Genomic DNA, 130,815 nt, shown 5'->3' with positions numbered 1-130,815 from the left:
TGGTCTCAGGGGTGGGGGCAGGGGCAGGGAGCTTTGCAGGGCCCCGGGTGGCGGTTTCTCCTTCTGGACGGCGCCTGGCCTGGCTGGGGCCCAGCCCCCTGCCCTGGCCTCTGAGGTGACCATCTCCACTGAATGTGGCGGGCCGTCAATTCATCAGGGCGGATGTGCCGAGGCTTCCCTGAGAGAGAGGAAATCCGAGCGCTCAGCACTTACTGTTTAAAGAAACAAGTTCTGCACAGCTCGGAGGACGCTGCTGAGCTGTCCTTGTGGAATCAGGGGAGGTCACCCTTTGTTCCCCCTGACAGAGGCGGCTTGGATGGTGGCTGCAGGCTTCAGCGGAGTCCTGAAGTCAGCAGAGTTTATCTTGGGTGCCTTCCCACTTCCCTCACTCACGCTCCCCATCCTCCACTCCCCTCCCTGCTGGGAAACTCCTAGTCCAAGCCCAGCCAGTCTCCGGGCTCCAGGACCAGGAATGAAAGGGGCCATCACACAGGGATGCCCTGCTTGGCTCAGCCCCCGCCGGAGAGCCCAGCTGCCGGTCTCCCTTCTGCAAGGAAGGAAGATGTCTCACTATTCCCATTTTACAGATGAGGACACAGAGGCCTGCTATAGGTCACAACTCGTCCACAGTTGCACAGCTGGGACTTGCACCATGCAGTTTGTGGTAATTCCCAAAACATGGGCTGGGGACAGTGAGCAATAGGCCAAACTTATCAGGAGCTCTGAACAGAGGAGCAAAATGAAGACCTCAAGTGTTCAGAATATGTCTGTGTCAGGGGGTGGCTGTCCCCTCTGCTGGGGTCACGTCTGTGTGTGTGTGTGTGTGTGTGTGTCTGTGTGTTACAGAATTCTTCCTTTGAATGAAATGCTATGAGAGGGAGAGCATGTTTTGAGGGGCTTTTCAAAAATGTTTCTGACTTGGCCAAATAAAAAGTTATCGAGTCTGCATTGGTTTCCCCCATATTATCATCGTTTAATCTTCCTGGTTGGTGAGATCACAATGCAGTGTGGAAGGAAAGCGCAGACTCCGGCCCCAGCTCTGAGCAACTCGGGCACAGAACACAAGCCATCCCGTACCTCAGTTTCCCCATTTGGAGGCCTGGGGTAAAGGTGCCCGTCCCAGGGAGCCGCATGATGCTGGTGCTCCTCCTGCGTCCTCTGAAGCCTGCGGCCCAAGGACACTGGGCGGAATGGGTGGTGAGAACCACGAGCTCCGGGTCAGAAAGCAGGAGGGGGTCGCCGCGCCCTCATGTGCTCCTTGGCCATTTCTGTCCTGTGTGAGTGTGTGAGATGCAGCAGATGGCAGCTCCTAGCTTTTGGATGTCATAGGTTAGTAATTCTTCTTTTTCCTCATTTTTGGAGATGAACATAGGGTTGCCAACTTTTTGTTTTGCCAAGTAAGGACATTTTAAACATCATCACTTACAACCACTGCCACTTTGCATGAAATGAGAGACATGTGACCGCCACAGGCCAAAGAAGCCAGCAGTCTTAGAATTTTTTTAGAAAATGTGATCATCCCCACACTGTGAGCACATCGTTGCATTTCCCAAGTCTTTCCCTGTTTGTTGGTTTGCATTGTAGAAATGCCAACCAGGCCTGCTTTGGTGAGTGGCCGGCATCTGGGGACCCCTGGGCTGGGCCTGCCTGCAGTGGCGTCCAACCCACAGCCAGTGGGTTGTGCAGACGTGGCTGGAGAAAGCCTGGGACTGCTTGGTGCTGGTTTCCACGGGCTGGGGATGCCCTAGGGATTCCATTCTACTGAGGAAATGGGCCCCAAACTGCTGGGCCAAAAGTGCTCGTGGAGATGGTTCCCCACCCTAAAGGTGCCCTGAGCTTCCAGAAAGGCTGGCTGCGTGGCTGTTGCACTATTAGAAATTTCACTTCACCCCCCCTGCCTCTTGGTTCCTTACAACTCAGTGTGTTCGACACTAAAATACCTGCTTGGTAAACACAGGGCTGCTGCTTCCCCAGATGTGACCCCAGTGCCTAGGAGATTGTTGGGAACAGAGTGCACTTCATAAATGTTTGCTCAGTAATTGACCACATCCGAATCCATGTATGCTCGCGGAATATTATACAGCCATTAAAAATGAGGTTGCTGGTGATAACAAACACAAATGGTAGTTGAATCCAGATGGTTAGGTGTACAGATTATATTGTCCTGTTTTCCCATTGTTCTCTATACTTGAAATATTTCTTAATAAAAAAGTAGAAAAATAACAAAAATTATACCAATGCAGACTTTAGAGGAAATGATGTAGTGATGCCTGTAATACACAGAAATTATGAAATTGTACAAATTATTTACGAAAGAGATTGTAAAGATATGTCTCCAAATGTTGTTAATGGAGATCTCTGGGTGTGGGAGTATGGGCTTTTTCCCCTGCATTCCTACCCATGTTTCTGGAGTTTCTATAATTAGGAAAAAATGCTTTGTAAAAAGTATGAGTAAGATGTGTCTGAGGGTTTTACTTTCCCCACCACCCCTCCCTTTATCTCTTTCCTGGGGAGCTAATCGCTCCTAAATCATCTCTTTGCCTGGGAAGGAACAGGGTTTTCCTGTTCTGTGGAAATGTTTGTGCTGCTGAGAGTCCAACAGAAGAGAAAAGAGAGGCCCCTTCACCTCCACCTGGAACTGGGGCCGGGCTCCAGGCGTGGGGCTTCCAGGGCCAGCGCCGAGCTGTGAGTGGAGGCCTTTCTGCTCCTCAGGAACCTGGACAGGCGTCAGAGTGCAGGGCCCTCCGGGGTGTGGGAACGAGCCCTGAGGCACCAGTGACAGGAGGACAGCAGACCTACCCTCTCATTATAAGGTAAGAACCTGAGGTTCAGAGAGGGGAAGTGACCTGGCCAAGGTCACACAGCAGTAGCAGCAGGCAGGACTTGCCCTGTTGCACCTGGGCCTTCCCGCCAGGCCCCTTCTCACCCTGTCCAGGGCCCCCCCTCCCACACAGCGCTGTGGGATTTCTCTCTGGCGGGCCTGGGGAGCAGCTCCTCCAACCCCTTCCCGACTTCCTGAATCACCCGGTTCTGAAATCATCCCTGAGCTTTCCAAGACAAACATATTTTGGTTTTTCTTTCTTTTCTTCTGCTCATTTGAAGAAATCTGAGAGCCCTTTCTAATTATTTGGTCAAGACTCCAGATAGACAGTGAGGCATGCTGCAAACACCATCCTGAGCCCATGGGACCTGAGGCCAGTGCTGGCCTCCTGAAAGATGGGACACTGAGCCTGTCACTGGTGCTTGGTCAGCATGTGGTCCCTGAGTTCTAGGGAACACAGGGTGTTTGCCAAGTTCCCAAGATCCCTGACCTTGAGCCTCTGTTGGAAAAGACTGAGGGAATCTGCATCAAGTCGCCAAGGCTGAGGCATTAACAGCTGTGTCAGCTGACTCCATGGGGAGTTGGTAGATATGGCCCAGCCAGAAGTAGGGCCCTGCAGCCTAGACTACATTTCCCAGCCTCCCTTGCAACTTGGTGTGGTCATGTGGCTGAGTTCTGGCCAGTGACATGAGAGCACAATTACATGTGGTGTGCCCTTCTTTGCTCCTCCCTTCCTCTTACTGACTAGATGGTAGATATGATGGCTAGAGTGCCAGCAGCCATTTTGGACCATGAGGCAACTCTAGGAGTAGAAGAAGAGCAAGATAGGAGAAAGTGGGGCCCTACCAGCAAGGAACCACACACAAATAAGAAATAAATTTTCATCTTCTTAATGCCATGATTATTTGGGGTTTCCTTTTATTGGTGGCCAATACTATTCCTAAATGATGCACCACTTTTGGTAGGGGGATAGAGTTGCAGTCATTTGCAGAGGGGCTGTAGCTGACCTGCTTGTGTGTGAGTGGCTGGGGCAAGCTCTGAGATGAGCCCAATAATTATTATGCATAATAATAATTGTACCATGTCAAACAATTAGCCTAGTGCCTGGCACGGAATAAGAGCCCAGTGAATGTTAGCAACTGTATGTCATTATAGGTGATCAAACCATATACCCTAGTACAGGAATACAAAAGACCGTCCAGGGTGAGAGGGAGGAGCCCAGGTAGACGAGGCATTTGAACATGACCTTAAAGATGGGACTCAGAGCAAGAATGGAAAAGCAGTGACATCAGCAGGTGCTGTGACAAAGTGCTTCGTGGACATTCTTTCACACACTGGCTCTGGAACCCAGCGGAGCAGACGCATTCCATTCTCTTTCTATGGGGAAGCGGGGGTAGCTGCCTCCCCGAGGAACCCAGCAGAGCTGGACTTAGACTTGGACATGGGCCCCACGGTCCTCCCCGAGGGTCTCTGGGCTGAGAACCGCGGCCCCCTTAATGGGTGGAGCAGGAGCTGGGCTGACAGGGAAAGTGCCAGGGGTCTGGTCTGGAGCTTTAGGTCCCATGCCCAGGAGCAGGGAGCAAGGCCAGCGAGGGCATGCAGCCTCCACCACCAGCATCCCCATGGGAGGTCGTCCCTGTGAGCCCTCTGGCCCTCCAGGCCCGGCATTACTTCACTGTCCTTGGCCAGCCCTGGGGAGCGGGTGAAGGGCCAGGTCTTGAAGTAAAAAAGAGTTTCCTGTGGCCACTGTAGCAAATTAGGGGCTTGAAACAACACACATTTGTTATCTCCTGTCCTGGAGGTCAGAGGTCAGAGCAGGAGGCCGTGTCTGGGGGTGTGAAGGGTGGGCCCCCACCTCCCAGGGGCTGCCCCTCATGGGGACTTGGACTCCGCTTCATTCTGCATTGCTATTTGCCGACTCAAGGTCCGGTGGTTAGGAAAGCACACCATGCTGTCTGCTTTCCAGCCATGCCCCTCCCTGAGCTGACCTGGTGCCCCAGTGCAGGCCCACCTAGGACGGGGCCGCTTCCCAGGGTCGGGACCACCCAAGCACCCTTACCAACCAGGACCCAGCTGGGGCTCTGCCTAACCGCAGGCCCCCTGGGGCCTCTCAGCATGTCCCCCAAGCTAGTCTCATAATCCGGAAAAATGCCTTAGCCCAGCAGGGCTGCAAAGCCTTGCCAGCTGGGAGTCCACAGACCTGAATCCAGCCCCCTTCCTGAGTCTACAAACTGGCCTGTGGCTTCAGGCAGAATGTGAAATGTCAGCCCAGTGTGGTGTGGCTGCTAAAAAAAAATAAAGGTGATTGACTCTTCAGCTCCGCTAAAAATGTCCTTGGATCTGAGCCCAGCAAGGTCAGACCCCATGGGGGGACTGGAGACCCTTTGAGCACTCTGCCCAGTTGGCCCTTACAGCCCCGTCCCTCCCAGGGCTACCATGGCCGGATACTGAGGATCCCTGCTCGGTGCCGTGTCATTCCCCCCACCGCCAAGGTAACCCTGTGAGGGTGATGATTACTGTTTCCACTTCACAGATGAGGAAACTGAGGCTCAGAGTGGCTTCCTGGACTGTGGCCCAGCCAGGAGGGGGCATGCTGGCCAGAAGCCTGTGTAGGGATGCGTCCCCAGCAGCAGCCCGGGGCTGGGGAAGAGGGTTGATGCTTGCAAGCCCTAACCATGGACGGAGGAGGGGCTGAATCCAGATCTCAGGTTCACCAGCGCTCTGCAGAGGGAGCTGGAAATGACATCATGTGGGAAAAAGTAGAGAAAACAGGGGGTTTAGCCCAGGAAGAAGCAGTCCAGGGAGGACAGCTCACTGAACAGAGGCAGGACCCAGGACATCTGGGTGCCCCTGCCCAGCTGGGAAGCACGAACCAAGGCCCCAGGAAACCCTGGCAGGCCGATGTGCAGAGACATTCCCCAGAGCAATTGGCCTGGAGTCCACAAAAATGTCAGACTCACGCCAGAAAAGACAGCAGGTGACCCTGGATTAGATCCTGGAGCAGCAGAAAATGATCAGTTTGCTTATTTACTAAGATGACATCACTGGGACAAGTGTGAAATCTGAATCAAGTCTGTAGATTAGATGATAGAGAATATAATATGCAACAGCATTAATTTTCTGACTTTGATATCTGTACAAGAGGCCAGCTCTGCCCTTAGGAAACATACCAGAAACTATTTGGGCAAACGCACATCAGCCATGCAACTTGCTCTCCAGAGGTTTAGAAAAGAAAATACATACATGGAAAGAGAGTAAGACAAATCCAGTAAAACGCTAACAACTGGGGATCTGGGGGAAGGAATGCTTGTATTATTTCTGTGGGACTAAAACTATCCCAAAAAACAAAGCTACAGAACAGAGAGGAAAATCGGTGGCCTGAAAGAAAAAAGCCAGAGGAATTCCCACTTCAAGGAGACTAGTACTGGGCAGGAATCACAGTATGTTCCCAGTCAGCGGACAAGCCAGCTTCGGGGTCATGAGGGGGACCGCGGGGGACCCACGAGTTTCCAGAGAGGCTGTCGGATGCCCGCACTTCCTGAGATAGTTTCCCGGTGTGGCGTCACGTGAGGTCTTGCAGGGGGGTGTCCTTACTCTCGGGAGGTGCACGCAGGATTTGGGGCAACACGTCAGGATGTTTGCATCTCTTATGTGGTTTGCAAAAACACGTTTAAACGGGAGAGAGCGCCTGTGTGCTCTGCACGGGGCTGCACAGGGGCGCCTGCAGGTTTTCTCCAGGATACGGACCAGCTGGCCCCGCAGCCAAGGGCAGTGACGGGGCCCGGGGCGGGGGAGGCAGCCGGGCGGGGGCTCCCTCCGCATCCCCTACCCGGGCTGGTGGCTGTTCCTCTCTGGCCACAAGATGTCTCTGTGGGGCCCGGTTCCAAGGCAGCTTGCATTCTTTAAAGTGCCTTAACGTTGCTAAGGTGTGAACCGAGCCTTTGCCCTTTCTGGCCGTCCGGGGCTCGGCCTCCCTCGGGGGCTCGGGCAGTCGTCCTGGGAGGGGCTTGCTCCCGTGGAGTCGCGCGGCGGGCTGGGCTCTCCCGCGGGGCAGTCCCCATTACGGGGTCTCTGCTGCCCTCTGGTGGCCGTTGCCTGTAACGCAGACCCCACCTCCTTGCGTTGCAGGCAGCCCCTCCTTGTCCTAGCAGAGATGAGGTCTCCAGAGAAGCTGACCCAGCTGGCTAGATGGGGTCCGTTTTAAGGAATTGGCTCATGCGACTGTGGGGGCCAGCAAGCCTGAAATCCACGGTGGGCAGGAGCAGATGCAGTGGAAGGAGGATCTTCATCTCCGGGAAACCTCACTTTTGCGCTGAGGTCTTCACCTGATTGGGTGAGGCCCACCACATTCTCGAGGGGCACCTCCCGTACTTAGGGCCGACTGACTGTAAATGCTGCCTGCATGTGCCAGATACTTTCCCAGCAACACCCAGATGCCTGTTTGAGGAAATGGCTGGATACTATTGGGCAAAGGAACAGACAGAAACCCACCCACAGCAGTTGGCTAACTGAAAAGACCACATTCTAAAGTGAAATTTCATGTCTCGAATTATGCTGTCCTGCCCACTTCCAACTTCTGCTCTTGAAAGAAAACCCACCCTTTGGTAAGAAAAAGAGTCTGTTATGGCTTCTATTATGGGAGCAGAGAGTGTGGTAAAGCCACTTAGAAGCCACAAGTTCTTCTAAGAAGGGGAGTGGAAGCAAAGGGGGCCAGGGCGCTGCTCCGTAAGGGGAGGCTTGCTTGTGTTGAAGCTGATGGGAAGGACATGGAGGGATGGAGATGGGGTGCTTATTGGCCAAGGACCTGAGAAGGCGCCCAGTAGGGGACCCAGTGCCCCAGGGCCGCGGAGCCTTGGCGGGAGGGTGCCTCCACCCCACGGGCACCTCCCAGCACAGGAGCAACTCAGTGAGGCTTGTGCATGAAAACTAGCCTCCCAGTGGGGTGATCCAAAGTATATGGCGCGGTCCCTCCCCCCCGGGGCTGGCCTCTTCAGGGAGAGACGAGAGGAAACAGCGCAGGGGTGCAGGGGGTGGGACTGCGATGTCCAGGAGGGGACAGGTGTGAACTCAGATGGCCCAGAGACCATGCAGGCCAGCCAGCCCCTCCAGGGACAGAGGGGACCCAGGAGGCCAGCAGAGCTGCACAGGTCCCTCTTGGGCCCGGACTGAGTGTGCTGGCAGCCATACAAAATGACCAAAGCTGGTGTGAAGTGGGAGGTGAATTCCCTCAGCTCTGGAGCCAGAGGTACAAACTTGGGGTGTCCTTCCCGCCCCTCAGCTCCTGTGTCGGCCTCCTGCCCCTGCAGTTACACGGTTGCCATCCCTGGGCACAGCTGCTCCCTCTTCTTATGACACCAGAGCCCACCCTACTCCAGAGTGACTCACCTCCGCTAACTATATCTGCAGGGACCCGATTTCCAAATATGGTCACTTTCTGAGATGCTGGGGGGACATTCGGTGGGGACAGTCCAACTCAGTGCGGTCCCTAGAAACACAGGGAGCCGAGAACAGGAGAGGGACCCGACCCACAGCACCACACGGGGCAGGGGTACAGGAGCCCCCTGCCCTGCCCGGCATCAGACGGGGAATAGCTGAGGAATGGCCAGCCAAGCCTCAGAGGACTGGTCAGAGCTGCAGCGCGGTACGTCAGGGGAGGTGGTGCACCCCCAGATGGACGGTGGTGGGAATAAGCTGAGTGAAGTCTGCATTGCTCAGGGCCCACAGAGAACAGAGGGCACAGAGCAATGTGTGGGGGCAGGCAGCTGGCACAGGACAGAGGGGCACCCAGGGCCAGCCCCGGACGGCATGGTGCTCACACCTGCCGTAGTCACCCATCCCAAGGACTCGGGGTGGGTGTCTGGCCTGCCTCGTCTCTTTATCCTTACACCAGGGACATATTTCTCCTACAGGTGAGGCAAGGAGATATTGTCAGAATCCCATGATAGGGGAGGAGACCCGCCCAGAGAGGTCAGGTGACTTGCCCAAGGTCACACTGCAGGGCTGGGGCTGGGATTTGAACCTGTATTTAACTGACTCTAAAGTCACCGCTTTTATATACACTTTGTAATAAAGGTTCCTTACACAACCCTCCAGCTGACCAGCGAGTCCCGCAGAGGCCGCGGTCACAACTTTCTGCTGCTCTTACCTCGTGCGCCCCCTGCCTGTCCCAACAAACCTCGTATCATTGCTGCTGTTACTTTCGTATTTCTTTGCTTTCTGTGAAATACATGTGCACGGAGACGCACGGATCTTAGTCAATGGTGTACGATGTCCTTTAGTACAGTTTTCTTTGTGCTGGTAGTTTCTTCTGTGTTATCTGCATTTTCTTACTTTTCGAACAATGAGCAGTTACTGTTTTTATAATAAGAGGAAAAGAAAATGACAAAAACATGAAGGATATGTTTTTGGGCTGGTGCCTGGTCCGCTCCATTCAGCCACAGGCTTGAGGAGCCCCCAGATTTACTCTGTGCTTCTTCCCACACCTGCCCTGAGAAACCAGCCCCGGGGGAAGGGCGGCAGCTGCCTCCCTGTGCGCAGGAAGGGGCAGGACCCAGGCAAGCTGCCCAAAACTCAGGCCCTGCTGCCTCCTGGAGAACCCGGACACAGCCCGGTTCCAAGGAGCCTCCCTCTTCAAAGGGGTTGGGGGCCTCTCTGGGACACCCCTAAGCAGGCTGGGTGAGGCTGCCTGACCCTCTGGGGAGAGGTTGCCAGGCAACTAGCCGAGGCTCCGCCTAGGGTGGCTGTGGATGGCCACGTTGCCTGGCAACCAGGTAGCTGTGTCCCTTGAGCTGGGTCCACACAGCTGCGGCCCAGCCCTGCCTGGCTTCTCCCGGGCCTGCGGGACCCCTGGGGCCCTATTCTTATTCCCAGACACCAGGACAGCTGGTGCCTCTGGTCACAATGAATGCTGTTCTCTTCAGGTGAGTGGCCCTGCGCTGGCCCCAGCTGGGAGGGAGGGGTGGCGGGGTTTGGGGGCAGCTGGGACTGCTGGGGCTGGGGTTGTGGTAAGATGTGCCCCCCTTCCAATCCACCTCATCTCAAGGTCAAGGGAAGACGGAGCTCCAGAACCTGACCTCTGTTTCTCCAGCATTTATTGCCCACAGCTCTGGGGTAGCCACATTCACAGGGTCCGCCCCCTCCTCCCGTCACTCACCTCCACCTGGCAAACCCCTCTTCATGCTTCAAAGTCCCACCAGATATCACCCCTTCTGTGGAATCGTCCCTGTCCCCTCTGCTGATCCTATCACTGCGTTCTCGCAGCTCGCCTGTCCTTTACCTGTTTATTCTGATGCCTGGTGATTTGTCCAGACCCACGGGGTGTACAACACAGAGCCAGCCCTCCCGCAGACCGTGGGCCCCAGTCAATGATAACGTGTCCATCATGGCTCATCAGCTGTAACAGATGCCTGCACACTGCAGGGCGTGGAACTGTTTCAGGCACAGCGTCTGTGGGAACTCTGTACTTTCCACCAGTTTTTCTGTAAATCTAAGACTGGTCCCCAAAAAAGTTCCTTAATGCTTTAAAAAGCTTCAGAATTTGGAGAAGGGAAAGAATTCAATGGCTTGGAGAAAACATGGAAGTGGGGATTTCAGAGGAAAGAGGTCACGGCAGCTAGGGATGGCTGGAATACAGGTTAACCCTGCCAGGAAGATAAAAGCTCGGCTAACGGGCCCCAGGGAGGGGAGTTTGAACCCTCGTTTGCTTTCCCACCAGGCCACTGACAGCCATGCATCCAGCTGGTCTGCCCAATGGGCCGACACTGGACAGTGGACATTATCCTGGGGACCAGGCACCTGGCATGGTGTTCAGAACCCAGGAGGAGAATGGGAGGGGGGTGTCCCCGCATCACTGGCTCTCCTGACCTGGTGGGCGTCCCTGCCCGGAATGGCCCCTCAGGTTCCCGCCTCCCCAGGGACAGCCAGGTGAGGGTGATGGAGGACACCGTGACCAACGCCGAGAAGTACTTTGGCCAGTTCTGCTCACTGCTGGCAGCCTACACCCGCAAGACGGCCCGGCTTCGGGACAAGGCCGACCAGCTGGTCAAACAGCTCATTGGCTTTGCCAACACGGAGAACCCTGAGATGCGGGCCACCATGAGGAGCTTCGCAGAGGACCTGGCCAAAGTGCAGGACTACCGGCAGGCCGAGGTGGGTAGGGCCGCCCAGGACCTGGGTCCCATTGCTGGGCTCCAGTCTGAGGGTTGGAGGCGCCCTATGGGGTCACAGCCCTATGGGGAGTGTCTCCTCCCCAAAAGGTGTCCTCAGCGGGCGGACACAACACCCCATTCCCTCCCAGGTCAGGCCTCCATTTACAAGACTGAGAGCCTGGAGCTGTGCAGAGCTGGACAAGGGACGAGCAGACCCAGGACACCGGTCCCCAGGGCCACAGCTGCGGGCTCCCTGCATCCTAGGCCGCAGGCAGTGCCCAGGGCCCAGAGAACAATGGTCGGGGGGTGAGGGCACAGAGACTGCAGGTGCTAGAATTCACAGTAAAATTCTGCCCCAGAAAATCCCCTCTGACTTAGAGAACAGGGCAGCTTTCCTTCTGAGTACCCATGAAGCCAGCCGGGCTGCAGCGAGGTCGTGGTGCCCCAGTGAGAGACGGCAAGCCGGGCAGAAGCCCCGTACCCGCGCAGCCCGGCAGATGCAGCGCAGCCCACACGGCGCGGGTTCCCAAGACAGGGGATACCTTGCCCTCGGGTAAGGGGTCTTGGCAGCACCGTTTGTCACCCAGGACTTCCCGATACCCTCGTGACTGGGCGGCTGCCTGTGTCAGCTCATCATCTTTACCCAAAGGCAAACAAAACTTGTATCTCCTGGTGAGCGGGTAGCTACAGCTTGGAGCCAGGCCCCCGGGGGGTGCTGTCTTCCCTGGTGTTTACATTCCGCCTTGACGACTGCCATTGCCCGCTTGTAAACCCAGCAAGAAGCTTGTTTAGCTTTTAAAGAGATTTACATACATCCTGAAGGGACAGAGAAAGGACTTACAATTGCACGTTTTCTAAACGAAAATGCTGTAAGGGAGAGGATGAGAAAGTCCCTTTTCCTTTTGGAACCTGGGAAAAATTAATATTTTTTTAGCCTTTGTGTTCACTCTAACAGGGTCCTAAGCCTTAATGAAGGAGAAGGAAGGGGCTCTGTGGGGATTCCAGCTGCCCTGGCCCATCTGGATTTTCAGGGGACCCCTAATGTCAAGGCAACAGCCTCAACTGGAATCTTGTTAGAAAAGCAGAATCTCAGGCCCACCCTGGACCACTGAACCCGAGCCTCTGAGAGGATGGCAGGCGGTCAGGGTGCTAAGGAGCCCCTGGGGGGACTCCTATGCCTGGCACTTAGGCACTGGCCAGGGTATGAGGCATGTCCCCCACCCCTGCTGACCCTGCCGTGTCCTTGGAGGCTGCATGGTGCAGCTGGCTCTGAATCCCACGTTTTTCTGGGTCCTTTGTGGGTCTATCTAGCCTCCCCAAAGAGATCCTAATGCGTTTTGGAAAAGTGAAATAGCCATGGGTCGTAATGAACTGTCTCAAAACCCTGATGGGTGGGCCATTCTGCTCATCCTACAGATGAGAAGACAAGGCTTAGCAAGATGAGATGTATTGCCTGAGCCTTGGGAGGTAGAGCCCTGAGCCCAGGTGGGCACCAAGGGAAGCGGGAGGGTGTCTCGTGCTTCCCCCTGGCCTCTGTGGCCCCACTGCGCAGCTCTGGGTGTGCAGACCACACCCTGTAATGTGGGCTGGAGGCCGAGCAGCCTCCAAACACCTCCCTGGCGCCTGATTCTCTGCACGTCTGTGACCCCCCAGGTGGAGAGGCTGGAGACCAAGGTCATCAACCCCCTGAAACTCTACGGGGTGCAGATAAAGCAGACGCGGGTGAGCGAGGGGACTGTGCTGCAGAGGCGCGCTAGAAAGGGGAGGCGGCGTTCGGGTCTGGCCACGTTGGGTCCCCAATACGCTTCTCTTTCCTTTAGGCTGAGATCAAGAAATTCAAGCATGTCCGGAAAAACGAAATCAAACAACTGGAAAAGCTGGAGAAACTGAGACAGAAGTCGCCTTCCGATAGGCACATGATCGTATCCTTCCCTGGAAGTCAGGCCTGGGCTGCTGGGCCAGGGCGGCCCTTTGTTGAAGGTGGCCTCTGGGTAGGGATGGCAGGGCCCCCAAGGGGTTGCTGGTCCAGCTGGATCCTTAACAGCACCTTTCTCAGTCCCAGGTGAGTGGCCCACGTCTGTCTGGGGGAGGTAGACTCGCACGCAGGTGAGGAATGACCGCACAAAATGTCAAGGTGAGCTTTGTCCTGGGCAGGTGTGAGCAGGCCCTGAGCTCAGGGTGGCCAAAGGTTCAGGGAAAGCAATTGGTTGGGGGTCAGGAGACCTGGGTTCTTCCCATCATCAACACTCTTCAGCAAGCCAGCAAGTCACTGCCCTCCGAGGCCCCATTTCCTTATCAGGGTTACCTGTTTAATGATCACATGAGGCCGATGCTTCTAACCCCATTGTCTGGATGAGGAAACAGGCTGGGAAAGGTGACTTGCCCAAGGTCACACAGGTTAGGGGCAAACCTAACTCTGAGGGTGTCTGACTTTAAAATGCAGTATCTTTGTGCACCTGGTGTAGAGTCGGGTCACATAAATGTCGATCAAAGGAACCAGTGAATTAGTTAATTACCTAAGACATTCCGCACAGAAACTAATGATCATGAATGTAGAAACCCTGTTAGAACGACAGCTCAGTGGATGCCCACTGTTTAAGTCTTACAACAACCCTGCATGGCAAGTCTTATTACCGTGCCATTTACAGACAAGGAAGTTGAGGCTCAGAGAGGCTAAGTGACTTGCCCAAGGTCACACAGCTAGTAAGCAGGCCTGTCTGAGCAGCACCGGCCCCTTCTACTTGGCTATTTCTTCAATGACCAAATTATCAAGAGATGCCATGAGGCAGGGAACTGGCCCAGAAGTAGGAGAAGGAACTGAGAAGGATCCAGAATGGTGTCTAAAGGCCAGAACCACCCCACGACACCTTCCATCTCTGGGGCCAGGCGGAGACCAGTGTCCAGAGGGCCTCAGTGGATGCCAGCCGCACCACCCACCAGCTGGAGGAGGCGGTGGACGCCTTCCAGAAGCAGAAGCTGAAGGACCTACAGGTGGGGGCGTTGGGCCCTGTGTTGGAAGTGTTCGTGCACACGTGTGTCTGTGTATTTGCATGTGTGCGCATGTGTACTGTGTGTGTGTGAGCTTGTGCCCTTGTGGCTCTGGGGCCCGGGCTCCCAGGACAGTTAATCCTGGCTAACCTTGGCCTGTCGGGTAAGAGGGCTGCTACTCAGCTGTCCACCCGGAAGCCAGCACTGGCAGACTTGCCCCTCGACAGCCTGGCCCAGCTGCCCACCAGGAGACCTTGGCAGACTTCGCCCCCACCCCTGCCCCTTCCCCTCCATGCCAGGATTTGCCCTGACTTCCTACTTCCCTCTGTGAAGCCCTAAACACCCTTCTCTGGGGCAGGCATGGGCAGCTTCGTCCTTCCACCTGGACCCCACCCAATGCACCCCAGAATCCTAGGCCCTGACCCCAGCCAATCATAGAGATCCTCCATACCCAGTCTTCCAAACTGCAGCCCCAGAAATCTCACGAAAGGCAGCTGCTATCTGTCACTCCTGGATTTAGTGCCCTCTCCCCTGTTCTAAGGGTAAAGTCCCAAGGCCCAGAGGCACCCAGCCTTGGCTTGGATGCCCACCCCAAATTCAAGGGCTCCAACCTCTTCACACCTCAGGACCTTTGCACACACCGTGCCCTCTGTCCTTCCTCTTCATGGACTTAACACCTCATCCTTCATCGGGACTTGCCTGGGCCCCCAGCTCATCAGCCCCAGTGAACTCTCTGCTCAGCTCCTTCTGGGGGTGGAGTCAATGTTATCTTTAATTCACTCATTAATCTAAGAAATGCTGAATTTACACCTACTGTGTGCCAGGCACTGGGCCTGGAGCTGGGACTCCACAGCCAGAAAAGCCAGACTCCTGTCCTCAGGGGGCTGACGCCTTGGAGGAGACTGTGAAACGCGCCATTCACCAGGCACGGAAGGCTGTCCCGCCTCCCACACTGACAGGGGCGCCTGGGCAGACCTGCCTGTGTCCCCTGCTGGGTGGCCAGCCTGCCACTAGCAGCTCTCAGTAAATATCTGGGGAATGAATTAGTGTGCAGGTGAGTGAAATACCGGCGGTTACAGCTCAGGCATCCGTGCTGTGGGCAGGACCCAAACCACCAGGCCTGTGATGAAGCACCTGATGTTTATGAGGCTGGAGAGCAGGTGGCGGGGTGGGGCGCTGGCCAGGAAAAGCCTAGGACCAGATCCTCGGCCTCCGCGCGGCCAGGGGCCAGCAGAAGCATGCAGTTTCAAACGGCATCCTTTAAACCTCTGGGATTAAGTTTGTAAGAGATGCTTATTCAAACCATCCCCGAAAAAGCCCTCCAAATTTTGAAAGATAAAAACCAGAACTTGAAAACATGATTACCACCACATGGCGTTAGGTTGCATTTCTAACACAATGACTGTCTTTACAACGCTCTGACTCCTGTAAACAAGGAAATGCCTTCCCACAGGGGTCCACGTACCTGAGCATGCCTCGAAGTCACCTGCAGGGCCTTCCTCAGTGCAGACCACGGAGCCACAGGCCCACCCTGGAGCCCCATTCAGTGGGTCTGGGTGGGCTGGAGAATTCGCACTGCTGACCAGCTTGGGGTGGGGCTGGTGCCGCACGGTGTACATGGATGGGGGACAGCTGCCCCGGCTGAGTCTCGTAGGGCTCTGTGACCTGGGTCTACCCTTGTCCCTCTGTGCAGATGAAGAAACAGGCTCAGAGAGGATAAGTCATTTCCTCGGGGTCACTTGCCAGCAAATGGCAGGAGGCAGCTTGCCCCTGCCTGTGGACTGGCAGCTGGGAGCACCTCTGGCTCTCAGGTGCGGAGATGGGAGGCAGGTATTCCCAGCAGTCTGGGCCCCCTGCCCTTTTCTCTCCCAGGCTGACTTGGAGGCTTCCTGGGAGGCGGCCTCCCCCAGCAGCCGTATCCCGTGACCTGTGACGTGCTGTTTCCAAACTGCAGGCTCCTCCCCCCTGCCCTGCACTGAGCTTTCGTCCTGCTGGGCCCACGGCAAAGCAGCGCTTAGTAGGGCTGGGCATGGTGTAGTAGGAAATCTGCAAGAGCTTGCTGAGCTGAGCGGAGCCCTCTAATCAAGAGAAACTGACTTCTCTTGTCTCATTCCATTTTGACAAGATGACTTGGGCTGTGGGCCCAGCCCAGCGATGTCTACTGGCAGCCCCCACATCCCTCCTGGGAGACCCACTTGCAGGCCCTGGGTGGCAGGGGCTGAAGATTTTGTAGCCATCACCTGTAAACGCCTGTCCTCGGGGTGAGGGGGCAGAGGCTGCACAGATGAGCCCAGGGGCAGCCGAGGGAAGGACCCTCAGAGTCCTCGCGGAGAGGCAAGCCCTCCACATTTCTGCAACGATCCCTGTGTGAGGCAGCCTTTGAATGGGAATATATTTATCTGTTCACACAAAAATAAACTAGAAGTAACAGTGACCTAGACCTGTCCCCAGGAGGACGGAACACCCCTGCCCCCAGTTTGTCCATGTTTGTGGGGACCCCAGGCCTCTCCCTCTGATAGTCTTAGTTATGCGATTTGCGCTTCTCTCCCCATAGAAAATTTTTTTGGACTTTGTAACCATTGAGATGATCTTCCATGCCAAAGCAGTGGAGGTGTATTCCAGTGCCTTCCAGGCCCTGGAGAACTACGACTTGGACAGAGACCTGGAGGTAGGTCCCAAACGCCCCCTTTTCTGTCAGTGGTGGTTTGTTGGCAACATTTTGCAGTTTTTACAATTTTGAAGACTTTTAAATATCTGTCCCCAGGTGCCTAATCTAAAGGTGGGGAATTTCCACAACGCTGTTATCTGGAGCATCAATGGGTTTATGGTCACTTGGGTGTTTAAACCAACAATCAACAGGGACAAAAGGCATCTGCAGACAGGCGCCCGCTGCAGGTTGGGCGTAGACGGAGGGCTTGCTATCCGCCTGCCTCCGGCCTGATTAAAATCTAGCCTGAGCTGAGTCATCCGAGCTGGGTGGAACCGCAGCCGCTCCCACGAATTGCCTCCTGTGGTTCTGGGGCCCCACGGCTCACAGTGGGGTCTGACTTTGGTTTTCAGCTGCTCAGTAGCTGGGGCTGGCGGTGCTTCAAAGGCTTCCTCACTCACATCTGGTAGGTGGTGGCTGTCATCCTTGTACAGGACAGGCCACGGGATTTGCAGAGTCCAATGCAAAATAAAACTGTGGGCCCTTTGTTCAACAATTACCAAGGATTTCCAGATGTCACCGGCAGAGTATTACACCATGCATGGGGCCCTCCTGAGCGTGGGGGCCCTGGGTGACTTCAGGAGCCACACACTCACAAAGCCTGTCCTGTCTGGGTCCTCAGCAAGGTCTGTAGCCTGAACACCTACCCGTGGCCTCTCCCTGTGGCATGGGCTTCCTCTTGGCATGGTGGCTGGTCTAAGAGCAAGCATCTTGAGACAGAGCCAGGTGGAAATTGTGTCACCTTTTATGACCTCCCTTAAAAGTAGTTTAGTGTTATTCTGCAGCTGTCTTTTCCTTAGGAGTGAGTTGGTAGGGCCGCATTCAAGGGGAGGAGAATTATATTCCAGCTCCCGATGGGAGACCTGTGAGAGGGCATGCCTCGGTGGGCAAGCGTTAAAATCGCCGTCTATGGTTAAATGCCGATCGGATGGGCAATATTCCATAATATCCTCTGGCGGGGGAGCGTGATCTCTGATTTCCCAGGGTGACTGTGGATGTGTTACTTAGCCTCTCTGGGCCTCACTTTCCCCATCTAAAAGGCGGATGGTAATGCCCACCTACCTGGCTGCTGTAGATTACATGGAATCACAAGCAGATGCCCCAGGCAGGACCTGGTGTGGGTGGGGTCCCTGCAGAGCTAGCTGGGCACCGGCCCCTCACCGCACCGTCTCTCCTTCCCACCCCCACCCCTCCTCTGTTTTCCGATGGGCCTCGCCCCACCGTGGTCTCTCCTAAGCAGGATTTTAGAGTGAAGATGCGTGGGGTCTATGAGCACAGCGACGCTCGGCTGCTCACGGACACCTTCCCGTCTCAGGCGGTCCCGTGGTCCTTCGCTGGCCAGGTGAGCCCTGAGGGCAGGGCCATTCAGCCTGTGACAGAGTGAAGTGCGGGGGGGAGGCTGTCTGAGAACCAGGATGTGAAGGAAGCAGGGCCCGGGAGGGGGAGAGCTGCCCTAGGGTCTGACCTGGACTTGCTGCAAGTGGAATCAGTAAAATGCTAAGGGCTTCGAGGCCGCCCCAGGCGCTGAGCGCCCCCTAGAGGCCTCTGGACTGTGTCCCCTTGAGGAGCAGAGGGCCCTGGACTGTCCACCGCTGCTGCCCGGGGCCCGGGTCTGTGGGTTTCAGAAGTCAGGGTTTCTCAGACTTCAGGGAACCAATACAGTGCCTACATTACCTGTTACCTTGGGCCCAGCAGGGCCTGTAATCAGGCACATTGCTGTTCTGCAGGGAAACCTTCGAGGGTGCAGCCAAGCAGGCCAAGTAAAGGCTGTAATCAGCCTCATGCCAACCAGGGTACAGGGTAAGGTTAGTCACCCAGTGAGTGGACATGGGGGCTGCGCCCAGTGTGTGGAGGAGCAGGGGGTGTCCCATAGCTTTCTGCATAAGTCTCTCTAAAGGCAGAGGACACAGTACTGCCCCCCAGCCAGATGCAGGGGCCCAAACCCACATCTCCTCAGCTGTGTGCCCTTGGGAAAGTTCCTGAGCCTCTCTGTGCTTTACAGGCCTCACCTGCAAAAGTGGGCTATTAATAGTGTCCCCTGTGGGGCTGTGGTGAGCATTGGGTGAACAAACCTACATGATGCACTGAGAAAACCCTCAGTACTTGTCACCATTGTTATTTTTCTTGGTGCTGCTGTGTGGCGATGCTTAGGGCACTCAGAGCACCACCCGGAGCCGGGGGACGGAGGAGGAGAGCGTGGACGACTCTGCCGGGGAGGACCCTGTGGAGGACCTCGGGGGCCGGGGGCCAGGGCTCCATCAGTAGGACAGCACCTCCTCCATCGGGAGACTGGCCCTGGGTGCTTGGGGGTGGGTGGGGCTCTGTGTCCCCCCGTCCCCAGTGAGTCACATGTCCTCTGAGCTCCAGTTTCCTCATCTGTACAGATGCTCAATAAATGCCAAGTGCTCATACCCTGAGTCGTGCTGGGACTCACCTCCCACCTTAGGACTTGTGGGCTCGGCTGTTCATGCTGAGAACTTGGTCAAGGGTGAGCCTCCCAGGGCTGCAGAAACCAAGGACCACAACCTGGGGTGCGGGGGGGCCGAAACCACAGAAATGTCTGGGGTTCTGGAGGCCTGAAGTCTGAAATCGAGGTACTGGCAGGGGGGCCCCTGCTGAGGGCTCTCCCGGCTCCTGGTGGTCGCTGCCATCTTTGGGGATCCTTGGATTGTGGACCGGTCGCTGTCATCTTCATCGGTCGCTGTCATCTTCATCCTCCCGTGGCGCTGTCCCTGTGTGTGTCCAAATCCCCTCGTGTTGTAAGGACACAGCCGACTTGGCGTAGGGGCCCACCCTCTCCAGCATGACCTCATGCTAACTAATCACAGCTGTATAGCCTATTCCCAAATACGGCTGCACTCCAGAGCCCTGGGGGCTGGGGGGACATGAGTCACCCCAGAACACACGGATGAGATGTGCCAGCATGAGATCATTGCATGGTTTGTATCACCCACAGTGATTCGTACTACCCCAAATCCAGCTCTGTGGCACCTCCTCAGGGAAGCCCACCCTGATTCTACCATGACTCCATGGACACTCACTCCAAACGTAACTAAAACATTTTTCTTATATAATTGACAAAATATCATCAGATTATATTGTATATAGATATTACCTCTTACACACTTACGCTAGAAACACTTATATGCATGTGTTCATGTGCATGCACACACACAAGTGTACCAACCCGACAATTTCTGAAGGAAAATGACCTTGCTCATTCACCTTGTGGTGTCTGGCACACAGTAAGCTGATGGCGTGAGGGGCCTCCCACCTTCCCTCTGGCCCCTGTGCACGAGGAGACCACCTGTTCCGATTCCAGGGTGGACAGCGGGCTGAGCCTTCCACGTCACCATGTCTTGGGAAGCGGCCCCAAATTTCAGAGCTTCTCTCTCTTCAGGCCTCCAGGAGGTGGGGTGGGCAGGGGCCGGGGGCTGCTGGCTTTCTGGTCCCTCTGAGCCTGGGTCAGACTTTGTTCCTCCCCACGTGTCCCTTGCTGTGTCTCTCCTGGTCGCCTGGGGCAACCCCCCTCACCGCGTCCTGGGGCAGTCTGAGTAGGTTCTGTGCAGGAGGGAAGGAATACTTCCTGGGGCATTAACAAGCGACTTCAGGAGTAGGAGCCTGGTCCCAAGCGTGGGAAGAGGGGCTGGGGAGCGGTTCTGGCGAGAGCCTGGGGGGCTGCGGCCGGACGGGGTCAGAGGGCAGTGAGGGGAAGAAGCCGCCACTCGCCGTGTTCCAGGTGCTTTGATGGGGTCAGAGGTAGAATGAATACAAGTTACAAGGAAAATTAAAAAACTTTAATGGTTTACATTTCTTTTATATTTAGGGTTGTGAATTTTGAATAATGCCTTTTAAATGTACTGCTATAAAATTTAGAAAAGTTTTGTCCCTTTTCTTTTTCTCTTTACTGGGGAGGAATCTTCTCGCAGCTACACGTTCGCAGGTTGACTCTCTCATCAGGAAAAGAAGGGACTAGCCTGGAGTGGGATGCACGGGGCTGCCCTTTGCAAAGCACGTGTGTACCGCCCCTGACTTTTGCGGGAACTGTGTGGGTGGGACAGGTGACGTTTCCCTTCCCGTTTCACAGGTGAAGAAACCGAGGCTCAAAGAACAATGGGGCAGAAGACTTACTTAGATTAGTGGGGAGGTGGAACAGGGGTCCCTGCTGCCTTCGGAGGGGTCCTCCCCCTCCTGGGAGCTGCCTGTTTATCTACCTATTGCTGGTCAAAAAGCACCAGAGGAAAAGTCCACTGTGACAGTCGGGTTGGCAGCTTCCACCACCCAGGCCAACCCCCGACATCTGGCTAAAAGGAGGTGGTGGTCTCCACACTGGGCAGGAGACCCGGGAACCTGGCCATCAGGCCCCCACCCACCAAGCCACAGGGAGCTGACTCCACCTATCTCAGGTGGCCACTGGCTGGTGGGGCGTACTGGGAGCCTGTCCCAGGGACCCTTGGGCCAAGCCCACAGCTGTTTGGTGGCCCGTGGGTACAGAGAACTCTCCTCAGGCCCTGCACTGCTCCTCAGCCTTGCCTCCCTATCTGTCTAGGCGGAGAGTTAGGACGCACGCCCTGACTTACAATCAGAGACCAAACGTGTCACAAAACACGTCTGTTGAGCCAGGTTGGCAAACACTGATAAAGACGTCCCGTTTGTGTCATAGAGGAGCTGGGACCAGTGCCCACTCACAGATCCCCCCAGGCTCCCAAACACAAGAGACGAGGCAACCTGGGCGAGAAGCAACGGTCAGGGTTCCAGCCGGAAGGCACTGGACACGTCCTGGAGGCCTGAGCTCGGATCCAGGGCAGGGCATGGCCGCTGCGTGCACTCACCTGCCCAGGGGCCTCGGCCAACCCGCGGCTCTGCAGCATTCGGGGGACGGCCCCCTTTCCAGCATTTCCCATGAGCCACACTCACGTGTGGACAGAACTCACCCAGCCTAAATGGGGAGGGCAACGTGACACCAGAAAAAAATGCTGTTTCTTCAAAGTCACTGGTGTCACTGAGAACACTAGATTCCATCAGAGGCGCTCGTGGATATGTGAGAACAAAGATTAGGCAGACTGACTTTTAAAAGATAATTTATTTCAGTTCCCACCTTCTGACAATCTGAGGTGCAACACATAGGCATATTTTTTTTTTCTTCACAGGAAACAGCTTTGATTTTAGCACTGTTCTGAGATCTTCAACCTTGAAACTTTCTCAGCCTTAAAATACAGTTGGTAGGACATCACACACAAAAAAAATGGGACGCAAATTGCATAACAGTAACACATAAAATGCCTGTGTCACTGAGTTCTACTTTTGGGTGAAAAGGCGATGTTGGGATGTGGCAAGTTTAGAGACCAACGGGGTGAAAGAAGAGACGGGGATGCACATGCGTAAGCCGTCGCTGAGGCCCCAGCAGAAGCCACGGTTCTTAACAAAGGCGCAGACTGACCGTATTTAAACATGTTTCCGTCTTTTAAGGGGCCTGCTTGAGTTTCTAGCATTTCCCCCCACTCAAATGTCTTTCTCAAGGTGCCCACGGGAAGGAACAGCCCCAGGCTCGCTCTGGACCTCATGGCAGGGGAACCAAGCCAAGCTACCCCGAGCTCAGAAAGGAGGCTGGGACTCATCTGTCCAGAGCATCCATGGGAATGGCCCCTGCTGGGCACGTTCCCTTTTCACGCGCACGTCCCTGGAGACCAAGGATGAAGCAGGCACAGCCCCCACTTCTTGGGCTGGATCAGGGGGCCATTGGAAGAAGTCCTTTTCCTGGCTCAAGGGCAAGCCCACCACGGGAGGCTCTGGAAGCTGCGGGAGGCAGGGGCTCTGGCCTGACCTGGCCTTGTCAAAGCCTGGCATCTGCAGGAGAAGCCAGGACCTGAGTTCCCCTCCAGCTGCACAGACATCTGTGGGAGGCGTGTGCGTGGAGATGACGGGAAGATGGTCAAACCCAGACTGTCCTGACTCCCTTGGGGAGGTGATGAGTTTTCCCTTTCCCACAGTAACCAGGAACCTGCCCCACACGCATCTCAGGGACACACGAGTCCCCCAGACACAGTGAGGGGTGGGGATCTACTCCCAAGTTCTGGCCGGCCCAGGGAATGCAGGCCAGTGCCAGGTTACCCAGGGAACAGAGCAGGCCAGCCCCACGAGGCATTTCCGTCCCTCCCTGAGAAGCAGACCCACAGGCCCAGGGACAGGGAGGGAGCTGGAGGTGCGGGAGGCCACGCTGAACGCAGCCTTAGAACTGAGCGCGGTCACCGGAAGCAAACAGTTGGGTAATGATGCATCCACTTGCTGTCTGGAGGCCCAACGCGTAGCTGCTTTTGGCCCCACAGTGACAAGGCGGTACCGGGACAGACACATGGCCTGTGGGGCTTAGGTGAGCCCTGCTCTGTCCGGGGTCTGAACACCACACATCAGTCAATCAGGGGCACTTCTGGCCAACACAATCCCCTTACAGTGAAACTCAGATGAAAGCTTTTCAACTGAAATTCATCCCCGAGAACCATAAAAAGGAGTAAGTGACTTACAGGCAACCTGGAGGGACAGCTGAACCGTGAGAGCAACGCTTCAGGAGAACTAAGAGGCTGGGGGTGGAGCAGTGAGAACCACCCCCAGAGTTAAGGGGTGGGGGGACCCCCACTCAGCAGCCCCATCAGGGTTGAGGAACAGGAGAGAGCCCGAGATCCCGGTGGGGTGGGAGGAGGTGCTCCACTCCTCTCCCCGAGGCCGGGCTAGCCCCTGCCCCCTCCCTCTGGACGAGGGACCCTTTTCCCCAGGCGCCCCACTGTTCTGGGCGAAGGACCCTCCCCCAACTGCACTGGTCTACAGTTTTGGACAATTTGGTAATTAAGCTGATCTAAGCACATGAGTCTACCTGGACGCTCCCTAATGAAAGGGCTGCCTGATGAGGAGGCTGGACGGCCTGGCTCAGCCCCGGTGTCTGGTTACACTCCCCCGGCTCACTCACGCCTGCGCACAAGGGACTCTACTTCCTACACCCGGGGTCTGGACACCAGGTGTGACAAGGTGACCCACGCACAACAGTCCGTGGAACAGCAACCCTCAAGGCTGCCAGCTGCTCTCTGTGGGGACGGCAGCACAGTCTAGCTGGGCGTGGAGCAGCGGGGCCCACTGGTCGCCACTCCCGGGAGGGGGGCTCTATCCTGAGCCCCACTGGGGCTCCCCGGCTGGCCTGAGCATCCCGGGTCCTAACTGTGGGCAGAGCTCAGGGACTGCCCTTTTTCTCAGTCCACCTTTTGGTAACTTCAGAGTTTCTTAGCCTCCTTTTTTCTTTTGGCAATAGGAAAATCATCGTTCACTCCACCGCACTGTACAACTCACTCAGAGCAGCAGCATTCAGTCCTCCTGCCTTTGGTAAGAGGCGCACACACGTGCACGTGCAGCGGACGTGATCTGAATATTAACATGGCCCCTCTCAATATCTACTAATAGTGCTAAAATTATAACAAAGCCTAAAACATACAAAGCTGCATCTCAACATCGCCCTGTTTTCGGAGGAAGCTTTTGAGAGAAGCCACTGTCTTTTGCTCATTGTGATTCACATGGCCCCTGAGGCTGGCCAGCCAGAGCCTGCAGAGCCCCTGCTAACAGTAGGCCTCCAAAGCCCGCCTCTGGACACTCAGTGCTGGGACTGGAGGCCGTCCTCGGACCCCTTCGCAGGCCTATGCCAGAGTCTAAGGGCCCTGTCTGTATTCTCAGATGGGCTCTCGGGGCTTCTGCAGCAAAGCGCCCCGTTGTGTACACAGGACACCTCCCCGTGCCAGCACCTCTGAGCACATGTCCTGTGTCTGTTCACCACCGGAGGCCTCCGCATGTCTGCTATGCCCCAGCCCGGAGGGGAGAGGTGGTGCTACAGGGATAGGAAACTTCAGGGAGGCAAGCTACCAGCCTTCCTCCAGGGGCTCAGTGCCCCTCCAGGTGCCGCTGGCCGGGGCCCTCCAGCACGAACCACCAGACGCAGAGTGGCCTGGGCCACTGTGGCATCCAGCCACCACTCGCGGTACGCGGGGGCAGCCTCTGACGCCCCCCCGTGCGGCTCTGCAGGACAGCAGCCTGCCTGGGGTCAGTTTTCTCCCCTCCTGGGAGCCAGATGGATAAATTTGAGGAGCAGGTGGGTCAACCCAAAGCCACCTCTACTCCACCTTCACCTCTATTTCAAGTGGCCTATGGGGGAAAAACATTTCAAGATCACTTTTGAAGTTAAAGTGCTTGGAAAAGCCCAACGAAGTCAAAGCCGTTTCCTTACAAAGGCTGGGTGGCCCTGCCTGTGCCCCCACCCCAGGGGACAGTGCTGCCTCCCCTTCCAGAGCCCTGGAGGGCCTCAGAATCCACTTCTCTTCCTCCAGGAAGCAGACCGAATCAAACTTCTACACAAACACCTTATATATACATAGGTAAGTCTTCTGGGAACCTTAGAATAAAGTCTTGATGCACTTCAGCTAACTACTGGGGGCCGACTAGCCAAGCCATGGAGGACACAGAAGGGCCTGGACAGTGTGAGCTGGGGTGCTGACCTCAGAGAGGGAAGCTGGTTTCAGGCGGGGAGGTGCCGTCCAAAGGAGGCACTGGGGAGGGGCCCCCACACCTGTTAACCCGAAACGCGTTCTGCGGAGACATGCAGGGTCGCTGGGCCCAGCGGGAGCCTCCAGGCCCCTGAGCTGCCCCCGCATGTGACAAACTGGCCACACGGCGGGGCTTTCTTTAGTGCCACCGCCAGCCAGGCTGGCATCACATGCCCGCACGCACACTCCGTGTTCCTGTGGGCGGACCTTTCACTGCAGTGCGCTCAGGTCCGGCATCTCCTCTCATGAGCACCAAGATGAGCCTTCTGGAGCTCAGCCCATGGACTTCCCAGCAAAGCACCCCACGAGGGGAACCCCGCAAGCCCTGGCTGGATGCGTGACTCTCAGGCACGTATTTGTAGTGCTCAAGAGGATACAGGAACCTGATGCGATTAGAGCTGACGGGGAGAGAGGGAAAGGGTGGCGGGTGCGGGAGAAAGCAGAGGTCCCCGGGCCCACTCCAGGATCAGCGCCCTAAAGTGACCCACGGAGATGAGGGAAGGGGGCTGACGGGAAACAGCCACACAGCGGAGCTGGCATGCTGGAGGCTCCCGGTCCGCCCGCAGTCCCCTGGGGCTGGTGAGTGCCTGGTACCAAACCTGGGAGAAGAACCGCGGTTCCCATGCCTGGACAAGACGAAGGAGTACCTGCAGTCTGCAGGGGGGGAGGTTGATCACCTGGGCCCAGGAAGGTGTGGGCACCCACTGCTACGAGGCCACTCTGCCAACGAGCCTCACCAACTGCCACCGGAAGCCGCCCCTGCCCGGCTGCCCATAACACTGGCACTTTCTCATTTGAAGTATACGGCGGCCCTGTCTGCTTTCCAAAAGGGTGGCTGTCCTGCAGCTCCTGAGGGACCCCTTGCAGGGCAGACAGCCCCGAGGTACCCCAGGGCCCCAAGTGGCAGAATGTTCTCTGCTCCAGAGGGAAGCTGTCAGCGGACCAGGAACATTCCGGACACCTGACCCAGCCACCTGGATGCTGGTGACGCCTGTACAAGGCTCAGACCCTGCACCGCCTCCAGGATGCCCACAGCCCCCAGGGGCCGGGCCCCCTGCAGCCAGCAAGAGCGCGGTTCTCGCCCCCTCCCTAAAACAGGACGTGTCTCTCACCTCCTCAAGGTTCCTGTGGCCCCAGTTCCCAACACATGGAGGGGGACCCAGGAGACGGCTGGCACCAGCCAGGGACCGACACGGAGGCCCACTGCCCTGCTGCAGGAGCCCCAGCTGCAAAAGCACCCAACCTCACCTGAAGAGGAGGGCCCCCAGACTGTCGCCCACGACAGCCCCACATCACTGCCCTTACCAGAATCCCATGCCCACCTCCCGCTCCAGGAGGCTGCAGTGAGCACTGCCCTCGGCCTGGCCTGGCCCTGGTGTCCTCCTCTGCCCTCTCAGTCCATGTCACAGGCCTGACACTCGGGGGTGTGGACAGTCACCTCGGTTTTAGCCATGTAATCCCAGGGACACTTCGCCACGTGGGTGGGGGAGCAGACACAGGCAGAGGGAGGCAGGGACGACAGGTGACTGGGTTCTTCTAACCGCTAGTTCTAGGGCAGCGTGGAGCGGCTCTGGGTGCTGCCGATGTCATGCAGGGTCATCAGGTGGGGTGACAGCTGGTTGCTGGCTCGGGAGAGCGGCGTACACCCCCAGTCCTCCTGGGGAGTGCCTTGGGTGACCTCCCACGGCCTACTCAATGGCCATCTGCTCAATGTGGTCACTCAGCAGCTTGTATTGCTCTGAAAGAGGAAACAACGTTATTTCTCGGGGACATATGGTGACAAAGGCGGTCCTGCTCTTCTCATTCGGGCACTGACAGAACAGGGCTCCCCAGGAGTGGTGAGTGGAGCCTTCTGAAGGCGGGCGGTGACAGAGCCCCCGTCCGCCAGTGGGCTGCACGTCAGGCACAAACACACTTGGGCTCCTTGGAACCAGGTGCATCTTCTCGTGGAAATGGTGCTGCAGGGGCGGCCGTGGGTCCCCGGGGAAGCCTAGGGGAGGCACGGTGGGGGCAGATGAACCGCATCGCAGGAGCCGGGCCTCGGTCCTGGAGACCACGCAGGGCCACACGGCGGGTGAAGGGCAGTGTCCTTGCCTTTTGCTGGCATGTGGGGCTGGTGGCGACGCTCTGAGATTGTCCAGGGAGCCGCTAACCCTCTCCTGCCTCCTGAGGCCCCTCCTCTGGGCCCCCTTTAATTCGGTGCAGGATGGAGGTTTTTTTGTTTTTGTTTTTTTTGAGAATATTGGTCAATTCAAACATATGTCTAAGCCAAAGGCTTTTTAGGACCCGAGGAAGAGCTATTTTGGGGCAAACGGATGATACGTACAGGCTGGCTCTAGTAACACATCAGGGGAGCCGACGCCAGTTACAAGTTGACATTCTAGAAAAACCTCCAGATCTCTATCTCCCCTCTGCCCTGCCCCGTGTACAGAAACAAAGGCGGGCCAGGTGGTGGCCGCTGAGAAGCCGGGGCAACTCGCCGTTAGAGTTTGGCTAATTTCAAGGTCAAAGTCAGCATTGCTTTAGGTTTGGCCCTGTTTGTAAACACTGAGCTGCAAGCTGCCCCCAGCCCACGCCTGGCAGGAAGGGCTTTCCGGACGGAATGAGAGGTGCCAGGCATTCAAGTAGATGGGAAGGGAGGCGGGGCGAGCCGACCAGAGAGCTGTCGTGTTTCTGATGAGAGCAGGGACAGTCCTTCCAGCGGGTGGGAAATTCTAGGACGCAGAGCCCTTGCTCCTAAAGCCCCGCCTCTGGGTGCTTCTCACCTTCGTCCAGGTTGCCGATCACCGCCTGCTTCTTCAGAAAGTCACTGCACAGCTTCTTGTTCAGTCCGAACGCCAGCATGTTGTGAGTGAAGGTGCTGGAAGGAAAGACAGCCATGAGCCACGCCTCCCCTGCACCCCTGGGGAAAGGGGCCCCACGCGCATTCCTGCTGGAGGCTCAGCTCCTCACCTGCCTGTTAGAAAAGTAAAATAAGCCGTGCCCTCAGCAGCCAGCCAGCACCTCAGTGTGAACCTGCCCGCTGCCAGGCATTGTGTTAGGAGGCGGGTTAATTAGGAACCGGGATGCAGGCTGGCTGTAGTCACGCATATGCTCCCAGAGGCACGGAGGAGGCCCTCGCCAAGCCCCCGCGGGAGGCTCTCCTCCGGCAGCCCCCTCTCTCTGAGTCCAGGCATCTGTCTCGGGGCCTCCCCCTGCCCTGCTTTCCCATCCGCGGGTGACTGGGTATGGGGATCAGGGCCTTCTGGCCTGGCAGAGGCCTGGCATGTGCCCACCGCCCTCCAGCCCACGAGGGGCGGGGCAGGCAGACTGGCTCTCACCCCAGCTGCCCGAAGGTGATGTTCTCATTGAACCGCAGGCTGTCGCTCCGCTCCTCCGGAGTCATGTGGCACCACTTCTCCCTGCGGGCAGAGGAGGTGACAGAGAGGGCCTCAGAGTGCGGGCGCGGCCCCCGCCACGCGCCCCTCGCCTGCTTTCATCTATAGGTGCTGCCTCACGGGCACAGAGGGGGCAGCTCCAGGGGAGAGCTGTTTGCTCTGCTTCAAGGGGCCCAACATACAAACTCATTTACCCACCCTTCCTGAAATGAAGTGATCCCAAGCTCAGAAGCTCTCTACTGACCCGGAGATGCTGTGTGCTTAGTGGTGACCCAGGACATTCTCTGGGAGACAAGAACGCCATGCCCCGTATCCTTCTCCGGGGTTCGAGGATGGGAGGTCGTGGTCCTGTCTGATGGGCAGAGGGACCAGCAGACAGGGAAGGGTCCTGCCAGCATTCTGGGAGGGTGGGCGTCCCGTTGGGGTGGGTGCCGTGAGCCCCACCCCGAGGTTCCCAGACTGGTGCTGCATCTCCAGGCCTCACTGGGGTCTGCCCAGTTGGACCAACCGAAGGGGGCAGTGTCGACAGGCCCTCAAGGCCAGGAGGCCCAGTGAACGGGGAGGGTGGAAGTGCTCTGACAGCCACGCTGTCCTGCCAGGTGGCGTCTCGGCTCTGCTGAGTAATTTTCTTCCCCTTCCTTCCTCACAGCCAAGCTTATACTTGCGCCTCCCAAGAGCACATGGACAAGACCCATGCTCACCCCGTGACCCCATGAAGACAGCACAAAGCCTCTAACAATTTGCAGAAACCCAGTGAGAAAGCACTTTGGTCTATGTGTGGCTTCACGGTGCAACTGTGGAGAAGGAATCTGTCAGCCCCTGTGCAGAAACCCCGGGCAGCATGGGGCCTGGGTCGGGGGGGTAACTCCATCCCCGAGTGAAAGCTGGCCCCACCGGCTGTCTCCCCCTCACGGCAGGGAGCCCTCGTCCCACGGGGACCTGCGCAGGGGCAGCCCCCGCCCTCTCCACGTCTGTGCAGGCAGAGGGCGGCCTGCGGAGCAGATGCACACGCTGAGGAGCTCCTGTGCCTGTTCCCCGTGGGAACTCAACTCCGGGTGGCAAGTCTGACCAGGACAAGGTCAAGAGAAAGATCAAAGAGAAGGGAGAGAAGAGAGGCATGAGGGCGAGCGGTCAGGATGACAGAGAAGCTGGAGGACGAGCAACAGAGCCAAGAACAGCAGCTCCTGCTCCCTCCGGGCCCGGGGGCCACAGCGGAGGCGACAGGACACCCAGCAGGACACGCAGAACGTGCTTTCGGGTACCGTGCAAATCCTGTCCCATTCTCTCCCACCTCCTGCCCCCGGGGGCCACCGCGGAGGTGGCCCAGGCACAGAAATCCCGACCCTCAGGCCCGCTGTGCACCACTGAGTGGGTCGTGGGCTCCCGCAGAGGGATGCCATGTGCCGCACAGCAGCCCAGACCCCCATTGCTCCTGACCCGACAAGGGGGGGCCCCCCGATCCTTTGTGCTGTGGCAGGACTAAAATCGGGACATTTAACCTGACCTCTGAAGAAAGAGGTAGAAGAACATTAGCAATCAGTGCACCAGGTGACGCCTATGATCAGATCGCTTCCTTAGGACGGCTTTCAACACCCGATCCTGGTCAGGTCTAAGAACACAGGGCAGAAAGTGTGTTTAAATCACCACAGTGGGAATTTGGATGAAACCAACAGCTTGCAGAACAGGAAGCCTTCTCAAATGGGCACATTTCTGCCTCTGAGAACAGAGGCTGCTAATAGCATTGTCGGCAGTTTACTGGAGAGAATAATGTTGGGGTCACAGGTTGCCCAGGGACCCAGCCAACCCTCCAGCCCTCAATCTCAAAGCCGCACCTGCCCTCTTCTCGGGGCGGCTGAGGGCACGAGGGGCTGTCCTGGGAGCAGGCTGGAGACATGCATGGTCAGACCACGGTCACGCTACGGGTGAGGAGGCCCAGAGGCTGGCTTCCCTCGCAGGCTCAGCACTGTCTGGCTTGGAAGAGGCCACGAGGCTCCAGCCCTCTCATGCCTTGGCTGCAGGGCTAAGAGGCCTCGCTCCAGAAAGACTGGTTCATCACCCCCACCCAGACTGTGGGAACTTGAGGGCTTTTTACTGAAGGACGTGTCCATTAGGCCTAGATGCTCCTTTTAAAGCCATAAACAACTGTGTAAGAAACAAGCTTTCTCATTAAACAGTAAGTACTAAAGCTATATCACTGATTAAAGGAAGTATGCTTGGGGAAACTTCCACTGGAAAAAAATCATTGCATAGGAACTATATTCTGAAGAGGCAGCCCTTTAACTCTAAAAATACATTACAACAGGTATCTAACAAATACAGAGTTCAAGCAATTACAGTCAGACCCCAGGGTGGGCTCGCAGGTAACAGCCCTGTCCTGGGCCTTTCTCTCCAGAGGACCGTTGGCCACACACGGCTCCACATCCCACAGGGCCTGGCTGGCCTTCCTCTGGGACTCCCCAGACCTGTGCGGCCGGTGAGGTCGGCCAGACCCCACACACTCTGAGTGTGTGACTGCGGAGACCGATCCTCTGCACCCCCACAACTTCCGAGCCCGGGCACCCTGCTGAGTGTGAAACACGCCACCTCGCTTGGTCTGCTCAGAAGGCGCCCGCAGGCCAGAGGAGAGCTGGCCCACTCCGATCAGAGCTGGCTTTCTGGGCCGCTGCTCTCTCCTCTCTGAACCTGCACTGGGCCTTCTGAGAGGCCTTGGGTGCTGCCTGTGTCTCCTATTCTTGGGTGCCCTGTCCTTGGTCAGCTCCCCCATCACCAGCCTTGCCAGCGCTGGGCTGGCTTCCCGGGGACGCCCCCTCCGCTGGCAGCCCCTGCTGGGCTCTGACCCCTGCGGCAGCTAGAGCGTGCGACCCCCGCCCTGAGGGGGTCCTGGCCGGGACACCCGGCACGGTAACATGAACAGAGTCACGTGGACACACACCTCTTCTTCTCCTCCTCTCCAGCATCCCCTCTGGAGCGGCAGCAGAAACAGGTAAACAGAGGAACATGTCAAAGTCATGCAAGATATGTGGATGGAAAAAAGAGAACAAGCACAGAAGGTGGGTTATTACAGCAGAAACAGAGGACAGAGAGAGACAGGGTGTTCCAGGCAATGACTGCCTGGAGCCGGGGGGCTAAGCAGCAAGAGGAAACCCCAGTGGCCTGCCAGCACCTCAGCACTGCGCTCCTTTCCGCTTCCTGGCAGTGCACAGACTCCTCTCTGAGAACCCTTGGGGACTGTTTCAGCGTCTCTATCCCCACATGCTCCCTCTGCCTCCCCAGGAAATGGAGCCACAGCAACTTTTGGGGGTTTGAGGCAGGGCTTCTTGCCCCCATTAGGGTCAGCAGCCTCCCGAGAAAGAAAGACTTGAGGCTTCTGCAGCACGAGTGGACCAAAGGCCTCAAGGGCAGGCGTCTGCTCCCTCCCCTGTGGCAGAAAGGTGAAGGGGTCTCCCCAGTGTTAGGGAAGGAGGGCATTCACTTTACTAACAAGGAGAGGGTCAGAGACTTCAAAGTCCCATGACTGGAGGGGCTCCTGAGGGGCCCAGGACTGGGACAGCTGTGGACCTTCCCACCCGGCCGCTGGACGCAGTGAGGGGCAACCTCAGCTCGTTGTGGCCCGAGGAGAACGGAGCTCAGCCCCTGGGCATCAGTGCCGACCCCCCAGGTCATGGAGTGGTTTGCAAAGGGGTGCTCTGAAGGGCAAGACTACCCTCAGGGGGCTGGAGAGCTCTGCTCAGGCTGCGGGCCAGAGCAGGAAGCCGGCAGCGGCAACTGCGTTTCCCCAGACGTCAGCTCTCGAGGGCAGCGTCGGGGGTGCAGCCAGCCCTATGCCCCAGGGCCCTGTGGCAATGGTTTGTGCTCAGGATTCTGGGTCCTTAGGCAACTGGCAGAGTGGGGCTGAGGGGTTCTGATGGCTTCATTCAGCAGGAGTTGGCTTTGAGGAGGATCAGACCAGGTCATGCCAGAGCCCCAGGGCAGAAAGCGCTCATGCAAGCTGAGTACCACCCGCCCAGAGCTGTGCGCACCCAGGACCCTCCAGGCAGCTTGTGGGGCACGGGGCGAAGGGGCTGACGAGGCACAGATGCTCTGCCTCAGCACTCTTCTGCTCCCCGCTTTAGAAACAGGAAGACAGAGCCATTCCCTGGTCCTCTTCCCAGGCAAAGCGGGTCTGGACTTAGCTCCTACCTAGTCGTGGGAGACCGCTTTCTCCTCTCACAGTGGACAGCATCAAAAAAGGCGGCGTTCCAGAACCTCAGTGTGTGCCTGTGAGACAGAGACGCACATAAGCTCTCTCCGGAAGGCGGGACAGACAGGCCCGGCAGATGGAGAGGGAAGCCGAGTCCCCGCTGCAACTCAATGCTTCTAAAAAGCTTCAGAGGGGCAGAGCTGAGAAGGAAAAGGAGCATGTGCCTTTATTCTACATCGGGAGTCCCTGGGGCCCCCAGCAACATGTCCCCTGGGATGAAAGAGCAAAGCACGGTGAGGGCAGGCATGAGGACAAGGGGGGACTGGCTGCATCCTGAATTCACCAGGCCAAAGCTGAAGTCCCCACCTGCAGCATGCAGTCAAAGGCCGTTTTCTGCTTCTCTGACTCCCATTAAGGAAGCAGGGGCTTTGGGAGACTGGCTTTCTAGAACAGGGTCTGGTAACTTGAACGGGAACCCAGAAGGAACAAGCCTCAGGCACAGCAAATATGTTCAGAGGGACACACACGTAAGAAACAGTCTTGAAGACCAGGAGTCAGCAAGGTATGGTGTGCGGGCCAAGTTCAGCCCTGCCTATTCGTGTACGCCAAATTCTAGGGGCGCACAGCCATGCCCACTCACTCATGCACTGTCTATGGCGGCTTGTGCACCACAACACAGCTGAGTGGTCACCTATAAAGCCTCAAGTATCCCATCGCCTGGCCCCTCATGAAGGTTCGCTGCGCCCTGCTGCAGATGGCGAGACAGCAGCCAAGTCGAGGCCCAGCGACTGAGCTAAGTCCCCGGGCAGGTGTGACCCGGCTGCCGGCCTCCCCTCCTCCCTTCTCCACATGAACCTGGCCGGGCTCAGGTGCGGCCTCCTTGTGGAGGCTTCCGGGCAGCTCTGGCCCAGCCCTCCCTGGCCTCACGACTCACACAGCCCTTGTTTCGCTGTGGCCAAGTCCTCCATAGCTGGAGCGGGATCCTCTATAGGAGAGCAGGTCTGATACCGTCTGGGCTCCAAGTGGAGCACATGGCCTGCTTGTAAATAGACTATGGTGATGGAGAGGCTTGGGGGCATTACAAGCGGTCATCCAGAGATACCAGGCAGGGTGTCCCCAGACCACTGGTTTCTCACTTCAACCATGACCTTCTTTCATATACTGTGTATGTAATAGCTTTACTGGCATATAATTCACATACTGTAAGATTCAATTTTTTAAAGCATATAATTCAGGGCTTTTGCTGTAGATTCAGTGTTGTGCAACCATCACCACTATTTCCAGAACATTCCCACCTCCATTAGGAGTGACTCCCCATCCCCTACTTCCCTCAGCCTCTGGCAGCCCCTTAATCTATTCTGTCTCTAGGGATTTTCTATGCTGACCCTTCATATGAATGGGATCCTACACTGTGTGGGCTTTTGCGTCAGCTCTTCCCCTCCGTGCAACGTTCTCGGGGTGCCCATGCCACAGTGTACCAGGGCTTCACCCCTTTATATGGCAGACTAACATGCCATGATGTGGAGAGACCCCTGCTGTGTGTCCACATGTCAAATGCCCACACAGATGGACATTCAGGCTGCTTCACCACTAGGCCCTCATGCATGAGACTGTCATGAGCATAAATGCACCAGTTTTTGCTTGGCACCTACTTTTGTGTCTCTTGCATGTGTCCTAGCAGCGGGGTTGCTGGGCCCCAGGGTGAGCCTGTTTGACCTTTTGAGGATGTTTTCCCAAGTGGCTGCCCTCTCTAACAATCCCTGCAGCCATGTATGAGGATTCCAGTTTCTCTGCATCTCACCGACACTTGCTCTGTCTTACTTTGGCTATCCTAGTGGACACGAGTGACCTTCGTTTCTGATGGAGATTAAGGTGTGGCACTGGCTGCCCTGCAGACATGAGGTGGCCTTACCAGATTGGCTGCTGCTTCAGATGCGTGTACAGGTAGATCTTCTCTCCTTTCCTCTCCTCCTCGGGGCTGCACACAGTCACTGCAGGAGGGGAGAAAGACTGAACGTGGGTGGCTCTGGTGGCCTGGCCACCACTGCTTCTCCCGACAGGTCATGAACGTGCAGGTGAACCTCCGGGATAGCTTTTCTGCCACCCATGGCCAGTACTGAGGCTTCTCACACCTGGCACCGAGGACGCTCCTTCTGAGAAGGGGTCCCTGGAATGGCTCCCTGCCCCGTGCTTCCTCACTTAACTGCCCGGGGGTATGGAGTTTAGCTCCTGCCTCCTGTCCTGAGAGAAGTGGTTTTCCAGGGAAATTCAGTAACAATCACAGGCTGAGCTGAGATCAACTTGGATGGCCCGAAGCAGCCTCCCACGCTGGAGGGGCGTCTGGCCCCAGTGTGGCGGGCTGGCCTAAGGGTCGCGAAGCTGGGCCTGTGGGGGCTCTGGAGGCACTCACCTGTCTTCTGTGGCTTCTCCCTGGGCTTGTTCTCATCCTCCCTTGGGGGACAGAAACCACAGCAGTGAGAACACGACCCCCCACCAAAGAAACCGTTTCACCCCACTGACCCCACTGACACGGATGGCGTCGCAAACCAGTGTGTATATTTAATTTGGTTTTCTCTGAAAAGACTGTGTTAAATCAATGCTCCATCTGCCAAATGAGGACATGTGGTGTTTAGGCTTGCTTGTGCGTGTCCTTGGAATCCCAAACTGTCTGGGCCAGAAAAGAAATAAGGCCAAGTCACTGTTGTAACCAAGCCACAGGAGGTGACGGTGGGGCCACAGGGTGGCCGGCACAGACACAGGGGCCCAGGGCTCTCTCTTGCTGATGTGTCCTGTCTTGGCAGAAGTCTTAGCTTTGAGACCCATTCTAAGACGTCCTGTCCCCGAGGCCCCATTTCCATGGGAGAAGTGCTGTCCTGGGGCAGGGCTTCCCCTGCGCGTCCTTCCCTCCATGAACACGGACTCTGACCAGTTAGAGGGGGCTGGGGGAGGCTGTGTGAGTTCCCTCCTGCCCACTGAACATGTCCATACGCCCATCAGTCCAGGGGACTCAGACCCACGGAAGATACCCTGCATACCAGCAAACAGAACAGTGTTTGAAACCATAGAAAACTCAGGGGCGGTGGGGACGGCAGGGAGTCAAGCTGGGCTGGTAGCTGTGCTCCTCGGGAGAGCTCTCAGCCCCAGAGATCACCGCGGGCAGACAGATTCCTCCTCGGCAGGCCAGGCCTCCGCGTCACCCCCACGTGCAGGATTACTGGACCCTCTGACGTTTGTCACACCTGCCTGACTCCCATCCCCACAGAGGGATGCACACCAGGTGACACTTACTCATTTTTCCTGACCAGGGGTCCCTTCAGCTTGGTCTCCAGGCCTCCGAAGAAGCCCTTGACATTCTCTGTCTTGGCTGACGTGTTCTTCAGCAGCCGCTCCGCTATGTCCTTCTTCTCCGCTAACCAGCTGTTGGCAGACTTCAGGTAGGAGTCAATGCTCCCTGCAGGCTTCTCCTTGGATTCCGAGGGGAGCAGGTGCGGCTTACCTGGGAGGGGATGAGAGTGGGAACCAGGATCGGCTGGTGCAGCAGAACTGGAGGGCGGCTGAGTGCGGTGGCAGCTCTGCTGCAGGGACACCTCGTCCTGCAGTCGCCAGACACAGGAGTGGAGACGAAGGGCTCGGTGATGCCCAGGAGACGAGGCCTGGGCTTTCCGTCTCAGGGCGGCTGCCAGGCACCTACTGTGTACAGGAGGTCAGCCCAGGGCCACAAGGGACTAAAGAGGGGGCAGCCGGGACCCAGCCCTGAGGAAGCACTGCGACCAGAGGCAGATGAGCCCACCCACGCAGTGAGACCCCGAGGTCCAAGCAGCGACTGTGGCGGTGGAGGCCACAGGCTAGACGGAGACCGAAGAGTCTTTCCTCGCGGTGGGAGGAGGCGCGGACTCCACATGGGCCTCCTGGCCCCTGGACTGGGGAGACGAGGGCCTCCCGGGGAGAGGAGCAGAGTGGAGGGAGCAGGAATCCCCCTCCTGAGGGGAGGGGATGGGCCTTCAGGCCAGGGTGCTGAGTGTTCTCCACGGATCTCAGCTGCTCTGTGCACAGATCTGACTCAGACAAGCAGTGGCTAAATATTCTTTGAGGAGGAGCCGCAGACTGAACAAGAGGTTCCCGCCTGACCCAAAGGCAGCGGATGACAAGCTCCACGTGAAGGGCCTGCCCAACGGTGGCCTGGTCAGGAGCTACGGCAGTCGGGCCAGCTGTTGCCAGTGGAAGTGAGGGGCAGCAGAGGACAGAGCAGAGTGTAGATGACTGGGATGCACCTGCGGCGGCACCAGGGAGGGCGCAAAGGGAGCCCACTTAGCACCGCCCTGACCCAGCTCTAGTCCACGTCCCAGAACCTTCTCCCTATGGTGGCCTGAACAAAGGAACTTAACCCAAGGAGCCCCCCAGCTCTGGCATACCAGAGAGTTCCGGTGCAAGGGGGCAGGAGAGCGGTGGGGATCTCAGGACGGGAGCATCTGTGTCCCCCTGGTGGCACCTGCAGCCCTCACCCGGGACGCCCAGCAGCCCAGGCCCAAGGCTGCTTCACCTCTCCCCTTGTCCATAGCCAGTCTGTGTCATATTTTGCTCAAATATGATGTCCTCAAAACTAATGTCCTCACATTGGCAATTCCTGTGTCTGCCGGGAAATGTCCCGACTAATGCACTTACTTCCTCATTTCCTAACAGCCGGGCAGTTTCCTTCGCCCTGTGGACAGCCAGCCTCCTGACCCACGGTGTGGACCATGTCCCCTCCTCCTACTTGGAGAAGCTCACTCCCTGCTCATTCCCTCCCTACCATCGGCCCCCCTTGTTTTCTCTAAGCCTCACGACTTTGTCTTTCATCAGCAAGAAATCCTCATTTGATGCCATTTTATAAGTTGACACATCTTGAGTTTCCAAGTTTGCCCTCTACGCAGCCATGCCCGAGGCTCACCGATGTGGTAGTAAGTGAAGCACATGGTCATGAGGCTCTTGGCAGGCCCAAAGTCATCCATCTGATGGCACCTGTAACGAGAAGCAAGGTGAGCGGGCTGAACCGTCGTTCCACCCAGTGTTCTCCCTGCAAGTCCCTGAAACAAGACCAGAATGCTCTGTAAACATGTCTAAATGAGCTCTTTCCTCCCCAGATGCTATGTAGGAGAAGCAACGAAAAAAAATCCCCATTGGTCCAATTAGGTAGGTCACCCACAGGCACTCAGCCGGGGCCCAGGTCGGATCCGGGCAAGAAGGAGCACGTGGCCATCAGCCTGGCCTCCTTCTCTTCCGAGGGAAACGGCCAAGGCTCAGGAAACCAGTACTAGAGGCGGGAGCGGGGCCAGGACTGGAAGTCAGGCTGCTTGGCCCTCTTGCCCGTGCTTCTCGGGAATAAGCAGTTAGATGATACCCTATAGTCGGTGGCTTTCCAGACTTGAGCAACACTGGAATGACCCTGAGGATGTGTTAAGCTGTGGACTGCTGCCCCCCATGCCTAGGAGTCTCTGATTCAGTAGGCATGGGGCAGGGCTTGAGGATGGGACTGCCTCGTGCAGTGATGTTCAGATGCTCCTGGCCTGGGGACAGCACTTTGAGGACCACCGGGACTATGAACATTTACCTGCCCCATTTCACTTGCTGAAAATCAAGTTAAATTAGTTTCATGCCAGAACCTTTTATATACTCAAAAATGTTCTACAAATGTACAGGGTTATGCTTACTATATTATATAAACTATATTATACTTAGTATATTAAAATTTTGAGATACACATAGAGCCAATTTAGCAAACAAAAAAAGGGGGGGAAAACATCAAAAAGAGGGCCCGTCTGACACCGGGGTCTGTTCTGTCACAGCTGCAGTGACGCTTCTGGCAGGGCGTGCAAAGAAGACAAAGAAGAATAATCCCAGGGCCACCACGGGGCGTGGGGCAGAGCACTTGGGTGCATTTACACGGCAGGATGCCACACAGCCATCACAAATGCACACGTGTATGTAAGTGTGGTGCCTTTTTGGGAAAAAAACAGGCATTTGCTGGTCTATGCCTCATGACCGCAGTTATCACAGGAGATGGGGCAGAGGGAGAGAGTGGGGTCAGGAAGGGCGCTTCCTTCCGTTCTGGGCTTCCGTGCCTTTCTCTCCTGGTCCCTTATGCACTTTTCTTTGCTGTTTAGGTTTTAGCCTTGGACAAATACTACTTACAAAAAAAAAAAAAAAAAGTCAACAGAAATTATTCAGACAGTGGGATTAGGGCTGTACTTATTTTTTAATTAAAAACAACCTAATAAATGTATTAAGCTAAAAACCCTAATAAACTACTTGCAAAGTTTTTTTCTAATAAATGCCTAAAAAATATTAGAAAGCTTTTTTTTTTTGTTTGTTTGTTTTTACAAGCATACAAAAATATATATGCTCCCATTCAAAGTGATGGGAAGATTTTGCGTTCTGGCAGGGCTGGAACTTGAATTTAATTTTCCCCACCAGTTTCATTTATTTAAGGAAAAATTCAAAGAAAATGGAGAATTAGATGAGCCTGTTACCCTGTGGGATGGGTACAATCTATGCAAAACTCATGAAAATTCCTGCGGACGCAAACATCTGGAAGTTGCAGTGTTTGCAATGCCTGCTCCGCCTGCTCCCGGCACCCCTGCTGCGCCCCGGGATCCCGTGTCCTCCCCCAGGGACGGTTTTCCACCCCTCCACCCTTGCCAGCTCTGAGACCCAGATCCGACGGGAGCACATCCTGGACTTGGGATATTCTGAGCAAATCAGGAAAAACAGGGATCCCTCGGGGGTTTTTCCTCTAGCACATGTGCATGTTCACAGGGGAACAGAGAAAGATGGGGGGACATCAAGACACAGGAGTGAAGGGTGAAGAGGGCAGCTGCACTTCTGAAAAGGAGGTGGAGGAGGAAAAGGAGAGAAGCAGTTCTCAAGCCTGGAAGGACAAAGTGGACTGAGTGCCTGGGGAAGTGGCCATGCTATAGGCCACAGTGAGGTGACCGGGGTGCAGACCACTGCCAGACGGGCATCCCCAAGGCAGAGATGCTGCCTGCCCCAACACTCTGGAGGGCGTGCCGCCTGCTCGGATTCGAGTCCAAGATGGGCTGGCAGTCCCAGAGCCCTGCACGTCCACCGCCACATAGAGGCAGAGGGGCCCTTCCCACCACCCCACACGGTCCACACGGCTCTCTGTGACGGAAGCTCTGGCAGGGCCTCATCAGTACTAGGGGCAGGCTAGCGCTGCCCAACCGCATCATTAAGTGGGTGGTTACCTAGTACTTCACAATAGGAAATCAAGAAAACTCCGGCTCTGCTGCGGAAGGTGGGCAGGGTCAGCCGCATGTAATGACAGCCTGTCCCCACGACCCGCGGAGAGGACTTACTCACACCCAGCTGTGGCCTCTCATCTCTGCTGCCGGGTAAGGACCGCTACCTCCCTCCCGACACCTGCTGGTCACGACTTCCCTGTTTAGCAGGAGCTGTGGGTATCTGAACAATTGCAGCTGGTGACTCGTGTGACTGTTACTCACAACTGGATTATTATAGGGTGGGAGAGGGCGGGCAGATAAGTCAGGACAAAGGCTCTGAGCAGCAGTGCTACTTACTCAAATAGGACCACAGCAAAAGACTGCACCAGGCGGTAGAAGGTCGGCTCTGAGACGCACTTGGAGTTGCAGCGCTGTCCAGGAAGAGGGCGGACACGTCATGGGACAGCCAGGGGGGCAGAGGAGCCCTGCAGCTCAGAGAGGCTGTGGGCCTACCGCGCTGAGTGCCCCCAGATGCAGCTGAGGGACAAGCCCAGGTCAGTGCCAGCCTCCCCGGCTCTGCAGGAATCGGGACCCAGGGCACGGTGCTGGCAGCTGCACACAGCTGTCACTGAGTGGACAGGAAGCAGACATTTCCCAATTTTAAAAACTAGGGACTTCACACATCGCCCACAGAGCACAGCAGTATGGAGGGCGACCCCCAAAGTAACAACACTGCCTATTTGTGAGTCATAGACTTATGGGGAGTTTTTCCACTTTTGTTTATCTGAATTTCCTAATTTTTCATTGAAGCATACATCATTTGTGATAAAAAAATGCTTTTGAAACTAAGAACTTAAGCCACTTGACAGAGAGAAAAAGAACCTCCTAGATATTTATAAAACTTTCTTTTTCTGAACTTACACAGCTGTCGCTGTCTTGAATATAATGCTTCTACAAAAACTGAGTATTGTGGATTTTTTAATAAAAATATGCATGGACATAGCTCACATGCTTGCTTTTAAAAAATTAACTTCTCTGATGCAGCAGTCCAGTTTGAAAAAGACAGATGCACCCCTATGTTTATCACAGCATTATTCACAATAGCCAAGAAATGAAAGCAACCTAAGTGTCCATCAATAGATGAATGGATAAAGAAGATGTGGTACATATACACAATGGAATATTATTCAGCCGTAAGAAGAAAACAAATCCTAACATTTGCAACAACATGGATGGAGCTAGAGGGTATTATGCTCAGTGAAATAAGCCAGGCAGAGAAAGACAAGTACCAAATGATTTCCCTCATAGGTGGAGTATAAGAACAAAGAAAAACTGAAGGAACAAAACAGCAGCAGACTCACAGAACCCAAGAATGGACTAACGGTTACCAAAGGGAAAGGACTGGGGAGGATGGGTGGGAAGGGAGGGATAAGGGCGGGGAAAAAGAAAGGGGGCATAACGATTAGCGTGTATAGTGTGGGGGGCACAGGGAGGGCTGTACAACACAAGAGAAGACAAGTAGTGATACTACAGCGTCTTACTATGTTGATGGACAGTGACTGAAATAGGGTTTGTCGGGGGGACTTGGTGAAGCGGGGAGTCTAGTAACCCTAATGTTCTTTATATAATTGTAGATTAATGATAATAAAATGAATTAAAAAAATTAACTTCTCTGGAATTTCATGTGGTTCAAAGGCCAGTCTGCCCCCTCACCTCTTTCTTGGCGGGCATCCAGATGAGTTGCTTCCCACTTCCTGCTATGCTAAAGATGCCTTTTCAGAACATCTTTGGTGAGTTCTACTTTTTTTTTTCTGTTGGTTCTATTTCGAGTCTTTTCTCCAGATAGTGAGTGGGACCCACTGCCAGTGCCTCCCCTGCAACCACCACACTCACCTGGGCGCTCACGTACCGCGCGAACCACTCCCGGCCCTTCCCGTTTTCACTGCTGCAATGCTCTCCAAACTTGGCTTTCTCCTCCTGGTCCAAGTCCTCCCTGGAGAAAAAGAATAGGCTCCATCCAGACCTCCTGGCCCCAGAGGCCGTGAGCCTTCCCCCTGATCCTCCTGTCCGCACTGAAGTCCGGGCGCGCACAAAGCCAGGCGGCCTCCGACCCTGCCTCCGGGGCCTGGTTCTCCACTCATCCAACTTCCCACTGGTCTTTGGTGCTGAAGTCAGCACAGACCGAACCACCGAATCCAAGCATTCCCTATTTGCTCAGTCAAGTGGTCCGCTGGTCTGACCCACCTCTGACCTATCAGGAGGGTGTAGGTGGGGACTCTGCACTTCTGAGGGATGAGACAAGGAGCCCAGGGCCACGGCCACCAAGGCAGACAAAATGCTCACCTGCTCTCAACCACTTCTGACCACTCTTGTCAGGGCGGGGAGACAATACCCCAAATTTAAAGACAAAAAAAATGAGGCAGAAGGCTTCAATTAGCTCGTGCCATCTTTCATTTACTTAAGGTTTTGGAGAAAACATCTTGGTCTCATTTATCCCAAAATACCAACACCAGATGAAACAGGAGAATTTGTCAGCCGTTTGCAGTGATTTTGCGAATGCTCTTAAAAATGCATCTGACTCAGCCGGCTGCGGTCCCGGTGCTGCAGACCCACACCGGCTCTCCTGGCACGTCAGCAGCTTCTGGGCTTCCTCCTCCGTTCACTGGGTGTGCTCGGAGAAGGCTGACTGCTTTCAGCACCAGTCAAACAAACCCAGTAGGGAGCCACATCTCCCGCTCTCCCAGAATGCACTCAAAATCAAACACTCATGCGTTTCGGGTGGTCAAATGCGTGGATTATCATGGAACGCTTCCCTTTCCCAACTGCACAGAAAACTGAGACACACCTGAAAAGGTAAACACTGGCCCTGCCCGTATCACTAACAAGGGACCTAGGTCGTAGTAGAAAATAATGTCCTCTTTGTACAGTTGCCAATTGGCAGGAATTCTCAGGGCTTTCATGGAATTGGAAACTTAGCCCTTCTCACAGAGCAACTCAGGTTGAAATGCGTGCAGTCTGGAGGCCTCGTTAAAGTACAGTCTCAGACTCAGTGGGTCTGGAAGGGCCCAGAGTCATATTTTGTTTCAACATAAAACTGATGTCCTCACCCTGGCGGTTCCCGTGAGATGTCCTGTCTAATGCACTTATCTCCTCCTTTCCTAACAGGTGGACGGCTTCCTTTGTACCGTGGACTACATCCACTGCTCCTGCTTTGAGGAGCTCACTCCCGGCTCATTCCCTCCCTCCCATTGGCTCCCATTGTTCTCTGGAAGCCTCACAACTTTGCATGCCCCACTTTTCCTGGTGGAGATTTTAACAAGTGAGGGGAGGGCGAGAGGCTCCTCTGCAGTCTCCCTGCCCCTCAGCCTGCATTCTAACCCAACTCTGCTTCCAGCTGCTACTTATCAATCCAGAAAGGCAAAGAAAGGTCAGAAAGAGGTGAAGGGCAGGTCCCCAGCCCAGCAGCTGGTTAAGGGTTGAGCTGCCATGCGCATCACAAGGATACGGGTAACGGAGACCTTGCTGCCATAAGCTGCCCTTACATTTAATGTCAGCTGATCACCGCAGCCCCTCGCCAGGCATGGCTGACATGCATTGCCGATGGGATGTCACCCTGAAAGTGTTCAGATGCTGGGAAGGCAGAGCTAGTGCCCACCTGGGTTTAGTGGTGAAGTGAACGTGACAGCGGAGCGGTCCAGGCGGTGGGGCTGAGGGAAGAAGTGGGGAAAATGCCCCAAGTGGTTCTACCTGCAGTGGGCATGGGGCTGAGAACCACCGAGGTGGCCCATCACAGGCTGGCGAGGGTGCAGGCCCCAGCCCTGGTGATGCCAGACTAAAGAGACAGCGCAGAGAGCAGGCCCAGGCTTACCCCCCAGAGAAGACCTTCTCCACATAGCTGCGCATGAAGTCCCTGAGCTCCAGGGTCCCCTCGTCCTTGGCCGACTCTGTGCTCTGGTTGGAAGAGAAGGACTCGTTGGAGGAGGAGCGGTGGTACTGGTCCCACGAGGGGTGGGTGGGTGACTCGCCCAGGTCGTTCTCACTGTCCGCGGACTCTGTGGTCTCACTTTCCGACCCACCATCGCCCTGGGAGCTGTCCCCATCCTGCAGCTTAGCAGGCAGCGCCTCCAGGGGTGAAGAGGCGGGTGGCTCGGTCTCAAAGTCGATCAGCGAGCCCACAGGGACCTCCGGCGCCTCCATGGCTCGGGTGGCCTGCCAGGCGGGGAGGCCGGCGGGCTGGATTCCCAGTCGTGTCAGTGGAAGCTGGACGCCAAGCGGGAGCCTGCCGATCACATGTGAGCTGCCTGGGAGCCGCTGGCCTCCAGGAAGGAGTCCTGTGGGGCGGCTCACGTGGCCCTAAGGCATCTGGAAAAAAAGGCACATAAACATTATCACCACAAGAGCTGCTCCTTGTATAAGACTTGGCACTGACAGTCAGACTTAAAAAAAGAACAGGGTCCAAGCTTCCAGAATTTGGGACATCTCTACCCTCTTGTCATTTTCCTGGTACACGAGAGGCCCTCAGTAAGCCTTTGTTGAATAAATGAACAAATACACCCCCACAATCAGGATTCCCCACAGCAAACAGACATCAAGGGCGCCGCATCTGCTGGCCTCTCCCGCTCTGGTCTACCAGGTGGAGGCCCATAAATAAAAGGAGACCCTGGGCTGGAGTCAGAAAACCACCAGAGACACACACCCCTGTTGGCTCAGTGTCGCTGGGTCAGAGGCCACAGAACATGCACGTCCTCAAGTGCGTTGGGAAAAGCCACTCTGCTCGGCACTGGCCTCACGTCTCCTGCTTCCCAGGCTCCTTCCTGAGTGTTCTTCCACTCAGACCTGGAACCTTCCCAGGCTGCCAGGTGCATGCCTCTTCTCATCATCCCTTGCAAGCCTCCCAGGTCTCTCAGGGGCGTTCGCTGGTGGGGCCTGGACTCTCCTCCCTGCCCTGTCCCTGCAGGACAGCTCCCCGCACGGTGGCGCTGCCAGCGCGCTGTCTGCTCCGAAGCGCCTTCTTCCCTCCTCACCCGGCCCAAAGGCTGCTCATGCTGCAGGCTTGGCCCAGCAGCCCCTCTTCTGAGAAGCTCTCCCACCCTTACTCAAGACCACTGACTCCTCTGAGCCCCCGCATTTTATTTACACTCATTTAGAACCCTGCTTGTTTGATGGTAGCTATTAACAATCTCCTAGAGGGTGGATCACACCTAAGCCACCTCTGCAGCGATCCGAGTGCCCCGTGCAGAGTCTTGAACACGTAAGTAGCTGGTGTACACTTGTTGAATGGATGAACATACCGAACGTGATCAGCTCTAGGAGTCAGGGGTGCTGACAACATAAACAGTGTGTCCCGACTGCCAGCGCAGCGGTCGCCTGCCATTTCCGAGACCCACCCTCCCTCCCTGGTGACAGGGGCAGACAGCTAAGCTGGAGGTGGGCCCTTAAGCCTTGGCAGCATCCCTCTCCTTAGCCTCTAGAGACCCAGAAAACTAGGACAACACCCAGTGGACATACGGCTGTTGATACTGTGGGACGAATGCATCTTCTGAGGGTAATTCAATATCAAAACTGCATTTACTGCTTGTTAAGAGTTTAATGCTCACCGATCGACTATGGGTTCCTTCTAATTCCCCAGTGCAGGATATTTTTAAATGCCTTGAGTCAGAAAGGTGGAATGGCTGTCTCCTTGTCGTGGGAGTGGTGAGGGCACACCTTCAGGAGAGTCCTACAAGGCCTGTCCTGAGCCAGAAAAGAGGAGTATAAACCTCAGCTCAAAAGGACTCTCTGCACAGGGAGAGCTGTAGGGGCTCTTAGGTGCTCAGGAGGCAGCCGGCCACCCCGCAGAGGCTGGAGATGGAGAAGTGGCGGCCTGTGGCCAGGACAGCCCCGCCTCACCCTGAGCCGGCGTGGCCTTGAGCCCCGCTCTCTGGGCCGGGAATACCGTCAGAACCCAGGTCAGATTTCTAGGGTCTTTCTGGGAACCACATTCTCGACTCCCCCAAAAAGGGAAAATCGTACCTATAATAACACACTGGGTATTAAACATGGAAAATCACACTAGGAAAATGTCTGCTTTCACTGTGATAGGTAAATTGAGTCAATTAAATCTATATTATAAATGTACCCAAATCCAACTAAAAAAAAATCTATATTCTAATAGATATTCAAACTACTCAAATAAGAAAGCACACAGGAGGAAATAGTGTTATTCAATGCTCAGACAGCTTTTCCACCCATACTAATAACCACACACACAGAGAGGCAAATTAAAACAACCAGGGTTTTAAATAACCACAGAGCTCCGCAGGTTCAGAGCACAGATATTAAAAATGCTTTTCTAATACTGCTGAAGGAGCAAAGATTTCCCATTCATAATCCCAGTGCTGATGGAGTCGGGGTAAAGCTAACATTCTTAAACAATCCTGGCAGTAAGCTTAAACACAACTTTAGAAAGTAATTTCTGTAATTTTTCTTTCTTTCTTCTGATCCAGGATTTCAAATGATTAGAATTATCCTAAGAAAGTAATTCAAAACACACAAAAACAGTTTTGAGGAGAAAAATGCTCACTACAACAGCATTTCTAATCCTGATAAAATTGGGGGGGTGTATCTAAATGTATCTAAATACAGTAAAATGGCAGATAAATTCTAAAAATTTGATACAATGGCAATCAGTGTACAGTGCAATTAGAAAACAACCAGAACATCAGTGAGTGATATTCACTTTATAGTTAAGTGGACAAAATATTTTATAGTCGGCAAATATTTACTGAACCCTACTGCATGCCATCCTCTGATCTGGGCACTGGGAATACTGAAGTGAATTAATTTAATTTTATTACAATTCTAATTATGTACACGTGAAAAAGAAGACCGAAGTGTATTATAGCACTAAGGTAATTCCCCCTTTCTATTTTGTTCTCTATCATAACAATGCAGTCTGCAATAAATTAAAATTCAGAGGGAAAGGGCAACAAGTTACTGTGTCTAGAAACATTCCCAGTGGTGGGAAGGGCTGCAGGGCTGCATCTATTTACTAAAGCGGAACATCACAGCTCAGGGGTTCAGATCAGACCAAATTACCACAGCTATTTCTGGTCCAGCCTGAGGCTGGCCAGCGGCCCTCCCAGCACCTTAGCAGTTGGAAAATTCTGGGAAGGCATGAGTCATCTTTTCCCAGAAGCCTCCTCTGTGGGCTCAGGAAGGCAGGGACAAAGCGACAGGGAGAGGCACGAAGTGAGAGGCCTGGCACTGAAGGCAAGGAAGCAGATGCGGCAGGGGGCCTGTCCTGGGCAGAGCGGGGCGCTGTCACACCACTCTCGGATCTGAGAGGCAGTTGGTGGTGAGGTCCTGGGGAGCAACCCCACCCTCGTCCAGGAAGGAAATGTAATTACAGGCCTCTGGGCAGGATAAGGTGACAGTCCCTCAGAACACACCAGGATCACATGCCTCATGTGACTACCTGTCTGGTCAGCCAGAGAACACAGAGGAAGTGGGCCTGGAGGGGCCGCTCAGAGCCTGCGAGATGCCACCGCTCAGGAGCACGGGGCCAGTGGTATCAGAGAGAATGAGCTTTCTAAAGAATGCAGAAATCCACCTCAGAAAAGATTCCAATTCTCTGGAAACTAATTCAAACTTAATTCAAAACACACCATGGGCCAAAGAAAACACGTCTGTAGGTTGCGCCCCACCCCTTTGGTTTGCTCTACACACCTGGGGGCTCTCCAGAGCCCCTGCAGGTCCAGATGCTGAGAGTCAGGGTTTTAAATAACCACAGAGCTCCGCAGGTTCAGAGCACAGATATTAAAAATGCTTTTCTACAGACTTGAAGCAGAACAAACCTGTTTGTTTATTACACACAATTGCACTGTTACAATTCGTTTCCTAGGCCCTGTAGCAGAAGTTTGTACCAAGTTAGGCTAGATTCTAAGTCAACCTGTAACTTCCCATGGCCTTAACCACCCACTCATTCAACAAATATTTAGTAAGCCACCGCTATGCATCAGCTGCCTGCCAGGGGCTGGAAACAGAATCATGAGTGAGACCACCCAGAGCATCTGGTCGTGTATGTGTGTGCACACGTGTGTGTAGGGGGTGGGTAAGAGACAGTTAATAGAATAAAAACCCAAAGGAGACCTTCTGTGGCACAGGGGATGACAGAGCTGGCCTTCAGCTGATGCCCCTGGGAGCACCGAGAGGGCCCTCCCTGGACTAGGGGGCAGAGAGGTGGATATCTGAGCTGAGATGGAGGAAGGACCAGCCAAGAAGACTGGAGGGTGGTCCAGGCAGAGAACAGCCTGCACAGGGGCCTGGCAGCAATGACCTGGGACAGCTCAGGAAGTGGGGGGCTGATGGGGCACAGAAGGGGTTGGCCAGGTGGGCCAGGCAGTGCAGGGAGGCCTTGGGGCCATGGCAGGAACCTGGATGTGTCCTAAGGGCCAGTATGTATGGAGAACAGGCAAGAGCAAAGGCCAGCCGCTGGGGCCACATTCCGGGGCAGGTCACACTTCTGGACCCCTGCAGTTGCCTCCCCTGCCCTTGCAGAAGGAACTCGGAAGGAGGTTGCCTTCCTGTGGCTGCTCGGCCACACCCCACAGGGCTTTGCTCAAACTCTGATTTTCCCAACACCCCAGAGCAACCAGAGCCAGAACTTCAGCAGCAGGTCAACCTTGAGCAATGAGAAGAGGCTCCCTGGGGGAGAATCCGGAACTTTCTGTAACTGGGCACTGTGCCACCTACCTCAGGCGGCTCCTCTGTCAGGCGTGCTGCTTCTCTCACAGAAGGAAAGGGGACTACAAATCCTCGCTCCGCCTGAGTCCACAATACCCCGGCTCACACTCACATCTCTCCAGCCCACCCCGCCTCCCCTCAGTGACCCAGGCTCGGAGGAGCCCACCTGCACGACTAGGACGCAATGGAGCACAGGTCGGCCTGGCTCCCTACAGCCGCCTCTCGGATGCCCTCCTGGGGATACATTCCTAGAAGTGGGGCTGCTGGGTCACACGTCTGCCCATGATGAAGGCTCACGATGGGCGCTGCTGCATTACCTTCCCGGAAGCCTGCACTGTGGCAGTTTATACTTGGCAGCTTTTACATCTGCACCTTTGTTCCAACTGCGAGGTCAAAATCCAGAGCTCTGATCCATTTGTGTCACTCCTGGTTTAAGGGTGGGCACTGCACATGGCAGGGCAGGTTCATTCTGCAGACAAGGGACCTGGGACCCATGAGGCCAGCGGGGTCTCAGGGCCAGGGGTCTCTTCCCCCAAAGCCCTGGCCTCTGACTAGGCGTCGGGTCTGACTGCTCTGCCTGGCGACCACCCCAAAGAAAGCCAGCCGCCCTCCTCGGGTGCCAGGCCCACTCGGACTGGGAAAGCTACATCTGGACGGTTTCCTCTTTTTGGGAATGTGGATCTGAACCCCTGTTTTCCCTAATCATTTGGATCACCAGCAAGACAAACGAGGTGACCCACAACAGGTCTAAGGCCAGGAGAGGCAGGTGTGTGGGAGAAGGACCACCTACTGCTCAGGACCAGAGGTCAAGGATGCTACCTGAGCTTTGGCCACACTTTGACCTCTTTCCCAACTTGAAGGTCTCCGCTGGAGCCTTGTACAAAGCAGTGAGCCATCCTCCTCACAGAAAATCTGCCTTGCTTGGCCTAACTGAGGCAGGGGGCCAGCACTGCACCACCTGCCAAATGCTGATTACCAAGAGACCCGCGTCCCTGAGAGCCTAATTCACAAGACTTGCGACCCTCCAGCCCCCACGCACTGTCCAAACAGAAGGCGAGGGTCTTGGTGGGAAGCAGAATATTAACAATGACACCCCATCCTGCCCACACTTGTTCGTGCAGCCCGCTTTGACTAATAAATACAGTCACCGGTCAGCTGAATGCCCTCTATGGTGTTTCAGCAAATGTCATTTAGAAAATATGCCCAAGGAACCCAAGAAAAGTCAGTCTTTTCTTCCTCTGTGTTGTGGACATGGGGTGCTCGGACGGGCCTGACCTGTGACAGAAGGGAAGGATCAGCATGACCCGCCAAGGGGTCTGGTGACACTGACCCCCTCCCTACCTGGGCGGGAAGGAGGCAGGCTCGGGGTCGGAGGGCACCGTGACTCGGGCACCATGTCCTTCCCTGGAGCTGCCTCTCAGCTGGATGCTGCCCATGACCGGGAGGACAGCCTGGCTGGGGGGAACCCCTGATCCTCACTGCAGGAGGCACAGCCTGAGCAGCTGAGCAAGGGTGCTTTTAACCTAAAGCTGGATCCCTGTGAAAACTCACTTTGTAGGATATTTTGATATTCTGAAGGAAATGCAGTGATATTTGACACTTTTCAGACACGGAGCCAAGCTGGGTTTTCAGCAATTTACCAGGATAAAAAGTATTGCACAAAAGTGAATATGGAACAAGAAAAGAGAGCGGGCATGTCCAATCAGATTCCAGGGGTGACAAGGGGCATTGAACCCAACAGGTGCCCTGTCCCATCAGTTAAGTATTGTGGTTGTTTAAGAATGAAGTAAAAAGGTGTATGCTGAATAGTGGTTCCCCAAAGATGTCCACTTCTGAGTCCCCAGAACCTGTGAATATATTACCTTGCATGGAAAAGGGACCTCGCAGATATGATTTAGTTGAGGGACTTGAGACGAGGACATGACCCTGGATGATCTGGGGGGATGCACAGAATCACAACGGTCTTGTAAGAGGGAGCCAGGAGGTCAGAGTCAGAGAAGGGGATGGGAGGATGCTAGGCTGCTGGCTCTGTAGACGGAGGAGGGGCCTCCAGTCCAGGAAGGAAGGCGCCTCCAGAAGCTGGAAACGGCAAGGGGGATAAGGCTCTCTCTGCAGCCTCCAGAAGCCTGCACACGGCCACCCTGACATCAGCCCACTCAGGCAGACTGTGAATTTGATTCCAGAGCTGAAAGGTAGTAAATTTGTGTTGTTTTAAGCCACAGAGTCTGTAGTCATTTGTTACAACAGCCACAGGGAACTCACACAAGCAGCCAGTAGGATGTTAGGACATATGTACTTACTTGTTTGCACTGTTGGGTATTTGTTCTAGCCTAGGAGTGCCAGGAAAAAGTCGCTGACACTAGCTAAGGTCTGTGAACATTTCAGAACCTCTGGCCCAGAAAGAAGGCCCCAGGACTCCGCCCAAGCCAAATCCCTTCTCTGCTGCTGAATGAGCTTTGAGCCTGACCTAGGACCTCCCCCCGACCCGCTCACCCATCCCGCCAGCGCTCAGGTGAGCTGTGGGTCATTTCCCTTTACTGTTAACACATCATGAGAGAAAAGTTTGGAGCAGACAGAGTCCCGCATGTCTGCCAGTCTCTTCAATAGGTCACCATTTCCTTTCGCCATGGCCTCGCCTGGAGAAGCCAGATGTTTGTTTTGCTCCGAGCTAGTGGCTAACCCTCTAGTGATGTCCCACTGAGTAGTCTTGTCGGGTCTGCTCAAAAGCATTGCATGTCAGGCTAACTCAGCAGAAGGTCAGGAGACAGTCTGGGATTTGCCCTGGGGGTCAGGGGAGACCGATTCCTGGCTTAGATTCCTGGTCTCTGGGGCTGTCTTGAGATAGGTGAACTTGACCAATTATTAGATGACTGTTATCTCATTTTGTTCAGCTATTAAGTGATATAATAATGGATGGTTTCCAGGAAAACTGCCTCACTGGAACAGATGGAGGAGAAGGCAGAGAACCTTACCCACGCTGCTGAGAGCGATCGCCCTGTAAGGGAAGGGCCTCTGGGAGCACGAAGGACAGCAAAGCCGATTACCGAGGTTCCACAGGAACCCCCCGCCTTTCAGGTGTGCGGACTACTTCCACATGACACTCCCCACCTCCAAGGCCACCACAGGTCATTAGGAGAGTGCACACTCCGGCGTGCGGGCTGTGCTCTAGTTGGCCGGGTCATGGCCGTGGGACCGTGCTCGCCCGGCAGAAGCCCCCTGTGCAGTAGGAGCCCTGCTGTTTTCTTCGCTGTGGGATTCTCAGTGCAGGGTGAGGTAGCCACTTGGTGAATATTTATTGCTGTTGAACGCTCACAGGTCAGGTTCAAAGGTGATCGCAGATCACAGGCTGCATTTGTAGGCTGCTTCCTCCACATCAACATTCCGTTTGCAAAGTCAGCTAGCCTGCCATCTGCCCCAAGTCCTAATCACCCCACACACTTCCTCCAGCTGCCCTTGGAGCTCCCAAAGGGAGAAAGCTGCCAAAGCCTATCAGAAAAGCACCCGCTGGAGAGGCTTTTACCATGGAAAGGAGGAGAAGCTATAGATCACTCCCTGATCTTTCCATCGACAAAGTCTCTAAGCTCTGCACCTGAGTCATTCTGCTAGGCTGCATGAGGAGATTGCAGAATTCCTGACCTCATTGGGCTTCCAACACAACCCAGGAGGCAAAGAAAATTCATTCCACAGTTCAAATGAAACACAAACAAACCCGTTTTCCATGTAGGTGATGCAAGCGCAAAGCATTAGGCACAGGAGAGTAATTTACAGACCCTGCAATGCGGGCATACTGGCTGGGGAGAAGGGGCAGGCATCTAAGGGATCCGCCACTGGGCGAGGGCACACGCCACCGGCACAGGGCTGGGGGGAGGGTGGCTCAGGAGCAGCAAGACCATACCCGGTGGCAAGCAGACCCTCAGGGAAGATGCTTACCTATGTCTTGGAAGGTGGGGTCAATTTTTATGAGCAGAGGAGGGGAGAGAAGCATATCGGAGAGTGGGGAGCAGAGAGCAAGCCACGACAGGGAAGTCCCGACGCTTCCCACGGGTGGCCTGGGGGACAGCACCCACCTCCCTTCAGTTTGCAGAATGCAATGAGCTACCACTGCAGGGTGGCCCCCACAGTAACAGCTACCATCCTGCCCAAATCTGAGGCCAGAGGCCAGCCTCCGAGACACTCAGATGGGCAAAGCACGGAGAGCGGGTCTCTGGCGGTGGGCTGATGGGAGGAGCACAGGATGGCAGGCTGGGGAGGGGCAGGCTGCCTCTGGCTGCTTGTGGTCCTGTATCCCAACCACAGACCCTCGTGCCATCCATCACAACACAACCCCCGGCTCCCCTGGGCCGGGACACACCTGGCAGGCAGACCGGAGAAACCCAGAGACTGCAGCTCCTGAGAGAGTCCGGGCTAGAAACAAGTTTGGGGATCGTGACCCAGAAGCACAGGCTAAGCACAGAACCACCCGGCGAGGAGACAAGAGGAGACCTAAGCCGCAGGGCTGAGCACGGCCTGGAGAGACACAGGAGAGGCCCCAGGGAGAAGGGCGAGCTCGGGATGGCCCCCGAGGCCCACACCAGCTTAGCGGCTTTAATAAGGCTGCGTGCCATGGAGGAAAAGGGCTGGGGCTGCGTGCGGCTGCCACAGACAGGAACCACAGCCTCTAGGGGAAGCCTCCCCATCTCTCATCTCTGAGGACGACACCAGGACAGGTGGGGAGGTGAGGGAGGGAAACGTGTGACCTCATTTCAAGAGGCAAGACAGCAGCCTCTGAACCTCAGTGGGAATGGCTGCATGGAGAACATCTAGAGGTCACTAACAGGACGGCTCTGTGCATCGGAGCGGGAAGCGCTGAGGACTGAGGCCACAGCCTGATGCCGAATGATGCCCCGGCACGGCGTGTGTGCCCCAAAGACTCGCAGACCAAGGCAGTCCTGTGGACACAGCGCACTGCTGCTTATATTTATCAAGATACTTGACAAATGCAATACAACTCTGAGGACAAGACAGAAAAATGTGGCCCGAACATCATGGAATCAGGTGAACTTATAAATACTGTATTTCATTACCCTTGTTACACGTTGAGATCTCTGAAATTGACATGTCTTATCCCTGCTCCTAGCCAGGCTTATTGTGACACAGGTGTCACTGTCCAGAGACAAGAGTGGACCCTCTTTTATTTTTTAAAGTAATTTAAAAATAAATTCAAAAAGTACAATAATCATATTGCTCAATGAATTCCCATAAAGTGACTACACCCAGGTGACCATACCACTTCGGGGTAGAATGACCAGTCCCCTGATGTCCTTCCCCTGCCATGCCTTGTCCTCCCTAAGGGGCATGGATGGGCACTCTGCAAAGAGAGTGTAGAGAGCAGACAGGACGGTGCTTTACAGGAACCCACGACTTCCACAGCTCTGACACGACTTCAGAAGAATGGGCCCCTGGATGTGAAGAAGTTTCAGAAGTACTTGAACCAATTTACTTTGCTTATATTTTCCTCTGTATTATGGACAAGAGGGATATTTGATAACAAACTATATGTAAGTAATTCTAAAGGAGCTGTTTCAGTAACTATAGAATAAAGATTGCAAATAATAAGAATTGTGTGATACTCTAATGGCACTGTTTAATCTTTCTTCATTGTGTATAAAATAATGGCAAATCTTACAGTTGATAAGGTCTTAAATTTGATAAAATATGGTGGCTGAGCTGCTTAACCCAGAGAGTCGACATGGAAAGATGTCTGTCGCTGACGAGGAAAGGACTCCATCTAGCCCAGGCTCTATTCTACACCCTCATTAATTACAGACTCAAATTTAAATAACGTGCTAACAAAGAACACAGGGCACCTAAAGCCAGAGGAACAGTTAATTCAGAGAATGACACAATTTGGACCCAGAAGGATATCGGAGGTGGGCTGAGTCTAAAAGATGCCCCTTGACAGTAAATATACTCATTTACTGGGCACCTGCTGAGTGCCTTCCACGTGCCAGGCATGATGTGGAGCAAAGAGGTGATGACAATGTTGTTCTGCTCTTAAACAGCTCACAAGTTATTAGTGAGGGAGTCTGACATTTTGACCCAAAGTTACTAAGTCCAATGCCGACAGGAAGCTCGTAAGTTCCCTATGCATCAATGTGTTAAAAAACTCAAAACTGACCTTCAGTTGCATTGACAAAAATATCTGATCCAAAAGAGAAGTGAGGGTTCCACTCAATTCTGCTTGTGCTGGTCAGGCTGCTCCTAGGACACTCAACCCGTCCCACAGCTTGGAAGGGACACTCAACGTCTCTTACCGTGGCGGTGCTGCCAGCACGTCCAAGAGCCACGCACGCTGCTCTCAACTGTCAAGTCCAGGCAGCCCATTCGGACTCATTGTTTCAGAAGAAATAATAAACTTGCAGAGGTATTTAACAAATGCTTATAAGGCTTTTTTTTTTTTTTTAAAGAAAAGGAACAAGGAGAGAGCTGAGAATCTGGAAAGCTCCCCCAACATTAAAAAAAAAAAAAAAACCAGAGGATAATTATGTCACATGAGCAATGGTGAGAAAGTTGGGGAAATTCCCAAGGGGAAGAAACTTAGTTTTCCACCTGGGAGGAGCAGCCATGTGCCTGAGGGGTGAGACTGCCCCACGTGGCTCCAGAGGATGGCAGTCCCACGGTGGAGTCCACACGGGGTCAGCCTCCCCAGCCCGCACGGGCCCTCCCGAGGCTCTGTGCTGGGGAGGCGAGAGGTGGAAGGTGGCACCTGCTGCTTAGCAGGCTATTAGCAGGAGAGGCCATTGGGCCTCTAGGGTTTCATGCCATTTGCGTTCTGAGATGACATTTTATGACGCTTAATGCAAGTTTTTCTCCACTGCAGCTGCCACAAGGGTTATATCTGACAATAACTCCTATTTTATGACCTCCAGGAAGAAAGAAACATCTAAACTGTTCACAGTTCCCAGGAAAGAGATAAGGGACCATCTGTTGGCTCCCCGACTCTGTGAGAGAACAAGGCGGTGTGTGTTCTCCACAAGGCTTCCCAACATCTCTGGGGCTTTGCTGGGCCAACCTGAGAACCACTGTGAGGGGCCAGGCGCCGCACCGTGCTGGGAGCGGCCGTGGAGGAGACAGTCTCCTGATTCTGCCTCCCCTGGTGCAGCAACAGGGCCGAAGGCTCCAGAACAAATCCCATTTCACCATGTTACCAAAAAACAAGAGGGCCCAGGAGTTCAATGAGCCCCGAGTGGATTAGGGAGGAAGGAAGGGGTCAACTAGTATCACCAATCAACAGCTTCTGCAGGGCGAAGCCTCAGCAACTAGTTAGTCTTTTGTAAGTTGTCCTAAGTCTCCACTCGAGAGTCACCTTACATAAGCATCTGGAAGTACAGTTTACACTTTACTCATGTGTAATTCATCTGAGGCAATTCCTCAAGGAATCAGTAAGCTCTCTCATTTAAGGCAACAAGGAGGAATTTGGTGACAGGTGTTTCCCATTAATTTTCACTATGAACTGAGCTGGTTTCACTATAACCAAATGTTAGAATTTATTGCTGGGTACATTCCTCCGTTGGTGAGCAGCTGGACTTCTTTAATAAAAGAAGGATGAGCTGGCAATTCAGTGACAGCTGGATTCAATCTGGATGTAGATTGACTTGGCCTTCTATCCTTTTGGGTAATCTGGCAAAATAAATGCATATTGCCAGAACCCCTGGAGTACAGAGAGCCGCACATAACGGTTGGCTTGGGACAGGCTCCCTGAAGGATCTGGGACTCAGTCCCTCCCCAAAGAACCCAAAGGAAGGGCTGATGGAACTGCACGAAGGCCCACTCTCTTCCTGAGGTGCTTTGCTCTCTCTGGCCCAGTGAAAGGCCAAAACAACTGTGCAACTGGCCATCTGCATCCATGGGGAGGCTCTGGACAAACCTGCCTGGGCCTGGGCATCTCCTGGCAGGCCACAGTCAGCCCTCTACAAGGAGCTGCTAGTGTCCATCACCACTCAGTCGTGACATCGTCATCTCTGGCTGGTGGTCCAGGTGCCCTGCAATCCGGAGCTGGTCAAGGCTGCCCACGCAGAGAGCCACGTGCTGCCACTATTCCAGAACAACCTGGCATGAGCACTTGGGTGCTGGTTTCTTCAAGACAGAGCTTCGGCTTTAATCAGGCTAGTTTCCCTTCTCTGCCTCTGTGTGTCTCTCTGCCACACACCACACCTTTGCTAATGCTTCCTTCCTTTCCCCATACACACCACCCACTCTGGTCAAACCTCTTGGTCCACCCAAAACCCGCTCTTCAACATGGAGAAATCTGAAAATTGTTACTGGGGCTCTTCTCTGGGTCATCTGTGGTCTTTTGAAATCCTCTAATGTTGAAACATGTTTAATAATATTTTTTAAGTCTAACTGTTTAATTTATCCCAAGAAAAAAACCCACAATATGGCCCAAAAAACACATATGCAGCATTACATGTAACAGCAAAAAAGTGAAAATAACCTAAAAGTTCAATAAGAAGAAAAGTATGTTGATTCTGCTACGTAAATTTTGGCACTTTGACTGAAATGTCACTGAGAGCAAAAATGACAACATGGTGTCATGAAAATGTTTACGTTAAATGAAAAACCAAGATGTAAAATTATACTCCACCTGTGATTACAAATTACGTAACAATCATACAGGACGACGCCACAGCTGTGTGGCCTGTTGCTACAGACACTTGCTCTAAGGATCCAGTGTGCTAATAAAGAAAAACATTTGCCAAACGGCTAAGGTACTATACAAACTCTCAATGGTATTGATATCAGGCATCATATGAGGAATGTTTGGTATGTGAGCCAGCAGGGTGATGATGACTTTGACGACCACTTCACTGTCAGAGACCTGGAGAAAGCGGCCACTCACAGGTTCTGCTTTAGTTTTCACATGGTCTTTGCATCCACGTCAACATGTCTAAATGGAAATGCTGTGATAGTTACCGGTATCGACAGTCCACTCATTTGGGAAGTCTTTGAACTAAGCTTGCATTATTCTTATAATAAAGGCTTTGCTGTTTCTGAGTGAGAGAGAAAAAGAGAGATCTACTTGAGGAGATGACCTCTGTCAGCCCAGATTCTGCAGCAGGAGGCTGTACACATGGGTGACCAAACGCTGGATACAAACCCTCCATATCCTGTGTGAAAGGCCCTTTGCTGTCAGGAGACCATCTCTTTCCACTTCACTGTGTTTCCTAATATTCGTGGTGGAGAAGAATAAAGCTCATCTGCTTACAGTCCAGACATCACTTCAACCTGGCAGTCTGTAGTTGCCAAGGGACTCCCTTCTGACATGCGCACGGGATACATAAAGATGGGAGGAAGGGAGTGTCGAGGGGCAGAGCTCCACAAGTCCTTTCTGTGACCCTGCAGACCAAGTATTCCTGTTACTATCTACCTAGCCTTTCAACGTTTAACCTCCTCCTCCCCACACAAGCCACAGTTTTCCTGCACCAGATACACCCTGAACTCCTCATTTCTTGATTGATCCAGATGTCTGTGTCAAATGGTCTATAAAACACACGTCCACTAGCTTCCCTACGGTTCTGAGTACGACGGAGGATGCACACTCCACCCCGTCCTGCCCACTGAATATGGCTGTGAAACCTGGATAGAAGGAACAGCAGCTATGCGAGGTCTCGGAAAAGCAAACAGTAGCAGGAAGATGAGGAGAGACAAGCTGAACCTGAAGTGGTGGTGAGTCTGCCATCTCCCCACTCCAGGACCCCAGCCTGGACTCAACACAACCTGACAGGCAGTAGTGGCAGCCCCAGGAGAAGCCAGCTCGCCTGGGCTCGCGGGACAGGAGCGGGGTGGTCTGATTCTCAGCGACGGAGCACCAGATCCCGAATCCCGAGGTGTCCGCTTCTGCGTGGTCTCTGTCTTCGTGGCTCTCTCTTGCCCCAGCCTCCCGGGGTTCTGTGGCAGCAGTGAGGAGAGAAGCAGAGGGTCCCCAGATGCCTTATCTGGAGGAAGGAACCTTCCTTTCCAGCCGGAGGAGCTGTGGCCTGAGGGAGTGCAACACCCACTGGATTCCTGTCTCTCAGTCCTCCTCGCGCTTAGTGACGGATATGAGCTGAGGCACAGGACGAGTGTGGCAGGAGGAACGACGTCCCTGCTTTCTGACTGAAGGCCGGGGAGCGGAGGCCCCTGGAACTGGACAGTACTGGGAAGACTGGGAAGAGGGAGGCACTCAGAAAAACCTGTAAAGCTGTTTATGCGGTCTAGCCTTCACCGTGAGCCGCGCACGCACAGCTGTAATCTGAAACAGCACGCTGCAGATGCTGAGTGCTGGAGCCCAGGAGAGGCCACCGCAAGGTCCCGCACTGGCCACGAGCGGCACACGGGGCGGATCTAAAGAGCGCTGCGAAGGCTTTGAAAACTCAGCTGATGCTGAGACCCACAGACGGCTGTAGGGACCTAGACTCTCACATCGGTCGAGCACCTGCTTCCATAAAAGCAGCAATATTCTCCAGAGGATCCAAACAAGACCCAGAGCCCCATAACCTTCAAATATTCAGGATCAATCCAAAATCACTCACTCCTTAACTCGCATGGGCACTAAGGTAAGGGAAAGACACTAAAAGGCACTGGAAAAAGATATTGGAAAGAAAACAAACTGCCTCTATTCACAGATGACATATTGTCTAAGTAGAAAACGCAAAGGAATTTCAAAAAAATCCCTAGGATGACTTTAGTGAAGTTGCAAGATTCAAGGTTAACACAAAATTCAATCCCATTTCTGTATACAAGCAATGAACATTTGGAAACCAAAGTTAAAAACTGAACAGCATTTACAATAACTCGAAGAAGTGAGTATTTTGGCGTAAACCTTACAAAACCATGTACGGTGTCTGTAAGCTGAAGCCCGTGCAACACTGAGGAAGGAAACCAAAGAAGATGAGGAGAAACACGCTGCATCCGAGGACTGCGAGGCTCAACAGTGAGGGTGCTGATTCTCCCCAAACTGACCTGCAGATGTCATGCGGTTCCTATCCCAACAGGACTTCTTTTCGTAGGTATGAACAAGCTTGTTCTAAAATTTATATGGAAAGACAAAGGAGCTCAAATAGCTAAGACCATTTGGAAAGAGAATAACAGAGTTGGAAGATGGTTATTTTCTCATTTTCAGACTTCCTATAATCACTGTGGTAATCCAGGCAGAGTGGTGCTGGTGGGTGACAGACACGCAGATCAATGAGACAGGCTGAAGTCCAGAAATAGTCCCACACAAGGACAGCCAGCTGATTGCTGACAAAGACCTAAAGCAATTTAATGGAGCAATGACAGTCATTTCAACAACAAATGATTTTGAAACAACTAGACATCTGTGGGGAAATACAGATAAAAAGAACCTTACTTACACCTCACACCTTATAAAAAACTAGCTCAAGGGGATCACAGACCAAATGTAAAACATATAGCTGTAAGATTTTTAGAATAAAACAAGGCAAAGAGCTCTTAGACACAATATCCAGAGCCCTATGCATAAAAGAAAAAGTTGATATACTGGAATTCACAAAAACAAAACCTTCTGCTCAGTGAAAATATTGTTAAGAGGCTAAAAAGACAAGTTACAGACTGGGGAGAAAATATTTACAAATCACATATCCACCAGCGGACTTGTATCCAGAATATAGAAAGAACTCTCAAAATATAAGCAAGAAAACAAAGTTGACTTAACAAAGAGAAGAAGGACAGACAGCTCACCAAAGATGATACAGATGGTAAGCACATGAACTGTTCACCATTATTAGCCATCAAGGAAAAGCAAATTAAAACCATGATGAGCTGTGATTACACATCTTTTAAAATGGCTAAATCAAAAATATTGATAATACTAAGTGTTGATGAGGATGCTGAGCTACTAGAACTCTAAATCATGGCTGATGGGAATGCAAAACAGTTCAGAAGTTTTGATTTTGTTTTTTTAATAAACTTTATTTTGGAATAGTTTTAGATTTATAGAAAATGTACAAAGATAGTGCAGAATTCCCATATACCCCACATTCAGTGTTCCTGATTGTTATCATATACTAATGGTCTATTGGTCACTATTCATGAACCAATATCGATCCCTTCTCCTTAAGTCTTACTTTATTCGTATTTCCTCGGTTTTTCCTTAATGTCCTGTCTCTGTCCCAGGATCTCACTTTAGTCATTATGTCTTCTTAGACTCCTCTGGGCTGTGACAGTTTCTCAGACTTTGTTTTTGATGACCTTGATAATTTTGAGGAGTATTTGTCAGGTATTTTGTAGAATGTGCCTCAGTTGAGATCTGATACTTTTTTCACAGTTAGACCAGGGTTATGGGTTTTGGTAGAGTGCCCTACTCCTCACATCATATCAAAGGCTTGCATGTCAACAGGACTTCCCCGTGTTGACATTGATCACCTGGCTGGGTTGTGGTTACCTGGCTGTGAAGCACTTTCCTGTTCATCTCTCCTTCCACTCTTTGCTCTTTAGAAGACGGCAATATGGGCAGCCTCCTTAAGGAGTTGGGCCTAGACTGCCTCCTTCAGGATGCAGTACCTACAGACTTTATTGGGAGTCCTTCTGCATGGGAGATTAGGGGAAGTTTCTTCTGAAGGTAAACATACTTATCACGCAACTCAGAAACCCCCTCCTACATCCATAGACAAGAGAAATGAAAACAGGTCCACATAAAAATCTGTACAAAAATGTTCCTAGCAACTCTTCAACAGATGAATGAATGAACAACTATGGTGTACTCATGCTACAGTCTACATCTCAGCAATAAAACCCTATTATACATAATGTAGAAGGGGAGTCTCAAATACATTATGCTGAGAAAAAGAGACCATTCTCTGAAGTTCACCGATGGCATGATTCCATGTGTAAGACATGCTCCACAGGGGGATGGGTGGTGGCCAGCATTTAGGAGTGGGCAGGGCGTGGCCACAAGGGAGATTTGCAGGGATGGAGAACATGCTTTCTTTCTTAAGAGAATGCAGCAGTGGTTATACAAATCTATGTATGTTTTAAAATTCATAGACCTCTACTCCAAGAAAAGGTCAATTTTACTGTTATATTAATTAAAAAAAAAAAAAGAGGTGAAAGCAGCCACCCAAGTTCCCAGAACACAGTAGATGGAAGTTTCCTTCAATACAAAAAGCAGGGCCCTGGGCCCCACACTCCTCAGCTGCGTGGCTGACATTCACCTGTCACCCAGCCTCGTGTGTGTCCTACAGGTTTTGATTTGGCAATATGTGTGTTCCATTTGGAGCTACACACCCTGTCTGAGAGCAGGCTCTGAATGTGGGTCCTTGGGGAAAATGGGGTGACCACACCGTCCCCTCAATCTCTGCCACCAGCTGGCCTTACTGGACGGCAAGCGCCTACCAGGGAGCGGCCAGTCTCCGCAGTGTGCTCACCAACACTATGCCCCGGGGAAAGGAATTATTTGTGCATAAGGACAGTGGAAACAGTCAAGGACTGGGTAGGTGGAGCGGCTAAAAACGATCACGGCGGAGCAGGGGCTCCACGGGGTAAATGCTCCCGTTCCTGGAACCAGGGCCAAGCCTCAGGTGTGGGGACAGCAGGCAAGCCGGGCTCTCCGGTACCGGAGCCCCTGGTGTTCCGAGGGCTGTTGATCCTCTGCCTGCACGGAGGAAGCGCTCTGCATCAGGTTGGATGTGTTTAAACCCAAACGGGTAAGAACCTGCTAGGGGAATGGCCATGTCTTACAGGCGAGGCCACACAGTGGAGAGACACAACACCCGGGAAGATTTAACGAGAAAAGCTCCCAGAAACGACCCCTGCCAGATTCTCTGCGTTGAGTCAGAAGCAGCCACAGCCCAGAGTAAGTGAAGGACACCTGAAAGCAGCCCCGCGCCTGAGCAGCTGGAGCAGAGTGGCGGCAGGTCCAGTGGCCCTGCCTGCCCCCGTGGGCGTGGGGAGCTGGCTCCTGCCCACAGCGTGTCCTCTGGGACCCCTCCGCAGGCGCCTCGCCCCAAGGAGCTCAGCCATAGGCCCGAGGCATGTGCTTACCTTTGTAACAGCACTAAGGTCCACACAAGGCATCTCGGGCAATTAAACGTCACCTCAATGGGCTCAGGGCAGAACCCAAGCAAAGAAAAGAATACTGAACGGTGCACAGGTCACTCGGCGCAGCTCTCTGGTTCCTGCGGCTGTGGGGAAGGGGCCGCCCAGCCGCAGCCTGCCCCAAACCTCTGCCGGTCTTGGCCTGTCTCTGCACCAAGGGCCTGGGGCTGAAGACAACGGGGCACCAGGGCTCAGGAAGACCACGGGGCGAAGGCCCCGATCCCCCCGCCAGGACTGCAAATGAGGATGCCCACCTCTAGGCTGCCACTTCCACGGTTTGTTCTGAGAGTTTTTCCCTAGACTGACTTACCTCCAGCTTCCCCACTTCTGCCCCGTTATTGAAAAAAATGTGAATATCTTCCTAAAACCCCATTCCAGAGTCTCAGTCTTAACATAAAAAAAAATAAAAAATGCCTTTTGGACTCAGAATTCCCCAAAACATGACATGGAGGAAAGAAAGTGTGGCCTCACCGAGTGCTTGGCTCTGGTGACAGGGCTTCGTAAATCCTATAAAGTGGTCCACATGCGTAGTGAGGTTGTCTTATCAAGCATTTAAAAGAGTTTATGGCACCCATTACAGAAGCTATATAAAATCAATTTCTAAAATTCTTCTCCCCTTACAAGTTCATATTTGAATAAAAAGGATGGCATTTTGGGGCCTCTCAAAATACTCACTGCTCCCACCTGTCATGTACGTGTGAGATGCTCTGTCCCACCTGAGTGCTGCACGCTTCCTGGTGTCACCAAAGCCACTGCTTCCTGCTGCCGCTTCAGCTAACGACACTGGTGTGAGAAGGCCAGGTGTGCATGGGCTTCTCTTTTCATAATGCTGGCTGTTACTGTTATTTAATACTTACTAATAATTCAATGATAATTACAGCTAACATTCAACGTATGCTTACAACACACAGGACACTGAGCTGATGGTCTACACCGATAACCTGATTTAATTCTCCCGCAACCTAGGAGCTAGGTCTAGTATTATCCCCATTTTATGGCCGAAGTAACGTTAAGGCTTAGAAAGGTGAAACGGCTGTCCGGAGCCAGAGGGCCAACATGGAAGAGTCTAGATAAGTCCAGGAAGAGTCTCCACAGCCTTGCTGTAAGGCAAACAGCAACCGTGTCGATTTGGGGTTCGGATAGGAACACTCCACCCAGCCGTGGAGGACTGGCGTGGATGAGCGCTCCCTCGGCAATCTCTAGGGAGAGGACTCAGCCATAGGGCTTCCCGCTTGGAAGGGGCGCACGCATTGTCCGATTTAGCACCTTGAAGTTTATTCCGAAGCAGTCGAAGAAGGTTTCTAATTCCTGCATCAGTACAGATTGCTGAACAAGGAAGACTTGGTACTTTCCACCCACAAATGCTAGGTTTTCATAGAAGTTACTCAGTGCCTAAAGGAAAAACCTGAATACTTTAAAAACAATAAAATAATAAAGAAGATGCTTGCATAGGAGTGGGAACAAAACAGTTATGCACTAAGTAATCCTCAACTTTGTTTTACTCAAATAAAATCCCAAGATGTTAGGGTTAGGTGAGACTTTGGGTTTCTGGAAATGGCAGGGGACTGGCAGACAGGGCCAGGGGAGGGGAGTTCAAGGGAAGGGCACAGGCTCCTGGAAGCAGTTTTAGGATGGAAAATTGAGACCCAGAGCCGACCAGTGACAGGGTGGCGTCAAGTCAGCAAAGCACCACAGTGGTTCGTGAGCTGCATCTAGAACCCACTCCCTGCCCACGTCACCAACTGGGTAAAACAGAGCCCAGGGCCACTGCAGGGCCACCCCTGCCCCCGGATCGGTTTGTCACCGCTCTGCTCAGTGCAGAGTGCTTGAACTGTAGCACCCTGAGGCCACAGAGCACAGCACCTGCTTCTCTGCTTCCCTGATGGGGGGGGAGGGGGCGCAGGGCCGTGTGGCTGGAGAAGCCCGGTTACTCTGCAGAGCTCAGGGCATCTGTCTGATAAGCACTTCTGAAGCCCCTACCCACTATTGAGAACTGCGGTAAGTCCTGGGGAGCCAAAGGTGAAAGGGTATGTGCCTTCCTTTCCCAAGCACAACCTGGGGAGAGGTACATGTAAGTAAATGATGACAGTAACATGATAGGTGTCACAGTTCCAAGATCCAGATGTTAACAGGAGCTCAGGAGGAAGAACACTCAATGCTGCCAGGGGGGACTTTAAAAACTGCATTTTTCGGGTCACATCTGGTAGGAGCCTGGCGGTCAGACACGAGAAAGAAGTCCAGAGACAACGGTGAAAAGCAGCAGGCGACAGGCCGCAGACACCCCCAGCCCACAGCCAGGGTAGAATTGCTCAGACCTAGCTGGACAGTCAGGAAAAATAAAAAACATTGCCAAGGTATGCACAGCGTCAGCTTATATTTGCAACATATGCCCAAAACCTTAAAATCGAAAAATATATGCTCAATCACTTTCTTACCAACAATAATATGGGAACTGAATTCTGTAATTTTGGGGGGCCTTATGATATACAATAAGAATTAAAACACATGTAATCCTGCAGTCCATTCCTGCATGTAAGGGGAAAGAAAAAGGCTTCTGCTGTTGCTTTGCTTAGAGGGTATCTAAATAGCTATCAAGGGCTGCTGAAAGTGTATTGATCCAGGCGCTCAAGGTACAGGCTTCTCCAGATGTCTTCTCTACAGAATTCTAATTCATCGTGTAAAAGCGAAGGCAATTTTCTTTCATCCCAAATGCTTTAGCTCGAGGTAGCTTCCTTTCCATCTATCCTTTTAGAAAAAGAAATGATAAGTAGGGGTGGGTTTAATCTGAAAGAGAAGGGAATGAAAGCTGGAGCCTGCACAGAACCTGTCAAGTCGCCAGAGACAAATAACCTTCCTGCCCTTACCAGAAGCAATTCAGAAACGCAACAAACGGGGAGTCACGTGGATCTAAGACCTAAGGATCTTCAAAGCTGCGCTATCCACATTCAGACTGGATCGTTCTTCGAAGTGACATCCATCCTGTGTGCACACGGCAGGATGTTTATTTTAGCACATCACTAGCCTCTACCCCGGATGGCGGTTGCTCCCCCAAATCCTAACAACCAAAAATGTCTCCAAGCTTTGCCCCCAGTTGAAAACCCCTGGTCTATATTAACTCCAGCTACAATGCCAGAAACATCTCAGCCTCCTTAAGAGCTTCATTGAAAACTCTTCTCTCTTTAGTATCACTGTATCCCAAAAATAAATTTTAAAAAAAGTGATCATGACGGACTTTTGACAATGCTTATGTCCCCGTATGACACAGTTAACATGTTTGGCCACTTGTGCAACTGAGGTCTCTGATTCAAACAGGTCTCCTGCACTGACCCTCAACTGCCTTTAGAGCAGTAAGAGGATGGTTGTGTGTTCCATTTATTTGGTCATATGTTAATTTGATCATTCAACAAATATTATCGAGCATTTACGGCATGACAGGCGTTGTCCAGATAAATAAAACAAGCAAAAGCCCAGCCCTCAGGGAGCCTATGTTCTGGTCAGAGAACAAAGAGGTAAACAAAGAAATCGTAGTCCATCATAAATGCTGTGAATAGAAGTAGAAATGAGTTAGAACTGCACTGTCCAATATGGTAGCCACTTGCCACGTGTGGCTACTAAGCCCACAAAATGTGGCTCATTCAAATTGAGAAGTTCCAACTGCACTATATTTCAGACCTGGTGCAAAACGTGAATGTAAAATGTCTTATTAATGATTTTTCTACTGATTAGATGTGGAAATAACAGTATCTTGGAGATACAGGGTTAAATAAAATCTGCTATCAAAATCGATTTTGCCTGATGCCTTTACTTGTTTGGTGGGGCTGCTAGAAACTTAAGATTACGCATGTGGCTCACCCTGTATTTCTACTGGGCAGCGTGGGGCCGGAAAAACCAGAGGGAGGCGGGAGCCTGAGAGACCAGGGAAGCTCACTCCACAGTCTGGAGGGCAAGCACCCCAGCCCGGGGAAACAGCAAATTCACAGGGGGCAATAATGAGGCAGGGTGGCTCAGTGGGGGGAGGCAAAGGGAGGGAGGGAAGATGCCGAGGACCACAGGGCTACCGGCTGAGCACTAGGCAGGGGCCTGGAGGCCAAGCCAAGGAGATGGGATGTCACCCCGGGGGCAATGGGAGGGCACGGGAGGGTTTGCATCAGGGGGCCGCTGCGCCTGATTTAGGTTTTGCGAAGATGCTGCATCCGGTGGCTGTGTGAGGAGAGGCCTGGCACGCAAGCAAGAGCGCAAGCAGGACCACCAGGCAGGAGGTGCCCACCCCGTGGGCCCTCAGCGTTTGGCTGCTCCGGGGCATCTGGTGGGGTTACTACAAGAGGCGGAGAGATGAAGCCGGAGATGCTACCTCTCTCCCAGCACAGAGGAGTCGTGGTAATTCCCCTGCCATTACCACGTTGATTTTGCGCACTGCCTCTTTCCTCCACAAGAGCAGATAAATGGAGTGTTGTTCTACGATCCAGATGGAGCCTTGGGATCTAGGAGCGGTCCTGCGGCTTAGAGCAGTTCAGCAGCCTGCCTCCTCCCGGAGGGCGTGTGGCTGCTTCCCTCTGCCAGCTGGTTTCCTGTTCCCCACCCCCCACCACACTAAAAACCAGGGCAGGGGCCTGAGGTCTGTCCTTCCTTTGATTTCATTTAATTTTATTCTATGAACTCAAAAAATTTGGTTTTCTTCTCTCATGAGGACTTCACCCCTTTTCATTTGGCCCTATTTTATATTTGGGGAGCGCCCCCCCCTCAAATCCCCGATCTCAGGATGTCAGCTGAACATCAGCCTTCCAAACTCATTTCCTGTGGCATTTTCCCCCTGCTTCACTGTTTCCAGATTCTCATTTTCCCCCCAGCTCATCGGTCATTATCACCACTGGTGAGTCACTGGCTCTGAGTCATGCCTGGCTGAGATGCAAAGGCCAGGAAAATGCCTCAGAACACACCTAGCTAGCAAAAGATGTCCCCGAGGAATGTGGTCTGCACCTAGGCCCCTGCCTTCCTAAGTGGATTCAGTAGTTAAGCAGGAAAAAGAATTGCCTTTTCTCTCTCATTTCCCTCCAATTTTGCCATTTCTCTCTGCATCTGATCGAGATTATTCCTGTGGTGGAATGAGTCTTGGTCATTCATTTTGGCCTTTCAGAGGCAGAGAATGGTTCTGGAATGAGCCCAGAAACCCCGCAAGGATGGAAGCAGGTGTTCCTCAGGGGGGATGCCTCCTCTCCTGTGCAGCACAGGCCTCCCTGCATATGCTGCACGGGGATCACCTTCCTTTGGAGAGCCACAAAGGTGCCCTTTCACACAGGGACCACCCAACTGAACATCTGAGGAAGGATGAGAGGTGGCCCAGACCAGAGGGTACTGGGGAGGCAGCAAATGAGTGTCACATGGCACCTGGACTGGATCCTGGAACAGACAGACAAGCTGCCTAGATCTGCGTGCCAATCCTGTCCCCATAGCCGTGTGCCGGGAGGCAGATCGCACTGCCTCGCAAGCCTGGGTGTTCTCATCTGTGAAATGGGCATGGTGATGACGGCCGCCCCTGCACTGAAGTAACAGTCCCCACAGAGCGCTCAGCACAGTGGTGGGTGTGCCAGCGCAAACCCTATAAAGGTGAATGGAACACTTTACCGCCAGGGGTAGCGTGAGTGGCCCCTCCCAGCTGTCTCTGGAGCGCTCTGCACTTGCCCGTGTGTCAGGACTTAACCCTGCAGTTCAAGGAACTGGGCTCTGAAGACCACCCCATAAATAAAGGCACTTGCCCCACACTCTTGTCTCAAAGCCCCAGATATTACCATTACAGACCCATGTCTTCTAAGCACCTTCTTTCCAAATATAAAACTCTTGGCAGAGGTACTGTCATCAGCTCTGAACACATGGGAACAATTAGCTTATCGGGGCCCCACAGAAAGGGGTTCTGAAAGGCAGGAGGAAGAATGGAAAGTAGGGATGGAAGCACAGCCCTCGGGGTGTGTTTGTGGGGGCAGCCCTCAGGGACATTAAGAAACATCAGAGCTCTGGAAGGACATACAAGCGACTGGCAGTGATGGGTGCCAGGGGAGGGGATTGGGAAGCCAGAGGGGGACAGAGAAGGCAGAGACAGAAACTATTTTTCACTGGACAGCCCTTTGTATCATTTGAATTTTGTACCATCTGCATGTATTACCTAGTAAAAAAAACTGCTTAAATTAAGTAAGGGATAAAATATTGGGTATCCAGGTAAGACAAAATCAGAAATAATAAAGTCTCTGAAGGCAGAGGTGCATTTCAGATATTTTGCTGGCAGTCTGCCCTTCTCTAGACCCCTTTTGCCCCCAAAACCTCCCAAATGAGAGCAGTTTCTCTGTGACTCCTGGGCAACTCGTTCTGGGAACATTAGCCATCCTGTTTCAGGGTCAAAATCTGAGACACTGCAACCTAGAGCTCTCAAAATCCTGTGAAAAATCCCTTCTGGATCACTGGATGAACTCAAGGGAAAATGCAATTTCTCCTAATGTGACAGCCTCCCTCAAAGCTGGCCATGAGGTCAGATCCTGGAGGGTCATGTTCAGCTGCACACTCATCTCACTGTTGGACATCAGTGGGCTCCTCGTCCACTACTAGGATGCGGCGAAGCAGAATGCCAAGGAAGGGAATAATCCCTCCAGGGCTCTGCAGAGCCACCAAGAAATCCTGCATCCTATCCTGGCTTGAGCCACTAGTAGGACCTGCCATCAGCAGGGAGGGAAGAGGTATGGAGGCCACAAGCTTTGCAATCAAGTCAGGAGATTCATCCAGACCTGCACAACCTTGGACAAGTCACTCAATTGCTAGGATCCTCACCTGTGACACAGATCTCCCCTTACCCTGCAAGTCGTAAGAATCATGGATGCTTTATGTACAAATATTCAAAGCCTTTCCATTGTCCCTAAAAAGAATCCAGCACCTTCTGCCAGTTTTCCATTTAAAATGTCATTGATCTTGAAGTTAGAAGGTCATTATGCATTGAATTGTCCCCCTAAAAAGATGCATTGAAGCCCTAACCTCTGGAACTGGAATGTGATCTTATTTGGAAATAGGGTCTTTGCAGATGTAATTGGTTCAATTAAGATAAAGTCATAATGGAATAAGGAGAGCCCTAAATCCAATTTGCCTGGTGTCCTTATGAGAAGAGAAGCAGCAGTAAAACACACAGAAGATAATGTGAAAACAGGGTGAAGGTGGCCAGGTGACCACAAAGACAGAGATGGGGGTGACACAGCTGCAAGCTAAGGCCAAGGGCTGCTGGAAACCACCAGAGGCTGGGAGAGGCATGAACAGATCCTCACTGAGAACCCTTAGGAACAAACCAACCTGCCAACGCTTTGAACTGGGACTTCGGGTCATCAGGACTATAAGAGAATAAATATCTGTTTTAAGCTCCCCACTTTGTGGTACTTTGTTATAGCAGCCACGGAAATTCATACAGGTTTTATTATCTAGTGTTTAAATTCTCTCACCCAACAAGTCAGCTAGCCAGCCTATGTTTATCTCTAGTAAAAGAAAACTAATTTAGTATGTACCAAGGCAACAATCCTCCCATCTTTAAAAAGATCTGTCATAAAAACTATTCATTCAACAAACATTTATTGAGCACCTATGATAAGCCAGGCACTCTTTGGGGGCACTACTGATTCAGTGGTAAATGGGTGGCAGACAATAAAAGCATTCACAAATAAGGTCACTTCTGATATCGTTATGAAGAAAATGAAACATTGTAATATGATAGAGTGGGTTGGGGACCAGGAAGAAACTATTTTGATTGTTAGGGAAGACCTTACTAAGGATGTGGTATCAGGGCAGTGACTTTAATGACGGGGCCAGCCACCGTTAAGTCTAGCAGGAGAAACAACCAGTGCAAAGGCCCTGAGGCAGAGGGGGTTAGACATGCTCAAGGCATGGAAAGGAAGGTGGGACTTTTGTAAGTAAGAGGTGGTAACTGATGAAGCTGGAGAAACCTACAAGGTCAGTTGGAATTTATGGCCACCATGGGATGGCTACAGACTAAGGCAAGAAAAAGAAGTCTGAATTTGATCCCAAGATCATGGGGAAGCCAATGGGGAGGTACATGATTTGACTCTAGTTTTAAAAAGATTATTCTGGGATAATAAAGTCCTTAAAACTGAAGTCTTTCTAACCATATCTTTTGTCCTTTTGTTCTTGGGCCTCTACAGAACAAGGCTAATAAATGACAGCCCTGCACCTTCTGTGACCATGGCTCCCAAGACTCAGGCTTCCCTGCTCTCAGTCATTCCCCACTGCAGCAGTTTCCTGTGGACATGCTTGATTTTTTTCTGTTCATTACACGTGCTGTCCAGTAAAGAATGCAACATTCTTGGCATGGAGTAGACTGCAACTGTCACTTTTTCCTTTCAGATCTATATACCGGATGTACGCCAAGATTGCCTGGCTTTTAGTTACGTTTTGTCCCATTGACCTGCTGAAACGTATCTCAAATAACATCCCCCAGCAGTCCTTTTTTCAGATCTAGATGGTCAGATCTAGAAAATTAGATTAAAGCTTGTTCTTCCCTAATGAGGTCAACTGTGCCCATTTAAAAATAAAAACATCACTATCAACCGAACAATGCCACATATAAAATACTGGATAAAATAAACAAAAAGACTGGGTCAGCAACTTAAGTTTCACCACCACTGTGTTTCTCTTCCAGGTGGAGGGCAAGGAAGACTATCACGGCACGTTTCCCTAGAATTGCCTTGGTCTCTTGCATCACCCAGCTGAAGACACCTAGACTATTTGGAAACACTGAGCACTTGGGCAAGACACTCCGTTGCAGTCAGACTTCCTACCAGATCTCTCAGTTACAAACAAATCTGAGCAGACGCAGATTCTCCCAAGCTCTGGGCAGGGGAAGCGGTGAAGGTGCAGCGAGCCTGCGAGCTAGGCTGACTTACTGAGCAGGGTGAGTGGCGGGAGAGCAGGATGCTCTGCCAGGGGAGGCGGGAAGCCCTGGTGCCCTCCAATGTGCTGTACCCGGCCCCAGTCCTTCCACATCCCAGTGCTCAGGGCAGGGGAGGGCTACTGCACTTGGCGTCTGGTGGCCGGGTTTAACACTTTGCGTTGCCCCCTAGTAGCTAAGGGACCTTGGGCAAGTCACCTGGCCTCAGTTTCCTCATCTGTGATGTGAGAATGGTAACACCGCCACCTACCATTCCAAGTTGACTGGGAAGATGCATTAGGACTCAGCGAGTGAAAGCCCTCCCTAACTCTACTCGGCCGGTAAAGCAGGGGTTATTCTTGGCAACGGGATTGTAGCCCTCCCTTTGCATTATCTTCCCTGCAGCTGCTGCCTTCTCATGACTTTGTGTGTTTTTATCTTCCCAGGCTGCTCTTGATGTTTCTTTTAAACTGGTTTTCTTTTCTGAGGGAGGGGGCAGAGAGGGACATGTAGCATGATTTATCCCATCCTAAACCTTTCTTTCCTAGAGATTGTCCTAAAAGAAGTCCCTTCCGAGTCATCTGGGGGTCACAATTTACCTCTGAAGAACCCAATTGTCATAAAAAGAGAACCGGTGTTGTCCACTTTCTGGAATGCTGTCCAAATTATTTAAGGTTTGTGACTTAGGTCAGTGAGCAGCTTTTCCTCTTCTTTAGCTGTTACATTCACAAACGATACAAACTACCTTCGTACTGACACATGCCATACACAAGACAAACATGTGAAAAACATGGGAATGTATTCCAGAACCATTAGAGACTAGAGATGATGAGCTGATCACTAAGAGAGCCTATCTGTGAGTCCTCAGCCATCTTCATTTCTTTAATAGAAAAAGAGAACCTCAGGAGTCAACTTTTTCATTGTGAGCCGGTCTCTCAATAGACTATGGCCCTATGCTTCAAATGCGCAAGCAGTCCTATTTCTGAACAAAGTGTTAATAAAAGCGAGTGGAGGGGAAGGGAGAGATTGAACGATGGGAGAACATACACTCCCAGACAATGGAGGAAAGACTTGGTAGGTGCACTCCGTTGAAACACAATTGAAATCTTTTTTTTCCCTTTGTTTAATTCAATGACAAACACCTTGGCTGCTCTAATTTAGGCTTAGGGAGGGGGTGCCTCTAATCAAATGAATCTGAAACATTAGTGTTAAGTGGCAATGGTCTGGCTAAAGCAGCCTGGTCCCTGACAGCTGTCAGCCTGCCTCTAACACTGACTCACTACAAGATAACCTCCACGTCAGGGCGCCTCACCTGTGCCAGCTCAAGAGGCCAGTTCCTGTTCAGCCTGCAGGTCGACACCCTGGCCTCACACTTACCCAGAGTTAAAGGAGTTAACCAGTGCCCACTGCAAAGTCCTTCTCCCAAATCTATTCAACGTGCAACTTGGGGAGCACAAATCCCGTGCAAGGGGGAAAACGGGCTCAGCTTCAAGAAGACTACATCCTGTCCTTTCAAAGCCCCTGCTCGCTGGTTCAGTCCACCCTGACCCAGGGCTTCCAACTGCGTCTGTGCCTCTGTGCCCTCTGCAAACCTCCTCTTTGCTCCGTGAGCTGTCGGAAGGGGGGACCCGGGAAGGCGCAGGCAGGCCGACGGGGCGGGCACCCCGTACAGAGCCCCTTCTCCTTGTCCCCACACCTCACCGGTCTGCCACCCCAGGAACAGAAGCAAACTTAAAACTGAACACACACAGGCGACTTGGCCAATGTCTTTTCATCCTGGTCCCAAGCACCCCTCCCCAGCATCCCTTCCAGGAATCGGGTTCTTCTTCCCTCCAGGATTGAGCCCCAGTGCCATCCCGAAGCTACCTGGGGACACCATCTGCCACCGGCGAGCGGAGCCACCTTGTCCACGTCCCCGAGGTACTGCACCGCTCCCCACGCCGCGGGCTCTGGACTCCCTCACCGCCAGCGCGCGGCCCCTGCAGACGCCACCGAGGCCCCCAGCCCTGGTCCCGCGCCCTCCCGCGACCCCTTCCTCCACCCCCGTGGCCCACCCCGCCCGCCCTCCGAGACCCCCGCGCCGCCGGAGAGCCCGGGGTGCGCCCTCCTCTCGGACGCTGGCGGGGCCCCCACTCACCACGTCGGGCGCCCAGGCAGCCGGCGGGCGTGCGGGCGCCGTCCAGTTCTGACCTGCTGCCACTGCGCCGGCCCCCGAGCCGGGTCCTTCCGAGGCGCCCGGGGCGAGCTGTCAGTCAGCTGGCCGTGCCCGCCCCCGCCCCCGCCTGCGCAGGCGCGGGGAGGGGCAGGAGGCGGGTGTCACGTGACAGGGCGCCGAAGCGGAGGCGGCGGGGCCTCGGCCAGCGCCCCGGGCGCCGGACCCCTACCCACGGGGCACGCTCGGGGCCGCCCGGGGGGCCGCTTTACGGAAGGTGTTGCTCGAAATGAGGGTGTCTTGCCGACTGGGAAGGGCTGGATGGGACGGGCCGCTCTGCGGGCGAAGGAGTGGGTTACCGCGCCGCGGGGGCTGGCGGGGGTCTGGGTGTCGTCCCTGCGTGGTGCCCACACCTGTCAACAGCGACGCCGTCTCCCGCCCGCCTGCTCCTGAGGTAGGGCGAGGCCGGCTTTGGCGAGCACGCTTTAAAGTAGGTCACGCAAGGATGCCTGGCACGGAAGGATGCCTGGCACGGAAGGGCAATTTGGGGTCGACTTATTTTTTGGAATGGGGCATCTTAAAAACTGACAGACTCCAGCACCCCAAAATCTCATGACTATAGACTATCTATGGTTAAAAGAACATATGGGATGTGAACAGATCCCAGAAATGGGCTGCTTTAATTTGTCTGATGGTTCAAGTACAGTCCAGGTGGTAAAGATACCTCGAGACAAGTGCTGGGCATAGAAGCCACAGGGCATAAATCTGCAAAGAAGTAAAAAGCTAACCTTTGCAAACAATATGGCTTCTCTCTCACTTACCAACTTTACATTTCCCTGTATGGCCCCGGAAGATGACTGGTTAGCCAGAGACGGGTAAGATTCCTCAAGGGAGGAACAACCTAAGACAGGCACAGTCGCAGGGGGGCCATCAGGTGAGAATTTTAAAGTAGGTCACGCAAGGATGCCTGGCACGGAAGGATGCCTGGCACGGAAGGGCAATTTGGGGTCGACTTATTTTTCGGAATGGGGCATCTTAAAAACTGACAGACTCCACCTCAGCTGTTCAGAAGTTCCGGGCCAGTCTGCATCTTTAAAGCAAATACAATAAACGCAACTTGCAGGCCCTTCAGTGTCAGTTTTTTACACATCTATTCAATTAAAAAGTAAAAGGTAAACACTAGAAGAGTCTCTTATGGAAGTTTTTTAAGTTCCACAGGAAGTAACTATAGAAGCATAAATTGACACTCCTTTCCAATAATTATGTCAAACTTGGTTCCCGAACCCAGTGAAATAGAGAATCTGACTCCAGAGTGGGGGCTCTTGAAACCTTGGATTTTTCAAAGACATTACCCAGGCTACACTGCAGAGCTGTGGCGCGCCTTCTGTGGCGGTATGTATGAAATAATGAAACCCTATCTTTAAATAAATTTAATAGTATCTGAAACAGGGCTGAATGTCAATTTTAGAAAACTGTTCTCTTAAGTCCTAGTTCTGCCACTTGGGGAGAAAAGACCACATGGATTGACGACCAAGGGTATTTCCTGTGCCCCACGTGAGGAACTGATAGTCCCTATCAAGACGACCTGCTGAACTTGGTAAGACCTGCTTGGAAAAGCTGCAGGGAACAACACGAAGCAAAAAAGCTGGGAGCTGCATTCCCACAAGGGTTGGGGCCTTCGGTGCCATAGATGCTTCCGGTCCATTCCAGGTCTGTTTGACCAGCTCGGTTTGGCCATCGCTGACGAGAAGCTGGATCTCTGGGGGTTCCAAGCTTGGTGTGAATTCAGGAAGGAAAAGAGTATAAGGTAGTTTTCATTCCTGTTGGGGACACAGGTGGGCATGTCATTGATTCCTGTGAGGTTCTGCCTTGTGTCCGGCAGAATAGAAGCTTGTCTTACTAACTTTGTGGGAACAGACGAAGATCAGATATGAGGCTGGAGGAAGTCCTCTCCTGGTTGAGTGAGTGGACCTGGCACAAGGTATGGACTTGTGCAGTCCTGACCTGACTCTGGCAATACCCACTGTGCAGGAAAATTGGAAAATGTGATCTCATTCAGGGTCAGATTCTATTTGGGGGAAATATAATTTCTTCTCAAGAGGTTCATATGGATCCTCTCTCTCCATACCTCATAAAACTTATGACCTCGTCAGAAAGTTGGAGAGAGGCAGATGACATGGCCATTTAAAAAAGGAGAAAGTAAGTTCTGCAAACCATAGACCAGTGAACTTGACATTGGGCCTAGGAAATATTCAGGACACATTACTCAAAAAATATTTGTGACGCCTCAGAAGCATCCATGACGAAGACCCAGTCATGCTAGGTTAGCTGTGCATCTTCTGTGAAAAGTACAGACTGGTAACTCAAGGAGATACAGTCGAAATGGTGTATTTGAACCTGGAGGATATATTTACCAGGTTTCTTTCAGATCTCATTTTAAGTAACAATTCAAATGGGTTTTTGTGAAAAGGGAATATATTGGTTCACAAAACTGCAATTCTAGGGTTGGTCAAGCAGGATCCAGGGGTGCAAATGATGTCATCAGAACTTGGTCTCTCTCTCTCTCTCCTACTTGACTGTTTCCCTCCGAGCTGGCTTCAATTCTCAGATTAGGTGCTTTTTATAGAGTGGTATCTCTCCCCCAACAGGTTTATATACTCTCAGTGTAGCAGCCTCAATGGAAAAAAGGATTCTCTTCCTCAGTATTTCCAGCAAAAGTCCCAGGATTTGGTCTGAATGGACCAATATCACTTGTGTGCTCATCCCCTGAACCAACCTGAGGCCAGGCTGTTGGCATAACTGGATTGGCCACATCTGGACAGGAATGAAAAGCAGCCTCACCCAGCTACTTGGGTGGAGAGCAAGGGAAGGGTGGGTCCCCACAGGAAACTGAAGGGCTCTTGCCAGGATAATGGGGGATAGATTCTGGGAAGGCAAGGGAAAGCAACAGATATCCAGGACAAAGAATTTGCTAAGCTATCATGTGATGCTGTGTAAAGGTCATGAAGAAAACATGGGAGAAACAGGAAATTTATTCAATGGCTGAATATGCAAAAATACTTTGATTGGAGGATGATTCCAAAAAACAATTATAGTATACATGAGAAGCCAGGTGATGTGACTCAGCACCAGTTCTGTTTCTGGTTGACCACCATGCCTGTTTTCCCCCTTCCCTCTATGAAACATGTTGCCACAGATGCAGTGGCTTAAAACAACACAAATTTATGATCTTACAGTTCTGGAGCTCAAGTCCAAAAATCAAGGTGTTGGCAGCACTGCGTTCCTTCTAGAGGCTACGGTTTTCCTTGCCTTTTCCTGCTTCTTAAGCTGCCTGCATTCTTTGGCCTGGCGCCCCTTTGGGCATCTTCCAAGGCAGTCTCCTTTACTCTGGAATAGTTCTCACCTTTTCTCTGTCCTGTAAGACACTGATACATATTTAGAGTACAGGCTGGTTGTTTACCATTTTAAAATTGAAATATAGCTTATATACAATACTATAATATCCTATTTCCCAGTGAACTTTCACCCAGGGGTTTAGCATCCATTAATGATAATGCTCTGGTGGTTGCAAAATGTTGAGGGTTCTAATTTGATCACTCCATCAACATTTATTAGTTGACACCAGTAGCCCTGGTGGAAACAAATCCGGAAACAAGGCTACCAGAAGATGGGAAGCTCAAAGAGGGTTGGCTGGATGCATAGCACTATTTTAAATACAGAGCTACAAGATACGGTAACAAAATTTTAAACTTTTAAAGCTCGGATTTTGATGCACCCCAGACTTCCAAAATTTTAGCTGGAATAAGTTTCTGGGAGCGAGAACGGTAAATAGCGAGAAGGTGGCTTGCACTAAGATTCTGATGGATCCCTTAGCTGTCATTACTTAATGCTTTCATTAATCTTACAATTTACTGAGTACTTAGCAGTTTACCAATAAACACTAACTGAACACCTACTTCCCAGTCCTGCTGAAATTGTCCCAAATGTTATAGGAAAACCGAAGAAATAAAAAGCATGTATCTACCTTCAAAGAATTTAGGACTTACCTGCAAGCGGACGCTGGAATGCGGAGAAGGAACCAGAGGCTTCGCGGACCCCAGTCCAGTGCGCTTCACGTGCTTTCTAGCCCTGTGTTTCCACTCCTTCTCCTCTATTTCCCCATTTTCTGAGCTCTCATTCCGCACACCGTCAAGCCACCTGAGTGTTGGCTCCGAGACGCCGCCGCAGGCTCCGGAACATGCCGGCAAGAATTCCCCACCGAGATTGACAGCCTAACGGCGCGTCTTGGACCTTGCGGCCGCCCGTAGTAGCATCCTTTCTCTTCCGGGCTTCAGTTTGTGTAGATCCCTTTATTTTAGCGAGAAAAGCTTTCAACTAAGAGCTTGCGTTCTCAAGGAACTGATAGTTTTTAAGACTCTCCGCCCCAAGCAGGCTCTGACTTCCAAGCCTCCACAGCCCCCCACGAGGGCCCCGCTCAGCAGCAGGGAGCGGTGCGGCCAGAACTGCGCAAGCGCAGCGCCGCCAACCTGTTCCGGGTTAACTTCCGGGTTCGCGGCACTCAGTTCTCGGATCCGGTCCCTGGGCTCCGGTGCCTGCCCAGCGGCCGTCTCTCTCAGAACGGCCTATAGCTGAACCTACCCGAGCCGAGCCGCGGGGCCCGCTCCGGCCCGATCATGATCGTGGGCGCATGATGCGTCCCTGCCTCAGCCGCAGCAGTCGCCGCCGCCGCCGCCGCAGGCCGGGAGGAGCCGCAGAGCCGGGCGACCCCGCCCGGGCCTCGGGTGAGTGCGGCCGACCGGGCCGGGCGGCTGGTTGCTCTCGCCCCGATCTCCCGGCCACTCCCGGCCCCCAGCTGCCCTTTGCGCCCGCTCCTCCTTCTGCATCTGCGACCTTCCCGAGTTCCTCGGGGGCACCTCTGTGCCACCTCTGGCCTGCGCTGGACTCGCCTCCAGATGTCTCCTTGTTACTCCTTGGTCGATCTCGGGGTAGGGCCCGAAGTGCAAGACCAGCTTTTTGCCTGACCTTGGGCGGGACAGTCAGCTCTCCGAGCCACAGTTTTCTCATCTATTAAGTAATAACTGGTTGTTAGGGCCAGAGGAGAAGTGGTTTTAAACCTTTCTGTGAGCTGTGAGGAAGGAGTGATTTATAGGCATGCATTACAGTGGGTTTTCTCGAACGTTGCCCGTGGCTTCTTGAAGGCTCCTGTTCTTCCCTCCCTTTTTAGTTTTTCTCTTCTAACTCTAATCCTTACTTACCCCTACCGTGATCTTTGAGAGGAGTTGCCTGACAGGACACGTGGGACAATCAAGTCAACCTTCAGGGTAACGTCTGCGTCTTTTCTTGCTGCAGCCAAGGAGCATCTCCCCCGAGGAGTCATGACTGCTGGAACTAAGTCCCTTTTCGTTGTTGAGTGGACACACGTTATCAGCTTATCAGTCACCAGTTTATTTTTGTGATAAATTGGAGTGTGAGAAGAACTGTTGATGTAGCTTGTTTACACAGTCTTCTTACACAGGTTGTAACACAGTACTGTCCAAATTGATGCTACCATGTTACATCTGCGGTCTGCTTCGTATATGTTCTTATTGTGCATATATTTATGTTTCACTCTTACTGTCTCAGATGGTCTAGAAATTTAGATCAATTTTATTTCTTCATAAACTCTTCACCGCACAGATGATGAGTTTAATTTTTTTGTTATTGCTTTACAACTTTAACTTACCTAAAGCCACCTTTTAAAAAGTCCCCTTGTTAACTCTGCTGCGTAGGAAGTCAGAACTTGGTTAAAGTGAAAGACCCTTGGGGTATGTGAAAAGTGGGATGGAACAGACACATTAAATGGCATTTCTTGAACATTCTGAGAAATAAAAGCATTATCAAAGCTACTTGGATTGTGTACTTTTGGGAGTTAGACTGGTAGGTTCACATTGACTTTTGAGGTGAGAGATGAGTAAGACTATCCGAAAGGAATTCATTAAACAACACTGCACTCTATGCAAATGACTCATCTCAAGGCCAAGTGGATAAATGTGTATTCAAAAGTAGTCTGTTACCCATGGCTCCGAGCATGCTTTGGATTACAGTGAATGAATCAGAATGTTACAGTCATGCTAGTCAATCCACTAATAAAAGCAGAAATCCTCCTCTAGAAAGGACAAGCATTAGCATGAATAGAATGGCTCCCAGTGAGAAGGCAGTAATAGGAACTTTACATACTAATTGTGTTCACTTAGTCAAAAGAATGGACATACTTTTACATTCTCACAGCATTACCTGTAGTCTTGGACTCTTTGGTGATATGAATAATCCTTATTAATTTGAGGAAATAGGACTAGAAAAAAGCTTACATACAAACTTAATGTTTGGGATGAATTAAGAATCAATGCATCTGAATTCCTGATGATTTCAGAACGTCCCTGCTCTAATCCATGCCGAACAACTGTACAGTGTCATTTTCCTAAAGCATTTTTTGGGGGTTGGGTATCCTAGAAATAATACTTAAATTGGAAAAGTAATACATGTTTTTAAAAAAATTCAGACACTAGAGCAGAGTATAAAGTGTGTAAAGTCTGAACACTATCTCACTCTCTCTTGTCCCTAAGGCCAGTGTCCAGGGTTAACTCGCTATGACCCGCCACCTGTAGCAAGTGAGGAGAGTTCAGGCTGGCTGGGAGTCAGTCAGCTCTGGAGCTGAGGGGGAACAGCCCACACAAGACCTCTCTCCCTCTGACACCAGCTGCAAGTTTGGGGGCTCCCAGGACCATCCTTAGGTTTGATTATTACTTGGAAAGATTGACAGAACTCACTGAAGGCTGTTGTGCTCAAAGTTACAGTGTATTACAGGGGAAGAATACAGATTAAGATCGGCCCAAGGGAAGAGGCTCACAGGACAGAATCTGGGGAAGCAGCAGAGGCGGAACTTTGCTGTCCTCTCCACGTGAAGCCAGAATGCATTACTCTGCTAGCATTGATGTGAGACACTGTATACAGAGCGTTGCCAGCCAGGGAAGCCCGCCTGAGCCTTGGTGCTCACAGTCTTCACAGGGGCTCCATCACATGAGAATGACTGATTGGGTCATTGATTGCCCATGTGTTCTGTCTCAGCGTCCAGGATAGCTGATCCTGCCGCCCCAGAGCCCCACCCTGAACCACACTGTTGGGTCTTTCTGGTGTGGCCAGCTCCCACCCTAAATCAGATTGTCGGCCAAGGACAAAGGCCGACTTTTGGCAAGGTTAAATTCTTTCCTCCACAGCATCCTTCCTTAGTTCATGGTCCCTTCCTACTTAAAATCAGACCTTCTTGCTTTACTGTTGACACATGACTATCCTTCCTAGGTCATGGAGGGTACAGGCCACGGGGAGAGTCCCCAACTTTGATTCCTCTCTAGGTAAAACATCTCTGAGTACCCAGTCTTTGCCTTCGCCTTGCCTCTGAGGAAGAGAGACTCCTGCATCCCAACGCTGACTCCTGTGTCTGTACTTTGGTCTGCCTGTTACAGGACAGCCAGTTAGGCATCTGCTGTCACTTGCTTCTTTGATTTTTTTTCTCTTCCACTGACTTCTTTGCTACTGATGACAAACATGTTCTTGTCTTGCTAATCCTAACCCTGCTGACTACCAAGTTTTACTCCATTCTTGACAAACCTTCAGTAGAATCTTACTGTCTTCTGATAAAATCCAGACTTCTTATGGGGCCAAGATAATGCCTTATATGGGTACAGCACTTTATAGTTTTGAAAACACTAACTGTTATCCTATGGTGCCTTCGTATGCAGTTGCTGCTTGGTAAACATTTGATGAATGAGTAACTTGGATGGGCAAAGAGTAAGAATCTAACTGGAGAAACAGCAGGTGCAGAAGAAGATGGGAAAGGGCCTGGCAAGGGAAACCAGCATGAGCGCTGTGTACGAGAGAGGTGAGCGTGGGCCAGATTCAGTGGAGCTTCGAATGTTATGGGCAAGGCTAAAAGGTTGTGGACTGATTTCGTGACCCGTAGTGTGATCTTGATGTGAAGTCTTGCAGCCACATGGAGGGTTGTTGGAACCTGGTGATCCTGGAGATTAGGATTCAGGAGAAGCACAGGGAGAGCATGCCTGAACTTGGGCTGTGGGATTGGGCAGTGGGGCAGGGCCAGAGCTGTCGGTAGGCAGTGCCATCAGGCGCGTAGGAATGGGGGGGGACTGGGAGGTGTGTGTCCAGGGGTTAAAAGGTGAGCAAGAAATGCTGGTTGTGTGAGGAGTGGTCTCAGTACATTGAAGGGGAGGCCAGCTCTGTGTTAAGCTGCTGGTTTGATTCATTCTGGGAAAGGGTGTAGAGTTCATGGGCAACACCCAGTGAGCAGGAGACAGTCAGGGTGGAGAAGCTTCCAGTTTCTCTTGAGACAGCCTTTTGTCGTTGCATTGCTTTGTTGAAATGTTTTGAATTCTTAGTGTTTCATATTTTCCAAATTCAACTTACCCATCACTGAATGCATTTTCTAAAACCAGGTGTTGTGGGAGGCATTGTATTTTTGTGGAAGGACATGGGCTTTGGAGTCAAAAGAGTCCAGACTCCCCCTTGACTGGCTGTGAACTTGGGCAAGTTACTTCAGCTCGAGGGCTTAATTTCCTCATCCCTAAAATGAGCTGATAATAGTGCCTGGCTTTAGGGTGATGGCAGGATTCGATGTACTAATGTACATAAAGCTCCTGACAGTATATGGGCAGTAACTGGCCTTCCCTTTCATCTTCTATTATTTTACATTGTCATTAACTTGCAACTGAGAGCTCAGTATATTATGTCCACTGTTCATAGTATTTCAGATTTGGGAGAGTCTGATGTTATAGAAGTTTATTTCATGTTAAACAAGTCCTGTTTAGGAATATAGGGGAAGAAGCTAGGATGCACCAGCCTGTTCCCTGGAACCAGGACCCTTAAAGAGGTTTGGAACTCGGGTTTTCTGAATTTAGAATTCTTGAGGGTTTAGTTATATTGTTGGGATTTTTAAAAAATAGCTGCTGTATTTAACTTTTGGAGTCAGGCTGTGGCTCTGGAATAGGGGTAACAGTGAAACTTTTGATCTGTGTGTGTGTAAATGTGCCTCGGGGCCCCCCCATCTGCCCTGCACACTCTGGGTGGCACCTGAGATTCCCTGAAACACCCTTACTGGGGTGGGTTTTTCTCTTTTCATCCCCGTAGGCCTCCCACTTTTCTTACTCCTTTTCTCTGAGGCTCCCAGACCTCTGACCCCACCCTTGTGTCCTCTTGGACCCTTCCCTGCCCCCGGGGGCTGTATGTCCCCCCCTTCCCATCTTCCTCAGGCAGCTCCTGGTTCTGTCCCTCAGCCACTGGGCAGACCTTTGCAGAGTGGGTGGTGTGCCGGGGTGTGTGGGGACAGCGAACTCGGCAGGCCAGGTCAGGGAGGGCTTTGCAGACCACAGAGAGGTTTGTGGATTTTGTTCCAACCGCGGAGGCAGTCATGTGGTTGTGAGTAAGGGAGCAACGTGATGTGATTGATAATGCTAAAAACTTTCTCTGGGTGCTGGATGGGGAGTGGATGGTTGGGTGTGGAGGCAGGGAGTGTAGAGACAGCGCCAGTTGGGAGGCCTTCCGAGTACTGCCCAGGAGAGGGCTCAGGGGCCTGACTTGGCTGGCTGGGGAGGTGGAAGAGGGTCAGATTTGGGTCAGTTTTGGACATGTGCCCCACAGGACTTGCTGATGGGTTAGATGTGGAGAGGTGGGGACAGAGTTGAATGAAGGGTAAATCCTGTTTTTGACCTTGGCAGCTAGATGGTGGTACCATCTGTTGAGATAGGGGGAGACACATAACTGCCGGGTTAGGGGTGTTTCTGCCTTGACCCTCCTACAGGGGAGTTGCAGAGCAGCCCGGTGGCTGGACTCTGGTGCATGGTTAGTTTGGGAGTTTCCCAAATACAAATATATTTTTCAATGGGACTGTGATCATCTGGGCTTATTTAGGGAGAGCATGTAGGTAAGGGGAAAAAGCCAGGCCTGGGCGCCCCCAACATTTAGAGGCCCGTGAGAGACTGAGGTGCGGCTGGGGGGCAGAGAGGGAAGCTCAGCCGTCTCCCCCGCCCCTCTCTCAGGACAGTAGCACGGCTCCCTGTGGGCCTGTTTCTCAGTTTGCCAGGTTTTTGATCTGCAGTGTCAAGTGCTATTTTAGGTGGGTAAGTACGGAATAAAAGACATTTCTAGAAAGGCTGAAGAAGTTCACAGCATGGATAACGTGCCAGCATATTATTGGGACTTGGCTTAGGGAGCTTAAATTCTGTTGTTTTTTTCTTAAAGGTTAATATTCTGTTCTTCAGATTCAGTAATTTGAGAAGGAGATAGTGGTTACAAATGACATACATTATTGGTAGTGTTTGAAAGCACAAACTAAATCTTTCAAGATTACAAATGGAGGGAAGGAACATTTAAGAATATAATTGCACTAAATACACGGTCGTAGATCATCTGAATGCCCCACTCTGCATTTACCAATTCAGTGAGGATTCTGGCCCTCTGCAGTCTTCCCTGCCCGACCACAGGCCCCGTCCTGGCTCCCTTAGCAGCCCGCACAAAAGTGCTGGGCCCTCCGCCTTCACTTCCGTTCCGGGTAGCACTCTGTGTGCACAGCCACACACAAGCTCTTCTCGTTCTCCTGATGGCACCCCTCAGTTCTTAACCTAGGCCCTGCTCACCCAGACAGTCCGCCCTGGCTGCCTGCGCACCCCGCCCCCCGCATCTGGCCCTCAGTGTCAGGACCTCCCGTCCCTTGAAGTTCCCCTCTCCTGGCCTACCAGTCTTCCACTCTTCATCCTGTGCTTGGTGGCTGATCATTTCAGCTCAAGTTCTTGCCTTGGGTGCTCCGGTTTTCCATCATACCATCTTTGCTAATCCCCGACCGTGTGTAAGCCTTTGGGGTGCCAGGTGGGCTTTTGTAGGAAAGGCTAGCCTTCCCATCACTTGAGGAGAAACGGGGGTTCTCGCCCAGCCCGGGCCTGCAGCGCGGTGTCTCGGTCCTTTCTTAGCTGCCTTCTCTTTTCCAATCTCAGCAGCTCTTCTTAAGCTTCCCTGAGCCCCCAGCCTCCTCCCTAAACTGCTCAGAAGTTATGGGGCATGAACTGTGTTAGCCGGGTTCTCTGTAGCCCGGCCCAGCCCAGCCCCACAGTTTCCTGGTCTCCCGTGAGGAGGAAGGGTCATCCTCTGAGGCTGCACATCGGGACCCTCATTCTTTGAAGGCAGAAAGCTTCAGTGAGCCGGTAGAAGTAACAGGAAACATTCAATAATGAAAATGAGAAGAAAAATGGGAGCAAGCATGGCGGGACCTCTCAGCTCCTATTTTAGTCTGAAGCTAATTGGCATAACAAGGCATATACTCATTCTGTTTCCACTGAATCACTTCTGGGGCTGTGGTAGGCTCTGTGCGAGTGTGGCATGGCCAGACCAGGACACGGCGCGCGGGACGGACATGGTGTTGCAGGGACCCGCGGTGACGTGGGGTGGGTTCCTGAATCCTGTGGGTCCAGGGCGGCTCATCTGTAAACCGGGGCGCCCACGTACATTTTTAGGGGTGTTATAGCATTGAACGAGATAATACACGAGAGGGGAAACCGAGAAACACCACCTCCACTCCTCCTGCTGCTGCATTTGCTCTTCACTTGGCTGCATTTGCAAAAATTTGTTACTTTAATTGTCTCACCACCCAGCCTCTCAAGCTCTTGGCACTTCACTGCAACTGCTAGGGAAGGGTCAGCGAAGGTCGTGGCCTGCCCTGGCACCTCCTCTGGCATGGCGGACGGCACCAGCCTTCCTGCTTTTCACTGCCTGGCCCTTCTCGCCTTCCTTCCTTCCTGGCCCTTTCTTCTTTTTCCAGGGTTCCCGACTCATGTGTCCCCGGCCTCATGGTGGCCAAACCCGTTCCCTCCCCCCTGTGACCTCTGGGCTGGGAGTCTCTTTGGCACCTCTGCGCCAGGGGCTGGAGGAGGCCAGGTAACCAGCTGCCGCTGAACTGCCTGTTTATTCCCCAGCTGCATCCCAGCGCACTGATGCTTCAGCAGCCCCGAGGTCTGTGACGGGGCCGCTGGGCAGGAGTGCTCCCCGGCCCCTCTCCGTCCCATGCTGTGCTCGCCATTGCGGCCTTGGCCACGGTTCCGCTCTCCTTTAGGCCCCTGAGCCCCTCCAGCCCCGGCTCCATCATCTCCACCCTCCGTGGTGGCGGCAGCCCCCTGGTTGCCCATCCAACTCCTTGTTCCTAGTTGCCCTTTGTTACCAGTTATTTTTTTTTGAAACATCTGTTTTTGCCAAAGTTGTGGTGCCTTCCACTCCAGCCGCTTGAGCGCAGACTCCTTAGCTTGGTGTTCAGAGCGCTTTGCGTCGTCCTCCAGTCTATCCTTTCGGGGACACTTCCCTTGCCGCCAGGCCCTGCCTGCCTCTGCGCCTCTCACACCGCCCTCCTGGTCAGCAGGACCTGCCGTGCTGCCTTCCTTACTGACCCTTCTCTGGTTCCTCCAGACACAGCGGGCTGTGGCTTTTCTCTCCCTCTGACACTGTGCTCCTAATTTGGGGTAACGTTAGCACATTTCTTACAATGCTGATTCCCACCTCTGCTGGTTTGTGAGCAACTGTGTGGCTGTGCATCCCAGGGCCCCCTCTCCATGCTTGATGAATAGATCTCCTGTGGCTAGCTGCATATACTTCTGTACCTGAAGCCGAGATTTGCTTATTTCTGCTTTTAAAAGCTCTTCGGTGGGTATATGCATAATAATGCATGATGAGTTTCAACAGCCTTTGAATATAAACATGTAGCATAGACAGTCTTGTTATTGCCCTAATGGAAAACCGTTGCATCTAGGTTTTGTGTGTGTGTGTGGTAGCTGATCACCAAAAAACACAGTTTCCTTATTTTAACAACTTTTTAAAATAAAACAATTGTTTTATTTTTGAAACACTGGTTTTGTTTCCTATTCATTTTCCATTTGCTTTTGAAAAATACGTTTTCTGTTAAACCTAAGAAAGTGAGCAAGGTGCAAGACACGTGCCTGCGGTTGCACCTTTCTTTACCTTTTACGTACCTGGCGCACAATTGCACCAGTTATGTTTTCTCCTGCCCATTTTTTATTGAGACATAACTAATATATATATAATGAAATGCACCATTTTACGTGTATGTTTCATTATTTCGTTCTTCTCAACAGCTCGTTTGAGTTTTGTTTTGAAGGTGCATCTGCCTGTGGAACCACTTTCCTGTCAGGAAGGAGGCATTTCCATCCCCTGGGAAATTACTGGAGGGCCCTTCTCAGTCGTGCCCTGTGCTCAGGCCCATTCTCATTTCTTTCAGAATGTGTCAGTGTTGCCTGATAGAGATGCCGTGTAGGTGGACTTGCACCGTATGCACTCATCCATGTCTGGTTTCTTAGCATAACATTTGTGAGGTTCGTCCGGGTTGTCGCATGTATCTGTAATTGTTGCCCCCATTTTTGCTGAGAAGCGTGCGTGTTTGTGAATATACCATAGTTTGTCTAACAGTCTCCTGGTGATGGGTATTTGGGTTCTTTCTGGTTCGGGACCTGTGATGAATAAAGCTGCTCTGGACAGTCTTGAACATGTTCTGTGTTCATATTCATTTTTCGTGGGCAAATACCTAGAAGTGAAATTGTGGAGTCATAGGGTAGGTGTTTAACTTTTAGAAAGTGCCAGATGGCTTTCTGAAATGGTTGCTGTGTGTGTTACTTTTTAAAATTTATAAAAAGTAACTGGGGCTTTGGTCTCATTGTTGAAATTCTACTGTAAACGTGATGTCTGTGATTGGCAGTCTTATATTTTGCAAAGCTGGTTTTATTTTAAAACACTGTTAATTTATGCTCCTTTGAAAACACTTCAAAATATTATCAGGCATTTAAAGTTGTTGGCTGTGACATAGACGTTTGAATAAAGTTACTTTGTGTAAATATACCATATTGAAAAGCCGTCTCCTGTAGTTCAAGCAGCGTGGGATTCAGAGCCACACTCGCTCCTGAGAAGTTCTGGAGGGACTCAGCTGGAAATGCGCTAGGGAGCCGTCGGCCAGTGGGTGGGGGTGGGAGAGTGCTGAGAGCCCTCGCAGAGGAGCCCTGTGGGCGCTGGTGGCCCTGGCCTGGCAGAGGCGGGGCAGACGAGACAGGAGCAGTGGGCTGCTTGCGGGTCCTGGAGGAACACCGGAATATGTTGGCAGCAACTAGGAAGCTTACCCGGCCCCCTGTGATCCCCCCAGGCTCCTGCCCTTCACCCTCTTCCTTGGCCAGCCTCCTGGTGTTCTGGTTTCAAAAACATACCAACTGGAGGTTCACTTAAGCAGAAAAACAATATATTGGAAGGATATCGGATAAAAACAGCAGTGTTGTTCAGGGGTGGGGCGCTTTGCGGGCCTCCTGATGTTTGGAAGACAAACCTCCTGGGCCAGTCCTCTAATTCTGTTTTATTTTCTCTTCTAAGGTCTTTCTCTTTGCCATTTAGTTCTGCTTTCAGGGAAATTTCCTCACTCATCCAGCCTTACCTAAAATATTTTTTCTAATTCTACCATCATTCTTATTTCTTAATCACTAGGAAGTTCTCAAAATGTTCCTCTTTTGTTCCACAGACACTATCTCTCGTTGCTTCTGTTTTCTCCTCCGTGCATTTTGCCTGTTCTCAGTTCCTTTTTCCCCCGTTTGTGGGACTCCGTCCGTGAGACCTGCCCTGGGCTTTCTTCAGAACATCTGACTTACATGTTAGTCAAAGCATAATGTTGTCCACCTTAAACTTATACATGATGTCTGTCAACTGTATTTCAATAAGACTGGAAAAAATGGACAGCTTAAGAAAATCGTATGGAAGGGTTTATGCTAGAAATAAAGACTGTGAAGATGGCTTTGAAACAAACATCTGACCATTGGCTGCCTGCCCATGTTTAAGGATGAGCAGTGCCAAGCTGCTCTGTCCCTGGCAGGATGTCCTCCGGCAGCTTGTCGTCAGCAGGCCTGGCAGTGACTGTGACCTCTTTCTTGGGGATCCCCCGCGTCTTGGTATCTTTAGGCCTTTCCTCTCGGGCCACACAGGTGCTTCTGGAGAGGCCGCATCTGCTCGCCCACTTACCAGTGGCCTGGGCGCCCAATGGGAGATGCAAACGGGGAGGTTCTCCTTCAGTAGGTGGACCTCACTGGGTCCCAGGCTCTTCCTGCACCTTGCTTCCTCCTGCAGCCGGACCTCCTGTTCTCCGTCCAGTGTCTCTCACCTCTTGGTGTGTACCTGTGTCTCTCTCTCCCTGTTCCCCATCTTTCCTGTAATGGCTCTGCTGTGGCCAGTAAAACAGCTGTTGGCTTTTAAAATGCAGGCTGACTAGATTTGGCCTGGATTAGCCCTAGAAATCTTTCCCAATGGGTTTGGTTTACTTAACACTTGGTTTATTTAACACTAGGGCTCCAATTAGCAGGAGGGTAAAAAGGACACATTTAAACTACATTACCTGCTTTTCATGATTGTCAGTTAGTTTACTAGTAATGAAAAACCCAGAGGAGCAATGATTTCCTAGTGAAGGATCATTCCAAGTAACAGAGCTTGATGTGTAAGATGTCACTTTGGTTATATATCCTAAGAAATATTACCCACTTTGGTCATAAAAATAAATAACTTTTCTAATCAGATTTTATTTTCTTTCAGATCCTGTCACACAGGACAGTATGCACATTAAGATCCTGAAGAAAAGGCGCAAAATGTCCAAGTAATGTTTGGAAGTAATCTGTGAGGTGAGAGTGGGATGCCCTAGGTGTGTGCTCACTGCTGCCCGCTGACAGTGGGCACTGACTTGTGCTCACTGTGCCCAGGTGGCGGCCGCTGCACCTTGCTTTGCGCCTGTTGTCTTTGGTTTGCTTGCCGCCCACCCTGAATGCAGAGTGACCTCTGGGGGAGGAGTTTCTGGGGAAATAAGAAGTCATTAGCAAGTATCACAGGGCGAGGGGAGCGCTCAAGTGCAAATAATGGAGAGATTTTGCTCATATGGTTGTCCCTTAAGTAAATAATGGGGATCTTGTCACTTGTAGCGTTTGGGGAAAGGGGACCTTCTTTAACATGAGCAGAAACAACTTAGGTTCAGGAGTGTAGACAAAGTCCTATTAAGTTGGCCATTAAAGTAGAAGAATGATGCCGGGACGTGTGCAACCGTCAGCTGAAGCCGAGGGCTTCCGGGTCCCCTCAGAATGGCCTTCCAGGTGTGAAATCGACAGCAGTGGGTATTTGGCATAAAACGAGACTGCCCCTTATGCCCATGAGCCTGTCCATTTTGGCACTGCCCTGCAAATTGCCATGCCACGTGCCCCGGCTCCCAGAGGGGGTCAGTGCAGTGGGAAGGGGCTATTTCCCCACTTCCTCCCCGCCCTTCCTGCTGCATCTGCAACTGTGTAAATATGGTGATGCAGAGGATGCTCAGCAGCCTGTCACAGACACCTGCATTTGTCCACCTAACTGCTCTGTGCACCAGTTTCTTTCTTGATAAAATGCCCTTTGATGTCAGATTATTTTCCCATTGCCTTCTAGGGTATTTTCTAAATTTGGCTCTAAAGCACATAAGATGACGCATCAGCGCGCTAACACGCATGTCTGGGCATGTCACCCCACACCCAGTGTGTGGTGTCCAGGTGGCTAGGCTTTCTGCGTGAGCACAGCTGCCACCTGCACCCTCCGCGGGCACAGGTGTACCCCCACAGGGCGCAGCCTGCTCTCTGGCATCTCTCACCAGTACCTCCACCTGGAAGGTGAGGCCGAACTGGCCTAGGTGTTCAGCGCGTGCGCCTTTAGAAGGCTTGCGGGGTCCTACCTTCCAGAAGGAACTCGGGCCGCCCCCATGCGCTCTGACGAGAGGCTAGCCTGGCCCAGACACGTGGCTGTGTAATTTACCATCTTAAGGCTGGCCGGCAAGCACCTGCTTCACACAGAAAGTGTCCTGCCTGAGGGATAACCATAAAACCAAAAAGGGATTCTGGTGGAGTTCTTCAGCTTAAGGCCTGATGTACAGTTATGATTCACTAAGACATTTCTGGGGAAATTACTAGGAAAGTATTTGGATCGGAGAGCAGGACCAGCTTCTAGGTGTTGCGTTTGCCTGTGAACAAACATGTGCTTGCTGTGGGCACAGCAGCCTGCAGGCCTGGAAGGGGAACGTGGGAGAAGACTGGACCCTGCCCATGAGGGACTGCAGTCTCTCAGGGAGGGGTGACCATGGGTGCTCCTCAGGGTGGAGCAGTGAGTGTGCTGCAGGGACCTACACGCGGCCCTGAGGGCCCACAGGAGGCAGAGAAACTGCCAGTTACTGTCTCGGCCCCCTGACAACAGACCCAGGCCCTTCCGGCGTTACAGGCGGCAGTGTCCACCACCCCCTCCAGAGACTCACATCGTATGTTCAGAAACCCTTTTCAGAGTGCTGTTCAGGGGAAGGAGAATTGTCTCTTCAGGATGGCTGCTTGGAAGGGAGAAACTGTAGCCCCCATAGGGCGAGTGGGGTTTACGCAGGAATAGACTCAGCCGAGGCGTTTGCAGGGGGAGGTGGGCAGGCAGGTCTGGGTGACGTAGGGTACAGCACGTGCTCGCTGACAGAGTGCCTGTTAGATCTGCCCAAATTCTTTTTATCTTTAGTTTCACTTATTTCACTTTTTAAAAATGTAAAGTTATTTCACTGACTGTAGGGAACAATTTCATTTCTCTCATGTACCAGTCATTATTTTTATGTTAAGGGGGATTTCTGAAAAATATTTTGACCTCTCATCAACAAGTTCATTCATTCCATAAATGTTTTCATGACTTTGCTCCAGCTGCATTTAAGAAATAATGAAAGGTCGCTCCCAGCATGGAAGGCTGCTGTTAGCAGCTGCAGCAGGCCCAGCCTCAGGGCCACTGTCCTCCCACTGCCCCTCCACCCTGGGGAGCCTCGGGGAGGCCACCGTCTTCCCCGGTACTTGTCTGGGCTCCTGCACTGAGAAGGCACTTGGGTCATTTGATAAATGACCTAGCATTTTTCTATCCCTCATATGAATGCTGAGGCCAAGTGACTCTGACTCTCTTAGTTCCCTTGTCCTTATTTATCATGGAATTACTGTTACAGTGAAGAGAGGGGCATACATTTAAGGAAACAGTCAAGGCAGTTACAGGGAAAAAAGTGCAAGTTTCTTTAGTTTCTTCAGACTCTGTACATTCTCAGATAATGGGAATTTTAGGAAATATGGGAAAGGTGTTAAGAAAATGGCTGAACAAAGTGTGGGTTAAAGAGGAAGCTTAAAAGATTAAAATAGCAAGGAAGAGCATTCCAGAAACAGTACAGAGTTGGAGAAGGCAAAGATGAGAATGAGAGCCTGCCACAAAAACGTGGTCACAGGTTATCAGGGTTAAAATGTGAGAGAAATGAGAGTGAGCTGAGAATCAAATGGAGGAAAGTAGGTAGGAACCCTGAGCCCGATGTCTGGGGCCAGCGTAGAACTGAGTAGGGTAAAATAGGCGCGCCTTGGAGTTACGCAGGTTCAGCGTCAGACCAGCACAGTAAATCAGTTATGTAAAAGTTACATGCTGACACTATACTGTAGTCTGTTAAGTGTGCAATGGCGTTATGTCTAAAAAAGCAGTGTCTGTACCATAATTAAAAAATACTTTATCACTAAAAATGCTATTATCTGAGCTCTCAGCAAGTCATCATCTCTGACTGTAGATCGCTGCAACAAATGCAATAATGAAAAAGTTTGAAATACTGTGTGGATTACCAAAATGTAGCACAGACTCAAAGTGAGCAAATACTGTTAGAAAAATGGTGCCAATAGACCTGCTGGACGCAGGGTCGCCACAAGCCTTCCTTTTGTGAAAAATGCAGTACCCGCCTAGTCCAGTAAAGCGAGGTCTGCTGGTGTTCGTAGATCCCTCACTCTCCTCGCGCCGGTGGGGCCATGCTGAGCAGTCTGCTCTGGAGCGCTTGGGGAGCCGTGGGCCTCGGCAGGCAGCGGCCGGGGCTTGGCAACGTGGATAGCTGCCATGCTGCGGTTTCTGTCCAGCGTGTTCTCACTGTCTTTGCCCCTCTGGCTATGGCCGGCCATGGTGACAGTTTGCATATATCTAGGCATGGCCCATACTCTGGGGTTTATTGTGCTGTAGACAGACAGTAAGGGTGAAAGACACAGAACCTCAGATCTTAACTAAATGTTGTGTTCTTTTCTGCTATCGTTATGAGACAGCCAGGGGCAAACTAACAGGTGCATGCAAGGTGGCAGTTGAGCAAGCCTGTGTTGAATCTTCCTCTAGGGTGCGTCAGGGAAATCATGCCGTCATCAGGACACCGGCTCCGAGACGTCGAACATCATCCTCTCCTGACTGAAAATGACAGTTATGACTCTTCGTCCTCCTCCTCGTCTGAGGCTGGCGTGGCAGACGGGGTCTGGTTCATTCGCGACGGCTGTGGGATGGTCTGCGCCGTCATGACCTGGCTTCTCGTTGTCTATGCGGACTTCGTGGTGACATTTGTCATGCTGCTGCCTTCCAAAGACTTCTGGTACGCCGTGGCCAACGGCGTTGTCTTCAACTGCTTAGCGGTGCTGGCCCTGTCGTCCCACCTGAGAACCATGCTCACCGACCCTGTGAGTACGCCCTGGCACCAGGGTTTCCATTGTGCGTGCTCTCATGTGGCCCACAGACCATGTGGCCCACTCGCTCCTGGAGCCTCAGGAATTTATTGATTCCTGAATACAGACTTGTAACATTTTTCAAGTCTTAACTGGAAATAAACATCAGTCACATAGAAGTTATACCACAGCATGTTAATGGAAGATATCCTACTGGGCTGTTTATTCAAATGAAGAGATTATACTGAATAATTTCTAAAACCCCTCCTAAATATTTTTTTCTCTAAAGAACAGACTGCAGGCTGAGAGATTGAGGTTGTAGATTTCACCACTTTAATCTTTTCAGTTGTCTTTTGATCATAAGCAACTGACCTAATTTCTTTGGACTGAAGGTTAGATATGATTTCCAAGTTCTTTCTAGCTTTGTAATTCCCTAGTTTTTCTGTCTCAGCTCAAGTCTGAAGCCAACATCTCATTCTGGCGGGCAGATGGGCAGGGACCAGCCTCTCTGTGAAGTGAGAGGGAGAACCCCCAGTTGGTGCCACCAGGGGTGAGTTGTGACTTTGGAGGATGCTATTGCAAAGGAGAGGTCAGGTACAGTGCACAGCAGGAGACTGACACTGGTGTGTGTGAATGAGGGCAGTGCGTTGGGTTCATCTTTGGATGGGAATGAAGCCCCTGAGAATAAAGGTGGGCCAGATCTAACACGGTGAACTGCCCTTGGTTCCTGAGAGCTCCAAGGCCACTGGATTCAGAACCTCTGTGTTGGGTGTAAGGCTGCTGCTCTGAGGTTTCGAAACTTCCTCTGTGTGGTTCGGTGAGGCAGCACAGGTCCTCTGGGCTCAGTCAGAAGTTCCCTCAGACCGTGGATCCAACTTGCCCCCGAGCCTGGAGAAAGTGCTAGGGCTGCCTTGTGGGGTTGGGGGGCAGCTTGCAGGCCCAGGGAAGAGGTCCCACCTGCACCTTAGGGGCCAGAGCCCATGGGGAGTGTCACTTAGAAAGGTTCCTGCCACAGCCACAGGTACAGGCTCCTGATGTGAGCAGTAGAATCTGCTGGGCCCACAGTGGTTGGTAAGCTGCCTCTAAAGAAGTTAAAGCTCTGTTGTACAGTGGCCCTTGGACAACACGGGGGTTGGGGTACAGGCCCACACACAGCTGAAAATCTATATATAATGTGACTGCCCCAAAGCTTAACTGCTCATAGTCTCCTGTCGATTTTATTGTAGTAAATGATAAAGTACACTAGTATGTACACATTGTATACATTCATGACATACCTTTATCTAAATTTTTTTTGGTGTTTTGTTAGGCTATGCGATTTGTCATCAAGGTTTTTCAAATTGTAAATCTTCAAAAAGTTCTCCACTATATTTATTGGGAAAAGATCCATGTACAAGTGGACCTGTGCAGTTCAGACCCATGTTGTTGAAGGATCAACTGTACAACCCTTTTATAAATAAGATTAGGACTCTGAGAATAAACTGAAACTGATGGTCCTGACTCACCCGATGGCTGTGTCTGAGAGCACATCACAGGGGTTTGCCCTCCCCGGTTCCCTCTGTTGCCCTGTCTGCCTAGGAGTGTTCTCAGGTGTGGGGCAGTATGACAGGCCCAGGCAGCCAGGCAGCAGGGACAGCACCTTGGGGACAAACTCAGAAGTGGGGTCTGCTGGTGGTTTGTAGCATCCCCTGCTGTGCAGTCTATGACCGAAACCCACTCTGATGTCCCTTAGGCTTCTAAAGGGCCCTCTTCTCGTTTCCTGCTACGCACAAAGCCTTCCTCCGGTAACCAAACCCTGTTGCTGACCCCTGCAGTCCAGCTCCTGGCACCGCCCCCTGCCTTCACGAAAAGGCCTCAAAACTTCTAGGAAGTGCCGAGAGCTGGGGAGGCAACGTGTGGGGTGAATGTGTGCGGGACGCCCCTCCGCTCTGGGGATCACTGGGAGTGCTGCGGGGGGGTGGGGGCGTTGGCTGCCAGCGGCTGTGACTGAGATTTAATTCATGTGCCGCAAAGCTCCTGCTCCTAGAGTACAGCTCAGCGGGTTTTAGTATACTCAGAGCTGTGCAGCCAACGCCACAGCCCGTTTGGAGACATTTCGTCAACCTGGAAAGGACTCGTGTCCCCTTAGCCATTGCTGCCCAGCCCTGCCCTCCCCAGCCCTGGGCACCCTCCAGCCTGCTATGGATCTGCCCGTTCTGGACGTTTAATGAGGGGAACCCTACCACGTGTGGCCTTGTGTGTCTGGCGTCTTTCACGCAGCATGTTTTCCAGGCTCATCCACGCCGCACTGCGGGTCAGGACTCTGTTCCTTCTGTGGCTGAGTGATATTCCACTGTGTGGACGGACACTTTTTTACACTTATTATCAGTCGATGGACCTTTGGGTGGTTTCCCCTTTCTGGCTCTTGAGGATGCTGCTGCCATGAACATTCATTTACAAGTTTTTATGTGTATATATGTTTCATTTCTTTTGTCTGTATACCTAGTGGTGGACCTGCTGGGCCACATGGTAAGTCTAGATTTAACTTTTTGAGGAACTTCCACAGTGGCTGCACCATTTTACATTCCCACCAGCAGTGTGAAGGCTCCAGTTCCCCCACATCCCCGTGCTCCTGTCCGTCCCTTAGATCACGGCCATCCTAATGGCAGTGGAGGGGTGTCTCACCGAGGCTTTGATTTGCATCTCCCTAGTGACTCATAACATTGAGCCCCTTTTCGTGTGCTCATTGGCCATCTGTCTGTGGAGGTATGTCCACTCAAGTCCTTTGTTCATTGTGTGTCACTGTTTGGCCAGGCCAAATGTTAGGACTCTGCTGGCAAGTTACAGAAACCAGTGGAAGTCGGTGTCAGTGGAACTGAGGAGACTCAGGGCCAGGAAGCGCCCAGCCCCCGGCAGGCTGTGGGGCTGGACTGGAGCTCCATTAGAGGCCGACGGCAGAGAGTGGTGGCTCCATGGCGTCCGCTGTGCCCTGGGCAGCCTGTCCTTCCCACAGCGTCCTGGCTCCCCCTGCCACCTTGTGAGACACGGCAGCCCCACAGGCGGGATGGAATTCGATGCGTTAAGTCACCAAACCACATCCCTGAAGACTGTGTGCCAGGTAGGGTCAGGTACCCGGTTTGTCCCCTCAGCGAGAGTTTGCTCTCTTCTCACTACAGATCACAACCTGGCTTTCCAGCTCCAGTCCAGAGCCGTGATGCCCCCAGAGCAGGGCAGAGACCCCTCTGGGACGTCATGTGCTCTCACTGAACCAGTGGGACCAGTCAGCCTTCACCAGGATTGGCTCCGGTTGGTGTTTTTGTGGAGGAAAGTCATGGGTACTTTGAGGAGCAGGAAGGCAGAAGGGCCGCCGCGCTGGGTGGGTCAGAGATCTGACAGGAAGGCAGCAAGCCCCACTGTTGGAAGAGGGGACGCCACCAACCTGAACGCTGGGCAACCCTGAGGAAGGACAAGTGACTGAGAAAGGCTGCCCCCCCGCCCCCAGGGCCCACAGACCCTCACCCAAAGCCTGTGCTGAGTCCCCAGCCTTGTTTTAGGAACATCAGCCTTCTCAGCAGACGCATGGCGTGTGCTGAGGAAGGGAGCCTGCTGTGGGGCCCTGGGTTCTGCCCCGGCGTCTTTCCTTCCCCCCAGCCAGAAGAACCAGAGAGGGATTTGAACAAGATTTGTCTGCTACCAGAGCCTATTTGTTACCTTCTTAGAGCCCATTTCAAATATACACAGAAGTAGAGAGAGAACTGTTAGGAATCCAGCGACCGTCTCCTGGGCAGCCTTGCGTCAGACACCCCACCTGCTCCGCCTGCTCCCCCTCCAGAGCGCTTGGAAGTATACTGCAGACACAGTAACTCTTTGCAAATGCCTGTGTGCATCTTTAAAGGGCTCTGTCTGAATAAAGCACAGCCGCGATCCCAGTGGCTGGCGTACAGTGACTGAGTGGCCCCCCGCTGCCTGTCTGGGTAGAGCTCAGGGCTCCTGGCTGTCATGGGCCTTTACATTCTTCTGTATTGGAATCAGGATCCAAGTGAGGTCTGTGCTCTGGTTGTTTGACATGTCTCAACCTCTGTGGTCTCTTTTTCTCTTGAGATTTTGGTATTTGGAGAAACACAGTTCCTCGTTGTAGCTTCAGTGTTCAGCTTGCACTCCTGTGTGTCCTGACACACTCCTTGTACCGTGTTCCCATAAATTAGTAGGTAGATATAGGGGAGGTCTCCTTAGCCAGCCCTTGGTCAGGTCCCAGGGACCCAGAAGATGTGACATTCTGGATGTGAGTCGGGGGACAAGATGGGAAGATATGGGGGAAGAGATGAAAGAGAAGTGTGCTCTGCAAGGCATGACCTCCCTGGCCGCGTGGAGGGGTTGAGAGCGCTTCCCTCCTCCGAGGCGTGTGAGAGGTGGGTGTGGGGGGCACGAGAGATCAGGCTCCAGGAGAGGCAGCAGGAAATCAGAAGGCCGCCAGAACACGCTTCAGGAGGGGAGCGCTGTGCACCGCTTGCAGGTAGGAAGGAGCTCGAGGGCATGTCTGTGGCCTGGGGCTGGGGACCACGTCCTGGGGACATGGGTATGAGACACACAAGGCACATTTTAGGAAGGACGGTCCCTGAAGATGGTTAAAGCGGGAGTGTGAGCATGAGCAATGTGCCTGAGCTCTGCAGCGTCTTCTGCGGGAATGGAGCGGCCCCCCACTCTGCGCCAGGTGTGGCCGGGCAGGGTCTGTGGTGCCGACAAGGCGGCTCTGGTGCCAGCCCTCCTGCTTGGTGTCTGCTGGGTGACACACCAAGACAGACTCTGGATCAGAGCAGGTCACCACTGCTGTGACCCCACGCGGGCCCCTTAAGTATCACCTGATGTTTGATTGGCTACCCCTTTGAGAGATGCTTCTTTCCTCCGTAAACAGTCCTAAGAGAGCTCTTAAAAAATGGCCAGTGTAGGGTGTTCTGCTTTCCAGAAGTCTGTTTTATCTATGTACTGTGGAAAAGCACATGTGTCTCATAAAAAATTAAGTTTCAAAGTCTGGCTCATTTCCTCTCGTGGAAATGTGCAGCATTAAACTGTCATCAGGAGTGTGTATGCATGACGGGACTTAAAAACTGTTACAGCACTGACGCTCCTGGATCGGTAGAGCAAACTTGATTAAAGACTGCAGATTGTGGTATGTAAATTAAGTAAAATGTTTTACCTAACATTCAGATTTAAGTTTTCAAAAACAAAATACTTTAAACCCTTAACTTTTTTACCTTTTTAAAGCAGACGGTTTGAGTGTTAGGAAATGCTAGGATCTTGAGCAGAAAACGTCCCCGTGTTGGGACAGTGAGGGAGCTTGGTCCTGGCTTGGAGGGAAGGACGCTGCAGGGGAGGGTGGGCGTTGACATTCACATTCTGCCCACGGCGCCCCCTGTCCCCACTTCTGGGGAGCCCCCTGTGGGCCTCGCTCCCTGCAGGGGCACACTTTGAGACTGGCCCCCCGTGGGCCCGGAGCAGCGTTCTCAGTCTCCAGCCTGGGCACTCACCTCCTGGGCTCATTCAAAGTTGGATTCTGCCCTCATTACACAGAGGTTCAGACCTCTGGCTCCGGCCCCCAGCAGTCTCCTGCCCCCCCTCCCCTTGCATCTCCTGGGGCTGTTGGCTCCTACCTGCCACCTCCTGGTGCTCTGTTACCCCTGCACCGCTCAAGTGCTGGGTGGGCTCCTTCTACACAAAGGGCCTCCAGCTAGGAGATGGATGGAGGCCTTGTTCCCGACGGGGAGACCGTAGAACGCCTCCCCAGGCCACTCTAGTCACAGCCACAACTCTTAGAACGACCTTCCAAAGCATGGTTGTCATTGCCTGGGTCCACTGCTGCAGCCAACTCAGCCTCACTTTCCTACTGGCCTCCAGGGGTGCAGCCCTCAGAGGCAGCCCACCGGTGCCCTGGGCTCTCCTCTCCTAACTGGCACTGCCTGGCAGCCCCTGCCAGGCACCCGGCTCAGGTGCCAGGGCCACACTTCCCAGGTCTGGATGGGGGTGCTCTTGATTGGGTTGGCAGAGACCGATGCGCCCAGCTCTAACAACCTGCATGAAAGAACTTTCTGAGATTGTTCAGCATTGCCCCGCTGCAGCGATAGGAAATGGTGCAGCGCCTGGCAGACACGCCCATCAGTGGGGGGAAAGGGAGAGAGGGCGGTGGCAGGATGGACTGGCACCTTTGGGGACTGTCAGCTGCCCTGCAGTTGGAACGCTTAAAAAACGGGCCTTGCCTTGCGGGTGACCTGTGTTAAGGTGGAGAAACTCAGGTGACTTACCAGTTTATGAATAAGGTATTTATTTTGAGTTCATTGTAAGGCATATGGTATTTGCCATGGAAAATAAACCTTCTGGTCCTGCCTGAGTAACATATTAAAATACTTGTGGCAATCACAGCGTTACAAATTATGTCATGATACCTAAAATCTAAGGCGAATTCCCACATTTATTGGCTTTTTTCACCTTTGTACTCAACCCAAATGCATTGTTATCAAACTGTAGGGGGCAGTACCGAAAGGAAACGCCACTAAAGAGTACATGGAGAGCTTGCAGCTGAAGCCGGGAGAGGTGGTCTACAAGTGCCCCAAGTGCTGCTGCATCAAGCCGGAGCGCGCCCACCACTGCAGGTAGCGCCCTCCCGGCCGGAGGCCCGGCACAGGCCCCCCGGGCGGGGGGTGCTTTCCTTAGCGCGTGGAGCACCGACATCAAACCCCTCCTTTCAGTATTTGCAAGAGGTGCATTCGGAAAATGGACCATCACTGCCCGTGGGTGAACAACTGTGTGGGAGAGAAGAACCAGAGGTTTTTTGTGCTCTTCACTGTGAGTAAAACCCTCGTATGGTCCCGTCTGTTGAGCTCTGAGGCCTTTAGCTAGAGTCTTGCCTGGGGCAGGTAACTTTATTCTGGCGCCAGAACAGTTTCTCCCACCTCTCCTGGGCTCCCATTATGAACCAGTGCCGTCATTCCTAGGAAGGGTCCGGCAGAGGACTGTGCGCAGCTCCTGTTAACTTTCAGTGTTTCTCTGAGGTTTACTTCTCTCCGATGCCTTGAACCTGCTGATAGGATCTTGCTGAAGGGTGTGGGAATTTGTTTTCCTCCTGCATGTTTTCCTATAAAATTGTTTCACCCGGTCCAGTGTGATCTTGGGTGAGCAGGTATCAACTGTATGATTGAATCCTTTCCTCACTGATTTTCACTAGCAAACGGAGCGGAAGAGCAGACATAAATTTCAGTGGCTTAGGTCCTAGAAATGCGTATCCGCTCACCGCCTTCTCCCTGTTCCAGATGTACATAGCCCTGTCTTCAGTCCACGCCCTGATTCTCTGCGGACTCCAGTTCGTTTCCTGTGTCCGAGGGCAGTGGACCGGTAAGCTTGGGTGGTGTGCCTTTCCTAGAAGTGCTTGCTGTCAGGTGAAAAAGGGAAAGCTGTAAAGGAAGAATTGATTTTATTTTCTAATTTTGAAGGAAATCCTCAATTTTAGGAATTAATTGGATGTTTTCAGAAAAGATCATGGATAAACTTCAACACTGCCACTTTGCTAGTGTAACAAAGTCATATATAATTGTTCTTCCTTAATCAATACCTTCTACTAGTTGTAAGACTTTGGAGGCTGGGTGGGAATTAATATTGCTCCTGCCAAGCCTTGCATTTGTTTTCTGGTCGGGCAGCCAGGCGCCACACGAAGCGGTCCTCACAATACTAAGTACACATAGACGCTAGCAGGTGTATCTCAAGTAGGCATTAACTTTCCAGCCCTGATAAGCAGTCAGGGCAGACCGATCCGACCCAGCCCTGGCACGCGGAGGTACATGTTCCTCTCTTCTTTCCTGGCTCCGGTTGCATTTTCATCAACAGTTTGATACACAGCTGCAGACTTAATAGAAACATTAGGTGATACAGACTCTTTTGGAAGTGCAGGCTAGGAGATGGTGGCGTGGAGTTTTGCTTGGAGGTGCTGACCACCTCCACCCTTGAGTGGTGAATGAATGTCCCTATTCACAAAATCGAAGCTGGCTCAGGGCTGCCCCGGGAGGGTTCCTCTGTGAGCTACGCACTGTGACATCTACACCTTGGGATATTTGTTATGCCCTGACGCCCAGTCACAACCGACTTTCTCTTGTTCACAGAATGCAGTGACTTTTCACCTCCAATAACTGTCATCTTGTTGATCTTCCTGTGCCTTGAGGGTCTTCTGTTTTTCACTTTCACTGCAGTTATGTTTGGCACCCAAATCCACTCAATATGCAATGACGAAACGGTATGTTTTCTTGTCTGCTGTGTCTGCTTACTATTTGGCCAAAGCTAGAGTAAATGGGAAATGCTAGTGTCAACAATGGGTGCTTGTGTATTAACTTAGGAGATTAATTAGGCTGTTAAGCTCCGGCAGGTTCACTGTATGTCATTCCTGTCATTAGGCACAATGCGTACTTCAAGTGCCAGCTTGAGTTGAGTCAACAGAGCCAGGCAGATAGAGCCTAGCAGATAAGAGCCCTGCAAATTCCCAGTTTCTAGGAGACCAAGCCCCTGGAGCAGCTTAGGGAGTTGAAGGGAATCGATCACCTTCATGCCTTTGAACTAGGTCTAAGTAGGTGCTCCGTAAGTATTTGTAGTAAATGACAAAAAGGTTGGAGCCCTGGCCCAGAAGACCAGCTCCCCCTGCCCAACTGCTGCCCACTGTTCCAGATGTTGGTCTGGCCAGAAGGCTGTGCTCGGGGAGGCTGGAGGGCGGGGGGAAGGAGCGTTTACTCTGCCGACCACCAGCAGCCCACAGTTCCCCTGAACCCCTGCTTCTCAAATGATCCAGATTCTCAAGCTTGGTTTTCTCCCGCCTTTAACTGGGCCTGACCTGTATCTGTGTGGCATTTCTGTCTAACCTACCTGTGTCTGTCTGCCATCCACTTTTCTCTCTGCTTCCAGGAGATTGAGAGATTGAAAAGTGAGAAACCAACATGGGAGCGGAGGCTGCGGTGGGAAGGGATGAAGTCTGTCTTCGGGGGGCCCCCCTCGCTCCTCTGGATGAACCCCTTTGTCGGCTTCCGATTTAGGCGGCTGCAAACAAGACCCAGGAAAGGAGGCCCGGAGCTCTCTGTCTGAGGCCTCCCGTCATGCTGGAACCTATCAACAGACTTGAATTATTTATCTGGGGTCTGAAAGGGCACCACCAGCTCATCTGTGACCAGTAGGGCAAATGGAACCTACACAGAGCAGCCGTGGCAGCAGGCACGGTTTGTAGTCACAGTTGCAGATCCTCCACGTTGGCAGCTGGACGATGCTCTGCCCAGTTTTCATCTGTACAACTAACAAGAGGTATGTGGCCACATGAAGAAGCCAAATGTCACTATCTTCCTGCACAGTTAGGAGCTTGTTAGGAATACTTTGCATTTTCTAAGAAGTTGTGTGGGAGTCACACGGGCTATTGAACTCCTGTGTGCTGAGCAGCTTTTCAGTCATGAAGAAAAAAGCTAAGCCAGGGAGCAGGAATTCCTGGACTGGTGGTTTCTGGGCGTCTGTTGACCCTGGTTCTTAGTGCCTCCTGATGAGGGAGGGGCGTTTGCATACGCATGACTCCACTCTGGGCGGCTCTGACACGTTGCATGAATTTGCAGGGGACCTGTGCACCGGGCAGAAGGCAGTCAGTGTTGGGGGAACCCTCAGCACACGGGGGCTTCATCCACCCTCACGGCAAGTCTGTGCATGCGTGCATGTGTGTGTGCACAGTGTTAGAATCGGCAGTGTGTCTAGGCGCTGTAATGTGCGATGGCCGTGTGCAGCCAACTAGCTGTTTCCAGAAGCCAACATTTCAGGGACCAGGGGGGCTGCGGCGGCCTCCATGTGGGGCGACCATGAATGAATGAATGTATTGCATGTGGGAGAGGGTCTTCGTCCAAAGAACAGTCACTCCCCTGTGGTCCTCCGTTGCCTCCTGTTTTGAGTTTATTTTTAAAATCAGGAGTGCATGAGGTCCTTGGAAGTGACTTCTTGTTCCAGCCAAATTAGCAGCGTGTAAACAGCACCTCAGTAAGAGAGGGGCAAAGTCTGGTGGTGGCCTGACGCTCTGTGCAGCCTGGCGGGTGGGTGTGCCAGGAAGGGCTGGCACAGCAGCAGTGTAATGCCAGGCGCGATAGGTGTTGGCCTGTGGTGGTACTGAGGTGAGGACCCCCAGGCAGCGAGCCCCGGGCTCCATGCCTCACTCGGCAGAGAATATTCAGGGTGGCAATGGCTTGATTTTTGTTGTTCTTATCATTTATGTTTGTTTCTCTACCATGTCACAAATGAGAAATAGGGCCCTTGGTACAGAGCTTAAAATTATGCCAGAACACAAACAGCTCCCTCCTCGGGGACTCGCCTTAACTTGCCTGGGCTGCACACGCTTTGTGGGACTCACGAGGAAGCAGTCTGCGACGGTCTGGGGGTCCCCTTTACGCCTGTCTCCCAAGCCGAGCAGAGCCGGCGTTGCCCTCCTGGTCTTCACGCCTTTCCGTTCATCTGTGAGCCATTTTGTTTCTGTGTTTAATTAATCTGCGCCCTGTCCTAATCAGGGCTTCTGCTGCTGCTGATCAGAGCCACAAAGGGACCTGCTGGGACACACTCAGAGCCACGTGGACAAAGCCACAGGATGCTTTTGAGACGGACTGAGTCCCTGCAGAAATGCGTGCGCTGTCCGGCAATGGGATGTGTCACAGCCAGAGGGAAGAGGAGTGGGGGACCAGGGGGCGGGGAATTTCCAGAGATTGTTTTGCATATTCATTTGCACATCTTGTCTGGGTTGGACATGTGTATTGGGCTTCCATATGAGGCTTTTAATATGTATATCCTGTTTATCAATTTAGAAAATTACCGAAGTGGTTGAACCCTGTGAGACTTGGCGAGTGTGTGCGAAACCACCTCTTGACTTCAACCTCTTCTCTCAATGTAATTTTTATATGAAATAAAGTCGCCAGTTGACAGTTCTCAATTTATAAAGTGGCCTAGTGCTTAATGAATCGTGTGTGTTTTCAGAGCTGGCCGGCCTCTCTTGGCTGTGGTTCGGGCTCGCCTGTGACAGTCTGTCCTGTACCAGGCTCTCACCAGTTGTGCCCTCTGTCCCCATTTAACATTTCACTGTGTTGATGCACACGGTTTTCCTTAGCTTTATCTTAAACATGCCTCTAACTTTTTAGTGCACTTGGAAATAAAAACAATTTAAGAAAAAATCTGTCTTCAATTCAGAATCTCAGGTCAGGCACCAAAAAAGTGCATTCAACAAATTTGTCTAATATTTGTGCTGGAGGGACCCAGCGATGCTCGAAGAGGGTGGCCGTGCCATGCTCTCTTACCCCAGTGTAGAGGGGATGGGCAGCTACTGAGTGACCAAGCGGACAGCCCTGCAGCAATGCCAGATGCCTGCTGTCCCACAGGGCGTTCCATGGCGCTTCAGACATGAATGAGGGGACACGGCCTGGAGCCTGGACCCCAGGCTAGCAGCAGCTCTCATGCTTGTGTTTGTGGCTCTGTAGGATTTTGCTGTGATGGTTGCATTCCATAGGATGTTATGTAGATTCTGCATATAGAAGTATGACATCTGTGTTCAAATGGAAAAATGAAAATGTTCCCCAAAAAGGAAGATGGTCAGATCCTACCTTCTGTTGAACGTGAACGTGGTTTGACTGCGTAAGCCGGGAACGTTCTGAAGGAGGGCCTGCAGAAAGCAGGGACCAGAAGGGCACCCATAAAGTCTATGTTGATTCCAAAGCAGTGTTCACATGCTTTTGATGGAAGAGTCAGCTGCCTACAGTACTGAGGGTCAGATTGGAAACCAGGTCGCTCCTTATCCAACCAATAATTTAAGCAGACAGCCTGAAGACACAAAGGGAAGATAAGGTGGGTGACGCGGATCTGTGGCTGGCCCAGCCGAAAGCAGTGACACCTTAGGATCTGTAACTGGAGTGAACGGCTTGACTGCCGGGCCTGACGGAAGGTCAAGGATGCCACTGCAGACGGCTCTGTGCCCTGCACCCTTGCATCTCAGTCCAGAGGACAGTGGTTTCCCGCAGTGCCTGTTACCCGGGGCCTCCCTGCCTGCCCTGCCACTCCCCCAGGGCCTTCATCCCACAGCTGCCCACCATGGGGTGTATCTGGTGCAGACTAAGCCAAGTGGTGATGCAGTTTTCCACTTTCCCCAGAGGAAAACTTGTCTTGTGTGCCCAAGTCTTCCTCCACCTGGCAGGCCTCTTGGGTTGTGGGTGGTCCTGCCAGCTTCCCACGGCCCCCACACCTGCTCCAGCTGCCTTGGCTTCTCTGGGTGTGCTGCACAGCTGTCTTCCTGCAGCTGCTGGGTTCAGGTTCCTGCTTCCTGGGTTTCACATCTGGATCCTTCAGTTGTTGCAATATGTTTTCTGGGAGTTCCTCAAGGAGGGCTGTCAGTCAAGTTTGTCAAGATTTTAGCCTGTTTAAAAATGGCCCTTTTCTACTCTCACCATGGTTTCCAGGTTCAGTACTTTGCACTGGCATGTTGGAGGCACTGCCCCGTTGTCTTGCACCGCCCAACACTGCCATTGAGAGGACTATGCCCTTTGGTCCTATTTTGTGTGACCTAGCTTTTTTAAAAACAACCTCAGGAAGGCTTTATGTTCTTTTTCAGTCCTTAATTCCTCCGGTATGGTCGTGCCCTGCCTTGGTGCCCGGTGCTAGTGTGTAGAGGCCCATCTCACACACGTGCCTATGGTTCTGGTAAATGTGCTGCGTTACATCTTTGGGAATTTCATCCTCTCCATTTTCTTATTTTTCTAACTTTTACAAATTGAATGTTGTTTTACCTAGACAATCCTCTAATTTTTGTTCTTACTGTCTACTCTGTTTTCTGGACCACATATTCATAACTTTGTCTTCTGGCTCTTCTACCAGATACTCAGGCTATGATGCTTTTAATTCCAAGAGCTTCTTATGGTTCCTTTGTCCTTTTCTTAAAAAAAAAAAATTTTTTTTTTTAAAGAAGTTTTAGATTCACAGCAAAATTGAGGGGCAGGTACAGAGAATGTCCACATGCCCCTTTCCCTGCTCGTGCACAGCCTTCCCCACTGCAACATTCTGCACCCGACGGGACAGTGGTCACAACCGAGGAACCTGCCCTGAACATCGTGGTCACCCAGAGCCTCTGGTGTGTGAGGGCTCACTCTCGGTGGTGTGCTTTCTGTTGGACAAATGTGTAAGGCATGTATCCATCATTATAATAGCTTACAGGGTATTTCTACTGCCCTGAACATCTTCTGTGTACCATGTACTCATCCCTCCCCTTCACCCCGCCTGGCACCCACTGATCTTTCCATGGCGTCCGCGGTGTTGCCTTGTCTAGAGTCATCTCGTTGGACTCATACAGTGTGTAGCCCTTCAGATTGGCCCCTTTCACTTAGTAATATGCGTTAGGTTCCTCCATGTCTTTTTGTGGCTTGATACCTGATTTCTTTTTAGTGCCAAATAGCATTCTGTTGTCTGGATGTGCCGGTTTACTTATCCAGTCACCTACCTAAGGGCATCTTGGTTGCTTCCAAGTTCTGGCTGTTATGAATAAAGCTGATAGGACTATAACATCCCTGTGCGGGTTTCTGTGTGACCATAAGCTTTCCCTTAAGTGGTCTGCTAGGATTTTACAGTTTCAGGTCTTATGTTTAATCCATTTTGCATTGATTTTTTTATATTCTGTAAAGTAAGGGTCCAAATGTCGCTCGTTTATACGTGGATATCGATTTTTCCCAACACCACCTGTTGAAAAAACTGTCCTTTCCTTATTGTGTATTTTTGGCACCCCTGCTGAAGATCACTTGACGATATATGCATGGGTTTATTTCTGGGCTGTCTGTTCTTCTCTGTGGGCCTACAAGTTGGTCTTTATGCCAGTATTATACTGTTTTGATTACTGTCACTTGTACTATATTTTGAAATCAGGAAGTGTGATGCCTGCAGCTTTGTTCTTCATTCCCATGATTGATTTGGCTATTTGTGGTCTTTTGTGGTTCCATGTGAGTTTTAGAATTGTTCTTTTTCTGTGAAAAATACCATTGGGATTTTGACAGGGATTGCATTGAATCTTTAGATGACTTTGGGTAGTGTGGACATTTTAACAATACTGTCTTCTGGTCCATGAACATGGGATGTCTTTCCATTGGTGTCTTAATTTCTTTGACCAATGTTTTTGTAGTTTTCAACATAACAAGTCTTTCACCTTAGTTACGTTTATTCGTAAGTATTTTATTCTTTTGGGTACTGTTGTAAATGGGATTGTTTTCCTAATTTCCTTTTCAGGTAGTTTGTTGCTAGTGTATAGAAATGCTACTGATTTTGCATGGTTCTTTTGTATCCTGCAACTTTACTGAATTTGTTAGTTTTAATAGCTTTTTTTGGTGGAGTCTTTAGAATTTTCTATAAGATCATGTCTGAAGACAGGGATGATTTTATTACTTCCTTTCCAATTTGGATGCCTTTTGCTAATTGCTCTGGTCAGGACTTCCAGTACTATGTTGAATAATAGTGGCAAATGGGGCATCCTTGTCTTGTTTCTGACCTTAGAGGAAAAGCTTTCAACTTTTTTTTATTGAATATGATGTTAATTTGGGGCTTTTCTCATATGGCCTTTATTATGTTGAGGTATTTCCCTCTATTTCTAGTTTGTTGATAGTTTTTTTTTTTTTATCATGAAAGGGTGTTGAATTTTGCCAAACACTTTTTCTGCATCTATTGAGATGATTGTGTGATTTTATCCTTTATTCTGTTCATGTGGTGAATCACATTACAGTTGACCCTTGAAGAACATTGGTTTGGGCTGTGTGGATCCACTTATATGCAGACTTTTTTCAATAAGTGTATTAGAAATTTTTTTGGAGATTCATGATATTTTGAAATAACATTTTCTTTTCTGTAGCCTACTTTATTATAAGAAAGCATATGATACATGTAACACAAAATACATGTTAATTACATGTTATTGGTAAGGCTTCTGGTCAACAGCAGGCCATTAGTTAAATTTCTGGAGAGTCAAAAGTGATGTATAGATTCTTTACTGCACTACAGGGTCAGTGCCCCTAACCCCCGTGTTATTCAAAGGTCAGCTGTAATTGATTTTCATTTGTTCAACCATCTTTGCATTCCAGGGAGTAAATACCACTCGGTCATGGTGTATGATTTTTTTAGTGTGCTGTTGGGTTTAGTTTGCTAGTATTTTGTTCAGGATTTTTGCATCTATATTCATAACAGATACTCGTTTGTAGTTTTCTTGTAGAGGCTTTGTCTGGCTTTGGTATCAGAGTACTGAGGGCCTCACAGAATGAGTTTGGAAGTATTTCCTCTTCAATTTTTTTGGGAAGATTTTGAGAAGGTTGACATTAATGCCTCTTTAAATGTTTGGTAGACTCACCAGTGAAGCCATCAGTCCTGGATTTTTCTTTATTGGGGGGGTTTTCATTACTGATTCAATCTCAAAATTAGCTGTAGATCTATGAAGACTTCATAAAATTAGAAATGAAACAGGAGACATTCCAACTGATGCCACAGAAATTAAAACAATCTAAGAGACCACTATGAATAATTATATGCCAACATCTGAATAACCTAGAAGAAAAGGATACATTCCTAGAAATTTATAACCTGCCAAGACTGAATCATGAAGAAACAGCATTCCACTTAAAAAGAAAAACCCCAGTGAGGTGAGCGCTGTGGAAGCCTTTGTAAGCAGTAGATGCCCCAGGGACACAGTTGTGCCTGTGGGCAGTGCGTGCCTTGTTTTGAGGAAGAATTTTTGTGGGAGGAGGGATTTGAGATCTCAAAGGATGAAGAAGCGACATCTAAACCAAAGTGTTTTGGGTCTCAGTGTGCTCGCTCTCGCGTATCTCCTCGCTTTGACTGTCATCCCTGAGAACACGGCGGATTGAGGTAAGAAGGAACAAATGAGGACCCACACCCAGCCCAAGATCGAAGCAGCCATTCGGCGACAAGTTCCCCAGAGCAGACATGTTCACAGCCTGCCACAGGGCACATGAACCTCTAAGAGCTTTTTTTTTAAAGGAAGGGACCACAGGACACATTTGCATGGTTACAGGTCTGAAGTGAATGTGGTCACTGCCCATTGTCCAAATAACAGCCAGAGCACCAGGTAACTCAACAACTGCAAAAATCAGTACCATCATCTTAATTCCACTTAATGAAATATAATACTGCTATTGTCACATGCTATCTCCCTTCTCGTGTCTGTCAACCTGTAGTTCTGAAAATGACCCAACCCATTTTGCAGCCATCTCTGTCTTGATCAAGTTGGGCCACAGAAGCTTTGCTGTATGGATGTGATTTTTTTTTCAGTGCTGGACCACTCCAAAGAAACATGGCTTTGAAGGCTGATGAGATGAGATGGAAGCAAGCACTGCAGTTTACCTGGGACCCTAAAGGCCCTCAGGTTCTTAACACAGACGGAAACCCACAAAGTTGGCTGCCTGTAAGGCCTTGTTCCATACAGGTATCACCATGCTGTCTAAATACTTTCTATTCAAATACCTCCAACATTTTACAAACTGAACTAGAGTATCTCGAACTGTAATGTACAGGCATTATATCCCTGGCATCTCGATAAAATTTTGATCCTGCAGGCCTGGGTGCAGCCTGAAGTTCTGCATTTCTAACCAGCTCCTGGCGGTGTTCATGCCGGCTCACCACCCACACTTTGAGTAGCAAAGTCTAAACACCAGCTGGTGAGGGAAGAGTTACTCTGTGGTAGCTGCTCAGTGAAAGTACTAAACATTTGCAACACTGAAATGTACTTGAAATACACACTCCTCACTGACACTTCTATGTCTGGTTTATAGCGGCTATAACTGGAAAGAGAAAGAGGAAAGCGTTTGGACTTATTGAGGTGATGAGCCTTTTGAAGAATTTCGACTTCAAAGTTACATGTTTGTGGAATAAGCAATTAAAAGGGAAGAAAGTACATGATACAGAAAGTAGACTAGTGAGCTGTTTACAGTCCTTGAAAAAGCCGTTTCGGAACTTATTTTGAAAATGGCTTATGGTTGAATGCAAAAAGCATGGATGTTGATCTGGGTCATGAAGAAAGTGTGATGGAGGGAAAAGCAGCCGTTCCACGTGTTTAAGCAGGAAAGGATTCCATCAGTGGAGGGCAACCCCCTCAGGGTGCCATTTGGGAGGTGAGGATTGCTTTCCCCCAGAGCCAGCAGCCCGCCGCTTGGGTTGGGGGCATCGCCTCACACAGTGCGGTCCCCCTGGCATTCCATCCCAGAATGACAGACATGTGGCCCTTACCCGAGCCTGGCCTTCCTGAAGAGGGGACCAGCTGTGATTGCGATTCACAGGCCTGTTTTAAGCCCTAGAGTTGTCACCAGATCAGCACGGAGGTTCCCAGGAGACCACCTTGCAGGGGACTCAGTTCGTAGCAAAGGGGACTCTAGCTTAGCAAAGACTTAGCATTGCCCTGGCCTTCTAGCCAGGCTTTGCTGAATTGTGGACAGACCTACAAGCTGGTACCCCAGCTCTGAGATCCTCTCGTCACAGGCACCTGACATGGGACAGCCACGCTTGACATGCAGTCTGGCCACGGGCAGGCACGTGTGCACAAGTAAACTGAGGCCCGAGGGCAACAACTAGCCCTCTGATGAGCCGGCTGCATCGCCTTCTCCTGGCTGGTAGAATTTGCTGGAGTTCCAAGAAAAGCTGCAAGTGCCATGGTAAACAATGACCACCAGGACACCCTTTTGACATTTCCAGTTCCCAGATGGCCTTCTCATATGTGATCCGATTGCGTCTTCACTACAGCCCTTTAAGGCAGCCAACAGTAAACCCAGTTTACAGACCAAAAGACCGCAGCTTGTTGAAGTTACATGAAGTGCCCAGGTTTCCCCAGGCAGGCAAAGAGGAGGGATTCCACATAAGCATACTGGCTAGAATGAAACACTTTTTCTAACCCTAATGTCTATTTTTATTTTGTTAGTTACTGACAGTAAAAATAATAATAAAAACTCTTTGAATAAACAAGTCAAAAACAGTAAAATAAAACTTTCACTGAGGTTACTGCAGTATTTTCAGTTCAGGGCTTTGAACTGCCAAGTGTATTCTAAATTAACTTCATTGTTTCCAGGCCAAATGGCGCCTCCCTTGGAACTTGAGCAACACCCACTTCACCCTTCAGGGCAGCCTCTGTGTTGCATTTAGCCTGTGTGCAGCTGCCGGGCGCAGCTGGGAGTTCTGGGCTCTGCTCTGATAGTCAGACCCTGACTTTTGAGTGTCTGGGGCGTGTGTGTCCACAGCGTAACATTCCCCGGCTGTAAGCCTGCTGGATCTTTTCTCCTTGTACTCTGATGCAAATTTCAGGGCAGTGGGCCTGGGTCAGTGACAGGGGCATGCCTCCCACAGTCTCCATCAAAAGCCTGGAAGAACCAGCTGCCAAGGGCACCCAGGGGTGAGGGGAGGCGCTTGGGGCCCGAGAGACCCAGGCAGTGACTTGGAGAGGTTACTCAGGAACACGTCGGTGGCACACAATAAACATTTTATGTCTGCCATTATTGATGTCAGGTATTTAATAATGCCAATAATAATGTGAGCAGCTGGCTGCCCTCCAACTCACCTGGCTATCCAGAAGCCGCTCACAGGACTCCAGAAGGACTGATTCCTGCCACCTCTGTGACTTGCAAACGTCACTGATGGTAGCCACACCCTGGTGGCCAGGTCCCAGGCTGCCCAGGGCTGGGGACGACACTGAAAGGGAAGGAGAAAGGTGAGCCCTCAGCCTGGCCCCTGCAGGATGCCCACCAGAGGGCGCCACGAGACAGCAGATGCCCGCACGCCACTCAAGCCCAGGAAGTCCTCCAGTCCACAAATACTTTGCCTAAATGCCTACCATGTGCCCGTGAGGCCTCTGCCCTCAGCAGACATAAATACAAGAAGTTGTTTATGTATATATTGCACCCAAGAATCACACAGCACCCCCCCTGGCAGGGTGGGCCCCAAACCCAGCCCATTTTGCCCCTCGGGCCTTGTGCCCTCCTGCATGGGGTCTTGCTGGCTCTCTGCGACTGTGGGCCACTCAGATGAGCAGCAGACGTCCTCCCCAGGAGCACAGTCTCAGACAGGCGGCCGCCTAGTGGTGTTGGCCAGCGCCTGCCCTGGAAATCGCCCGCATATACTCACACAGATGTGTATGCGCCTGTGTGTGTTTATCACAGACAGCATATCACTGTTTACATTTTGCTGTTTCTCACTTAACAGTCTCTTGATCATTTTCACATCCACACACAGAGTTCCGTCTTTGTTTCCCAATACGCATACCATCTGTGCCACGCCCGTGGGGCGAGACCTCTAGCTGCCCTGGACTCTGTGACCCTTGGGTGTGCCTGGTGTGGTCAGGCTATGGGCCTGTGCCAGTCTGAAAGGCAGGTCAGACATGCCTGCCCGTGTCCTGGCCTTCCACTTACAGGGCCAATGCCTCACGCCCCTTCGTTGTCCAGCCCCAAACGGCACTTGTAGCATCAGTACTTTGCAGACACCAGGTAGATGCTTGATAATGGAATGAATGAAAAAACGAATGGCTACTTTTTACTCATTGCTTAAGGCCTAGCTCAGACCTCACTTCCTCCAGGGAGCCTGCCTGGGCGGAGTTAGGCCCTTCCTCAGAGCCCACAGGCCCTGTGCCCTCAGCACAGCACCCCAACCTACCCGCCTCTGATCCTCATGTCTCCAGCAGCTGCAGGACACCTAGCAGAGGGTGGTGAGCAGCCAGCCGTGAGGCACGTGGAAGGAGGGAGCAGAGGCCCAGGGCATCACTGTGGGCCACCCTGCATCCCCCGTGAGTGGGGGCCAGATGTGATCGCGTCCATTTTACAGATGAGGAATTCAGCACCTCACACGAGGCCACGTGGCCCCTAAGTAAAGGAGCTGTGTGGCTCCAGGGTCACCCCACTTCTCCAGCTCTTCCCCACCCCGGGCCTCGCTCCCACCCTCCCATCAGGGCAGCAGGGCCAGCTTGATCTCGCAGGAGGATGCATCCAGGGGAAGGATAGGGTGGGGCTGGGAAGTTGGGAACACCTGGTGGCCTGGCATGCCTAGGGATGCCAGCCTGGAGGGTGAGGACTGGCAGGGGAGAAAGGTGACCCTCCAGTGGGGCTGTACTTGAACACACACACTGTAAGCACCAAGGTGGGGACCAACCAAGGCTCTTGTCAGTTGGAGAAAGAGGCTGGAAAAAGAGCCAGCCCCTGAAGACCACCCCCACTGGACCCTCCCCAAGCAGAGAGCCAGCCCCCACCCCGCCCCTTCCCAAGGCTGGGGGCTGCCATGTTGGTCTGGCCAAAAATTTCAGGTTATAATTTGGCCTCTCTCACCTCTCTTCGGGGGAAGAAGAAAAGATCATGTTCAGTAAGGGCGAAGCTCTAAGGATGTTAAAAGGGGTTCAGTTAGAAGAGAAGCAGCCAATAGGAGCTGAGGGGAACGAGCAGCCAGGCGGCGGCAGCACACACGCACACGTTTATGTAACATACTTCTCACCAATTGGGGAATATTTTGTTTTTGTCCACTTGGCTTCCTCTACCATCCCTCTACTGCCTTCCAAACAGAGTTCTGCTTGTCCCAGACTTCCACATTTTAGGCAGAACTGGGGACTAGGTGGCAGGAAACAGGACTTAGAGAGTCAGGAGAATTCAGGTGAGGATCCTCCCTTTATGAGGGAACCTAGGTCTTAGAGGCGGCTGCTGAAAAGCAAATCCGGTGAGGACACTGTGCACTAAAGTGTGGCTGAGCCACGCCGAGGGGGCGAGATGCAAAAACGAGAGCTGGGTTTGGAGACAAGGTCTGGGGCAAATGAGAGCCTCAAGTCACTGCCGGAGGGGTGAGAAAAGCAGAGAGGAGAGGAGGCAGGATTTTGTGGACTCCTTTCAATGTTTTAAAAAAATGCAAGTCAAAACCCAAATTCCTTCCTATGCCTTTTGGTAGCCTGACTATCATTTGCGATGCCTGCTCGACAGGGCTGTCTGGAGCCCTGGCTCATGTTAGGGTTACATCCACAAAGCCCAACTCACAAGGAGGAGACAAAACTTCATCCCAGCATGGAGAGATGGGGGCTGTCATTATACCACGTCAGAGATACGGAGAGGGAGGCACGAAAAGGTCATGAGAGTTTCCCAAGGTCAGAGAGTTTCCCAAGGTCAGAGAGCCAGCAAGGGGCCAAACCAGGACAAATCTGTGTTCCCCTGACTCCAAATCCCAACCTCTTCCCTGCCCAGCCCTGCCCCTGGGGAAAGATCCTATGACACTGAATCGTCCCTTTTTCGATTTTAATATTTCAGGCCAAATCTGAACGAGGTTTGCTGTTGCCTCTGAAGTTTGGCCCGACCTCGGTACCCCTGGCATGGTTATTGGCAGGAGTCCTTCGTGGGCGGTGATGGGCTAGTGGGCAGGCTGCTCTGGACACAATTCCATGTAAATTCAGGTAACTCAATAAAACTCTTATTTACCTTTGTGGTCAAAACACACAGGACAATTTAAAGATGTCAGATATCATGTTCAGTGTTGGCATGGGTGGGGGACCGGGCACCTCTGGTCTGTTAATGTAAGTGTAAATCTGTACAGCTGTCTGAAGAGCAGCCGGCACTCTGAGTCAAATGTCTTAAAAATGCAAAGTCTTTGATTCAGCAACTCCACTTCTAGGAACATAGCCCGAGAAGATAATCCTGCGCAATCCAATTATCCCCATTCACACTTTGATGGACTTCAAATTGACGCTCCTACGTGCTCACGTCTGATTAACTACGGCTGTTGTTCTTCCCTGGACTGATTTTGCTTCCCTCACAATGGAAGAGTGTTTTGGCTATTTAAAAAAATAGTGACTAAGCCTTTTTTATTTCATGGCTCGGCTTCCAGTTCCAAAAGCCACAGATTTTCAATCTGAAGGGGACCTTAGGGATTTCTTCATCCAGTGTTTCCCAAAGTGTATCCCATTGGAAGTTAAAGGGTAGGTGGGAATGAATGCTCTCATGGCTGCATCAGCTTGGGAGAATGGAGCCTGCTTTTCCCTGCAGGACTTCCCAGAGCCTTTGCTGTATGGCGTGCATCAGCATCTCTCCCCTGGCAGCCAGAGAAGCAAGCAGTGTTTCAGCACGTGTTGGGTCACGGTATTCATTTTCTGGGGCCGCTGTAACAAGTATACCAAAATCTGGGGGGGTGAGATAGCAGACACCTATTCTCACAGCTCTGGAAGCCAGAGGTCCGAGGGCCAGGCAGCAAGGGCCAGGCTCCCTCTGAAGGCTCTGGTGGGGACCCGGGGGGAATTCTTCCCACCCCTCCTGGCTCCCGGTGGCCCCCGGGTCCCATGGCTGTGGCTGCATCCCATCTCTGCCTCTGCCTCATGTTTGTCCCCTTGTGTCTTTTGCACTGGGTCCAAACTTCCCTCTACCCAGTCACAGGACTGGGGCCACTATCCTCTAGTCTGACCTCATTTAACTTGACCACATCTGTCCAGTCCCTATTTCCCAGAAAGGTCCCATTCACAGGTTCCAGATGGACTCCCAGAACAGTCGCTGTGCCCCTGAGACACCTCCCACAGTCTGCTCGAGGGCCCCACACTCCACCCACACCCCAGCTTTCTGCTCCCCACTGCAGGCCCCGCAGGACACACCTGCCTCCCTGGCAACATGGGAGTCTGTGACCCTCGGGACTGGCAGTGAGCCGTTCTTCGGCGCCCTCTCTGACACATGGGGCTCCTGGGCCCGAAGCTGGAGACACGGGACTGCCCCACACGTGGTCCCGCGGGGCCTTCGGGCAGCTGGCTGTGCCTGGGTGCTCTACAGAGACACAGGGACGGACGTGCCTGGCCTGACCCCTTCCTGGGACGGGGCTCTTGGGAATGAATGAAAGGGCAAGGGAGGTCACTTGGGTGGGGAGACGCCTGGGGCCCGCGGTAGCTGTGTGTCTCAGGCTGGGCTGACCAGTTGGCCTCAGAGAGTCCTGTGGCCACGACCTCAGGCCGGGAGCCGCCTGTCCTGGGCAGACTGTGTTCAGGAGACACAGGCGAGCTGCCTGGGCCTGAGGCACTTGCCGCCCCTACACCATAGCGGTTACAGAGGCAGGTTACAGAGCCACTGCCAACTGTCCTAATTGGAGCTCTGAAATTTCTGTGGACCTCTCCCTTTTGCCGGGAATTCAAAGGACTTGATCCAACATCTGGGCAAAAAGGAGGCCGGCCTGCTTCCATGGAGTGGCTGGCTGGAGCGGCAGCTGCCAGGGCTGCCGATTGCTCAGGAACTGCTTGGGAAGGGTGTAGACTTCAGAGCCTTGGTGTCCCCATCTGTAAAATGGGATGTCACTGACCACCCCCCACTTCATAGATGGACAGCTTAACCCCAGCAGAGCCCGAAGGGCCTAAGCTGTGAACAAAGGCCGGTCTTAAATCTGGATACGTTCAGTGTGCAGCGTGGAGGGACACCTGCTGACTTTCTCATTTTCCTCAAAGCGTTGACTTCTGGGAAACGGGGGCCAGCAAGCAGTGGGCTTGTGAGGTCCCAGGGCAGGGCACCCCCTCTGAGGGTTCCAGGGGAGGGCCCTCTCCTGCCACCCAGCGCCTGGTATTGCCCGCAACCTTTCGTGTCCTTGGTTGTCGACACGGCTCCAACCTCTGCCTCCATCAACGTGCGGCCTTCCCCCTGTGTGTCTGCGTCCAAATTCTCTTCTTACTAGCACCTCCTGTCTCTGGAACCAGGGCCACCCCACTCCAGCACGACCTCATTTAGCTTGAGCACATCTACTAAGGCCTTATTTCCAAATAAGGCCCCATTCACAGGCTTGGGGGTTAGGAGTTGAACATATCTTCTAAAGGAACACAATTCAAGCTGGTAGACAGGGCCGGCATTATGGGGCACCCCCACCCCGCCACATCCTTCCCATGGTGACAGCAAGTGTGAAAGGCCCAGCTTTTTGCTGGGGGGTGGGGGAGACCACCAGGGACTGCTGGGGGCCTCTGGGCTACCCCACCTTCCCTCACTGCTTAGCTTCTGCATATTTCACTCCCAAGGAGCAGCAGCCCAGAGTCAGCCTGCGGCCCGCTGGCAAAGCCAGGCCAGAACATGGGGTTTCAGTGCCAGGCCAGGGCTGGGTCGTGACCCAGGAAGAGCTCACGGTCATAGCCCCCATCCAGGAAACAGGCCCAGTGGGGAGGGGCAGCGGGAGCAGGACTTCAAGGCGGAGTGAAATCTGCACCTGGCCTCTGGACGGCAGGAGGGCTTGACCTTGAATGTGGGCCCCATGTGACCTCCAAGCCACAGGTGCAGACCCTGCACCGCCACTAGCCTAGCTAGTCCTCTGCACGGGGCCCAGCGATGGCTCACAAACTGCCTGGAGGCTGGCACTGCAGGGGCACTTGAGTGCGGCCAACCCAAACGACACACTGCCAGAGAGGTGCAGTGACCATCCTGAGGTCACACAGCAGTCAGCGGGCTGACAGAGGCCACGGGCCCTGCCACCCAGTTCTGCCAGTGGGAGCCTCATAGCCCTTTGCCCTGCAAGGTGGCACCTATCAGGAAGATTTTGCCCACGCAACCCAGGGTTGATTTTATAATAACTTTATAGTGGAGTCGGGAAAGAATATCACCCACTTAGCAGCCAGACCTGCTATGCCTGACATCTGGGGAAAGTGCTGAGCCAAGTGACAGTGACCGAACATGGACCACATGCTTCCACACACACCCACAGGCAGGCCTCACTGCGTGCCTGGGGCAGTCACGTGTCTGTCTTACCTGAGCAGCCAGAGGCTCAGGGCAGCCTGGAGTCAGCCAAGGCCCACTGGGCCTCAGTTTCCTCATCTGTAAACTGGGGTCACAGTGGCCATGAGGATTAGGGACTCCATCCCAGGGACAGGCACATAGTGCTTAAGAAAGGCAATGTTTTGATTATCTGATTATCCGACTTCTGCCATAACAAATTCCCACAAACTTAGCAGCTTAAATGGCACACGTGTATCTTCAGTCTAGAGCTCAGAGTTCAGTGTGGGTCTCACTGGGCTAAACCAGTGTGCCAGCAGGGCTTGTTCTTTCTGGAGGTGTGGGGGCTGACCTCCTCCTTGCCCTTTCAGTCTCACAGTGGCCCCTAGTCTCGCTCGGCCCCTTCCTCCAGCTCCGGAGCCACAGCATGGCCCCTCTCTGATCCCTGTGATGAATGGGTCCGCCTGCATGACCCAGGATAACCCCCTGCATCTCAAGGTCCTTAGTCACATCTGCAAAGTCCCTTTTACCACATAAGGTCACATACAGGCTCTAGGAATTAGGGCAAGGACATCGTTAGGGGGTGTTGTTCTGCTGACCACAGGTAAGCTGAGTCGGATTCCATAAAGCAAAGGCTGCCTGGGCTGGTCCTTGGCAGTTCTGTTTGGAAGAAGAGGATTCCACCAAAACCAGCCTGTTCAGGGACCCTTCCCAGCCCTCAGCTGTTTTTGACTCTCTTCAAAGAGGCACTGTCTCGCCAAGGAGACTGGGTCAGGACTGCCAAACCTTTGCTTCAAAATAAACCCTACTAGAAAATTTCCACGGGACCAGGCCCTTTTCTTTCCCCCTCCACCCCGAGACCTGCTTGGAATCCCACGCCAGGCAGGGCCTCTTGTGGAAAGGCCGGCAGCCTTCAAGTTCTCCCAAGGATGGGGTTTTTGCTGTTGTTTGGGTGTTTATTTTTCCCTGTCAGACTAAATAGCACTGCGTGAACTGTTACGTAGGCAAAGCGAACCTGCTTCAGGACATCAGCACCAACTTTGGAAAGGGTATAGTCCGTGTCCCCAAAAGGGCCAAATCTGTTAGACCTTCAGGGGATCCTCCCCACCGCTCTGTACATCGACAGGGAGCATGTTTTATGCTGACACTGAGGCAGACACATAAATCCCGTGTCCTAACACCCGGTGTCTTTGGGCTTGGCTTTGCCTGGAATGTCACTGTTCACAGACTCAATGTCAGGCGCTTCGCACGAAGATTTCAAACAGGTTGACAAGGACAGATGCCATCTCGTGATTCTCCGTTCATGCTGGCCTTCCCACCTCCCTGATGGGGAAGCAGGGGGGCCAGGGGAGGGCACTCAGTCCCCAGCACTCAGGCCAGAAGGGACCCATAAGCCTGAGTTCTGTGAGCCATTATAGCAAATCACTGAACCGAGGGGGTGGTGGGAACCCCCGACCAACAGCCGAGTCACACAAAAGCCTGGGTAACCTGCGGAGCCTCTACTTGTGACTGGCATGTCAAGTGGGGGCGCTCTAGTGGGACTGAGCCCTTAGCCTGTGGCATCTGCTCTAACTCTGGGTAGTTAGAGTCAGAACTGGGATAAACTGGGATGCCCAGAGAACTGGAGAATTGGTTGGCGTGGAAAACTAATTTGGTATCAGAGGAGTTGTGAGTACAAACACCAGATCTTTGCACAATCTGCATTTGCTGATGCATTGATTTGATCGATGTTTAGGAAGTTCATTAAGTCACCTTTGTGCTGGTACCAAAGTGGTGGAGAAAGGCTCTCTGCCTGCCCTTCCCAGAGGTGCTGAGGAGGGAGGTATGCCCTCCAGGTCGGTGGCTCTCAGGCTGTCACACACAAGGCTCACCGGGAACGTACCGACCAAACAGCAGAGATGCTGGTTCAGGTGGGGTGGGATGGGGCCATCACGCTGCTCATGGAAGCATGATCTTTCTGAGGTACGCAGCCAGCTGCACAATGGGCCCCAGAGATCACACCCTCATCCCTGGAACCTACAGATGTTACCTGATGTGGCAAAGACTTGTGCACATGTGACTAAGGGCCTTGAGATGAGCAGATGATCCTGGATTATCTGGTGACCCTCCATGCAATCGCATGTATCCTTGTAAGGGAGGCAGAGGAAAAGGCAGTGTGGCCACAGAGGCAGAGGTTGGAGCTATGGGGCCACAAACCAAGGAATGCTAGCAGCCACCAGAGCTGGTAGAGATAAGCAAGCCTCCTTCTGCAGAGCTCCAATCGGAGCCTGGCCTGGCTGACACCTTGACTTCCACTTCTGGGCTCCAGAGCCAAGGGAGAATCAATGTCTGTTCTTTTAGACCACTGAGTTTATGGTCATTTCTCATAGTGGTCCCAGGAAGCTAACACAGGAAATGACTACATGGTTATACACACACATCTTAGGCACATAGCTTGATGGATTGTTATATTCGCATTCGCCCATACACACCCTGTAGATGGAGACAGAACATTCCCAGCACATCAGAAGCTTGCTAGTCAACACCCTCCCCCAGAGACAAGCACTCTCCTCACAACAGATCAGCTGTGCCTGGTGTGGAGCATCGACCACATCCGTGGAATCACACAGCATGTGCTCTCGGGGGGCTTCTTCTCCACAATATCAGTGAGATTCATGTGTGCTGGTGGATTTTTTCTTATTGAAGAATATTCAGTTTATTCTCCTGTTGATGGACATCTGAGCTGTTTCCCAGTTACCAGCTATTGTTAATGAAGCTGATAGGATCACGGCCCTACAGTCCTCTGTGGACACACGAGCTCACTTTTCTCAGGCACATACCTGGGAGGGACTTTCAGGGTCCGGATTGGTAATTTTCTATAGCGTCCCAGGTGATTCAAATGTGTACTCAGGTGTGAGACCCATTTCTCTGAGCCAGTGGTTCTCCATGGTGGGCGATCTGCCCTCCACTCCCACCTCACCCCCAGGGACATTTGGCCAAACCTGGAGACATTTTTAATGATCACAACCCAGAGCAGGGGTTGCTAATGCTATCGAATGGATTGGGGTCGGGGCACTGCTAACATCCTACATCGCCGCCCCCACCCCACACTTGGGGAAATTACCCAGTCCTGACAGCCAGAAGGCCTGAGGCTGAGAAACCGCGGAAATGCACCACCACATGTGTGGTGACCCACCTGCACGTCAGCTGCAGCTCCAATTGCTGGGCAGCCCCTGCTTGAGCTGGGCGGGCGTGAGGGTCAGGGGCTCGGCCACTCTCCAAGGGCCCTGGAGAGAATGTGAGCCCCTCCTCGGGCTGACCTCGGCTCTGAAGCAGCCTCCTGCCTCGCTGGTGCACAGGCAGGGCTCCTGGCGCTACCCCATGGCGAGCGGTTCCCTCCTCCTGGGTCTGCTGGCTCCAGGCACACAGAAAGCCCCCAGAGCATGGGAACCACATCTTAGCTGTTGCTGCGTATGTTGCCCAAAGAATGGATGGTCGGCTTCAAAGCCAGTCCTCCTGTTCGGGGGGCACTTCCAGGCAGTGCTGGAGGGAGACGGGCACTGTGGCTCCAGGGGCTTCCAGCCAACCCCATCGCGTGGGTCCGTGTGGCTGCGATGAGCTGGCTGTTCCCTGCACTCCTTTCCTCTTCCCCCTGGGCACGTATTTCCCAAACCCCTTGCAGCTGGATGTGACCACGTGACTGAATTCTGGCCAATGGGGTGTGGGTGGGAGTCATGTACCGTTCATAAAGTCCTCCCCACCTGTTCCTCCCCGATCTACCTGCCCCCGCGCTGGAGGCAGTGGGCTCCTAGGGGTGGGCCCTAAATTACCTGGTGGGAAAACCAACCACCTGACACCTGCTTTGCACAATTGGGTAGAAAATACTTCAATTGCTTTGTCAGGGAAACGTGGAGATTGCTTGTTCCAGCAGCTAGCACAGCCTTAAGGGGCGCACCATGCTTCCCTACGTTGGGAATCAGGTTTCAATCTCCCCAGAAGGACTTAAATTGCAGGATGAGCAAGAGGGTGCTGGGTGTGCAGCAAATAAACACGCAGCTGCCAAGGGGGCCAGGGAACAACCTGTGACTCGGCGCGCAAACACCGTGGCCTCAGGCAGGCATTTCTCAACCTGTGTCAGGGCACTGGCGAAATTTGCAACTCTGATGTGCAAATTCTTTGCTCTTGTTTAAAAAAAATTATATTTAATACATTAATTCACACATGCATGTTTAATATCATATTAGATATTTGGGAATATGGCTGTTCTACTCCCACACTTCATGAAATCGCCCATGCACGTCAGGGCTCAGCCATCCATAGGGTGTGGTGGCATACTGTCCCTTACATCGTAGTACTTGAGTTGTGGACTCTGAATCCAGGTATGAATTGATCCCTCCCCAGCTTGGCTGCTCTGTGATCCTCCGCCAGGGTCACTTGCCCCTTACAGGGGTGACCCTGTACCTATGGGCACGCCAGCCTGCCCCTCAACCATACCCCCCCCCCCCATTTCCCAGTGGGGCCCACAGAACTTCTCCAGCCCAGCATGTCACGGATGCTGTGGGACGCAGGGCTGTTCTCTCAGGCCTCCTCCTGGGGTGATGGCCGTGGGCTCCGGGCCTCTTGGCCTCCCCATCCGCTCTCAGCGCCATAGGATCCCCCCCAGCCGCGTTTCCCCGGTGCCTGGGTGGGGCCGGGGGGGGTGGGCGCTGGAGGAGAAGCCTGGTGCTCCCTCCCCCGTGCCTGCCACATGCCCCTGCTCCTGAGCCGTGTCCCCTTCACTCCAGATCGGAGGCAGCTTCCCGCTGAGCCCGGAGTCACTTCCCAAGCTCCGCCTGCTTCTTGGCTGTTCTCTCCCTGCAGAACCAATTCCCAGCACCCGGTTCCCTCCATGAAGGTCTCGGGGGTGTCCGTTCCCCATGCTGTGTGGGCCCGCGGGGGTTTTTCCGCCATGGAGGAGGCGGGCAAGGCCGTCATGCTGCAGCCGGCACCCGGCCCTCTGCCGCTTCTTCCTCTCCCTGTGCTCATCCCCCCGCTGCGCCTTCCCCTCTCTGCCTCCTGCGGGCAGTTCTCCACGACCGACCGGACTCCCTGCTCTGGGAACTCCAGGAACGCAGATCCACGCCCCATAGCTGGGCTTTGAGGACCACCTGAAAAAAAGCCTCAGCAAAGTAATTTTGATGCTCGAAGCTGAGTGTCGACCCCTCTCTATTCACTCTCCTCCCCCAGACAAGAAGCTGCATTTGTGGCCTGGTTCTGACGGCAGCAGGGGTGCCAAGGGGGGGCTCCCCAAAAGATGATTACCTAACAGTTTCCCTCTCCCTCCCCAAAAGAGGTGAAGCCAGTAGGCCAGCGAGGAACAGAGCATGCTCATGGGGGCACAGTTTCTGCGGACACTGGGGGTTGCTGCTTGGGAAGGAGAGAGAGACACTGGTAATTGGGCAGGGAAATGGGGACTCGGGGGTGGGAGGGAGACTCGAGTCCCTGGCCCCCCCACAGGCACATACTGGGCACGGGGATTGTTTCCCAAAAATGAAAGAAGAAAACCTCTCCCTTTCCAAAAAGGTCAGTTGGTTCAACTCATCCTGTCTGAAATGAAGAAGAAATTAAGACGAAAAAACGGCTGATAAACGTCTTGCTTGAGGCCGCACTCGGTACCCAGGCCATGACTCGCTGAGACCTGTGATAAGCATTTGTAGTTTCAAGCAGGAAGTGGCCACAGGCATGCTAAGAGAGGTCCCAGAGGCAGTCGCCAGACCCCTTCTGCTGGTTGGGGTGTATCTGCCTTACTAATGAGGAGGATTTGAGCTGCAGACATTCCATCCCTGCTCCTTGGCTGGCTGGCTGGCTGGTTGGCTCAATGCTCGTGTGCACACATTTAATGTCTGAGACTAAAGGTCCCTCCAGGATGGGTAAGGGAAGGCACCCGGACCCCTCCCCTCCATGCTCAGCACCGAAAGTCAGACACAAATTAAGTGCCCGGTGGAGAAAACACAGGCGGGCCAGACCTTTGGCTGTCTGGGTCTGCTCCCCGCAGCGTTGGCCTGTCCGTCTGTGTCTCCTGGAGAGTGTGGCTTGGTGGCACGCCATCTGGGAGGCTGGCCCCTCTGGGCTATCCACCGGCAGAGTGGGCTGGAGAGTTTCGGAAGGACTCCACAACCACACGCTGCAAGGACGGCTTAGAACCGAGCCCCAGGGGGTCTGCAGGCTGGCCCCGCCCGCGGGCACAGAGGGTGCCGCTCCGCGCACAGCCACCAGAGGGCGCTGCCCAGCACAGCCGCCACTGCCCTTCCTAAGCCTGCAGTAGCTCCCCAGGGCTCAGGATAAAGGCCAGATTCCTAAACCAGCTGTGAGGTTATGAGTGAGCAGGCCGCTGACCTTCCCAGCCCCGTCTCACTCCCCATGCTTTCTGCTCCAGCAAGGACGGCTTTCTCATAGTTCCTGGAAGAGAGACTTCCTGTGGCCACAGGGCTCTTCAAGCGCTCTGCCCGCTTCTCAGAAAGCTGTTCTACACACCCTCCAGCCGGACAACTCCTAGTCATCCTTTGGTGTCATTTCTCTGTCAGCCCAGCCCCAGAGGGGGCCCTCCGAGGCTGCCTGCGTCCTGCACTTCTCTGGCGTCAGACTCTTCCCAGGGGGTGGGGGCTGGTGGGCAGCTGGACTTGGCACAAAGTTCCATTGTTCTGGAGGGCTCCTTAGCCAAACCTCACCAGCTTGTGCCCAGCGTTCTGACACCCACACAGCTTTGGGCAGCCCTTGTCCTGAAGCAGCTGGTCCTGGGGGACAACCTGAGGACATGGTCCCCCTGAGCTCACCTTGTATCAGCCCCCTGAAGGTGAGGAAAGTGGCTCAGGTCCCATCACTTACAGCACATGCGACCCGTCACCTGCTCCTCACATAGAAACACATCAAGCACATGTGCACAGACACACACAGACACACAGGCACACGTGCGTGGACATTCCAGCGCCCAGCATAGTGCCTGGCACACGGTCTGTACTCAGTAAATATCTATTTCGTAAATGAATAAATCATTAAATGAATAAGTTACTAAATCAGTCATGTTCTCACTGTGCCAGGTGCTGGTGCAAAACCCCAAAACATGCAGTGTCTTAGGTCAGAGCCTGCAAAAGCCCAGCCCTGAGGTGAGGGTTCGTGGGCGACAATATGGAGGTGCTCCCGGGAAAGCAGGCCTGGGAGGGGGAGGCAGGGCAGGGGGTAAGCCAGCCAGGGTATGATTTCAGGCCCCACCCCAGCCTCAGCCTGTCCAACGTTTTTTGTCATGTGCATGATGCCTATGTGACAGTGGCATATGCAAAAATGCTTTGGGAGGAAAAAGCATCTTAACTTTGCCCTGAGTATGGAAGGCGAAGGGAGAGGGGGTTACCTGGCTGCCTCTGCTGGCATCAGGCAAGAGCCCTAGAGCCTCAGGTTCCCTCTCTATCCATAAGTGATGACCCAGAGGCCTGGGGTGCACCCCAAGGGGACAAGAGTGAGCATGAACCGCCACGCCTTACCGTCAGTCCGCACCTGGCACCTGAGGTTGCCGTGATCCGCAGCCTGTCCCCAGAGTGAAATTAACCACATTCCTTTCTGACCAAGGTGAGGTGGCATTAACATATGACCGACCGAGACCAAGTGCCAGCCTCTGGCCAAGCCCATCAGCTAAGCCCACATCTGCTGGTCCCACCTGGGAGCCGCCCTGCACCTGGGCCTGGCCACTCCACTTCTTGTTACCCCGGGGCTCCAGCAGGAAGTGGCTGACAGATGGCAGGTGGGCCAAAGACAGTAAAAAATGGGTCAGAGCAGGGGGTCATTTAAACGCGCTTCAGGATGGATGCCAGAGCTGGCCCGGCCCCACCACAGCCGAGCAAGCACTAGGCAGGAAGCCTGCACTGGGCTTTTCTGGGCTGGGCAATGTCTTTTTAAGTGGGAATGTCAATCGGCTTTGAGAAGAAAACTCCGTCCTTGGAGAGAGGCCCAGTCCTTCCCTGGCCTGCCGCCTGGGGCTGAGCCCGGACTGACCAAAAATGGAGACGGGCTCAGACGTGGCAGAGGGACGGGGGGAGGGGGCCTTGAGGAGCTCCCCAGGGGCGGAGGGGCTGCGGCCTAGGAGGGAGGGACATTCGTGATTCCTCCCTCCCTCTTCCCCCGTCCTCCTTCCTTCCTTCCTTCCTGCCCCCACTTCCCTCTCTTCCTGGTTTTTTTTCTTTTGCCAAATATTTACTAAATGCCTACTATGTCCTAGATATTCTGCTAGACGCTGGGGATTTGGCAGTGAATAAAAAGAACAAAAAATTCCTGCCTTTGCGGAGTTCACATTTTAGATGGAGGGATGGACAATACAGCAAATAAGTAAGAATGAGTTTTCAGAAAGTTCTACAGGGGACCAAAAAGGAAAAGCAGCATGTGAGGCGAGCGGTGGGGCTGCGGAACTCTTAGCCAGGGTAGCCGGGGGAAGGCGGGTATTCCAGGCAGAGGGCACAGCAGGTGCAAAGGCCCTGGGGCAGCAGTGTGTCTGGGGTGTTTGAGGAACAGTCAGAAGGTTCAAGCTTGCCCAATTCCAGTCTCTGTTCGGGCACAGACACCTCCTCTTTGTCCCTCTTACTTCCAGGCTGGCTCGCTCTCCCGTCCGAGGCTGGGTCCCCAACACCCACCCATATCACGTGTGGTGCTGTGCTCCATGTTGGGGATGTGGGGTCTGCCCTTGCAGGTCACAGCCTAGTCCAGACGCTGAACCTAGTGGCTTGTGGGCTCCCCGGGTCCAGACGGCTTGTCTGGTGTAGCCAGCACTGAATGTTTTTTTTAAATTTTAATTGGTAACTTTCAACTTGGATAAATTTCAAATTCACAGAAAAGTCGCTATAATAGTACCTAGAACTCCCATATATTCCTTATGCAGACTCACCAGCTGTTTAGATTGGGCCCTGTTTGCTTCGTCCTTCCTGCTCTCTATGTCGAGATGTATGGGTGTATCCACCCTGAGCCATTCGAGAGTAAGGCACAGCCATCAGACCCTTTGACACATAAACACCTTGGTTGCTATGGAAACACCCCAAATGTCCATCAGACAGATGATGGATAGAGAAGATGTACAGACACACAGTGAAATATTACTCAGCCTTAAAGAAGAGGGAAATCCTGTATTTGCTGCAGCCTTGATAAACATCATGCTAAGGGAAATAAGCCAGACACTGCGTGATCCCACTTAGACGATGACTCCGAAACAGTCAAACTCACAGAAGCAGAAAACAGCGAAAGGGTGCATAGCTTCAGTTACGCAAGATGCGGATGTTCCAGAGACGGACTGCCAAGCCTGAGGACGTTAGTGGTTTTTTTGTAAACGAATTAAAAAGCTCATTAGCCCTAGAACAAAACTGATTTCTCAAAATCGATTCTAGTGAAGTTCCCTTCTAACAGTAAGCTTACAGAAAATTTCTCTCACGAGCAGAAAATCGCTATGCTTCCGGGCCAAGATGTGTTGGATTTTTTCCATCTGCTGATCACAGACAGATGGATGTAGCTGAATCTGGATGAATGGATGAATGAGCATACTTGCCCCGAACGTGCGACATAAATACAGAAATAATAACCGAAGACTCTCCCAATGCGGCAACAGGGCCACCTTGGAGCCCATATCAATCCTCCCGGTAGAATCACAGCATCCGGCACACCTGCTGAGGTCCTGTGCCTCAGCTCCCTGTTCCACGGCTGGCTTTCTCCTCTGCCCCGGGGTGGGCCCGCTGTGCCAGGAGGGCCCTCTAGGAAGGCCGTGTTGGGCCGCCAGGGGTCAGACCACACATGCTGTAGGGTGGCAGGGTCCAAAGTGGACGACTGGAAGTTGTTCATGTTCAGCCTGATCACCTGGTTGAGCTCATGTCTGCTGTTTTCTCCAATGGAACTCTATTCTTCTCCCCTTAGTAAATAATAAATAATTTGTGGGGAAGTATTTTGAGACTATAAATAATCTGTTCTTCCAACAATCACCCCTGGCAAGTTTTCAGCATCCACTGATGACCTAACTTAATCATTCTTAATACATTTGTTAGTTGGCAGATACAGAGCTGGCAAAGAGGAGCTGCTTTCTGGGCGCCCTCTCTTGTCCTTCACTTGTTTATTTGCTCTTTCCTTTCTTTCTCTCAGTATGCTGTGGCTGTTCCCTCCATAAAAGGACCATTCTAGCGGCTGTGGGGAGAAGGGGGGGGGTTGTATTAGTTAGCTATTGCTGTGTAATGAGTCACTCCAGCACATGTTTGTAAACATTTATTATCTCTCATGTGGACCAGGTATTTGGGAACAGCTCAGCAGGGTGCTTCTGGTTTGGGGGTTCCTGGGGTCAGGATGCGGCCCTGATTCCACACAGTGGAATATCGTTTGGTCATGAGAGGGAAGGAAGCTCTGACACATGTTACAACGTGGATGGACCTTGAGAGACTTAGGCCAAGTGAAAGAAGCCAGATACAAGAGGACACATTTGTGACCCCATTACTATGAAATGCCCAGAATAGAAAAATCCATAGAGGCAGAAAGTAGGTTGGCAGTTGTCAGGAGCCGGGAGCACGTGGAAATAGGGGGCAGCTGCATAATGGGTCTGGGGTGACAGACATGTTCTGGAACCAGAGGTGATGGTCACAAACAAGGCCAGTGTGCTGAACGCTGCCGAGCTGGGGAGACCAGAAGGAGCTGTGCAGGGGGCAGAGAACGGGCATGGAGGGCTGGGCAGCAGTGGTACCCCTGCATGGTGAGGGACAGGGGGCGAGGAGAGCAGAGAGAGGCCCCAGCTCGTGGAGGACGGGGTGGATGGTGGGGCTCCAGGGCATCGGGAGCCCAAGGCGTCTGGAGGAAGAGCGATGCGCTGTCTCTGCGTGGGGTTTGTGGGGCCTGGGGGGCCCCAGCGGGGTTGCCCATGTGAGCATCTTCCACCAAGTGAGTCAGAGGAAGGAGGTGCTGAACGTCTATCTGGAAACACACGAGCCATCTGTGCCATCATCTGAAACCAGCCCTCCAGCCCCTTCCGTGCGGATGGTGCCTTAGCTGGGCCTGGGGGCAGACCGGTGAAGGTGTCTGTGCAGGATGGGGCCACACGGGACCTGGGGCTCTCATGGGTCTCAGAGGGGCTGCGTTCATGTCAAAGGCATGCCCTGGGATCCTCTGCGCTTGGTCAGACCGCAGGGCAACCTCCCTCGAGTTTACCTCTGTCCACTGCTCTTTGGGGCAGAATCCAGCCTCTGGGGCATTGGACAGGGACCAGTCCTCACCCTGCACAGGGGACAGAGATGGCCCGGAAGATGCCCAGGAGTTAGAGCACCGGGGATCCAGGTGGATGACATTTTAGTCAATGCTGAGCCCCTGGGGTGTCACCAGTGTGAGCAATACTCACACCATATGAACCCGAGCCTCCAGTGAGGAAGGCGGGCACGTGGACAACGGCCACCACTGCACGTCTGGGTTTTGTCACAGGGCGATGAACCTGGGCTTGGCTCAGAAGGACTGGGAAGCAGGCTGGCTGTGCCACTCGCCAGCAGGTCAACTTGGCATCCAGTTGCCTGACCTGTCAGTGCCTTGATTCCCCTCTGCGTGGTGGAATAGCGCCCACCTGCCAGCGCCATGATGGTGCGGGTTGCCGATGATTAATGATGACCGTCTCCCGTTAGTGCCCGGGGCCCTGGCCGAACTTTGTCTGCGGCTCCTCCCGAAATCGTGTGAGGGAATGGCAATTCTCTCCGTTTTATCAGGGGAAGAAACGGTCCAGTTTGGGGGTAATTAGAGGTGGGTCACATCAACCAGATTTCAAAACTCTTTCGCTTTTCTTTATTCTGTGCTTGCGTCTCTTCTCAGCTACCTAGGTAACTGCCTTCCAGGGATAGGTTTTAGAAGGGTCCCTTCTTGAAGCAGGCACGGGCTGGGACGTCAGAGCGAAGGCCCAGCTGCAAGTCCCCTCACTGCACGGAGCAGTGGGTTTGGGTCCTGGGGTGGAGCCGGCGGTCTCAGGCTGAGACCACCCTGCTCGGCTCCAGCATCTCATCAGGGTCACAGGAAAGCCACCGAGGAGGAAAGGGGGCTGGCAGAGCGGGTTGCTGAGGGAGAGCGGGGCGCCTGCGTGCCAGCCGGGCAGGGACAGGACACCCAGCAGCCAGCTCCTGGGTTGGCAAGGGCCACGGGTGAGTGTGTCAGGGAGCCAGGACGGTCTGTGTCCAGGGGCCAGACTGCCATGGAGGGACCGGCCAGCCCCTGAGACCCACGGGGACGGAATGGGGGTGGTCAATACCCACGCCTTCCATCCCGGCTTTCGCTGGGCCTTTCTCCAGCTAAACCCAACTGGGCCAAGTGGGCAGCTGGTCCCCACAGGTGGCCCAGGGTGCCAAGGGCAGGGGCAGATCTGGATGGACAAGCCCCGCATCTTCAAAGGCCAGCAGCACCTGAGGCCCCCAAAGGAAGGGCCTCATCAGGAGCCACGGGGATGGCCATGTGGGCAGCAGGGTGGGCGCTCCCTGGCCTCCTCACGTGCCCGACCTCACGAGGGGAGGCGGGGAACCTCACCCTGCTGTTTATAAACCTCAGAAAGCCAAACAAACAGTCCCTCTTAGAGGCCAGGCCGGATTTGCCATGGACATCTGGAAAATGTTACCCTATTTCCCAATCTCTCCTGGCTGCCCTCGGCGGACATGGG

The 130,815-nt window shown here is 52.6% G+C and overlaps 3 protein-coding genes and 2 long non-coding RNA genes across 12 annotated transcripts in view; 4 read left to right on the top strand and 1 right to left on the bottom strand.

Moving 5' to 3' along the window:
- The first annotated feature begins 9,552 nt into the window (after positions 1-9,552).
- Positions 9,553-19,074, top strand: CIBAR2 (CBY1 interacting BAR domain containing 2). The gene is made up of 9 exons (XM_017660090.3): positions 9,553-9,741; positions 10,735-10,969; positions 12,622-12,690; positions 12,789-12,890; positions 13,025-13,030; positions 13,855-13,959; positions 16,511-16,624; positions 17,904-18,005; positions 18,815-19,074. Exons 1-9 carry the CDS (start codon positions 9,722-9,724, stop codon positions 18,926-18,928), a joined length of 867 nt encoding a protein of 288 aa, XP_017515579.3. The 5' UTR covers positions 9,553-9,721; the 3' UTR covers positions 18,929-19,074.
- A 2,653-nt stretch (positions 19,075-21,727) lies between these two features.
- KIAA0513 (KIAA0513 ortholog) lies at positions 21,728-78,307 on the bottom strand. Of its 3 annotated transcripts, none has more exons than XM_036993855.2 (13): positions 77,895-78,307; positions 43,882-44,375; positions 41,907-42,006; positions 40,371-40,444; positions 37,724-37,794; positions 36,085-36,292; positions 35,207-35,247; positions 34,709-34,787; positions 32,796-32,873; positions 31,549-31,578; positions 28,560-28,640; positions 28,005-28,099; positions 21,728-26,977 (listed from the first exon to the last, which is right to left on the bottom strand). In XM_036993855.2, exons 2-13 carry the CDS (start codon positions 44,208-44,210, stop codon positions 26,928-26,930), a joined length of 1,236 nt encoding a protein of 411 aa, XP_036849750.2. In that variant the 5' UTR covers positions 44,211-44,375; positions 77,895-78,307; the 3' UTR covers positions 21,728-26,927. The 3 variants fall into 3 exon arrangements, with proteins under 3 accessions (XP_036849750.2, XP_036849749.2, XP_036849751.2); XM_036993854.2 differs by lacking the exon at positions 77,895-78,307 and adding an exon at positions 73,856-74,003; XM_036993856.2 differs by lacking the exons at positions 31,549-31,578; positions 77,895-78,307 and adding an exon at positions 73,856-74,003.
- LOC118967539 (uncharacterized) lies at positions 70,784-73,840 on the top strand. The gene is made up of 4 exons (XR_005054657.2): positions 70,784-71,742; positions 71,915-72,059; positions 72,267-72,392; positions 73,555-73,840. It is a non-coding gene; the product is annotated as an uncharacterized lncRNA (long non-coding RNA).
- On the top strand, positions 74,104-114,907 carry ZDHHC7 (zDHHC palmitoyltransferase 7). 6 transcript variants are annotated; one of them, XM_017677689.3, is made up of 11 exons: positions 74,104-74,324; positions 75,159-75,262; positions 75,356-75,467; positions 75,581-75,677; positions 89,528-89,613; positions 93,143-93,474; positions 99,958-100,082; positions 100,179-100,275; positions 100,740-100,821; positions 101,583-101,713; positions 102,373-104,418. In XM_017677689.3, the coding sequence occupies exons 6-11, from the start codon at positions 93,160-93,162 to the stop codon at positions 102,547-102,549; spliced, it is 927 nt and encodes a 308-aa protein (XP_017533178.1). In that variant the 5' UTR covers positions 74,104-74,324; positions 75,159-75,262; positions 75,356-75,467; positions 75,581-75,677; positions 89,528-89,613; positions 93,143-93,159; the 3' UTR covers positions 102,550-104,418. The 6 variants fall into 6 exon arrangements, 3 of the variants coding, with proteins under 3 accessions (XP_017533178.1, XP_036849752.1, XP_017533182.1); XM_036993857.2 differs by lacking the exon at positions 75,581-75,677; XR_012126674.1 differs by lacking the exons at positions 74,104-74,324; positions 75,159-75,262; positions 75,356-75,467; positions 75,581-75,677 and adding exons at positions 78,434-78,651; positions 114,765-114,907 and having other exon boundaries at positions 102,373-102,762.
- Positions 114,908-128,498: 13,591 nt separating this feature from the next.
- LOC140847036 (uncharacterized) overlaps positions 128,499-130,815 on the top strand; it is a 2,555-nt gene continuing 238 nt past the window's right edge. The window contains exon 1 of the long non-coding RNA XR_012126634.1: positions 128,499-129,914. This is a non-coding gene — a long non-coding RNA (uncharacterized lncRNA). The remainder of the gene's footprint in view (positions 129,915-130,815) is intronic.

Source organism: Manis javanica, chromosome 17 (assembly GCF_040802235.1).
Source record: "Manis javanica isolate MJ-LG chromosome 17, MJ_LKY, whole genome shotgun sequence".
NCBI classification, from domain to species: Eukaryota; Metazoa; Chordata; class Mammalia; order Pholidota; family Manidae; genus Manis; species Manis javanica.
Note: the sequence above shows the minus strand (reverse complement) of the source record. Positions and strands in the feature narration are given on the sequence as shown.

Excerpts from the sequence above, each read along its gene's own strand:
- KIAA0513 (XM_036993855.2), bottom strand. The coding sequence starts at position 44,210 with ATGGAGGCGCCGGAGGTCCCTGTGGGCTCGCTGATCGACTTTGAGACC. Across the intron at positions 34,788-35,206 it reads GGAGAAGCCACAGAAGACAG|TGACTGTGTGCAGCCCCGAG; the intron begins GTGAGTGCCTCC and ends CCCCTCCTGCAG. Across the intron at positions 28,641-31,548 it reads GGAGAGGAGGAGAAGAAGAG|GGAGAAGTGGTGCCACATGA; the intron begins GTGTGTGTCCAC and ends CTCTGCCCGCAG.
- CIBAR2 (XM_017660090.3), top strand. The coding sequence starts at position 9,722 with ATGAATGCTGTTCTCTTCAG. Across the intron at positions 10,970-12,621 it reads AGGACTACCGGCAGGCCGAG|GTGGAGAGGCTGGAGACCAA; the intron begins GTGGGTAGGGCC and ends GTGACCCCCCAG. Across the intron at positions 12,691-12,788 it reads TGCAGATAAAGCAGACGCGG|GCTGAGATCAAGAAATTCAA; the intron begins GTGAGCGAGGGG and ends TCTTTCCTTTAG.
- ZDHHC7 (XM_036993857.2), top strand. The coding sequence starts at position 93,160 with ATGCCGTCATCAGGACACCGGCTCCGAGACGTCGAACATCATCCTCTC. Across the intron at positions 100,276-100,739 it reads GGTTTTTTGTGCTCTTCACT|ATGTACATAGCCCTGTCTTC; the intron begins GTGAGTAAAACC and ends TCCCTGTTCCAG. Across the intron at positions 101,714-102,372 it reads CAATATGCAATGACGAAACG|GAGATTGAGAGATTGAAAAG; the intron begins GTATGTTTTCTT and ends CTCTGCTTCCAG.